We start from the raw sequence: 133,385 nt of genomic DNA, 5'->3' as shown, positions 1-133,385 counted from the left end.
AGTCACATAAAGAGGAGCCAAAATGATACAGTAGTATGAGTATTCTTAGTACTGCCCTTGGATGTGACTGTAGGTGGAAGATCAGGCCAGTTCAACATTATGAAACATCTAAAATACAACAAACGTCCTCATAAGAGGAATAAATCTTAATATATTAAAACCACTGCAACAATCTAAGGAAATGAAGACCTGTGTACAATCTCATGATTCAGTCTCAACTGAATGCACAAGTTAAATATGCATCTGCTGCTGCTGAATGCTGAATGTACAAGTACAATCAGACATGAGATATTATGCTGTTGCCTCTCATTAGAGATAAGACTGTTGCCCAGCAGAGGGCAACATTTACTTTTTTTTACTATTCCTTCCATCTCAAATTGTTGCTCATGTCCTTTGCATGATCTGTAGACACACAACGTACACATTAAATTGTTTTCATGATCTTTTTTAATGAATATTGTCACCGGCCTCTGTGTTTATAGCTCTTTCAAACCTTGCTGCCTTTGTTTACATCATTCGTCTCTTTTCAGCTGTGACAGTTCTTGTTTTGTGCCACTACTTTTGTTAATTTCCCCCGCTCGTTCCTCCTTCTCTGCTCTTTCAGGACCTTTAGCAGAACCAAAATACAGTGTTTAATTAACTCACTCTTGTGAAATAGAGGTTAAGATCACAACTTGATTCCCGTCCTCAGGGTGTTGTATTCAGAAACTGAGGTTAAAATGTTGATATGAATACCTGCATGAAACCCCCCATAAAAAACCCAGTCCCTGGGATCCAGAGAAGGATGTACTTCACGTGGGTTGTCTGCATATCTGTGTCTGTATCCAATCACATTAGATGACTATTTCTTACGGTCCAAATGAAAGAAACATACCTTTGTGAGCACAGACCCTTTTGTAGTATTCTTGCCCCACCTCTAAAACTCTGCCATGACCTTGCAAGAAGTGCAAGAGAGGGAAAAAAAGCTAAAGAATATATATATAAAAAACATACGAATATCTGAATGCAAGGAGTGATAGATCGCTTTCCCACGCTCACTCATAAAAATGCTTCATAGTCTGATTTTCAGAACCGAAATGATGCTAAACCTTTCCCAAGATGCGGCACTTGAACTTTTTATAAACTGTTTGAAATGAAAAGTTTATTCAGCTGAGTGAAAGGTCTGATATGCACTCGGCACATCACAACAAAAAAGGTTTATGCCAGCTGTGAAAAAGATACTTTAATGTCAGGAAAATTAAGATCTGATATGTTGTACAAATAGTTGTTCATGTGTCTGCTGCTGCATCTCAAGTCACATGTTTCCACCCTGAAGAAGAGACAATAAGTGTTGTTGAATTTTAATACCTCGGTCCCACTAAAAACAAAAGGCCTTGTCCAAAACTACTTTAAGTGTCTAAACCTGGATTCTTTTATGTTATTCTTTAGTCATAATTTTTTTTATTTTTCCTTTTAGCATAGGCGGTTTGAGGGAGACCAGAAACACACACCTGTTATTTTCTTTCCCCCAAAACTTCCATATTTATATTTTTATGTGTTCACACCATCAAATACGGCTACGTGAAGTGCTCTACCCAAATTATTACCTGGATGTTGTATCATTGCCCACTGCTTGCCCTTAGCAGTCGTCACCTTGGCTGCGTAGCAGAAAAGGAGGGATGACCAAACAATTTTTCTGCACCACTGAAAAATGCAAATGTCAGTGTTAGCTCACAGATGTGTTTTTTCTTAGGGACTGAAATTAAGCCTCACATTACAACTGCAACGGCTACAGCAGCAAAAGACCAAAGTGGGTGCTACTCCTGCTAAGAAGAAAAGGAAAATGAGGCTACAATTTGCATGGACTTAGCAAAATTGCACCACAGAAGATTGTGAAATGTTGCCAGGTTCAGATGAGTTTTGATTTCATTTCTTTATGACCAGCAGCATAACACGTCATGTCAAAAGCTCAAGTCATCTCTAACTGGCCACTAGAACATGACAACGTTCATGTTAGCGTTATGGATGTGCAGCAACTGTGCGATGCCACCGTGTCAATATAGCATGGCCAAAATCTCTGAGGAATGTTTCCGGCACCTTCAGTAGTTCTGAAGGCAACAAGGGGTCAAACCAGTACTACCAAGGTGTACCTAATAAAGTGGTTGGTAAGTGTAATTTCCAGTAAGAGAGCTTTTGTGTTCAGTTTGAAACAACACTACCCTGACAGATATAACACAACAAAACAGAAAGTGTTCAACATTTAAGTGTGCTGTATGTACTGATGTGCGACACAATCCCCCGTTTCACACCATCCTTCCTTTATGTTGATTTCCTGCATTGCGGTGATGATACGTGTTGCTGTAATTCTCGTTGCTTTAAAACAGACTTTGAAGTCTCGTAAAATGCTTTGAGAGCATCAGGTTAATTACGAGATGTTTGTGTGTTTGAAGTGATGCACAGGCTGGATTACAGTCTGAGGATCTGAGCCCTAACCCTGTTTAACACTTTGGAAAAACACTTTCATTGTGATGACTGGCATAATCTGCACCACATGCTAATCCAGCTTCCTCCCTCTGTTACTCTGCCAGTGTTCTGGGGTTTAGTTAAGCTTTAAAGTTCAATCCACCCTGCGTTTGCTGTTTTATTGCACTTTTCTTCTGGTTTATTGCACTTCTAATCAGCTTGAAATACGAAAGACTCCATCAAACTTTCTGTTTGCTCCCGAATGTGTGTCAACCGTTTTCACGCCAATCTGCCTTGAGTGATGATTAGATAACCTGCGTCAAATGCTAATCCAATTAACTGCTATACCTGAAGTATTGTACAGCAAAGGCAACCAGGTGAATTTCTTCCACACTTGGCAGACTACGGCAATTAAACGCACACTCGCATGCACAATCACACAAATGTATTAAATATGCAAGCAGGGCTCTTCTCCGCTGCCTCTGAGGACGTGAAGGAGAAATACAGAAGCAGCAATTTTCCTGATGAAACTGCAGGTGATCATTCATATTAATTTCAACTGTATTCTCACTGATGATCTGAATCACATTCAGCAAGTTGCCTTAATCACCAAATGAGACATCTGCACAGAAATCACACATTTGGATTTCAGTGCCTCAGATGTAAGGCGCATAGCTGAGCTGTAATCGGTGCACATATAATATTCACTGTTTTTCAGTGTGCAAACATTTCTAAAGAGTCAATAAAGCAGTTTTTCTTGTTTCTGCCTTTGTTTAGTTACTGTAAACCTATTGAAACTTATGTATAGTGCTTTTCTACTCTACTTGAGCACTCAGTGTGCTTTGTACAAACATGTCTCACTCACCCATTCACTTTTTCTATTTTCGAAGAGCTTTCTATCTAACATTAACACTCTAATGAATGCATCAGAAGCAACTCTGAAGCATCTCAGGGTTCAGTATTTTGCCCCAGGATACTTCCAATTGGTAGATGACCTGCTCTACTTCCTGAGCCGCATCCTCCCAACTGGAAGTCAGTGATTACTGGAGTCCAGTCCAGGTGCTCCAGGTTTTTCTCATATGATCTTTTTTGTTTTTTAGTGAAACGTCTTGATAAATATTGGAAGGATAAACAAAATGTGTCAAGGAGCCCACATGGGTCAGTCTAATCTCTCAGTAATTGTGGTGATGTTTCTTCTAGTGTCATCATCAGGTCACAGAATCTAAATTTGTCCTCCACTTTAGTTTATGACCTATTTCCAATTAGCCAAACGCCGCTGTAGCTGTGGAGCCTCATACAGCCGATGTAGACACTGAAAACACCTGAATTTTGTTATGCGGATAAAATGAAACAAATACAATCCCAAGCCTTCATCCATTTGGTCTTTAAACTTCTAAAAGGTTTAATTGTCATAAAAAATAAAATAAGACGAACCTCAGCTTTAGAAAGTGGTTTGGATCAAATTTATAGTTATTTATGAGTGAAATTTATAAAAGTTATTTGTAGTAAACTTTCACCTTTGGACAATCCAAAGCAAAGTCAGGACTGTCATCAACATTTCAAGGATTTCTATATAAATTCTGAAAGAAGCTGTCCTTGTTTTATATGAAGTCATACTGCAGGGCTCTTTGACTGACATTTATCTTTAGAGACTGTTTCTAATGCGTGTAAAAGCTCTCAAAAGGCACTTCAAAGATGCTGAAAATGAATCCAGCAGCGCTAAACAGATGCATGAGAGATTCTTCATGCACCCCATTGGCATCAGAAAACACAAGAGCCAAGTACGCTTGATGGAAATATCACCCATTTATAAATCATTGGATGTGACGGTAAAGATGCTGTTATTATACAAGAACCCAGCTGTTGCTGAAATTTCATGTCATGTCCTTGCTTTTCTAATTGGACTTCTATAGTACTTGAAAAAGGATGACACACACACAGTGAGATGCACAATCAAAATTGTGTAGTATATATATATATAAAAAAAGTCTATTGTTTATTTTACACCTACACAGATCGGATGAAGCCCCCCACAATGATCTATTAGCCTTATTACAGAGATGACCAAGTAGGGGTGACCGTGGCTCAGGGGGTTGGGAAGCGTATCTGTAACCGGAAGGTCGCCGGTTAGATCCCCAGGCTCTCTGTCCTGGTCGTTGTGTCCTTGGGCAAGACACTGTACCCTACCGCCTACTGGTGTTGGCCAGAGGGGCCGATGGCACGATATGGCAGCCTCGCTTCTGTCAGTCTGCCCCAGGGCAGCTGTGGCTACAACTGTAGCTTGCCTCCACCAGTGTGTGAATGTGAGAGTGAATGAATAGTGGCATTGTAAAGTGCTTTGGGTGCCTTGAAAAGCGCTATATAAATCCAATCCATTATTAAGTAAAATATCTACAAAACATGCTAAACAACCTTGAATTTTACACCTGTATAACTAGGTGAAAACAGAAATTTATACTGTATCCTTTAACAGCTCATTTCAGCTGCTTGTTTATGGTATATCTCACATAGGAAAAAAATGTGCCTTGAGTTCTGTTTGTGTGAACTGGAGAATGAGTGTAGGTGGTGATATATGAAAACTTGGAGAGAAAATTGAAGGTGAGCAACTTCAACTTCAGTTGAACTTTGCCCTGAAACCTGGATTATTGGATAACAGTCTCCCTTAGAGCACACTGCACCATTTTCCCAATCTGGTTTTTACCATCTTTGTAATAATTATCTTCAGCTACCTACTGTGAACTTGTAAAATATACCCAAAACATAACCAACCAGTCACATGTGTCCATCCCTAAAACATACACAATAACCCTCGGTGGGTTTCCTTTGGACACCCCAAGACTAACCAGTGATTCCACATTTGCCATGGATGTGAAGTCGTAGTAAACTTCATTTGTGGGGGCAGCAGTCTGCACAGAGATGCTTAGAACTCCTTACTCCAGCTACCACTTCCAGCTCATAGTACTTGGCTGGACCCCCTTTCTCTTCTGAACTGCTTTAATGCTTCTTCGCATAGACTTAACAATGTGCTAGCAACATCCCTATGCTCTCAGACATTTAAAAAATATTCACTTGGTATTTTTCACCAATTGAATATTTCTTGCTATGCTTTGGGACACCATTACAACACCATGATCATACTGTCCATAAGAACTCTAACCAGTAAAAAGCGAGACTCATCAACTTTTTCCAGTCTTCTGTTGTTCAGTTTCTCTGAGCCAGTGTGAATTGTAGCCTCAGTCTCTTGTTCTTAGCTGACAGGAGTGGCACCCAGTGTGGTCTTCTGCTGCTGTAGCCCATGAAGAAGATGCTCTTCTGCACTCTGACCATTCTCCTCTGACATTACCTAAATATTTTAACCAAAAAAATGGACACATCTTTTTGAGACCATTCTTTGTAAACCCTAGGGGTGACTATGTGGGAAAATCCCACTTCAGCAGATTGTCTCGAGTATGTCTGCATGTCTGAATGCACTGAGGTGCTTCTTTAAAGATCGTCTGATTAGATATGGACATCAAAAATCAGTTAAACAGGTACCTAATAAATTGTCAAGTGAGCACTGAAACCTACAAAAAATTGTATAGCTGAACTAATAAAAACCATTTTTTTAGAATACCTAAGGGTGGATGTACAAAGTTGCAGCATTACAAAAATAAAGTGCTGATCATTAAATTCATAGTCATGGCCTTTTGTGATTCTAAAACAATGGGCACAAAGGGAATGCAAACACAGTTTAAATATTTTCCACACTTTAACAGCAGATGAAGCACTTTTGTAAATATATTTTCAACAGCTCCAGAATTTGCCCTTTTTTGATATCACAATGGATTTTTTGTGCTGAAGTGGCTCACCTGTAGAGTCAAATATACTTTGCATTGATGCAAGTAATTGAAATCGCATCTTAATAACTGGCTCAGATCAAGCGCTTCACTTTTATTATGTCCCTGGGCACAAAATAAAGGGAAAGAAAAAAAAACACAATTTGTAACACAGCCCAAATGAAATCCTAATATTATCTATGAATCAAGTGAAAGAAGTGTAGCTGCAGGTATTCAGCCGGGTGTTCAGGAGGTTGTCCCAAGGCCTATGGAGCCTTGATGGAGGAATTTTATCATTTCTATTATTAAATAACTTCACTTTAACAATTGCAAGACCAGGGTCAGCACAGTTTCATACTGGTGCAGCATGGAATAACGAGGCTTATTTTACAGTGTCAGCAGCAACATACTCCGGTGGCAGCTTCATTAGGCAGGCCTGCTGCCTGTTCTGCTTGAAACAGTGTTAGAGGTTATATTGATTTACCTTCATGTTCAATTTGAGGGATGTTGTTGGATGTGTTGTTTCTGTTTAGTCTGCTCCCGTCAATCTAAAAGGGGTGAAATAAATCTTACAAACACATGCCTGTTAACACCAATGCACCTAATAAACTGGAAGATAATGTATTGCTGAACATTACCATAACACACCTTCTTCCACCAGCATTCACATCAAGACTGGGCTGGCCAGAAAAGCACTGTCCAAACTTCTTAGAAGGGACTTCGCCTCATGAAAATATAAAGCTAAAAAGATACAGCAGGATGCAGGTTTAATAAAACATGCCTTGAGTGTCTGACAAGACTGTGAGACTGCAGCCACTCCTGCAGCTGTGGGAGGCTGCGTCGAGGCACAGCGGTGCTTTGAGCTAAACGCTTACATCAGCACACCGGCGTTTAAAGACGATTATTATGCTGATGTTTGGCAGGCTGTATGTATTTCTCTTAGGAGAAATTAGGAGTTGCTAAGCAAAGTAAGCAGTTGGATTGTGAAGAGTAGCTGTTGAACTAGCAGGTGAAATTTAACAGATTCGTTTAATTAAGATCAAATGGCTGACCAACAATGGCCATTTAAAAATGTAAAACTAATCCAAAAATATTAAATAATCAAACTTGTTATGACCACAGTTGTACTTTTTCAGTGTGTGTTTGAATCTCTGTAACCTGTGTTTTCTCCTTGGGTGCTGTATTTCCTGGACTCTTGTGGCTTAAATCTGACATGTTTTTGTAGCAACCCCATCCTCGAGGTCATAACAGTGACAGCTTCATGAATATGACAAATATGAACTGTGACATCGAGACATGGAGAGTTTCCTTCCAACCAGAAGTCTTATGCATTATTCCATTGAGCAGTGGAACAACATCGTAAATAGGTAAATTATTCAACCTACTTACTCGCACACATTTTGGTGCTCTTATTGAATCTCAAGTGAAAAGCATGTGGCCAAAAGCGTGAGCTAATCAGCTGAAGTGTTCCTCGCTGTCATCTCCTGGCTAAAGCCCTGTCTTTGCAGAAAGATATACCGCTTCATCCACAACATAGAATACAGACACTTAGAGATAAGTGGATGAACTGCAGTTTGTGCACAGCTACGCTCTATTATCTAGCCTAACAAAATAGCATAACAAGTTACACGGCAGCAAATAAATGCTAATGTTCCAGATCAGCTAGGTCAGAGCAAAATGCTTCCACACACGGGCTTTGGAGAAAGCAGTCTTCAGCTGATTGATCATTTGTCAAACTGCTGATTGAGTTCTGATTATCACCGAATGGAAACACGCAGCATGAATATTATATGTGGTCAGAGGTAACTGCACCCCTGTGATCTCATTTGAAAAGGGAGATAATTGAATGGATCATAACCAGCACCTAATGGTGCATTCTCTCCAGGGATTGTAATGAAAATATTCTGTAATTGCTCAACAATTTTTGGTTCATAAATTCAGAAATGTAATTTACTACTGCAAGTCATGAATTATATTATACGCTGACATAAGCCTGAGAGCTGAAGAATAGAAATAGGGTTAAAAAAGACATAAGTTGCACGTTTCAAAGACGGAAACAATGCTGGAAAATTGAGTTTCTATAATGGGTGGGAATGGTTCCTGATAGTTATCTCTGGGTAAAATATAAAGTATTTATTATATAAACACACATTCAACCATTTGCACCAGATATCCACCCCTCCCTGAGCATGGTTCTGCTGGAGGTTTCTTCCTGTTAAAAGGGAGTTTTTCCCCTGTCACCAAGCAATCATGCATGGGGTGTGTGTGTGTGTATAAAACAGGTTATTGTAGGGTCTTTACCTTACAATATAAAACAGGCATTGAAGCAACTGTTCTTGTAATAGTAATAAACCTGAACTAAAACAATATCAAAGCCATTAAAGTCAGCTTTGGTATGAAATCAGAAAAAAATTCAAGACTGTCGTACATTTCTTTTTCTATCTAGCTCTTATTTCAGGGACATATCAGCAACAGGTGGTTCCTCCTCTGCCTCAGTTGTAACAGTTTAATATCTTTATATATATATAAAAAACCTGAAAACCTCCTTGTAATGACTTTGGACTGGATACTTTCTTGATAGCAGATTGCTGGAGCCACCTGCAGTTTGTATTGAAGATGCCAGCCTGTCTGCAAGCACTTTCTGGCTAGTAGTGAAATTTGAAAAACTGCAGTGCAAAAGTTGTGTCACTTGGCTTCATCCAACATGTTTTAAAAGATGTGACTTTTACTATGAAAGCAAATATTTTTAACTGAGAGCAATCGGCTCCGTATACTTCTTTATAAACAGTTTTACCTGGTGACTTCCAGCAACCTTGAGTAACTGCTCAGCAACCAGTCAGGAAATACCTGTAAATGCTATGGGTCTGTAGACTGGTCTCTAGGCATGTGAGACTGAAAGCGAAAGTATACTTCAATAAACTAAAAATTTAAATAGTTATAGAAGTACATCAAGGAACAATCTGTAATATCAAATTGCAGAATCACTGCTCTCTGGAACATTTATAAAATTCTGTAATTTTAGGTTTGTGTACAATATTTAAACTGCTGCCTTCTGTAAAGGTCAGAGTGAAACTATTTGAAATTAAAGATAAAAATGCAAATCAGAAGTATTAACCGTAAGAAACCTGTAAGCGGACAGATTGAACCCCCCCCCCCCATGAAACAGTAAAAAACTATTTCCCTCATTAAAATCACATGGATACAGGTATCTGCAATGCTGATATATTTCGGAAGCACTTCATCAGTGCATATATTTATACATTTTTTCGATTAACCATATGTTCACCTCTGTGAGATATAAAGTGGCTACTGCAGATTATTTATCATCAAAGGTGCAACTTAGCTTACCTAAAATGTTGCAGTTCTGGATCATTTTCACTGTCACTGAAATCTGTGAAGTGATTACACTGTCTTTGCAGAGTCTGTTACCATATTAATTAGAGTTAAAGCTCATGGAGAAGTGAAAGTTTCTCAGCTTTTTCCTCGTGCGTTTAGATGCATTTCCTTTCGGTTTGTCTTAGATATCCCTAATGATCCCTCTAGACAGGATCGCTGGACAGGTCGTGAAGTAGTTGTGCAGGCATTAGACCAGTGTTAGCACACATGGAGACAATTATTAGGAAGAACTTCATTATGCTAAGCCACTCATTTTTATTTGGTCTTTGGTTGCGACAATACAATGAGATGGGAGGTAATGAGCAGGTTGCATAATAAAAACCAGATAGCTAAGCAGGCAGGATTGAAACAATTCCATCAGCTGCGCACGGCCAAACATCTAATTTACTGCCCTGATATTTATTCCTGTCCACATATGTATTACTGTGCCCTTTGTTTAATGCCAAAACTGCTCGGGTAAATATGCAGGTACTGCTGATTGATACGTTGGCCCCCACTTTCAAAGCCTTGAGATTGTTGAAGGAAACACAATGAAAAGAAAAGAACATTTCCACTTCAGATGACAATGCCAATCTGTGTGATGGTACCTCTTTTCGAGTTTATTAAAGGGCTCATTTGAAAAGGTCTTTAAAATGATTATTTTTCCCATTTATTTTTTTCCTTTTGAGTAGAAAGGTAGATAAGTCAGAGTTTACTGTGGACCAAAGAACTCAATCAAGAAAAATGTGCTGTGCGGTGCTGATACAGCCTCCAATTTAATGGAGGGAAGAAGATTTTGATTGCTGTAAATCTGACAGGTTGTCCAAATCCAGCACAGCAATTTGTGGTTACTGTTTGTGCGTATTGTGTAAAAATGATTTAAAATGAAATACAACACTACTATAACCTTTATTTAATAACCATTTTGATCAAATCAGAATCAGAATCAGAATCAGAATACTTTATTGATCCCTGGGGGAAATTATTTTTTGTTAAATAAAGTGAGGATAGTTTTTATAACACTGGAGCAGAGCAAGCACCTGGGGAATGTATCGTGTGTTACACGTGTTACAGGAAGCTTTTATTTTGAGGCTTTTGTTTGGTTTCTTATTTGCTTTTAACATGGAGAATATGCATGATCACCTTCTGGCAAATACTCAAAGTATAGTAATCTTCTGTGCGTGCCTCAGGCTTATCCCTTATGACTCATCTCTACTTAATTTAATTTAGGAAAGGAATCTGATTGACATGTTTTCTCTTTAAGGCACAAAAGCTGATTAGCAGGTCACTTGTGACTGCTGTATACCGCAATCATAGCATATGTAAGTATACACTCTTAATTGAATCGCGATGCGGGGTGCATGCTTGCATACAAAATATGAACTAGAGATTTCAAGGGCGATGCTTTGTCTGAATACAAAATATTCACATTCTAACACGTGTAAATCAAACCGCTGACAAAATAAAAATCACCTGGGCATTTGGAGGCAAACAGACTTCCCGGAGATCTGCTAAATGGGTAACCTAGCAGGGTGCAGATACCCCTTCATGGAGGTGATGAAAGTAGTAATAAGAACATCAAAGCGCCTTGTTTGTAGAATAAAAGCAGCAGGGTGTAACTCATGAGGAAACGCACATATTTCAGTATACCCTGGGAAAAAGTTGTGCCAAGCTGAAAGATAAGTGTAAATAGCCTATGCAAACCAAACAGCATTGCTACTGATCAAGGTAAACAAGCACACAAAGCACTCTCCAGTCACCAGCATTATCAGAGAAAGCTGTCCTTTAAAAAAAAAAAAAAGGTAAAATGAAACCGAGTAGGGTGGATCTATACACTAAAATTAAAGCATGCTATTGCAGAGTTCATTTACATGCACATGCACAATGCCTGAAAATAATTGGATTTACTGTGCAGTGAGATTAAAGCTTTTGCATGGTTTCCAGCAAGCCAATTTCCCTTGTAAGTCAAGTTAACTTGACCTTTGTTTTTTTTTTTCAAAAAAAAAGAAAAGAAAAAAAGAAAAAGATAATGACTAGAATAATGGATACTGACCTACAGGAAATATCATTATCATAATTATTGTATAAAAACTGCTTGTTTTCCATCTTTTACATTTTAAAAGCCACTGTAGTGCTATTCGTAGAGTTAAACTTATGCGTACATCAGTACTGCAGTGTGTGCAGAGTTTGTGTTTCCTTTATTTTAGTTTGTTTCTGTCCTCCCATGCTGTCGCTCATCTCCTATCAGGAAATTACTGCATGGCGAAATGAGTACACTGAATGAGAAAGAGGCACACAAGTAAGCAGAAGTGGGACAGTTCTTTGCCTACATCTTTATAAAAGCCTTCATCCATTACTGATAAAATATTTAAATGTTTAAATATTAAAGTTTTCTTTTTTTTTAATTTGCACATTTTTTTTTTTTTGAAATAGCACCAACCTTGAGCGAGGCTACAAAAAGGACAAATTAAAATTGTATGCAAAACTGGAATTACATATTCATCTTTTTTATCATTCACTTTGTAGAGATTTTGTCAGGTAGAGCAGAGCCGGGTATTTGTTGTTAAAAAAAAATTGTGAGTTATCAGTTTTGACACAAAACACATGGGAAAATGTATGTGAAGGAAGGAATTTGTAAGCTGTCGAGCAAAATAAAAAAAAAAAAAAAAGCCAAAAAGAGAGTACACATTGTGTGACAAGCCAAATCCCAGATGGAATTGCTGTAAGGAGAAATAACACTGACTACGAGTAAAATCTGTTGTTTTTTCCTCAGTTGTGCAGAAACCTAACAGCACTGTATTAAAGGCTCAATCAGGCTATGTAAAGTCTTTCATCACTGGCGTGGATGTCGCCTTTGATTCGATTGTTATTGAAAGTGATTTCTCTGTTGCTGTGATTGCTTTACCACTGACCGATAAATCATGTCAAAGGAGAAAACCTTAGAGCCCATGAATCAAGTGTTGCTTGCATTTTATGGTATGCAGAAAGGCGACAACAGTGTCACTTGCAGACAAACTTGCAGAAATATTTTTAATTTCATTTAAAATACATTTATAAAAAGTAGCTTTTAACCCTTGCCACACTTCAAAACCATGACGTGATCATAATGACAGACAGACTTGTTTTAAATCTACTGAAATAAAAAAATCTTTATCTTACATTTTATTAACTTATATTTTAGACATTTTTCATGGTTTCACTTTTCTCCAAAGACTCAGAATAAATTATGTTTTCATAGATATCTTTTATAGTTTCCTTCACATAAGACTTATTACCTGGACTATGTAAAATAATCTTCCTTTTCTACTTTATAGTTTTTACATTAGCTGTATTCTACCACTGATTTAAAGTGCCATCAAACCAATGCCTCCACCGGTAACATCAAAAATGAATGGACTCTTCAAAGTTTGCTCAAATATGGTTTTAATGTATACTTGCATGACCCTTTTCTTTCATTGGTTGCTGTAGTTACTGGACACAAATACACCTATCTATTATGGCCTGCATTAGTCTCACCCCACAAACCGAAGAACACAATTATCGAGTACTCTCAGACAAAAAGGGAAACACGGTTGCTATGTAGGAGGGAAACTAATTACTGGAAAGGACAAGAGAGAGAATTAGAGTCACTGGTCCTCTATGTTTTGTGTGTCTGTGTGCATTTTTCAGAGTTTGTATATGTTCATGCATCTTTGAATTTCCAAGGCATGGAATCAAGGAACACATGCAATAAATACCAGAGTCATGTGTGTCGCCAAGGCTTCTGGGGATTAACACCTTAATATTAAAGGAGGTGAACTGGTGAAAGAGCAATGTCTGAAAGAGCCTTTGACAGATGAGAGGAGGTGGAAGTGCGGGGCATATCATAAATTAGGGATTCAGAGTGAAACTAATTAGCTCAAAGACAAACATTTCACAGTGAGGGACACAACTTTGTCCCGGGGACAAAGTGGATTTTTCCAATTAAAAGTTCTCTCTTGAGCACAGTCTTTCTGTGCCTTACAAAGGGATCTTAAATGAATATTAAATGTGTGAAGTGAAGTCGTTCTTAGAATGATAACCTGCTGATTTACCCGACCTTGACAGATTTCTCTGAAATCTATCTCTGAACAATCACACTGCTGCTCTAACGAACTCTTTAGCTGGTAAAGCGCTGACCCTGTAAGGACTGCCCAAATAAGGGAGAGCACAGAGTTTATGCTTGAATACTGCAATAATCTTCACCTGTTATGTAAAACATTTTCCAACTTCAAAAGGCAATTCTGTAATTTTTCACTATTTTTAGAGTCCTTTTTATTGGGTCCTATGACACCTTTTGTCATTTTGACAGATCTTGTTTTGGGGAAAATAAAAAAGATGTTGTTGTGTACTTTAATACATTTATTAAGGGATAATAAATGTATCCCATAATAAATACATTTATTTATTATGGGAAGTACTGTATGTTGTATTAGGCACTATATGACGTTCTAGGGTTCAGCAATGAGCATTTTACAGGAACGAAGAAATAATTACGTTGACCCATCTGATTTTTTGTGTCTATTTTCCCAGCTTCCTGAGTTTTGGGAATTTTAAATTTAGTTATTGAAACTTTTTTCCTCCCTGCTCATTTCCCTTCCTGTTTCCTTCATCTCTTCCCTTTCTTCCTTTTGTAAAGTCAGTCTCATCTCCTTGTTGTTTACCCGTCTTTCCTTTAGTTGTGTCCACATGTCTGGGTAGCGTCTGTGTCCTGTCTCTGTGGTTTTCTGGGTTGTCTGTTAATTATGTTAATTAAATTAAATTAATTATGTCAAGTTTGCAAGTCTAACTTCTGGCCGATGTATTAGTTGCTCCCTATTTTACTGTGTTAGGTCCTTGTCCCAAATATGTCATGTCTGGCATGTTCCCCAGGTGTTGCCTGTTTCCTTGTCATCTTTTGTGTACAAACTGTCTGTCTCCTGTTGTCCTTTGGTGTGATTTCCCTCATTATTTCCATACTCTTGTGCTGTGTGTCTTCCATTTTCCCCTTTGTGTAGTAAATTCCAAGTTCCTAGCATTCCTAGAGTATTTGTATTCCTAGTTACCTTATGACTTTTGCATCAAGCATCTCCCTGAGTTTGGAGTCCTGCATTTGGGTCCTAACCTAACAATTGTGCACCATTAATTTTATATTAGATTTTATGATCAAGGTTATTGAAACTTTAGTTTTTCTTTAAGAAACACTGTTCAACCAGGACTTTCAAAAAGGCTGTAAAAAAGTACAATATATTGATAGAGGAAATAGAGAAATACTCCAGTAGAGAGAAAGAATCCAGTAGAATATTCTTTCTGTCCATCCATCCAATTCAGGCTTGCAGGGGTCATATGACGAAAGACTGCATACACCTTGGTCTATCACAGACACCTATGGCCAATTTAGAATTTGCAGTTAACCTCGTGCTTGTCTTTGGACATTGGGAGGAATAATCAGTGAATAATAATAATTTTGAATATCTTACCCTGGTGTGTAGTTATTTGTTAGCATCTAAATGAGGACAGCAGACATATAAAGAAAAGAAAATAATCACAGACTCTGTTGTTCTTAACTTAGGCAGCAAAAGTAATAGAAAATGGTGCACAATAACATTAGCCTTACATTCACATCGGCTCTCTAGGGACCCTGACAAACCTTATTTAAACTTCTTCTTTGAGCTTTATTCAATGAGAAGTGGCATTTGAAACAGGTGCGGAGATACACTGAGGGGATGACCGCTCAGCGCTAATGGACCAGGATCAACCAGGGATGGAGGAAAGTGCAGGGAGACAGACAGTTTTAAATATGAGAGTGACATACAATTGATGTCCGGGGCACAGAGAAGAATTTCATGGATGTCAGAATCAAGTTGAGGTGTTGCAAAGAGTGTCAGGAAACACTGAGTGCACCCTCATTTCAACCCTGGCCAGGAGCAGCATGGCATCTAATACTTTCAGAGTGGCGGAGGTAAAAAACAAAATAAAAAATATGGATTGTAGCATGTGGGAGTTTAAGGTGAAGAACTGTGAGTGTGAATGAAGTGCTGTCTGTTTTTGGTGTAAATGAGATAATTAAATACAGTTTGTAAAGGGTGAAATAATGTTTCAGTGTTATCTGTTTACTTTATTCATTTATGCAGTATCTGCATGCCTGAGCTTTTTAGTATGCTGTTGGTTTACTGAGGCACAATCATGATTGTATTTTTTTTCTGTGCTATTTTAATAGCTCATCGAGCTTCTCTATTTTGCATGATTTTCCACCCTACTAAGACTGGGATTTGTGGAGAAAAAGAAAAAAAAAAAACCTTGCAATGTCTTGATATGATGTGATATCCTGCATTTGTAGCATTTAAAATCACAAATATCATTAAGCTGTTATGGTTTCCGTGTCAAGACTCACTTTCCTATTTACACAGGAATCATTTTCAGTCATTCCTTTCCAGTAATTACTCCCTGTTAAGTTTTATTCCTCATCAATTACTAGAAAAAAATATATCGGGCTCTTTAGCTGCTAAAATTCTCAATATGTACTCCAGCTGGTTCTGTACTATGTCTGCCGTTTGGAGTGGGCAGAATCAAATGGGTTCATCAAGGCTTTTTGTTGTTATGAACAGCTGCCAGATGTGGAAGCTATTTAGCAGAATATATCCACTTTGAGAACTTAAAAGGATTCAGGTAGGGGATTCAGTGATCTTAAGGGGATTTATTTGCAAAGGTTTCATCACAGACACATCTGGAAGTTGGGTTAGAATTAACAAGTAAACTTTTAAGTTTAGAAATGAAAAGGAAGATGTGAATTTTGAGGTACTGATAAAGAAGGAGATAGCAAAAAGTTAACTCTGAGAGCACAAACCTCCCAAGGCAGCTCACTCTCTGGGCAGCACTTACTTTTAGGGGAATTTTATTGCATTCTGTCTATATTCAATTTGGTTTCTTTCTTCTTTTTAAATGTACTTTAAGAAGTTTGTATAGCAGTAAAAACAAGTGCACAATGATATGAAAAGAATGATATGATATGACATAATATTGAGTAAGTTTAAAAAAATATTCTTCCATATACATCTCTCCCTCTATCATTCCCTATATGCCCATATATTGTCAATACATTATTGACAATACATTATTGGCATTATTATCACTTTGAACTTCAGATCAATCTATGAACCTTGAAGCAGAGGTCAGAGGTCAAATGGGACATATTTTCAATCATTATATGTTATTTTCTATATGTTAACACTGCACACCAAACTTGTAAGAATCATATTTCCTAAGTTATAAGGCATTTTCTCAATTCTCAACCACACCGTAAAAAAAAAACCTAAATAAACAGTAATATTACAGCAGCTGCACTGAAAAAAGTGATATTGTCTCCTTTTAAATATAGCATATTATATTTTGGTATATCTTTTCAATTCAAATGAGTAATTCCTGTCTACATATATAATTCGAGTAACTCCAGAATACATTCCCTGCGTTTTAATCCAATTAATTTTAGTTAATTAAATGTAGCTCAAAATGCTTAAGTATGTTTTTCATAGCCTCCTGCTGGGCCATTTTACGCATGCGTTAGGACAGGCCACCATTTTGCACGCGGACTGAAGAAGCGGACTCTTTGTGTGCTGCAAGCGGGCTCAAGTTAATCGCACAACTTCATATAAAGGTGGTCTAGCTTCGGTAAGTAAACCTTTTACGGTCGTTTTTGTTTTATTTTTTTTACCTCAGTCAAAGCATGTTGACTCTTTAAGACGTGTGCACATGGAGAAAGAAGTCTAAGTAGTTGTACAGCTCTGAACTTTGTCATGAATTTGACTTAAGCTAGCTATGTGCTCTATTAGCTACTGCTCTATTAAAAGAGTAATTGTATTGATGCGTTAAAATGTCATATGTTTTTAGCTTAGTTCTGGTGGCACACTTTGTACTAACAAATTATGGAACGAGGCAATTTCTCTGTAGTTAGCTGTAAAGTTCACTGTACAGTCGCCTGCAGTTTTAAGTGGAGAAATCGTCCCTCCCGCCACAACATTGGCATTAAGGAATAGTCGGGCGGGGGAGGGGGCTTCTGAACGCACCTGCACAGTCAGGGGTGCAGTAGGAAATAAGTAGGATTGGCGTTGCACAACGTCTTTTGTGCAGAAAAAAATAATGGTTGTAAACTGTGGAGGAGAATAACTCAGTGGTTGCCAAAAATGTGAGATCAAAAGGCACTGAGAGTGATGTTTGTCAGAACTGAAATTAACTCAGAAAAGAAGTTGCTTCACTTGATAGAGCTGTTGAGTGCAAGACCTGTCAGCGGTCTGGTTTAGCATTTAAAGCCTCGCTACGTGCTTCCAAACCGCTGCATTTAATCTCAGAGAAAACTAACACAGAGAAGTAAAGCAAGTGTGTAAGTTCATCTCTTTATGTTTGCATAGTATTTCCATGTTGAGCTTAACAACCGATGTATGGAGCCACAGCTGGACTGGCTGTCGGAGTTTTGTATTGAGGGGGAAAGGAAGCGATTTGTTTTATACTTCAGCTAGAATGAAAAAAGACACAAAGCTGGAGTTATTCGGTGTCTTCATGCTGAACAGCTAAAACTTCTTCCCTCATTCTCCCCCCTCCCTCTCCTGTTGCTACTTCAATCATGAAACTGATCGATTATCAGGTGATCGGCTTTTCTGTCGCTAGTCTCTCTCATTTGTTAGTCACCCAGTTTGCGCTAGAAAGAGGAAAACGGCAGATAAACAACAGCAGCACGTTTAAGCTTGATAAGCTGTTGCTAGAATTTTTTTAATATTACTTCTAGTATCCGCTTATGTTTTCTGGAGCCACAGCCGTAATAGCTGCTGGTCATGATAGTTTGGATATGTGGTGAGAAGGAAACATGAAGGTGAAACCAGGAGAAGTTTTTACTGAATCATTAGAGCTGAACAGGTAATGAAGAAACAGGTTTACATTTTAGGTCACATGAATGAGTTGAAGGGAAGTTATGAACTGTTTATGAGAGACAAATAACACCAGGATCCTTTTCTATGTAGCTGACATCTGGTAACTGTGCAGGGGCGGATCTAGCAAAGTTTTGCCAGGGGGCCAGGTAGGGCATTAACAGGGAAAGGGAGACACAAAGACATAATTTTCTTTCTTATTCTCATTTAAAATGTCTAGCTTTTAATAAATAATTATTCTAAATCTTACTACCAAAGTGGTGATCTGGTTAAATGTATAGAGATCCATTATTGTATGTAGTAAATATTAAGTCTAATATATGCCCTAGTAATAGTAGTACATATAGCACTTTTTCCTTTGGGAAGGTACGCTGTCTGCGCTGTCTGCAACTGTATTGAAGAAAAATGTTGAATCAAATTATTATAGAAAAATAATTGATTTCTGTGCATTAAAGTAGATTACGTCAATTAAGCATTATCAGGCGAAGGGTGCGGGGTGGTTTCCTAATATTTTTGCTGGGAGTTGGCAGTCCTATTAGTTAGTTTAATATTTCTATGTACTGTTTAGAATACCTGAATAAGGAGGATGGTGTAAGTTTTTTAGGTTGATCAGTATTGCTGAAGTATAAAATATTTTGGGTGCAGTGTATTTTTTGCATACAGGTATAACAGAATAGCTTTAATGTTTTGTTTTTAAAACTGAGTATGAACTTATACAAAATGCAGCAAAATATTTATAAAAACAGTTTTATTTATTATAAAATACACTATATCGGATTCATATCGGCATCGGCAGATAATCAAATTTATGATATCGGTATCGGACATAAAAAAGTGGTATCGTGCCATCTGTAGTTTGCACAGAGGCACAAGTAAGATTTGTTTTGTTACAAGGGAGTATCATGAAGTAATGCACTAATGGCTTGGAAACGGTAATTGTTTGTCTTTCTAAAGTTTATTTTTTTTTATTTGTCTTCCTTTTCTGGCAGATTTTCTTCCCCTTATGTGTTACTGTTTATTCAAGAAGATGGTGTTATTTTGGTAAGTACATGTAAATTCCTTACATATTTATCACAACAGTATTTGTCACAGTATTGCAGGGACAAGTTTATCTATCTCATCTTAAGGGTTCTTGTGATTATTAATATTGATATTAATTAATATCAATTAATATATATGATTAAATTTCTTTTATCCAGGACAAAAGAAAAAAAAAACTTGCGAAAGTGAAATGAAAAACAGGAATTTAGTTCTTGTGAGTTAAGAGGATGCAGAGCATAGGGTTAGATGGAGGTGGATCATTCACTGTGGTGATCCCTGAAGGAAACAGCCAAGAGAAAAAGGATCAGATTGCAAAAAAAACACTTTTTGAGACCCTCAAAGCACTTTACAATTCCACTTTATAATTCCCCTCTGGCCATCACCAGTAGGTGGTAGTTGAAGTGTCTTGCCCAAGGACACAACGACCGAGAGTGTCCGAGCCGGGGCTCGAACCGGCAACCTTCTGATTACAACGCGAACTGCCAACTCTTGAGCCACGATCGCCCTAAATAACAATAATAATAATAATTATTTAATGTAAAAAAGTTTATAAGAATCATTTTATATATTTTTCCATAGCATTACATTTGAATTTAACAGTTCAATCTTTCAAATAACGGACAAATATTTGTGAAATTATGATACATTTGTGAATGTTTTTTAACAATCTAAATATGCATATGTACAGACAAATACATTTAAAAAACAAGAAAATTATGTTTTAATACATTTACAGTGATTTTACATTAATTTACATTTGAAATGTAAAATCACAGTCTATTTATGTGAATTTAATGATATTCTAGAAGAACAGTACAAAACTGTAAAATACTTTTATATTACAATCTTTTTTTTTTTTTTTTTTTTTTTTTACAGTGCAGCATATCATTAAGTTGACCTTGAAGGTCAGATTTTAATGGGCCCCTCTACACCCCTACAAAATTTTATGAGAATTCATTAAAAACTTTTCAAACTATCATGTTTACAGACAGAATTATGACACACACACACACACACACACACACACACACACACACACACACACACACACACACACACACACACACACACACACACGTGAAGGCAGCTTTGTTAACAGGAGGGTTGTGACAGCTTCTTTGAAACCAGCAATTTAAAAATGATGTTTGAGCGATGTGTCAAACAAACAAGCGCGGACACACACACACACACACACACACACACACACACACACACACACACACACACACACACACACACACCAAAAACCAAAAAAATTACCTCCTTGGTGGAGGTAATTAAACTTCCTTGAGATAATAAGACCACCACCAACAAGAACTGTGATCACAATGTTGCTGAATTTTCCTGTTTGCTTACTGGTTTTAACTACAGGCTGGCTTCTTCTTCTTCTTCTCCCACAGTGGATGGAGCAGGTTGAGATGGGGCACACCCCCGTGATGGTGGCAAACAGAGGTTGACAGGTTGGTTCTTGGTTGTAACTGACGGCAAATACTCTCTGAATCATTTTTTTTTAATTACTCTGAAATTAAATTATTTTGATGAAATTATTTGTTCATTCAGTGATACACCGGTGGCCTGTCCGCAGTGTACACCACCTCTAGGCCAATGACAGCCTCCACCCTCAGCTGCAGTCAAGAAAACTTAGATATGTTCTAATATATTAGTAATTTCAAGCAACTTTGTAAATAAAATTGTGTTTAATATCTGTTTAGAGAATTAAAATTTGCTGATTTTTGGATGAATGGATGGACAGCTGGATGATTCATTTATGCTTCTTGCATACCAAAACATTATTGTGATTATACTAAATGTTCTAGAACAAGCAAAGGCACATAGCTAAAGCAGCCCTCACCTTTATAAATGGTAAGGCTGTGGAGATTGCTCAGGATATTAAGAACGTGGGTACAGTCTTGGATTACTTGTTAAAACCTTGCAGAGAAAACACAGTTGAGACAGGCAGGAAATACCAGCAGTGGTTGCGTTTCCTAAGGAAGCTCAGCTCCTTTGGGTCACTTAGGACACCCTTAGAATGTTTTATTACTAATTCTTTAGGGGTTTATTTCCAGTGTTGGGGAGTAACGGAGTACATGTACCGACGTTACGTATTTAAAATACAAAATATGAGTAACTGTATTCCGTTACAGTTACCGTTTAAAAAGGTGTTCAGAATACAGTTACTTTGTTGAAATAAATGGATTACACGGCGGCCTCTTCCTGTTTCAAATGTTAGGCTATGCCCTCTCTATTTCTGGTAATTCCACACCGGTGGAAACCCAAACAAAACATGCATTAAGAGGTTCAAATGCCTGTGTCTCAATCTAGCGTTTCATAATGACGTGAAGAAATATTTTTATTTATTTAATATGAAGGCAATAGGCAGTGTTACAGGCATCGCTCTAAAGAATGTAGCCTCATGGGCAGTGTAGTCCGTGCTGCAGGGAGAATGGACTGTCATACCCGTTATGTGTATGTGAGCGCGAGGAGGGAGAAAAAGGAGAGTGGAAAAGTACGAGCTTTCAACGAGCAGAAACAGGAGATGGAAGCATGTAAATATAATAATAACCACTGCAGCCAAGAAAAGTGCCTGACGAGCCCAGTTGTAAGTAAGCTATTAAGGCTCGACTGTACACTGTGTTTGTGTTTTCCTCCCAAGCAATAAGTTCCATTGGAGCAGCCTTTCAACGCCTCTCTCTGTGTCTCGCTAGCAAAGTTGACCCATGCAACAAAGTAAAGCTAGTTTTCAGCTATGAGCCCGACACGGAACCCGACGTATTAACCAGAGGTCCCTTTACTACGATTCAGAGCTGTGGACCTGTTTTATATATGCGCGGAATAGTTTTCTATACGAGATTGCTGCAAAAAGTGCAGCCTCACCTAATGTCCACCTGCTGTTACTCATTTTATATTAAGATTAAAAAATCTAGTTGGTATTATGGCGAGTTGGTATTATAGCGGTATTATGGCGAGCCTTCAGTAATAGTAATAAATCACACAGCAATAGTACATTCATGTAGTTGTAAAAAAAGCATGATAATATATTAAGTAATCCAAAGTATTCAGAATCCGTTACTCTCATTGAGTACTGTAATGGAATACGTTACAAAATACATTTTGGGGCATGTATTCTGTAATCTGTAGTGGAATACATTTTAAAAGTAACCTTCCCAACACTGTTTATTTCATTCCCTTTTACTTGCTGGTTTGGCCTCATCAGTCTCCAAAAAAGAAACCACATGCAGTTCACAGTAAGGCAGCTCCAAAATAAGAGAGGTTCCTGTCAAAACCCTCTCCACCCTATGTAGCGAAAGTTAGCTGGCAAAATCTTACTGGTGTTGTGTTCCCTGCTTTTGAGTTAGCTCCCCTGAGGATGTCAACTTTGCTGCCCAGGATGCAGTCCACAGAAAAGAGCAATTTTCAGCCTTCCCTGACCCTCTGCCTACCAAGCTCACTATTCACTCCTCAGCCACTCACACTTGGTTCATACACTGAACTACTCTCCTCTTCTGTTACACTGTTTGCACAGGGATTGGCACGTAGTTTTGGGCCTAGGCTTTCATCCTCCAGCTTGAGCTGACAGCTACTGTGTCTTAATTATATTCACCAAATTACCATGCTTTAGTATATCACCGACTACCAATCAAAATACAGTATTTATGTACCATCTGTGGGCTTTTATGCTTTGTTACATTATCACTCCAAACCTTTTAGGAAGGTTTACTACAAGGTTGCTGTGAGCGATTATCTTTATCCTTTGACTGGACATCATAATGGATGTGGCATCACCCAGGATGATAATACACACATCCATAGGACATGGTTGTTCCATAGTTAAGGAACAACCATATGATGTGCAGATTTTCCAATCTTTAATCTTAACTTAAACTGGATGAAGAGTAGGTAAGATTTCAGATGAAAGGAACATTTTTCTTCTGGTTCTGGCCATGTGTGTCAGTCCTTTTCTCTACAGTGAACAAAAACATGACATAACAATGCTGTATTTTCATTTTAGAGAAAAGAGAAAAATGAAAATGATTAGAAACTGGCACAGATTCAGTCATGATGTTGGTTCATATTTAAAAAATGAGATATATTAATTATAATCACATATGGAAGGCATGATCTCTGTTTTATTACTAAATGGTGCAATTAACAGAGTTGCAAAAAAAACAACAAAAAAAAAAACAATCAACAATCTTGGCTGAATCGTGATTGAAAATCTCACTTGGAAAGTGGGTCAGTGCAAAATGTAAAATTCTAATTACTGGTTGGCAGCAGTGGCTACTCACAGGCACAAACATAAAATGCTAAATTGTTCAATTATGAATCAGAACAAGGGGTCAAAGGTCACTCTTGTGTCTGAGATGAATCAATGGCTACATTGCAGGGAGAGGTAGAGGGGGAGGATGAATAAAAGGTAGACAAAGAGCATCCTTAGTTGTATAAGTCATTCCAGGCGATATTTCCCCTGCTGTTAAGCCAAACTGAATTGTGACAGAGAACAAGATCCTGGAATTAGCATCAGCTTATGTCAAATTTAAATGGTAGAAGCTCCAAAAAATGCAGCACATTTTCACTCATAAATGCTTATTACAATATGTTGTTTATCCTCATCAAAATGCAAAATTTTCAAGATACTGGTGGATTTGTGCATTTTTTTTCTTTTTTTCTGCGGCAACAAGTTTGTATTAATAAGCAGAGGAGCTTAGAAATCCTGCAGATTCAGCTACCCCTTCATTTACATTTAAATGATGTTGTGTGATAGCCGTTTCTTTGTACATCCTACAATGTGCATCCATCTGTTTGACACATTTGATTATTTCAGGGATTTACTGTCCAGGGATTGTTTCAGTTTTTAATTGATATGCAGAGACTAAATAGACTATTATTTGCCGATGCAGATAACCAAATCAACAATATATCTCATACATTGTATTATTGACAGCATAAATGATCAGAGGCAGCAATTAGAAACGTTTTCTACTTTCAGGCATTTAAAATCTGGGTAATGATAAGTAAGCACCTTGATAAGGATACAACGTGAAAGCAGACACAGTACTGATAATCAAACAACTGTTAAAGTTAGGATCAGAAATATAACTCAGTTCATAGTGATGTTATAGCTATAATAGTTTAACAGCCATAAGAAAATACACTTTGTCAGGTCTCTGGTTTCGTGTATCATGCCACAATAAAAAATAACCTTGTCCTTAACAGGTCTTGAAATGAGGTAAATACAACCTTAGATGAATGACAAAAAATGACAACACCATTACATTATTCATCAAAAAATTAACCAAAAATGCAGAAGCGTTGTGTGAAAAATTGTGTCATGCAGCATTATATTCTGGTTTCATAGGGGAAAGTGTCTTGTCTCTATTCTAGAGTCAAGTGTGAGGATGTTTGTCTGACAGCTAAAGCTCGTCTTAAACTGGATCATACAACAGGAAAATGATCCCACAGAGAAAAGAATCAAGGTACTTCAATGGCCCAATCACACTTCACACCTCAACATAATGAACATGTGGTGGGAGCTGAGAGCTGTGCATAAACAAATCCCCGCAAACTTCAATGAGCTGCGGCAACAATGTAGAGAGAAGAGCCAAAATTCCTCCAACAACAAAGTGAGAGACTAAAACTGTAACACACTCTGCTTGTGTATATTGGCTTCAGATGTTCAGTTAATAATAACAGTCTAAGATGTCATGTGTTGTTGTTCATCTCAGGTTGGATTTACTTATTTTGAAACCTGTTGAATACTACAGTTTACTGTATTTTTTTTAAATCACATCTTATTCTGATATACAGTATAAAACCTGACAGTGGGTGTACTTTTTTACCATGTCACTTCCTGAGCAGACTTCATCTTCAAGAATCGAATCGTCCTCTCCTGTCTTCTCTTTCTTACATTTTTCTCCATTTCTAAAAGTAAAATGATCTCACATCCACATTTTTTTCTTCCATGGAAGATACAGAGTTGTTACCCTTAGCTAGCAGAAACACTGTGTGCCATACGCCATTCAGTGTTGTTCCCGCCCACTTTAGCCCCTGAGAACACTCTCTGGTCCAAGGTGACAGTATTGGTAGTCCCCGTCAAATACAGCTTTTTTAATATGCTGCACATGTCATTTAAAAGCAAGAAAATGATGCATTTTGCACTCTCTGTAAATGTAATCAGTCCTTTACTGGTGCTGAAATGTGAACAAAAGCCTAATGTTTACTTCTGTGTGGACAGGCATCCTATATACTTCACCGTCCTTCACTGATGACCTCTAAACGAAACAGCAAGAACAAGAAGAAGAAGAAGCTTTATACATCTGTAGGCTGCTACAAAGTCAAAGAACACACAGCCACAGGTGTACTGTCAAAAAAAAAGTGTGTTTTAACAACGCAAAACATAAAGTGCAGTAAAAATAAACTATTTTAAGAAATAAGCAGAATCCTACTCATAAACACTCCTTAAATGGTAAACGGCCTGTATTTGTATAGCGCTTTTACTAGTCCCCCTAGGGACCCCAAAGCACTTTACAGTCCAGTCATCCACACACACATCCACACACTGGTACAAATGCACACAAGCTACAGTTGTAGCCACAGCCACCCTGGGGCAGACTGACAGAAGTGAGGCTGCCATATCGCACCATCGGCCCTTCTGGCCAACACCAGTAGGCGGTAGGTGAAGTGCCTTGCCCAAGGACACAACGACCGAGACTGTCCGAGCCGGGGCTCGAACCAGCAACCTTCCGACTACAAGGCGAACTCCCAACTCGCCCCTTAACTCAACACAGCTCTAATAAAATGAGAGCTAAGTCAACCAGTATCAAGCAGAGAAAATGTACAAATGTACAAATGCAAAGGGGAAAAAACACCAGCACAATAATGAAATGACTCATTACAAGCATGCCATGCCATCGCAGCAGATGGTTCACTTGTTTGGCCTCTGTATTTCAGCCATCTCCACCCTCATTCTCCTCATTTATCAAACCAACAGTGGCTGCAGCAGACAGGTCAGAGTGTGTTCAAACAAATGAACCAAGTTAACTGAACTCAACAAACTCCAGTGATTGCACGTTCACGTATACACAGTGATGGTGTTAGAAGGCGTGAAACCTTAAATCTGTATGTGTCATTTGAATGACAACAAATTGTTATTTCAATTGTGTGGTTGTGAATATGACAGTCACAGCATGTCTTATGTCTTTGTTCCCCATCCCTGAAGGAGCTGAAGAGAGAAGAGAAACCTATTTAGATCAAACTTAGATCTAAACGTCATTTTTCTATCAGAAACCTGTAGGATGAAGCAGGATTTTTGTCGTATCCAGGTAAGTGTTAACGCTGGGTTTTCCACGGTATATTGCCATGGTAACTTATGCTGCGGAGGGTCCACATTAGAGATCAGCAGGTACGAAATCACCACCTACTCACCAATCAGTTCTGTAGAAATCAGTGTCACTGGCCCTAGAAGATCCCTTAGACCTCTGGGAGCAGATAGTGAGATGTGTCACAACTGGCTCAAAAACAGTGACAAATAACCAAAGATGACACAATTGATCAAGTGAAAAACAGAAAACAAAAACTAAACAAACCTTTTCTTTGAAATGAACAAAAACATGCGGAATTACCAGAGTAAGTAAAAGTTGTGAGTTATATCATAACAGATCATGTTGGTATGGTTGCATGTGGCACATGAAATGCAGAGTAATCTTCTCTCATTATACTGGGGAACGCTGAGCTCGGGTGTTCCCAATCTCTGATGACTGGGCCACACCCACTGGGCATGTGCAACATGAAACACAAAGTCAAAGACAACCTGTTAGCCCAGCAGCCCAGAGGTTGTTACAGAAGCTCTATAGTGATTGATAACATATAATGTCTTTAATTTCATTGTTTTATATGCATTTATATATAACTGGAAGACAGGATGCCTGCAGGTCTTATGTCAAATTTGCATGCACACTAAGCCTGGGATTATTGTATGTTTTTAAAAGATCTCAAAGATCCATTAAAGATCACACAGGCTGCAGCTGAAAGAACAAAAACTAAAACAGTTTTTAAACATAAATTAACTTAACTCTGAAGGTGTGACCCAGGTCGGGGCCTTTCTGTGTGGAGCATGATGACACGGGTCAGCATGTCTCCCCACACAGTTCAAAGACATGCAGTTAGTGGGGTTAGGTTAAATGGTGATTTTAAATTGTCCATAGATGTGATTGTGAGTGTCAATGGTTGTCTGTCTTTCCAAGTTTACCCTTTAACAGACTGGTGACCTGTTCAGGGTCTTGCTCAATGTCATCTGGGATAGACTCCATGAAAACGGATTTGGATTAGTGGAAGAAAATGGTTGGATCCTGGTTTAGTGTTAGAACTGTGATATTATTTGCAATAAGCCTGTTAACTGAGCCAGTTTGCATTTTGCTGCCTTTCTTTCCTGGCTTCAAATAGGATAAACTTTCTTAATATAGTAGCATTTGTTACTGTGTGAAGTACCAATACTTCAAACAGTTATTAGATTGTACTATTTCATTACTTTGGTGTTTTAAGAGGTTAGTAATCAAAGCTACACCAGTAACTGCTGTGCTCTGCTTGACAAAATTGCTGTTTTTGTTTCTTTTTGGTCTTAGCAAAAGCACTGGAGTTGCTGGATAGGGCTATTTGATGTTAAGGTGAAGCAGTTGAACACACCACACACCACACACCTACAGTGATATTGATTTTTTTTTAGACAGGCCTTTTCTATGTCTTCACTTTCATTGTGGTTGTCCCATCTGCTAATCGATACTGGGGGCGTTCTGACCACCATTTACTGTGGGTAATACACCGATGAGGCAAACCAAACTGCTCTAGTTAGACGGGTAGGTGCCTGTCAGCAAAACTCAAAACACGCTACAGCTTTCTCTTTTTTCGAGCAGAGCCCACACAATACTGCACCCGCAGTTTATTTACTAATACTTTAATAACTGAAAGCCCCAGCTCATGTTTGGCTTTCCCAAGGTAAATTCAAATTTTTGAGCTGGAGTTCACATATTAAAGGGCATTGTGTGTCATTCCCATTTAAACGTGATATTGAATGCATGCTAATGAAGAATTCCAGTCATTTACAGGAGGTGTCTGTGTGAGCCACAGTCGTCTTAATAATGTGCTCATCAGCAGCAGACCATGAACCAAGAAATTGTGTTGTGTATGCAGAAGACCCCCACGAGCCAGGAGTCAAAGAAAGTCTTAGAAGAAATGATTAATATCTTTCTATTTGAATTAAAGATTAAAATTGAAAATACCAGTAAAGTAGGCAGTCCACACTATCTCCCCACTAAACCCCATCATACTCTGGCCTGAAGAGTGAATCTTAAGTTCTTTAGCATGAATATTCCAAAATATATGCATGACTGTTTTCTCAGGTGTCAGCTTATTGTCATGGTCCCCTTACCTCCTTACCTCCTCACAGCAGCCTCATCTCTTTCCTGTGCGTCTGTGTGGACTGCGGCCACCACCTGGAACTGTGACCTCATCACACACCTGCCTCTCATCTCTCCATCCCTCCTGCAGCATTGAAAGACCCGCTCTTCCTCTTCATATAAATACAGGCCATTTACCATTTACCATTTCACCCTCGCCAGATTGTTGAAGCGGTAACGCCACGCTGTTAGGAAATGTTCCCTGTCCTTTGTACTAGAGTACTTAACATTGGTCTCGTCTCCCCTTCTAGGAAAATCTCCCAGTGTGTGCGAGTGTCACTGCCAAAAGCTTGGATCATTCCTCTGTCTGCTCCTATGAAAGTTTAACTCACTATTGGACCCCGGTCTGTTTGAGTTTCCCCTCACGTGACCTTTGTAAGAAGAAGGAGACTCAGTTTTGCAAAATAAATCCACTCACCTGCCTGCCCACTCTTCAGGAAATCAGTCGACTCAAGGACAGAACTCTTGCTAATTTATCTGCTAGTTTCAAAGTTATTCTGGCAGCAACTAACAGCAAGACTTTGTTTGCAGGATTTCTTCTTATTCTGTCATCAGTCCTTTTGTAAATAGAATATGTTAAACTGCTGTGGTTGGCTCTGTGTGGGTCTATATGTGTTAACATATAATAGGTCAGTTAATGTTTTATGTGATAAATTCCATAAATATACAAGAGCAGAAACAAAATAGTAAGAATAGGAAATTGCTTTAAAATTCAGAGTTTCTCATATTCCCAAAATTAAGCGATGTTCATATTAGTTTACTTTATATCTTTAGTATGAATATTTTTACTGTATTAATGCCGTGATTTGATCAAATTTATGCAAAATGTCTTTTAAAAAAGACAAAACAAAAAACCAAGAGAAGCAAAGTGATGTGAAAAAGTGGAGTGTTCCACTTGAGGTTTCAGAGAGCTACAGCTCAGTTACACAGCTCTGAAATATGGATGTGAATATGGACATGGAACTGAATATAAATGTGCGCAGCATACAGTATGCAGTATGTGCCTTTGTGGAGAGCTCTGGCTTGTGTCATTGACAAACTAATGATCCATTCCCAGTAAAACTCAGCTTCTTGTCAGCGGGAGGTACTGACTTGATCTGACTTTATAGTTGAGAGAACACAACAATGAGAATCACGATGTATTGATGCATTCTATAGTCCGGTTGGAGGAAAGTGTTTCAAAAAAGTAAGCGAAATATGTGTGAAAATAGCGCTTAGTTATATGTGTGAAAACTAAAAAATAAAGTTGCAGCTTCAGATTAATCTGGAAAATAACAATTAGGTGTTGATTTGCTGATATAGCGTTGAGGAGTCTGTTATGGCTACTTATCACACTTATTTGTAATTTGGTCTTTTCTAAATTCCAAAGTGGCTTCATAAAAAAGTGATTGGGTTGTGGAAAGGGACTGTTTTTATGATTGCAAAAAGCAAAACACCCCCTCAGCAAATCTTTTTAATACTTCAAACTGAATAGATTAAAAATTATTTTTATTTAGCTCAGTCTAAAATACAGGGCATTCCACAATTTAAAAAGAAAAAAAAATTCAAAATGAGATAATGATCAATATCTCTGAACAAATGAAAAGCAGAACAAATGAGAAATCTTCTCCTGCTTTCCCAAAGGTAACTGTTTAATACAGATACTATCTAATAATCATAGTAAAAACCCTTGGCAGCTCTGTTATTCACCTCTGATTCATTCCTTGTAAACTCGTGTTTACATAAAGGGTGATCCATCCCCGTCCAACCCCAAGCAGCACGTCACACAATTAATGCTTTGTGACAGTGATTTATTTACAATGAGTGAATTTAAACAAAGGAAGGGAGCGAATTATAACTTCGGGGTGAACCCAAGGCCAAAACAACAAACAACAAGTAGCCTATCTCAGGAGTAAATACAACTTACCTAGTCAAAAGAACTAAACCAAACGACAATTACTTTCCTCCCTACCTAACAAAAACAGGAGAAAACTAATCAAACAAAAAGACGGTCCACCCCTATATGCTCCTACATTAAACCGACATAGTGAAACAGTGAACACACGGTCTGCCGGTTGGGTTGGGCCGAGGATGAATGACCTGGCAGTCCCTGGCGGTGTCTTCTTATGCACTGCCTCCCGGTCGTTAGCCAATCGGTACGATCCATCCACCCTGGATGCACCAATCATGGAGGAGCACCACTCAAATTTACCTATTATAATTACGACAACAGTCAAATCAAATCAAATCAAATCAAATCACTTTTATTGTCACATCACATGTGCAGGCACACTGGCACAGCACATGCGAGTGAAATTCTTGTGTGCGAGCCCCACAAGCAACAGAGATGTACAAACACAACAACACAAACGAGCAAAATACAAGAATGGCCAACCTGAAACTAATAAATATATGTACAATATATAATAGTGTATGCATTTCTGGATGTGTATACTAAATATTTTCCTACGTGTGTGTGTGTGTGTGTGTGTGTATATACACATTTTTACAAATTAAATAGTAAAAAAAAATATATATATATATATAAAAAAAAAAAAATAATAATAATAATAAAATATATAAAATATACAGAGTTTAATATGTGCAAAACAAGTGGCATTTATATACAGTGTGGAGTGCATAATGTTGAAGTTCCAGTAGTGAAGCTGAGGTGTCTATGACGTGTTCAGCAGTCTGATGGCCTGGTGGAAGAAGCTGTCTCTCAGTCTGCTGGTACGGGACCGGATGCTGCAGAACCTCCTTCCTGATGGAAGCAGTCTGAACAGTTTATGGCTGGGGTGACTGGAGTCCTTGATGATCCTCCCCGCTTTCCTCAGGCAGCGCTTCCTGTAGATGTCTTGGAGGGAGGGAAGCTCACCTCCAATTCCAATTCTCAGTCGTAACACTTGACACGTTTTTTTTACCTTTTGGTGTAATGGTGTTTTAGGTGGGTCTTTGAGGCTTCAGCCTATCACTTCTCCGTCGCTAATGGAAACGGAAATGCATTTATAGATTACTAAAGTGTCCTGTAATGTGATTTAAAGTTAACTGCACTTTTCGTTTTAGTGGCCAACTTTATCCTTGTGCTTGCTCAAAAGTACAACTTTGCAGTTATTTTTTTGGGGGGAACTTTTCGCCTTTATGTGACAGGACAGTGCAGGAAGTAGACAGGACAGTGTACAGAGAGAGTGAGGTGGAATGATGTGCAGGGAATTGCCTGGGGTGGTGTTGAATCCAGAGCAAGGATTCTAGCCTTTGATATACAGTATTGGTGAGCCGCTGCTGATCCAAGCATAGCAGTTATTAATAATAATTATTTCTTTCAGTCATTATTAAGGTTTTTTTTTTCAAAAGATCAATCTCAAAGTTATTATCTCTATTATTTACATACAAAATCTAACAATCAAATAATATTTAACCACTTTCCTCTTGAGTGACTTCAGCAGCAGTCAGTAATATTAACCCAGTGATAAAGTATAAGACTTACAGGAGCAATTTTCTGAATCAAGAGAGAGTTTTGCTGATAATTCTCTGCACAACATCACTTGTAGTGAGGCGCTTTTGAGAAGCTGTGACGCTTCTTACTGATTCTGTACACGTCCAGAATATTGATTGATTGGTAATTTATTTCAACATGTGAACAATATACAAGTACATTTAGAAAAGAAATAAGAGAGAAAAAAAATACTATACAAATTACATACAAAAAAAACATTCTGATTAATTTACATGTTGAAAGGGAGTGGGAAGAAGTATACACTTATTTAATCCCACCCCTTTGCCATAAATTATCAGTGGATATTTAGTCAGCTTCCTTACTGATATAATTTGTAATAAAAATAGTGAACAGATTTCTGATATACTATATACTATAATATCACATCATGAATTTTTTGTTTGTTTGTTTGTTTTTAAATAGAGACATTCACTTAATTTAAATATTTTCCTTTTCTTTATAGATCGAGAAGATCATATTTTTATAACTCTTTTTGAACAGTTTTATGTTTGGACATTGCTTTAATTCCATATTCAGTTTGTTCCATAGTTTCACTCCATGGACAGAAACACAAAAGCCTTTTCTTGTAGTACGTACCTTCATTGTTTTGAAGTTACAAAAACCCCTTAAATTATAACTTCCTTCTTTCAAAAAAAACATACTCTGAATATTACCTGGCAGTTCTTTATTTTTTGCTTTGAATAGAATTTGTGCTGTTTGGAATTTCACTATATCGTCAATTTTCAATATTTCAGACTGCAAAGATAGTGAGTTTGTATGTTCCCCATAACCTGCATTGTGGATGATTCGAATTGCTTTTTTTTGAAGAGTAAAAAGTGAATGTAATGTGGTTTTATAGTTATTGCCCCAGACCTCTGCACAATAGCTTAAGTATGGTGAAACCAGTGAACAGTAGAGAATATGAAGTGATGTTCTGTCGAATACCTGTTTTGCCTTGTTTAGTACTGCAATGCTTCGTGATACTTTGGAATGAATATATCTTACGTGAGCTCTCCAGTTAAGTTTTTCATCTATTATTACCCCCAGAAATTTATTTTCACTGACTCTTTCAATATCAACACCATTTATTTGAATCTTTGCATTTGTATTTAAACTACTATTTCCAAATAACATCAGTTTAGATTTATTCAAATTTAATGATAATTTGTTTTTATCAAGCCAGAACTTCACTTTACTTATTTCATTAGTCATATCCTCCAATAAATTCTGCAGATCATCACCAGAGCAAAAAATGTTTGTATCGTCAGCAAAGAGAACCATTTTTAATACTTTGGACACTTTACAGATGTCGTTAATGTACAAGTTGAAGAATTTTGGACCCAAAACTGACCCTTGGGGTACACCACAAGCAATGTCCATACATAAGGAGCAACCACCATTTATTTTCACAAACTGCTTTCTGTCACTTAAATAACTCCGGACCCAATCTAAAACTACCCCTCTGACACCATAACGTTCCAGTTTTCTTATTAATATATCATGATCTATAGTGTCAAATGCCTTTGTTATGTCTATGAATAACCCAGCCACATATTGCTTTTTGTCTATGGAATTTGTGATGTATTCTATTGAATCTAATAGTGCCGATGATGTTGATCTGCTTGATCTGAATCCGTACTGACTCTCAGTGAGTAGTTTATGTTTATCTATAAATTTTTCCAGTCTGTTTTTAAACAGTTTTTCAAGAACTTTTGAGAATTGAGGTAGTAAAGAGACAGGCCTGTAGTTTGTGAAATGGTGTTTGTTTCCAGATTTGTATAGAGGTATAACTTTTGCTATTTTCATTCTGTCTGGAAATCGACCAGTTTGAAATGATAAATTACAGATGTATGTAAATGGTTTTATAATAGCCTCAATGACTCTTTTAACCACTATCATATCAATATCATTACAATCCAAAGATTTGTGATTTTTACATTTTTTGACAATTTCAAGAACTTCATTTTCATCAACGGCTGTGAGAAACATAGAATATGGATTTCTGTCAATCAGTGTATCGGGTTTTTCCTGTGCTTTCCCAGGATCAGTGATTGTTCTTGCTAAATTTGGTCCAGCAGTTACAAAGAATTCATTGAGACTATTTGCCACAACATCCATATTGTATTCTTCATGGTCATTACAAATGAAATACTTGGGATAGTTCTTTTGTCCAGTCCCACATTTTATAACACTGTTCAGGATTTCCCATAATCTTTTATTATTATTTCTATTTATATCTAATTGCTTCTTATAGTATTCCTTTTTACTAAATCTAAGTATATTAGTTAACCTATTTTTATATCTTTTGTATCTGATTTCAGCATCTTTAGTTCTCGTTCTTAAGAACTCTCTGTATAGAGCATTTTTCTTTGTACATGCATTTTGCAGACCTTTTGTTATCCATGGACAGTCCATATATTTCTGTTTCCTACTATATTGCTTTATTGGACAGTTGGTATTGTACAGTAATGTAAATATTCTAAGGAATTTATTATAAGCACTATTAACGTCCTGTAACGTATAATGCAGCTTTTATGTGTTTGCTTTATGTTTGTGAAAAGGGACCTCGTTGCAAGAGTTTTCCATAAGACAGCGCTTGTCCCCAGACTTCTGTGAGGAATTTATGCTGTAAGAGCTAAAGGCAAATAAGAATATTCGATGCACATAGTCTGTTTAATTAGAATATGTTTGTGTGGCTTTTTTAAAGGTAAACATCGACTCAATGCCTTGAGGCGTGTGCTGGGATATATTCTGTGTACCGGGATATATTCAACACCTTATTATAAAAATGCTGCCTTTATGTAGCTTTATTTGCTTTTGTCCGAATGCCAATAATAAAACATTTTTATTGTAAAATATCACAATGTGATAACTGCAGCAATAAATAATAAAGACTGATGATTAAAAAAATGTCTGTTCTAAGTCTGTCACACACCTTTAGGGATTAACAAATTCAGTACTATATGTCCTGTTTGCATTCTGTTCACAGAGCTGCCCTTTCTGACAGGACTCTGACATCTCCAGGGAAAGTAAAGCCTGAAGGCAGGGCATTTTTGTTGCTGGGGTAGCTACAGCACATTCAGAAACCACACAGAGCAGATGGCAATGGATCACAATCCAATATACTGCATATGAAGGTCTCTGTGAGTTTAATTCCACAGGCTTCCATGCATGATGTTTTTATTATTATTTTTAAAACCTCGACGGATATGTCAGAAACACTTTTTCATCCGAAGACGGAGCAGGGCGTGATTTCTTCTCTGTGACATTAGTGTTTTCCTGTATGAAATATGCACTCAAAAACCTTTGCATCTTTGGATATAAGATGGAAATAAATAATAATATTAAAAAAACCAAAAAGCTGCTGAGATCACAAGTCTTAAACGACTGAGGAGCTTCAGTGAGGAGCGATCCCACACTGAACCGCACCGCAGATTAAATCTCAGCTGAGACGTGAAGGCAGCTTTGTTAACAGGAGGGTTGTGACAGCTTCTTTGAAACCAGCAATTTAAAAATGATGTTTGAGTGATGTGTCAGATAAACAAGCACGGACACACACACACACACACACACACACACACACACACACACACACACACACACACACACACACACACACACACACACACGGCAGTAAAACAGAGAGTAGCGAATGGCACAAGTACAGATTCACACCTGAGCCTAAATAAAAAGCATGCAAACAAAATGAGGTAAGCGACATAAAAAAGGTATTTATAGGGCTCAGACTTACAACGCTGGTCCGCACTCTTTATGAATGCAGAAGACGCTGACTGTCTCAAAGGAAGAGATTTGCATGAAATATGATTTGGCAAGGGGACTGGCTACAAAAAAAAAATGAAGACAGAAACTCACAAGAGGAAGGGTTATTTACGTCACTCATCTGTGTCTTTCCATAGCAAGGACTGCTTTGCTGCAATAGTAATGTTTAAAATCTCATTTATACAACCTTTAATGTCATCCATCTGCCGGTCGATGAGGGAATGGAGCCTAACCTTTAATATAATATTATATAACAAAGATGATACATTTGGGATATTGGGTTTATGAGTTTTAAGATTAAACAGAATAAAAGGACGATGAAATCACCATGATTTGTAAATAAAGTAGCGCAGCCGCTGTTGGCAAAGGAAAAAAGGTATATGTCACAGTCAGTTGGAGGTTTATTTGTTACTATTTTACTTAAAGGAGTATGACAGCTGTCATGTCACAATTCAAGAATAAGAGGTGTTAATCACAGATAGAATGAGGAATCCCTACTGAATATTGAATCCCTAAAGTTCAGGGTTTTCGCTATTGTCATTGCTTTTACATACCCTGGATAATCCTCATTTCTGAGTCTTAATAAGGCTTATAATTTACAAAACTTGATATCTTAGTCAGTCTGACCTGAATCTAGATCCTGAGCCCACAAAGTCATTTGTAAATTAATTGTAAAGTATTGAGTCCACAAAGAAAGGCTGTTTTCCTAAAGCCTTTACTGTTAGTGTTAAGTGTTGTTGCAACTAGAGGAGTCATCATCTGATGGACATGAAAAATACAACAGGTGTAAATCACCTCTGTGTTGACTTGTCACTAAGTACGTGTTTGCATGCTATGTTGATCTTTTAGTCTCCGTCATGCACGCAGAGGGACTGATCGTCAACCTCCTGGCAATCACAGGTTGCCGGGGAAAACTGGCTGTTCCCCAACAGGTTGGTGAGTGGATCCTGGAAGTTGCTGGCTCTCCCTATGTGAAATCAAAAGTCCTGCACCTAAAATGTCCTTGTGATTGATTTGATTGCTAACAGATTGCATCTTTGATAGTTTGGGATATTCCATATGCAAACTGAGGGAGGCTGTGGGAATATGCCAAAGCATTTGCTAGAAGGCTTCAGGTCCAGCTCCCAATAGCTTCCATTAATGTCAGTAACATTCTCCAAAAATTGCCAACTGTTTGGCCAATATACATTTTTCCCTTGCAAACAATGGTTGTTATGGGGTTTTTAAGCAGTTGCTAAACAGTCTTTAAGCCCGTGTGACTCATACAGTCTATAGCAACATAACCACGTGATCACTTTTTGATGAAGGTGCCCAGCAAAAGAGATGACACTGCACTTACTTGGCTCATCACCAAGTTTGAAGTGAAGTGAGAAAAGCAAAGAGCGCGCACGCACGCACGCACGCATGCACACACGCACACACACACACAGAGAGACTTATTGATATATTACAGAGATTAAACATCACTACAGAGGATCTGGAATAAAGGAGACAGGATATTGGATTGAAACATATAGTCTGATTCCCCCTGAGGGTGCTAGGGGTAACTTGATTGAAGGCTCTGTCTGCATGCTTAGTGTACTGCCTGGTAATACCACTTCGTACTCTGAACACTGATTAATCAAAGGTCCAAAAAAGAAAGGAATTAAGAACAACAAAATCAGGAGGGAAAGGATTTTACTGCATTGCACACAAACAGGCATATACACATCAGTTTGGGTTTCACAGTCCCAGTAATGAAAGAAACTGAGAAGATGTGGACTCTTAAACTCTGATCTAAAGGCTTTTCTGTATTTTCTTCCACTTATTCAGCCTCTCAAATAGCCAGGATGGCTTCTATTAGAAATCCTCTTTAGACTGTCTCAGAATCCTTGCCCTGGTGCTTTCAATTTTGAGAGAGGTGCAAAGAGAAACCTCCCGAATAATGACATCTGGTCAAAGGTTTAGGGATTGCAGAATTGCTTTGCCTGTCATATGACAGTTGTGCCAAAAGTACCACCTCTATTATCCAGAATGCAGATGGCGACGACCTCAGCTTGAGTCAATCAGTTCTTAATTAAAGTGCTGCAGTAAATCCAGTTTATGTTGCAGAGTCTGGGTGCTGGTGCTGGCAGGCACTTGGACTGCATATGATTAGTTAAATAATTTGATATATATCAATTTCTGGGCTAAACATCTTGGAGTCTATATTCTAGTGATTACTATCATAATTACTAGAATTCATATTCCAGATTGGCTGCACCAAATTGCTCCTCCAATTAGTCAGAAAGGAACATCTGTGTACTTAACATAGATTTAAAAAATCTAATTTGATTATTATAAACAGCCAGAATGACGCTTAAATATTTTTTCATTAAGTATTGTTAGGGTCCCTGGGTCGTTGACCCAGTGTTTTGTGTTTTTGGTTCTTTGATTTTGTTATTTCATTATATTCTAGCTTTGCTGTATGGGTTTTAGGATTATTCTTAGTTTAGGTTCTCTGGGTGGGGTTTGGTTAGAGTTTTTGTGTTCTGGTTTTCTGTCTGTGTTCCATGTTGCTGTCTCCCCTTTCTGCTGTATCCCCACATCCAGTCAGTGTCTGTGTCTGCCCTGGTCCCACGTCTCTGTTCCCTTTGTTATAGTGCGTGAGTCTGTGTTATGTTTCCTGTTTTACTTTGAAAGTCCATGTCTGATGTTAATGTGTCTGGTTTTGCTTCCCCTTGTCTCGTTAGGCCTGATTTGCCCCAGCTGTGTTTCCCTCCTGTTACCCATTCCCTGATTGCTCCCTCTGTGTATTTAAGCCCTGTGTTTCTCTGTGTCCATGTCGCGATCTACCGTTTATTTTGCTGTGTGTTTTGCCTGTCCACCGGTGTAAGTTTATTTTGAGTTTTTCTAGTTATGTCATGTTGCGTTCAGCATTAAAGCCTTTTTGAGTTCACGTCTGTCTCCGGAGTCTGCACCTTGGGTCCTATTCCTGACTGCACACAGCCTCACCTAACAGAAGATCGCGACCAGAACATGGACCCTGCAGACTCTTCAGCTTTTGGATTCGATGCTGAGATGGAGCGGATGATTAGGCTCCTTGACCGCATTGCTCAGGCCAATGATTTGAGGACCATGGCAGTTGGGCTAAGTGCTGTGGATGCCATCATTCGGAGCAACCCTCGGCTTACTCAGTTTTCTATGGACACTGTGCTGGGCAGCTCCATAGCTGCCTGGAGGGAGCAAGTCAGGGCTGGCGAGCTTGCTCTCTCTACCTTCACTTCCACTTCTTCACCGCCGCCCCAGGACAACACACACTCACCACCTGCCTCGTCGCTACCTCAGACTGCCTCTCCTTCCTCACACCAGCCAGGACCTTGTTCGCCTGCCCATTCGCCTGCCTTTTTTCTGGCGGCCATGTGGTCGGATGAGGAGGAGGTCTCCGTATCTCCACCAGTTTCACTTCCCTCATCTAGAAGGAAGCGACGCCATCGTCACTCCTCTCCTCTGTCATCCGTCCAGCAATCTGCCTCCGCTGGAGGGTCCGAGGGACTGCTTCAGCCGTCTGTTCCCGCTGGAGGGTCCGAGGGACTGCTTCAGCCGTCTGTTCCCGCTGGAGGGTCCGAGGGGCCCGTTCAGCCTCCTGTCTCCGCTGGAGGGTCCGAGGGGGGGCCCGTTCAGCCTCCTGTCTCCGCTGGAGGGTCCGAGGGGGGGCCCGTTCAGCCTCCTGTCTCCGCTGGAGGGTCCGAGGGGGGGCCCGTTCAGCCTCCTGTCTCCGCTGGAGGGTCCGAGGGGGGGCCCGTTCAGCCTCCTGTCTCCGCTGGAGGGTCCGAGGGGGGGCCCGTTCAGCCTTCTGCCATGTCAGCTGGAGGGCCCGAGGAGCCCGTTCAGCCACCTGTCTCCGCTGGAGGGCCCGAGGAGCCCGTTCAGCCACCTGTCTCCGCTGGAGGGCCCGAGGAGCCCGTTCAGCCACCTGTCTCCGCTGGAGGGCCCGAGGAGCCCGTTCAGCCACCTGCCACGTCAGCTGGAGGGCCCGAGGAGCCCGTTCAGCCTCCTGCCACGTCAGCTGGAGGGCCCGAGGAGCCCGTTCAGCCTCCTGCCACGTCAGCTGGAGGGCCCGAGGAGCCCGTTCAGCCTCCTGCCACGTCAGCTGGAGGGCCCGAGGAGCCCGTTCAGCCTCCTGCCACGTCAGCTGGAGGGCCCGAGGAGCCCGTTCAGCCTCCTGCCACGTCAGCTGGAGGGCCCGAGGAGCCCGTTCAGCCTCCTGCCACGTCAGCTGGAGGGCCCGAGGAGCCCGTTCAGCCTCCTGCCACGTCAGCTGGAGGGCCCGAGGAGCCCGTTCAGCCTCCTGCCACGTCAGCTGGAGGGCCCGAGGAGCCCGTTCAGCCTCCTGCCACGTCAGCTGGAGGGCCCGAGGAGCCCGTTCAGCCTCCTGCCACGTCAGCTGGAGGGCCCGAGGAGCCCGTTCAGCCTCCTGCCACGTCAGCTGGAGGGCCCGAGGAGCCCGTTCAGCCTCCTGCCACGTCAGCTGGAGGGCCCGAGGAGCCCGTTCGGCCTCTGCCTCTGCAGCTCCGCCTGGTCCGGCCTCTGCCTCTGCAGCTCCGCCTGGTCCGGCCTCTGCCTCTGCAGCTCCGCCTGGTCCGGCCTCTGCCTCTGCAGCTCCGCCTGGTCCGGCCTCCGCCTCTGCAGCTCCGCCTGGTCCGGCCTCCGCCTCTGCAGCTCCGCCTGGTCCGGCCTCCGAGGGTTCAGTTTTGTCTGCCCCTGAGGTCTCCAATCTGTCTGTTCCTGTCCGGCCTGCACGTCCTGTACGTCCTGTCCGGCCTGCTCGTCCTGCACGTTCTGTCCGGCCGATGACTGGACGTCGTTGCCGTCATGGACAGCCCACTGGACTACGCCGCCGTCGGTGCTTCCCGCCCGGCCGGCCTCCTGATCTGCTCCGCCGCCGTCGGTGCCTCCCGCCCGGCCGGCCTCCTGATCTGCTCTGTCGCCACCGGTGCCTTCTGCCCGGCCGGCCTCCTGAACTGTTTTCTGGGCTCTTGGACCATCAGCCTCCGGGCCGCCCCCCTGACCTACCCGGGTTTGGACTGTTGTGCCGTCAGCCTCCGGGCCGGCCCCCTGAACTTTTTTTTTTTTGAGACTATTGCCTGGGCCTCTGCGCCTTTCGTGAGCTCTTTTGTTTGTTTGCTTTTGGACTTTGCCTGGGCCTTGGTGCTGTTGTTTTGGACTTTGTTTCTGTGTTTTGTTCTGTTGCTTTCCGGGCTCCAGTGTTTGCACTTTTTTTTTGTTTTGTTGTTTCTGGCTCCTTGTTTGGTTTTGTTCTCCGGAGTCTGCACCTTGGGTCCTATTCCTGACTGCACACAGCCTCACCTAACAAGTATGTCAAATGAAATATAAAAACCAAGCAGGCAAAGTCAGTGCCCAGCTCGTGTCCATATTATAAACCAAGCAGGAACTCCAGGTCTAATGACCACCTGAGGTTGGCCTCAAGTGGTCATTGTGCCGAATCTCCAAAATTCACCACATGAAAATACTCAGTTTTACAGCAGAACTAAACATTATTTCCTTATTCATGACAAGCATAAGGGTAATACATACACCCATTTATAACCCACCAGTTTAAATATTATGAGGGCTTAAATTTATGACCTTAATAATACTGTTTGGCCTTATTCTGAGTTTCAACTGATTAGTTTCTTCAGTAAGTACGTGCAATATTGATTTAACAATGTTTTTTTTCCCCAGTGTGTGAATGAGCTGAAACATGAAGCCAATGCAGACATGCCAAAAACTGCAGTTGCTCTAGTGTTTGTTTTATTTAGTAAGTGACAGTTTTTGTGTTGAAGCAGTGGTGGAATAATGAAAAGTTGAACTGAAAAATGTTCTGTATCATTCCTTATTTACATAGTGTTGTCTTTACTTTCACAGCATCACGAGCACTGAGTGACAGTTTTTGATTTGTTATTTGCATTGTAGACTGTTTCAAAATGCAGTGCTTTAAATCATATCACACACACACCTTTCCAAGTAATCTAGCTTAGAACTTTACCCTCTCCTCCAAACATGGCAACTTAATGCTAAATTTGAAGCATTACAACTCAGATTTTAAAACAACTTGGGTAGCGTGATGGTGTTGTTAGCACTGTAGCAACACAGCAAGAAAATCTTGAGTTTGAATCCATCATCTGCCCCGGGCATTTGTGTGGGTAGACTGCATATTCTTTGTGGGTTCTCTCTGGGTTACTCTGGCTTCCTCCCACAATCCAAACACATGTAGTTAATTAGGTTAGGTTAACTGGTGATAATGAGTCCCACACTCTAAGAATTGTATCCTAAAAGAAATACAGAAACTAATTTAAGCCAATGGTGGGGGCGTGCTTAGCTTTAACTACTGACATCCAGATCCTGACCCTGTATACCTCTGATGATGCAACTTAACTGAGGAGCTCTGTTAGTCAATTGCACTCAACAGCTACAGTTGTTAATGGCAGCTCTCCCCTTATGGAACCTTGGGCTTGGTTACATGGTTACATTATTACTTTAGAGGCAAGAAAAACAGGCCAATTTAGCAGGGGAATAGCAAACAGCAAAATCAAATAATATGAATTTTATATACAAATTACAAGAAATAATATCAAAACCCGATACCCTGATGCTAATGTCCACTACCAGTCTTGAGAGCTGGATGTGGAAGCAATAAAATTCAATTCCATTTAATTCAGTTCAGTTTATAAAGCACTAAATCACAACAACTGTTGTCTGAAGATACAAGTAAAGACCTTACAAAGGTAAAGACCCCACAAAAACAGCAGAGACAGACAGAGAAAACCCTAACCATCAGAGGACCCTCTATGAGCAAGCAGTTAGCGACAGTGGGAAGGAAAAACTTCCTTTTAATAGGAAGAAACTGCTGGCAAAACCAGGGGAGCGGAGGGACAGCCATGACCAGTGTTGGGGAGTAACGGAATACATGTACCGCCGTTACGTATTTAAAATACAAAATATGAGTAACTGTATTCCGTTACAGTTACCGTTTAAAAAGGTGGTATTTAGAATACAGTTACTTTGTTGAAATAAATGGATTACACTGCGGTACTTTCCTGTTTCATATTGTCGCGGGTCAGGACTGTTTGGGTTTTGTTTGACAGCTACGTGCTGTTGTTCCAGGCGGCAGCGTTACGGTTGCCATGGTTACAGGGCGACGCTCTATCTCTCGCGCGGCTGTGTGTTTCCTGGGTGAGAGAGCACCTTTTTGTTGTTGTTGTTGTTGTTGTGCTAAGCTAACAGGCAGAATGCTACAAGAATAGCTCGAAAGAATGTAGCCTCATGGGCAGTATAGTCCGTGTTGCAGGGAGAATGGACTGCCATACCCGTTATGTGTCTGTGAGCAAGAGGAGGGAGAAAAAAGGATAATGGAAAGGTACGAGCAGTCATCGAGAAAAAACGGGAGCTGGAAGCATGTAAATATAATAATAACCACTTCAGCCAAGAAGAGTGCCTGACGAGCCCAGTTGTAAGTAAGCTATTAAGACTCGACTGTACACCGTGTTCTCCTCCGAAAACAATAAGTTCCGTTGGAGCAGTCTTTCAACGCCTTTCTCTGTCTCTCGCAAGAAAAGTTGACCCACACAACAAAGTAAAGCTATTTTTCGGCTAAAAGCCCAACACGGACCCCGCCGTATTAGTCAGAGGTCCCTTTACTAAGGTTCGGAGCCGCGGACCTTCAGTAATGGTAATAAATCACACAGCAATAGTACATTCACGTTGTTGTAAAAAGCATGATAATATATTAAGTAATCCAAAGTATTCAGAATAGGTTACTGTCATTGAGTAACGTAACGGAATACGTTACAGAATACATTTTGGGGCATGTATTCTGTATTCTGTAATGGAATACATTTTAAAAGTAACCTTCCCAACACTGGCCATGACACTGACCATGAACACCACAGCTGCTCTGTCCCAGTCCAACATAGTGTATTAATGTAAACTTCACCACTGGGGTCCGTTCTTCGTACCTCGCTAAGTAAGTTAGCTGGATTTGATTGTTGACGATTTCGCGTGATCTTGGATCGTTCGGTTTGTGGAGCAGGGAAATTATTTTACTGCTATTGCTAAATAATTGTCATCATTACCATTGCATTAATAATATAATCTGGAGTTTATATTGCATTCAGGGGTTAAACAGTGTGTCTTTCAGAAAGGCTAAAAGTAACAGGACAGGAAATAGGCTTGGAGAGTTTTGCAGAAGTGGAAGTTATTTTGAGCCGCAGGCTAAGACGAGGCTTTAACAATGTAACAGATAGCTTTAAGAAGGCCTTAAGCAGTTATGACTATTTTATACACAATGCATATCTGTGCTTATTAAAGAGTTGGAGCTCGGTCAATTAATTGGGGGTCGGAAGCTTTGTTCGGCGCGATGTTCGGACAATCTATTGTGCAAGTGACTTGGAGCCATAGAAGGAATTGCAATACATGCTTACAAAACACTTATATATCAGATCATTTTATATTAAGGTTTTAGTAGAGGTTCTTGGTTAAAACATTTATTTAGTAGAAGACATACACATAGTCTCAGTGAGCCTCTGTCCTGGTGAAAGGTCAGAAGTGCAACAGGTGAATTGAGAAAGAGCATTTGAGGACGAGACACAGACAGTAGGTGAAGAGGTGACACAAAGAGCATGTGAGGTCAACACATACACACACATTAGTTAGATTTATTTAGAGGAGAGATTAGTCATGTCTCGGCAAGAAAGAGGAACAATTCACTTTAAGACAAGAACGGAAAGTACCAGCCAGGAAAATAGAAGATGATCTTCTGGGGTAAAAGTCAGAAGATCATCTTGTATAAATCTATGTATAAAATGTATCTGTGACGCATGAAGGGGCGTCAGTAAATCAAACCCTGATGCTATAAAATATCTGTTCATGCTTTGATTAAGTCGAGGACTACTGGCTGTCTGCGTACAGAGTGTCTTCCCACACGTGTGTTCATTAAAAATCACTGTTTGACCAAGACCTTCTGGACCAAGAGTGGTTTGTACTCTCCCTCCTCAATTGTGAACCTTAACATTTGGGGGCTTCGTCCGGTGGTTGAGGAGGGAGGATTGGAGGTGTAGACGGTGATGTATGGTCCGTTGTGGTCAGACAGGCAGGCGTGACCTGGCAACCAAACTGAGGGGACAGGCGCCTTTAAAAAGAGGTAGGCACAGGCCTGTTGATTTTATCCGAAGTGTGCTGAATTGGATGATAAAATTAAATGTCTATTCAGTAAAAGTTGCCGGTAAATGTCTGCTTTGATTTTGATGAGAATCTCATGACAGTACTGAGGATTTAAAAGCAGTTGGACTGCTGGTAATGATTGAATGCGGTTGGACCGCTAAAAGGATTTAATACGGTTGGACCGTGGTGGTAAGCAGTTGGACTGCTCAATGATTTTAGTATCTTAGGGAATTTGGTTATTTTTTGGTTATAAGGTTGGACCTGCTTCAGTCTTACACTTTGTTGGGTGTTTTACTGTTGTTCCAAAGTATTATAAATTATCTTAGAACGGAACCGAGGGGGTTCTAGGAAGCGCAGTGCTCAGAGGTAACGCTTGCCAATGCCAAGGACGCTTAGGCATTGTCCTCGAAGAGGGATAGTCAGTTGGTCACTGTGGAGCTTGGGGCACTCCAGAATAACTAGGAGTTAGAGTCTCCTTACCGTTTGGAACGGTACCTGCGCTTTTTTGGTCAGAAGAAGTTGGACTTCGGGCGTGTAACTTTAACTTAAAACTTCAGGGTAAGCCTTGGCTGTGAAATGCCAAAAATAGAGCTTCAGGCAAAGTTTGGGTTGGTTGACGCTTTTAAATTGTGTTAGGGACTTTAGAGATGAGGCCAGAAACTGTTGGACAGATACTGGTTAATTGGTCGCAAAAAACTCAGGGAGTTCATCCGCTGGGCGGTTATTTTAAATTTGTCGAAATTGTGTAGGCGCTAAAGCTGACAGATCTGACAGTGGTTGTAAATATAAGACGTCGTTGTAATATAGAATAAGAAAATTTGGTGTGAGAGATCTCTGTGTGTCGAGTCAGTAATGCACTGACTGCCTGCTGCTATTTTTAGACGGTGTGTGTGAGTGTGAAAATGCAAATGAGTAAGCAGTGAACTGTTTAAGCCACAGTTGGTTTTACAAATACTGCTGCAAACATTGTTGAGTGTGTGTTTAAAATGCCATTTATGTTTATTAGAGGACTATAAATAAAGTTTTGAGTTGCCGTAGGGGAGGTATAGTAATTGACTGAAGTTGGATGTAGATATATAAATATATTGAGTGCACTGTGTATACTTAAGATTAACATATTACTTTCAGTAGTAACTTCTCTCCAGCAATAGTTGCTGGTGTGTTTTATTTTTTCAATTTCTTGTGTGTGCGGTGAGAATTAATGGAGGTTTCAATTTTTTGTTTGTTTGTTTTTGACTTGCTCTTTTTGATTATGACAAGCATGTCTAAAATACTCTTAGGAAAGTGTGTTTTGAGTTATATTCCTCAACTCTGGTCACACTTTAAGTGTGTGAATGCGGTGACTAGAAGGTTTTGAATGATGAATAAAGGTGTGAGAGGTATTTCTTTGGTGATGTAAAGTAGGATGTTTTAAAGTTTGAAAGTGTTTTTAATTTAAGAGATGCATGAGTGATGTTATAAGAGTTTAGTTTATTTAAAAGGTGTGTGTGAGAGGATTATGAAATCATTGTGTGAATGATGCTACATTTTAGATCAAAAGTTAGTAGAATTACAGAGGGTTTGTAGATTGTAAATATAAAATAAGTTTGATTAGCCTGGAGAAACAGCAAAGCAGCTTGAGCTGCTCTGAGCAGCTGCGTGCTGTGTGTGTGTAACAGGAAATGGTGTGGGTGACAGGAAGTTTGCATGCCCATATAAGGTGACGAGTGAGCACCCAGAGAGAGAAACAGATGAGTTAAACTCTAGGCAGATAAAGCGAATGGAGGTTTTGAGAAAAGAAATGAAAAGGATATTAATTGTATGTTTTAGTGTGTCAACACAGATTACAGATAAATAAAGGTGGACTTCTCTCAACCTGGAATTTTGAGTACGGCGCCAAAACCACTAGAGTAGCATAATTGGGAGAAAACAGGCCAGATTTTGGCTTAAAATTTTACAGCTTGACCTCGCACTTGTCCCCATCCTGAGAAGAAGCTCAAAGGACAGTTAATCTCTTGATGAAGACCGACAGAACATCGTGGACTTGAGAAGAATTAATAGCAGGCAAAAGACAGTGCAACTGAAACCACACTGACGACACCAGCAGCAGCATGTAAGGAACCACGAGGTGGAAACATGTACTGTAAATTACAGGCTGGGCAGTTGAACAGTGGGATAATGAACGGTGGTAAAGCACTGGACACTGATTGTCAGATTTGCCATGCTTGGAGTAATCTTGAAAGAGACGAGTGAAAGGATCAACAGAAAAGAAGAAACTACGTGATGGAACATGCACGGTGGACTGAAGGCTGGTAAGAACAGTGCCACACGGCTGTGTAAAGGCACTGAATGTGATATTTTGCCAGGCTGGGACTTAATCAAAAAGGACACTGAGAGAAGAGGTCAGGGACCAGTGAAAGGTGAAGCCGGACGAGTTCGACTGTGAGAATACAGGGTGTAATTGGACTGAAAGTGAAGCTTGAACTCATGATGGTTTAGAGATGTCCACCGTCACAAACAAAGAGGTAAACAAGAATAGAAAACATACATAGACAAAGTGTTACATGTGAAATTATTTCTGGAAAGAATCAGAAGTGAGATAGTTTTGAATTAAGAAATCAGGGAAAAGATGCATGAATTAAACCTGACTATAACATATAGAGGCAATGAAGAAAGCAGCTTACACTCACTGAACATTAACAAAATACATAGGAAAAGCAATGAAGACCTGCTTACACGTATATACATGACATAAGTTGGGATTTCTGACCAGAGAGAGGGAAACGGGTAGTTTAAGTACTTATGATAATAATGAAAATGTCTCAGTTGTGTTTCTTTAGGGGCTAAACAGACCTGGATCAATTCTCCCCATGCAGCGGTCGGAAGAAACCTGTAGGTTAACTTGACTGGACATGCCAAGGCAAGTTTCTGGTTGAATTGTTTACAGCGCCATGTCTCCATAAACATGACAAGTGGGCCCTAACTTCTGGCTAAGGAGCAGGAATGGTGTTAATAAGGTGGGAACTTAGAATTTGGGTTAGCAGATTTGGGAAAGAAACTGACGGCTTAAGTGGAGAATTGTGCAGGAGTCTGACACACTGCAAAAGCAACATATGCAAGTTCACATACACAAACAGAAAATGCATTAACCTTATAAAGACAAGACAAGCTCATGGAGTTTAATGCATAGACACTGATTAAACCTGGCTAAGAACACAAACATATGCAATGAAGAACAGCTTGCTATTTTGTATGAATGATACAATGGTGTGAATGTTTAATAAAATGCATTTGAGTTTGTAATTGAGGAATAGAAGAAGCCATATGACAAAGGGAGTGAGTTATGTAAACAAAAAGTGATTAAAGTAGTTTTAAAAAGAATGACTTAGGAGTGCTCTCTCGTACTGAGTGATCAAAACCAGTGATCACTGTAGAAAGAAATAAAATGATTTAATGAGTTGGGAATGTTTAAACATATGTTTCTGTTGTTACAGCTTTTTGAGAGATGACTCAGTATGCACATTAGCTGGAGTGAGTGGTGACGTAGGAGCTTCCTGTATGTGTGTGACTGAGGAAGTGACTTTCAGAAGAGGAAGCATGGCAGACGAGAAGTGCAGATTGGGGTAGGGAATTTATAGTTTAGTGATTATATGATGTCGTAAGGGGTCTTATGCTGAATTTAAGAGCATAAGGGGGTGATTTTTGTGTGCAAATTGTGTGGTTTTAATGAGACTTTCGGTGTATTGAGGAGGTGAAATTATGTGGTGGCAAGACTTGTGTGTTTAAGGTTGTTGAGGTTGTTGTGGTGATGGGTTGATTCTGTCAGTTAGGTTTGGGTTGTTGTTTTTGTTTTTAATAGAGGGAGTTTTAGGAAACATGGACATGTCTAAAATTGGGCCCATTATTTTGTAACAGTGCACTTAAAGAAAACCTGTCAGGTGATTTTGTTTTGTTTTTATGAGCTAACAATCAGCTCTATTTTTCCATTTCTGTTTTAAGCAGGCCTGCAACAGTGAATAACGGCGCTGAAAATTATCGGGAAGAGCAAATATAAGGTGGGCTTTCCAGATTACAATTGGCTGAGGAAAAAGCTACCTGGGGACAATTCAGGTCGTAAGTCCCTGTAAAAAGGATTTTATGCGAGTCAATCCAGTCCAAAAGCATAAAGAAATATTTTCCTATGGAAAATAAAAAATGACTGAGCTCATTTTGCTGAGGGTGGAAAATCTGACGCGGGAAGCTCCACTATTAGCAAACATATGGTGTGAATGCATGTGAGTGAATGTGTGACTGGATGAAGGAGGGGGATGAATAAATGTGGACGAACAATTTGCTTTTACCAGAGAAAATTTCTGTTTTGTTTTGTTGACTGGGGTTAGATTATGGGATTATAGTACATTGTTGGGAGAATGCCAAATGCTAAAGGGGAAATATTTTTTGATGTAACTCAGTTACCATTAATTGAAGAAACACATGACTGATAACTGTTCTGTTTTAAGTTTATTTTTATGACATAGATTGGATCATGAGTGGGGAAAACTGAGCATTTTTAAGTTTTGTATAGTATCTTGACACATGAAATGTATCAAGATAAAGGGGGGTTTAGGGTTTATTAATTTGATTGTTTAATAATTTAGGATCATTTTAGGACTTTTGGGGTTTTTGATCATTTGGATATGGTAAAACTGAAACTGTTATTTTTAAGTTAAGGTTAAAGGATTAAAAGTGAACTTGTCACAGTTTGCGAGGCAAGCCGTGTGGAGTTGTAGAAAAGGACCCAAAAGGCGGCAGCTCTGGTGCAGGTGAATATTTATTTACAACGGTGGGCACAAAACTGTACTGGTGGAAAAACAAGAAACCGGAAACCTAAACTGGGTAAGCTAATAACACAAACCAGAAACGAGGATGCAGGGAGGTCCGGGGAAATACACAAGAGACGCAGGGAGACCGAGGGGAAACAATACAGACGAACCAGGAACTACAATAACAGAAGACACAACTTAAATACACCCAGAGAACACAGGGAGATTACACACAGGTGGGGAACACAGGTGACACTGATAAACATAACGAGACAGGGCAGGAGTGAACACAAAATTACGCATACTGATGAGAGACTGTCAAAGTAAAACAGGAAGTACACAGAGGTTCAGACAGGAGGAGAGAAAGCACGGGGAGAACACAGACATAACAGGCTGGGGGAAACATGGAATAAACACAAAGAGAGACGAGAGCTCATAAATACACAGAGGGGCACAAGGGGGTAAGAGTCACAAAGGGAAAAAACACTTAGGGAACACCACAACAGGACACCTCAGAAAACATGGCCTAAATAAGGAGTGGAAATACAAGGAACCAAGAATACTGGGCCAACATGGCCCAGGACCATGACAGAACTGAATCCTGTTTAGAAGATACAATGCCGGTTTTTCAAAGCTGTGAATAATTCTTAGAGGGAAAATTAGTGAGGGTTGAAGGAGTAGAACAGCTTTGATTTCTTTTTGATTTCTAGAAGTAGTGGTTATAATGTAGGCTTACACATACAGATATTACATAGGAGGTATTTTTAGGATAAAGGGGAGAGCTTATAAATAGAAATGATTTTTATATATTGCATTTTTTGATATGAGTTATTGAAGTCATTGAAGGATTGCACACGCTTACAGACACAGAGTTAAGAAACACACATGACAGTATTGATTCCAGGCAAAAGGCCTCAAATTCATTTAGCTTTTTGACTGAACTTAAAGAAGGACCAAAGAGGAAGGAAAGCATATATTTTGGTTAAGTCTGATAAATTAGAATTAGAAGGTATTGTTACATTAAAGGGAGCAAATGAAATAAAAAGGCTATACCAAAAACGGGTTATAACATAGGAAATGTGAGGTTTTAAAATGAAGTTAGTGTTAACACACAGGAGTTGTTTCAAGGCAGCATTTAGCTATGATGAAATGTATACAGGAGTAATTGCTTATATGCTTAAACTTAATTGATTAAAGTGGTTGTTTTCTTTTGGATCTTTTAGAGTAGAGGAACTTGCAGCAGCGACAATTTGTGCACAGGATGTTGACGATCAGATAAGGGAAAAATAGAGCGAGCAACCGGACGTGAAAGCAGGGCTTAAAGAGTTTTAAAGTGATGAGTAACGTTGAAGAATATACATAAATACAAGTCAATAAGTTAAGAACATAATTAGGATCAGGCTTTTGATTAAAGAGTCCCAGATAGGATAAGTTAGGGAGATGCAGGAAAAGGTGTTTTGTTTCCTTTGCAGAAGATCTCAGCGACCACAGGAGGGGCGAGGATCCTGGAGATCTCGAGGCCTGCTGAACCACCAGAGAGGGTCTGAGCGAGGACACAATGTATTGCGACCTCTGGTGTTCCAGAGGTCGAGAGAGGGAGTGTGGAGCAGGGAAATTATTTTACTGCTATTGCTAAATAATTGTCATCATTACCATTGCATTAATAATATAATCTGGAGTTTATATTGCATTCAGGGGTTAAACAGTGTGTCTTTCAGAAAGGCTAAAAGTAACAGGACAGGAAATAGGCTTGGAGAGTTTTGCAGAAGTGGAAGTTATTTTGAGCCGCAGGCTAAGACGAGGCTTTAACAATGTAACAGATAGCTTTAAGAAGGTCTTAAGCAGTTATGACTATTTTATACACAATGCATATCTGTGCTTATTAAAGAGTTGGAGCTCGGTCAATTAATTGGGGGTCGGAAGCTTTGTTCGGCGCGATGTTCGGACAATCTATTGTGCAAGTGACTTGGAGCCATAGAAGGAATTGCAATACATGCTTACAAAACACTTATATATCAGATCATTTTATATTAAGGTTTTAGTAGAGGTTCTTGGTTAAAACATTTATTTAGTAGAAGACATACACATAGTCTCAGTGAGCCTCTGTCCTGGTGAAAGGTCAGAAGTGCAACAGGTGAATTGAGAAAGAGCATTTGAGGACGAGACACAGACAGTAGGTGAAGAGGTGACACAAAGAGCATGTGAGGTCAACACATACACACACATTAGTTAGATTTATTTAGAGGAGAGATTAGTCATGTCTCGGCAAGAAAGAGGAACAATTCACTTTAAGACAAGAACGGAAAGTACCAGCCATGAAAATAGAAGATGATCTTCTGGGGTAAAAGTCAGAAGATCATCTTGTATAAATCTATGTATAAAATGTATCTGTGACGCATGAAGGGGCGTCAGTAAATCAAACCCTGATGCTATAAAATATCTGTTCATGCTTTGATTAAGTCGAGGACTACTGGCTGTCTGCGTACAGAGTGTCTTCCCACACGTGTGTTCATTAAAAATCATTGTTTGACCAAGACCTTCTGGACCAAGAGTGGTTTGTACTCTCCCTCCTCAATTGTGAACCTTAACAGGTTCTCCGAAGCTCATCCGGGACTTGCTGTCATAGCAACAGATCCGTAAGTGTAAACCTGCTTGGGAGCAGGTTCACTTTATGTAAACAGGATTAGATCGCGGCTTCATTTACACGAAAGCAACAGCGATATTTTTCCACTGTTTTTCCATAAATAAATATTATCAATGTAACTAAAGATAATGCAGTATTTGATTCTTTTATTGATTTCATACAGATACATACAGGTCATTTCCTAAAAAAAGGGAAATGTACCATTAATCATTCTATTTCATGTATTTGATTATTTCAGATGTAATTCACAGTTCAGAGTAGTAATAGTAAATTACTTCATGTAATCAAGATGAGAGACCACGGCTATAAAAGTGAAGGTGGATTTGGGAAGTCTGTCGCAGCCATGTCCTGTCCGTATACGCGAGCCACCCATTGTGGAAGGTGCAAGATTGATAAGGAGAGTTTTCAGAATTCAGCGTATATTGCGGGATAGACAGGATCCTTTAGCTCAGCGCGACAGTGTGCTCATAGAGAGATATCGATTTTCCCGTGAGGGTATTATTTACTTAACCAACTTGTTGACGAGGGGGTGCAGGACCACCACCTGTCTTCTTTTGCTCTGCCCTTTTCTTGGTTGCTGTTATGAACAAACAAACAGATTATTTCAGGGTCTCTTTTCAAGAGACTAAAGGCAATATAAGTGATAAATATTACCATTCTGTAGAATATTCTTATATTCCACTTTTACTTGTTCCCATGTTCTAGTGGGTCCTGTTGTGGCTCTAATGTGAAAGAGGATATAATGTAATATAATAAATTTACCCTACTGCCTACTGGTGTTGGCCAGAGGGGCCGATGGCGCGATATGGCAGCCTGGCTTCTGTCAGTCTGCCCCAGGGCAGCTGTGGCTACAACCGTAGCTGCCTCCACCAGTGTGTGAATGTGAGAGTGAATGAATAATGGCATTGTAAAGCGCTTTGGGTGTCTTGAAAAGCGCAATATAAATTCAATCCATTATTATTATTATTATTATTATTAAATTACTTACGAGCTTAATTTGTCAGCAACTTTGTGCCAGCCCTCTCTCCTTGCTTTTGCAGCCTTTGCAGTGTTCCCTTGCGTTTTAATTAAACTCTGAAACTCCTGAAATCCCTCACTCAAGAGTTCTTGCTCTGCTGCCGAAAAATACCGAGCGCTCTCCTTTGACATTTTCGCCGACCAATCAGAGGGTTGCCGATCAATGTTTCTACTATCGATGCGTAGCCCCTGTTAAGCCACCCAGTGATCTCACATTACTTCATCCAGCTATACTAATCGTCAACGACAGGTGTGTTCGGAGAACTGGAATAGTGAGCTCAAAGTTGGCGCGATGATTTGATCTTGGATGTAGTAAGCGAGGTACGAAGAAAGGACCCCTGTACTGCAAACTAAACACCTTAGCACCAAACTCTCTCACACAGTATTTTCATGAATACTGCATAATGGAGACAAATTTAGTATATTTCAATTAGTTTTGCTCAGCATTTCATAATATGAAAAATTTAACTTAAGCCACACATCATGTGTAGATCCAATATCTGCAAAAAAATTCTAAAATGTATGAGGACATTACATATGAACTTTAGATTTTCACCTTATCAAATGTCACTTAGCTGCTCTTACCTTTAAGTATAACCTCTTTTTATCCTCTCCTGCCCTGCCTCTCTTACATCTTTCTCCATTTCGCAGTGATGTTATCTCACATTATTTTCTTTCTATGGGAAATACAACAGCTGGACATTTGGCTCACAGACATGCCGCGCAATAAACTGCATAGAAACAGTTTGTATGTTTACTGATATTTGTTGAACTGTTGAAAATACCTGCCACTTAAAAATGTTACTTCCTTTTTTATTGCTACATTAGTGAAGTGTTAGCTAGATGCTAAAGTACTGCAATGTCATCTTCACTTACACCTGCAAAAACACTGTTCTGGATCATTCTGGTCAACTTGAACCCATGAGTGTAATTCTATAAATGATATAACATTATATTTGGAAATTTAGAGAGTGAAAGTAAAAGTTGGCTGAAAAGTAAATTCTCAGTGAAAGATACTAAAAATTCGACTTAAGTGCGGCAACAAAGTATTTGTACTTCTACTACTGAACCTCCCACCTCTGCAAGAAGGACACACAAAATCCAAATGACGTTGCTGGGCCTCAACACACGGACACACACTGTGGGTATGGTGACACACACTTATTTTATTATTGCTGTGGTTTCAGCTTAAACACAAGGGACACAGACACTCCCGCTCAATGGTCACTCCACTCTCCTTCCTCGACTGTCACTGAAAACACAAGAAGAGTCACAATCAGTCACTCGTCCCAAACACCTGTTCAGCCCCGCCTCCGTGCCACCCCTCCTCTGCAGCGGGCCAGAGACCGCACCCGTGCTGCAGTGACCAAAAAGCTAAACAATTGAGCTTAATTGATCAGAAAAGGCTCTGACAATAGTGAGGATGCACTGAGTCTGTCAACTTTATACATTAAAAAAATAATAAAATTTGATACACTTTTTACATGTATGAACACAATATGTGCACATTTGATTTATATCGATCGTTTAATGCAATGAACTGAAGTTTCATTCTTTAGTTACAAATGCACAGAGGTTATCTAAAGAAGGACTGCAAAGAGATCATCTTAGTGGCTAATATTTATTATTCACTCTTCACTGGTGATGCACGTATTGTCCCTTGTGCAAATATTCATTCAGATTAAATTAGTATAAAATCAAGAAAACTTTCCAAAGACCTTTGACAAGGACACAACATAATGTTAGAAGTTCCAAGCCATTAAGTCTTTAAATAAAATGATACGTCTATCAAACAACCTCGGCTTATGGCTTTTAGATCTGCTTGAGACTTTAGAAACTGCTTGAGACTTTTGAGGCTTCAAAAGATCTGTCCCCAGGGTATAGTTTGTGGAGAAACCCAGCTTTTCATACTGCATACTACTGCTTTGCCATAATTGTGTTTGAAGTGCTTTCACTCACATTGGGGGCACTATTATAGACAAGCTCTCCTGTCTGGCAGAACTTCTTTTAAATGAAAATGTTTACATTTTGAATGATTACACAATTTCACCTCAAACTGTGCAGCAAGATGAGGGGGGACATTTCAAATCTTCAAAAGTTGGACCGAGAATGCTCTTGTGGCATAGGTTAATCGTTTAGGTTTATGGACCAAAAAGAACGCTGTGCGGCATCATTAGCTGAAGCGAATCTCAAACTGTGGTAATGTTTGTGTGTTTTTCCTATTACACTGTGTTCTTCCTGAGAGCTTCCTAAAAAGTCTCTAAAACAGATGTCTCATGTAACATTTAAAACTAGTAGAACTTGTAGAAAACTATAAAAGGCACTAATACGTATGGTCTAAAAGAGCCTCGGAAGCATATGCATTTCACACAAGGTTAAACCGAAGCATTCAGTGGGAATAAGATCCCATAAGGCAGTCCTTTTTGTCAAGCAATTTCACAAAGGCACTCAGGGCGTGCCAGTCTAGCATCAATAATATGATGAGGATCATGGATGGAATCAGCCTCTGGATAATAAGTGGTTGAGATCAACATTTTTTCTTTATCCTCTGTGAGTAGATCCAGCATCTCACACATGCAGCCTCCCATTGTGACACTTTTCTTATTAAACTGGACAAGCATTTCTCCACAAACTGCATTTTATCGTCTGTTCATTGTCATGCATATCTTTTTATAGGTGAAGAAAAGTATTTTCACGCTTACCCCGGCATTGCCTTGTACTCCGTCCAACTAGACAACTAGAAATGTGTGTGAAAAGAACGCCCAAAAATAATGCAAAGTTACAAAGAATTAAGTTGTAGTCTGTAAACTAAACAAAGCTTCATTTGTTCTACCAGCTTTTCTTTTAGACTGTGTTTGAATAATTATTTCATGCACAGAATTACTTTGTTTTTCCTTCAGGGGAGAACCATATCTGAGGCGGTACGGTGTTCTGTTGGTGTTGCTTTGAGTTTTCAGAAAGCACAAACAGAGCAGCGGTGAGTTGGGCTCATTTAAACCACAATTTAAATTAACCTTGAAAGTAAGTGGACCACTCGAGCAACGTACAATATAGTGTGTCTGGAAAAATGTGAGAAAGTGAAGTCAGAGAAGAACATGTGGCCTCAAGGCATCCTTTCACAAGCGAATGTATTTCTGTTTGAAGAGCCTTTGCAACGGTGAGGGGACTACAAGGGAAAAAAAGAGCATACAATTAATAAGTAAACTTTATGTGGAGTCTTTTGGAGATATCATTACAGACACATGTAGTATGTCTATGTAGGTTGTCAGTCTTCCAGGTCATGGCAGTATTAAGAGCTTGAAAGAAGACGCTTTATGTTGTATGTCAAAACTGGTTGCCAGGTTGGAGGTAGTCTGAAGTACAGTCAAATAATGTATCATATAGTGACTCACACAGAAACAACATCTCAACAATTCCAGGAAACTTAAAAGGACAAACCTTTATATGAAAAAGAGAAACAATGAGCCGAATCCTTCCCTCAGGCTTCATTTGCGTCAGTGTTCAGTGATGAAGAATTCAGCAAGATCATAGAAGCATCTCTGTCGTGTTTCAAAGAGCATAATTTACTGTGTAAATTGTCCATAAAATATTATAAGTGAATTTGATATTTTTGGGAGACCTAAGTATGCGCAGCATGCAGCTGCCACCGCTGCTGTCTGAGAACGGGCCTTAATTGTATATCTGTGTTCTCTGATAGTGGTGATTTGGGAAAATTTATTTGACAAAGAATTTAAGCTGTGACAGCCAAAATAGATATATTCAGGTAGCACCACTCTTTATAAAGCTCAGGGAGGAAATTACATGCTTTGAGACTAAAGATTTAAAAACAAAGAAAAACAAAGGCTGCAGCTGAAAAGTCTTCTCTCATCTATGCCTCAATAACTCACACTTTAGAGTCCAAACTACTAGGAGTCATTTCAGATCCTTAGCTTTAGCTCAGTGTTGGGGGGTACACACACTCTGAATTGGATTCTCTTCACAGTAGATAAGAGGGAAACTACATGCAAACGCACACACATCGACAAATAAGCAAACAAGACAAACACATCTATCAGGATAAAAAGTCCAGGCTTCGGTTGAACTTTAGTGCGAGTGTTTGTTCGAAAGCTGGAGGGGTATTCACTAACCACCCACATCTCATGGTCTCATTATAGAGCCTCTTATAGCAAAGTAACGCACCTCTGCCTTTCTTTCCTCTCTCTCTCTCTCTCTCTCTCTTTTTTTTACCTGTTTTGTTCTATACAGAGAACAGCCTCAAGCTAATTTTCTTCACTAGATTTTTTTTCTTTTGGGTTTGTTTTTAGTGACTGTGAAACTCCTTCAGTGTGCTGTTTTTAGCATCCCCCTCCCCGAACCCTAAGAATTCATTCCCAAAAGCAGACATAAAAACACCCACACTGACATTTATACCATCGCAATTCATGCAACACGCCAGTTTCGCTTGAATCTTCTATTCCCTTAATTATATTCAAATTGTCTTAATGTCACAAAATTGTCCTTGATGCCTTTATAAGTGCACCAATAAAAATGAATGGCACAAAACTACTAGCTACTCTCTGTGATCATCTCACTAATTATATTACGCATCAACTATCATTATGCAGGTGCTCAGTGGAATCGGATCATCTAATCCCTTCTTAAAGTTAATATAGGCAACATGTTGTTTTTCGGCTTCTGTTCCAAACATTAAAACCTGTGTTCCTACTCACAGGGTGGTGGGTGAACGATTTGCAGTACAACAAAGTGACATGACACACAAAGCCAGCGTCAGTAATACAAAGCTGCGTGTTTATCTACAGTGCGACAGCAGCATCACGGTTTGAACTCAGCCCACTGTAATGATCTGTTTTTGCAAGCCACGTTGAAAAGATGTGGGATTTCCATGCAGCCTTCATAATGCATAGGAAGTTCTCTGCCTGTGATAAGGCACTGCATTCATCGTGACTCGCTCTTGGAAGCCGAGCTCGCAGAGAAATGTAGGCAGTTATTTACAAAGACGCCGCTGACAACAGCTCATTTCGTTTGGAATATTAATTGCAGTGCGGTTGCCTCCCTCTGCCCCCGAAGAGGTCACTTATGGTATTTAAACATGAAAGTGTGTTTAAACAGAAATGAAATGGAGTGTTTAACCGCTGCTTCATGTCGGCGCGGTCACTCACTTCAGACGGAGCATCAATCAGCCTGCCGTTCTAGTGGGGTTTTTTGTGTGTGATACTTAGAGGAGTGTGTCATAGCTGGCGGCAGCAGGGAATCAACAAAGTGGACTCGACCGCTCACATCCACAGCCAAATGGTCTGGGAGTTAAATGGCTACAATGAGCAGGGCTTATCAATTATGCCACCTTAGCAGGAATCAGGATGTGACTGCTTAGCTGAGCTGTCAGATGGTTTCATGCTGTGAGGCCTAAAACACCGCTCACAAGGGTATTTCTTTGGCAGCTGTCATTTCATAGAGTGCAGTAAGTAGCTCATACTCCACCCTGCAGCCATGCAAAGTTTCTCAGCCTTGCTCATTATCATTAAGCCCTTCGATAATGTACGGTGTCACGTTAAAATCAGTCAAAACGTGTCACTGCCCTCTATAGTATCCATTGGCTTTCTGTATTTTTCACCAAAAAGTTATTGCTTTGACCTTTTTTGTTGCTTTTATCCGGTATAATTTTTTGTTGTGTGCAGTTGTTTTTAACCTGGAAGATCATCGAGGTGCTCTGAAGTGCACTTTGTGTCCTCCCCCCTACAGTTTTCTCTCTGCGGTTGGTTGCTCTCTTGTTTGTCCTTGCTCCGAGCTACTCTTGTGCATATTTAGCCAACATATCATAGCTTTCTTAGGAGTTTGGTTCTGTCTTTGCAAAGCGAAGGAGACCATTTTTGTGCAGAATAGCTCAGCTGTATAGGCTGCAGTCTTTAGAAACAGGTCAATTAGACTCAGAGTAACTGACAAAGAGAATTTCAAGTAATATAGGGAACTCTGATACGGCATATCTGATTAGTCATCCTGAGGCAGATGAAACTTGCATCTTATCTACTTATATTACCAAATGAAACCCTGAGTCATCAAGTACCCTTAGGCTAAGGATAGCAAAGAGAAGTCCCACATAAGAGTCAACAAGCTTTTAGAAATCAGAATGTGTGCTTGAGTTATGTGGGGTTAGGTTTAAATGCCTTTGGGTCCTGAGGTACTCGGGCTCCCAGATCTGAGGCTCAGAGATGCAAGCATGGGGCCGCGCAACCGTGATGAAATGTCCCTCATCTGAGCTCAAAGTGAACACACTGTTGTTCAAACAAAAAAGTGCTGAAATCATGAGGATGATTATATATAATGAAATGGCATGCAAGCAGAAAAAAGTTTTTCATTCCATCACAAATCTGCTGTGGTGAAATATATGCATCACATTTATATATGTTCTTAAAGCAGATTCATTTTCTTCTGATTTTCCACTGAAAAATTGTGAGCATTAAGTTTTAAGACCAAAACAAATTTACTTGATGCTTTTTGTAAAATATCGGCATTAATCAGGTCAAAACATTTAAATAACTGAAGTCAAAAGGCAGCTGAAAAATTATGTTAAAAAAAAAAAAATCAGATCTTTTGGCCAAGAGTGAAGGGCTCTGGTTATGCTGTGCAGGGTATTTTGCTGGCATTGTTTGGGCTCATGTCCCCTTTGCAGGGAGGTCAGTCAAAATCAATACAAAGGAACTCTAATTGGTCACCTCTAACCTATTATGAAAGGTTTTATCCTGAGGGGAGTGTTTTCTTCCAAAGTGACAATACCCCAATCCACAGGGCATGGAAGGTCACCAGATGACTTGATGAATATGTCAGTGTTGTAAATCATATGATTTGGCCTTCGCGGTCACGGCCGGCTCTTATCCTCGTTGAACCCCTCTGAACAAAATGCTTTCCAGCATCATTAAAACACAAATGAGGAAATATCTTTTTGTTTCACCGCTAAAACAGAGATTCAGAGACTTCTAGAAATCACACTGGAGCTGTTCTGCCAGCCCAGCAACTTAATAAGACACAGTCCACTGCTGTGAAAAAGTATTTTTTGCTTAGACTTTACAATTCACAGAATACTTTCTAAAAAAATCTCAAGGATCATCAAATGCGAGACAAGATTGCTCCTTTTTGGTCAGCTGTGGTTTTCTCGGAATTCTCCCATGGATGCCATTTTTGCTCAGTTTCTATCTTATTGCTGAATTACAAACTTTGACCTTAACTGACCTAAAGTGAGGCCTGCAGTTCTTTAGATCTTATTCTGGGGTTTTTTTGTGACCGCCTTTGTTGATGTCCCCTCGAAGTAATTTTGACAGGCTGGCCTTTCTAGTTCTTTCTCTATTCCTGGATAATTTTCACACAGTGCCAGGTAGGTTTGAATGTTATTTTTTTCCCTTAATAAATGAAAAAATAAATGGAATCATAGTTTAAAAAACTGCCTTCTGCATTCATACTCAGAGGAGCTTTTCTTAAAATCAAGGTTTGTTTAAAGAAACATTAAAGTGTTACAAATATACAAAAACGAAGAAATCAGGAAGTGAAAAATGTCTTATGAGCATATGGGCGCATATTTCGACCAATCTGAGAACTAAACATTAGGTTGTGTGTTGCTGCAAAACTTTTAGGTCATTTCAGTGGTCAAATCAATCTGTGGGCTGCATCTGACAATCATTGTTAAATTTCATTTGCTACGATTTCATTGTACCTGAAGGAAAATTCACTGATTAAAGTTTAAACTGTGGCTTCAGCAGTTTTGTGGTGCAGTTTGCTTTTTGTTTTTTTTGTTTTTTTTTACCCTAGATTGGCTGGAAAATTCAGTGGGAAAAAAAAGGGAACTTGCATTGGGTTTTTTTAGGATCCAGTAATGAAATTTTCACTTTGAGCCAGGTTTGATGTCTTCTAAGCTTGGTTTCTTTTTGTTGAAGGAAAGTGTTTTCTGTGTGAGCAGCAGAGAGGCTTTCATCTGTTTTTCACTTACGACCAGGAAAAAATAGATTAGGTAAGTTACAAAGAGACAGCGACTTCTTTATTGACATTATGTTAATGATTGGAAGCATTTTGTTCTCCAGGTGACAAATGGAAGAAATTTGTTCTAAAGCTATTCACAAAGCTAATAATCTCAGATATCCCGAGAATCAAACAATGAAAGATGTTTTCTTTTCTTCAACCTAAAGTGCTTTTTTGCCTTCCCATACCTGGAAGCAGTATAACACAGAGTGGATGCTGTGGGAGAATTAATTAACTTTTTGGTGCACTATTTATAGCTGGGTAATTACAACAGTGTTCATCACATGGCCAGGTCAACCCAACAATCCGATCTATGACTGCATGACTGGAGCGTAAAGTGACATGGAGTTCTGCATGTGGAAGCTAAGAGGGAGCTTAGACAGAAAGCCTCTCGCTGGTGAAAAGGTCACGTCTCACATTTAACAGTAAACAGCCAAGATATTAAACTCTGTTATGAGTCACATTTGCAGTCTAGACACTTTTCATTAATTTGAATCGAAGTTTGAGACAAAACATTTGAATTTTTCGTCGTGCTATATTTGCAGCTCCAGAATTTATGAGAAACTGGAAGATTTAATCAAATAATGTAAGCCTTGAGATTTTATTATTGATACAGTTTATTTTGTTTTGTTTTGCCCCATAGTTAGCAGAAATTATTGGGAATAGAGCTGCGTGAATCTCACTTTTACGTTGCAGTAATTAAAACATCAAAATTGTCGAAAAAAATAACAATAAATAAAAAATGACTGTTTAAAGCAAAACAGACCACATCTTTAATAAGAAGCATTCAGTATTTTGAGTCACTCATTTGTGGAATGAACTGTACTTTCACTCAAAGGGTACTCAAAACTGTAAACCTGGCAGGGAGTGTTGGTCTGCATGATCAGTGCCATTGTGGTCATAATTATTTTCACCTTTTTACAGAAAAACTACTCAATGTACAAAAGTGCAAAATCGGGCTCTGTTTCATGAAAAATAAACAGTTGTGAGTGTACACACTCTGAAGGTACACAGTAGTATTTTTTATTTAGTTTGTACTTTCCTCAGTCTTCAAAGAGACTACCCTCTACTGCACCATGGCATTTGTTTAAATGCTTCCGGTTTTTGTGAATGGGAAAAATGTATCAGGTGCACATTTGGAGCTGACAAGATACGTTCACAAAAACCCTCTGCTGAGGTGGGTGGTTGGCTTCCAAGTGTCAGACTTTAATGCCAGAGATACAGCTTTTCTGCTACTAGAAGCACATTTGGTTCTTTCACAGTCCTCGGGTAACCTCGTAACAATTTACAGGAGGAGACAACCCAAATCCAGGACACCAGGGGCAAGAAAAAGTCCAAAAATCCAAAGATTAATGATCACAGCAAGGGTCAAACACAAGATAACCAGAAGAGACAAGGGGAAAGCAGAAAGGGCACGTATTCTGAAAATCTGTGGACACAACAATGAAAACAAACTTGAAGGGGTTCTGGCTGAAGCATATAGGTCAGGGAGCTTGTATGTCCTTTTGCATGCAGATAAAGCCAAAAAAAAAAAAAAACAAAACCCCAGAGAGAACCAAGAAATTACTAGAAGGCTTGAGTATAAGGAGTACAAGCATCTAGTTGGAGAGTCAGGTTTAAGTATACTGCCTTATAGTGACTCCATTACATAATAGGTTAAGGATGGTGTGCAAAAGTGACAGAAAACAAATCAGTTCAACTTAATTCAGTTGAATTCAATCTTCAGTTAGTTGTATTTATATAGTGCCAAATCACAGCTTCTCCTCAAGGTGCTTTATATTACAAGGTGAAGACAATAATGGAAAAAGTAAAGCAAAAACACATAAGAATTACAGATTTCAAAGTAAAACAGGAAATGATAACAGCAATCCAAAGCAAAAGTTAAACTTGGTTATGTCCAAACATTCCAGATTAAGCTCTGCATCATCTTAAAGAGTACCGACAGAGTTGTGTCCTTAGTGCTATTTAGAAACAAAAGCCAAAGGAGCCGACGTCATCACCGAGTCTAATTATTGTACGACATACAATCAGCTTTTCAGCTTCCTGCCCTGAAAACGTCCGTTTACTATTTGCATACAGAAAAAAGGGCTCTATGATACAAATATAAAACCAATAACTGAACCCAGTATTCTTCTTGCTGCTTTCTGTTCTGTTCTGTTTATTTCCCTTCCATTCAAGTTTCACTCGCAACAACAGGTAACCTGGCTGTACATTTCATTCTAAATCTCTCCCACACACGCTACTTTGCATTTCAAACGCAGCGACTTTTTCCTCATAAATAAACATGACAGGTGGGTAGCAGGTGTGAAATGTCAGAGTAACAAGGCTCATGATCCGGTCAGTGCGGTGTGACGGCTGTCTTTCACGTGGAGGGATGAGCGGATCCGCGGCTCTGATTGGCCAGGCGCGCGCTCTCCAGAAGGCGCGCCGGGCTCTCTACTTGTCATTACGGTTGCACCGATTCACATGCCCACGAACACGGCTGGGCACGGCAGTGTGCCTATCTCCTCTCGGACTTGCACATTATTCAGACCAAAAGTGGCGGCTCGCACTATGGATGCTACTGTTTATGAGATCATATTTGGAGAGCTCGGGGACCTAAATTGTAGTTTAATAGAGGCTTTCCAGGACACTTTTTGGGCAAATGCTTCATTGTCATTGCTGAGCACTGATGGTAAGGCGGAATTGCTTCATTCTCCTTCCTCAGTATTGAGATGTTTTGCTGTTACATCTTAAAGATAGAAAGCTAAGCGTCGACCTTTATCTTTTATTTTATTTTCATTTATTATGTTTCCCCCCTAAAAGGTTTATATTGCAATGCCACAACCGATGAGATTGGAACCTGCTGGCCACGGAGCAGCACTGGCAGGATTGTAGAAAGACCTTGCCCTGAGTACATTAATGGGGTGAAGTACAACACAACGAGTAAGTCTTTCCATCGTGGAAAAAAGTTCCTTAACGTGTGGGAAACTGTGGAGCATTTTGTGGAAAATTATTTAGACAGTTGTGGAAAAAGAAATAGCGCAAAGCAAAAGAGCGCAACATTAGCAAGTGCGTTAATTACAGCAAGACTTCATGAAAAAAATGATTTGTGCTGCAAACAACCGCCCGTTAATATAAGCAATAACAAACAAATCCAGCAGCTTAATGATCTCTCATTTAGCCCACCGTCTTATGAATTTTCATTTCTACCCTAATTAGATAATTTTTCCACAGGCTTATTATTAGTACCCCCCCTGTGTTCACAAGTAAAGCGGCATAGACAGCGAATCAGTGATCATTATTAAACCTCCTGTTACAGGAACAGCTTCTTAAGAATGTGCGTGTGTGCTTTTCACTTAAAGGGCAAATACACCTAAGATCGCTCAAATCTCTGCTTCTGTAAGCTACTTACATGTATGTGAGGGCATCTCTTGGTTTGATTTTACTGGAGGGGGAATTTTGTTTGTTCCAATAGACAGCTGGACAATTTGGCATTGCACTGGTGTTCCAGTATCAGCAGAGAGAGTGTGTGTGCGAGAGAGCAAGCAAGGTGATCTGCTGTAAAATTGAGACTGACTGCCCATTAGAACTATTGTATAACTGTTATCATAGCAGCACCGTCTAGTGTCCAAAATAAGAGAGGATATGAAACAATGAAAGCCTCCATTGGGAGGAGGTTGCGGTGGATGGATGGGTCTACTAAACATTGGACCTTAATACTAGCCTGCTTTCTTTAAAAATCTCCTTATCTTAAACAGGTGTTCAGTATTCACATGCTCGACTTCTAACAGTTAGACTGGGGTTTGAGATTTGTCTGGTGTGACCAAACAATGGACTCTATGGACGCCTTCCACTTGGGCTGCATCATACAATATAAAACAGCATAATATACAAAACTTTTATGTGTAAAAAGTGTCATATTGTGATATCACTGCTATAGCAATGGTTATTGTGCAAATTCCTTATTGCACAAAACAACAAGACACACCCAGACATTTAGTAAAAAGGGAGATATTTGAACATCTTCCAACAAAGCACAATACTTAGCAAAGTATTTTTCATCACTTGATGTGAAAACACACCATGAAATGCAAGGAGGCCCAAAAATGGTATAACTGAGCATCATTGTAGCACTCGCGGGCCTCACTCCCTATGACAGGAAGCACAAATGGTAGAAATTACCAGTGCTGCTTCATATTTTTTGGGCAAGTATATGTAATAATATGATGTCAATTGAAATGGTGGAAAAACAGGACATTAAGCAAATTGTTTGACCTAAGTAACAACATCCCAGGTAGAAAATGTTTTCAGCTTCAGTTTTATTGTGCTGGTTGCTGATTAGATACAAGTTACTTTAATAATTGCTTAAAAGTATCAAATAACTGTGTGTCCCCACAATCCAAATGCAAACCACCAAAATTTCCACTGAAACCACTAACCAGGCTCCTTTTACACTTACATTTGTCTTATGCTGCATCACTGAATATAATACTGTGCCACTACTATTGCACTGTGATATTTCTGCTGCTGGGGGCACCTTGTTTCAGTAGAAGCACACTTTGAATGAGATCGTCTGTCATCGATGACAGCAGCTCATTGGAAATGAAGGACAGAAAATGTCCATTATTTTGTTTGCACAAATAAACAGTGCTGCAGGCAAGCTGCAATCTCAGATAAAACATTGTTGAGGATTATTTCTCTACATCATCAGAAATATAATTCTTGCAGATGTCTTTGAAATATCATGATACAATTTTTAGGCGCCCACCCCCGTCCCTACCTGCGTGTCACCCTGGATCACTCAGCTCCTGTAGGCTACTTATCTCCAAAATGCAACTCTAGTTCATAAGAGCTTGCGGAAATGACTTATCTGGTCAATTTCTTTGGGGGGAGGGTGGGTGTGGGATTTCAGAATAATACTTTTCATTTTGCTTCTGATTTCAACAATACGCTAAGAGGATGGTTTTAATCTGCTGGCTTGACAGGCTGAGCAGTTTCCAAACTAATCTGTGTCAGCCAACAGTTTAGCTAAGAGCTGAGAACAGCATATCACAACTCCGCCACCCAGCACTGTCACCTTATGTAACTCCTGTGTTAGTCATAAGGCTGATGAACTTGTTGCCGAGAAAACAGCACCATTCATTTCACAAAATAACCGACCTGCACCAAGTGTGAGTGTCCAGAGTGTCCATATCTGGACTTTTCATTTAACACTACTGTTATCTCTGTAATAGACTCAGGTGTAGTGTCATTACCCACCAAACCTCTGATACACACCCACAATCAACTGCTGTCTGATCACCTTTGATTCAACTTTGCTCTGCTGCTGCTTAGTATTAGCTGAACACGCCTGTTGGTTTGATCCACCAGTGTGAAAAGCATACCGAAAAGCATTGAGACACCTTGTCCAGTGAAGGTTTAGATAGCACCCTGGTGAGTCAATATTACATTTTTATCAGGCTCAGGTTTAGATATTGAGGCTGTAATATACTGACTGAACTGTGTGAAGAGTTTCCCGTTAGATAATAGGAGAAGTACAAAGAACTGTACAGCTGCAGTTTCCTGCATCACCCAGGAGTGAATGAATACAGCAATCAAACAGTAAATAAAATATTGTTTGAATGTTTGTCTCAAACATATGTGCAGTTCAGAAATTAGATAGAGGAGGTGACAGATTTTTCGCCCTTGCGCGAAAAAGTTGATGAGTAAGTTAATTACAGGGATTGGTTCTTGTGACAGCAGAGATTACAGGTTTTATTCTTTCACTGTCACCAACATTTGTAATTACATGGATTGTTATATTTTTAACACAGATCTGACATGTGACATGTGCAGCTAATACGCTTTGAAATGCTTGGATTATCTTAGCTATGTAAACAAATCTTTTTTTCTTCTTCCTGTCAAATCAGGAAATAGACTTTCAGTTTTTTAGGATGTCAAACATAAAACAATGCATTTATTGTTGCAAGTCAGACTATTAAAGAAGCCAAAGCAGAATATTTAATAGATTGCGGTTCGACACAGCAGGGAGGCCATTACAAAACTCTTCACAACTGATAGCTTAACTGCAGGATTCTGCGTGTTTTCACAGCAAAGTGATGTGACACCAGAGACAATGTAGGTGATTATTCTCATCCTCCTAGGTCACATTAGCAGCCCTCATTTGCATTCAGGAAAAAAAATACAAATTTTAAACCACAAAATAGGTCAGACTAAGAATAGAAGTAGGCCCTAACATCCCATGAGCAGGTGTTAATTAAAACAATGCAAAAAAAAAAAAAAGAACTGTGAAAATGCAGCGCAGCAATTTGCAAACTGAAGCCAAACAAGATGTGTTTTAAGCCAATCACTTTGACCACATGCCTAGCAGCAGCCATTTGCCCAGCATATATCCAAGAGCCAGGTATTTCATGCTTCTATACAAGCCTGCATATTAGAAATGAATGACCCAGGATATTTTAAGGAGAATCCCTTGCGGTTTGTACTCCCAGTTGTTGAACAGTACAAGATATAAATGCCACATCTTGCTTGAAACCGTGTAGGTTTTCTGTGGTGCTTTCAAATGAGAAGCTGAGCAAGTGTAAAGTAAAAATGTTGCGATTCTTTTGCAAAAATTAGAAGTTTAAGAGGCTTAGCGGGGCAGTTCAGGTAAGTAGCTATAAATTCTTTTCCATTTCATCTGGCTTGTATAAATATTAATGTCTGCGCAGAGTGACTTAAGAGCATTTATGCATTTTTAAACTTTCCTCTGTTCATGTTTTTTTTCTTGCAGCGCATTTATTCGTTCCTCTGGTTTACATGAAATGAAAATCGCCACCGTTGGGCCACAGTTGTTAGATACGGTGTGCTTTCTAACGACTATATGATGTGCTCTCTATCAAGCCTCAGGCAAAACAAGCAGTCCAAAGCAGTACTGAAGAGTGGCACTAGTGCTGAAGTATTAGTTTTGGAAGATAAATAAAAAAATGTGTGACCTGTATGCTTTCTCTGTTCACCCAGAGCACAACTTTAATTATTCAGTGAATCGCTCATATTGTTCTTGTAAATTCACCTCCTCCCAGTGAGTGTGTGTTCATTCTCACATAGGCGACATCCTGTTAGCACATAATGTACCATCCTAGTCAACACAAATCAAAATCAGGGCAGCTGTTTCTACAATAGAGCTCTATTGATTCTCTTATCAGGATTAATAAAGTCTGAGACATATCAGTGCTGCTCTGTGTATCTGGTTCAGACTGACAGTGGAGAGAGTGAAGCTGATGTAGTGTTGCATGTTGGGGGATACAGCTTGTCTCTTTATTTTAAATCACAGCTAATTCTGTACCTCGCCTTCTGGAGGCAAACATGACACTAATATAAGGTGGTGGATAAATATAGACAGGCATTGTTAGTAATTGTGAAACTGGTATTAGCACAGTTTTTTTTGTAGATGTTCCCTATTAAAAATTGTTTAAGAGCCTATGGTGGCAGACGGACCCATGAGCACAAGTCTTAAAATGTAGAGCAGATTCTCAGGAGGACTGGTTGTGTGACGAGGAATGTGTAAAAGAAATCCTGCCTTATTTGTCAAAAGCTTACTCACTGCACAGCATGACCAAATGACTCGCTGAAGTTTAATGACAGTTCAAATGGCTATAATGGCTGTTTTGCATCTTCTTGTCTGTGAGCTGTCATGTCCCCACTCAGAGGAGAATTAATATGAAACTCATTTTCCTTCCTCCTAAAGCTCTGAGAAGAAATTGGAGAAAATTACATGTAGACAGTCAACGCTCATTGTTGCATTCACTTGTTTAGGTGTTCCCAAATCACAAAATGTCTTATTGTGACACTTATCTTACTGATGCAATCTACCTCATGTGCATTTTCTAATGCCGAGAAACATGCACATGCGTCTGCCACAACTTGTGCTATTTTTTCTTTGCTCAATCTGATGACGGCACCACAGGTCTCTGCAAAATACCTCTCCTACTGCGAATTCTAGCCCTTTGAAACCTTTGATCCCCTTCTCCACGGTGAGACTGAGTAAGAGGTTCAATCAGCAAATTCAGGACAGTATGTGTTGCAAACATTTCACTAGCCATTGCACACCAAGACCCAGAGGGGGTCCAATCAGCACCAGCCTTCGCTGGCTGCACTCACCACAGATGACACACTAAAGTACCGGAGACATTTTGAAGCTACCAAATAACACAAATATCTGCAAAGCATGTCATGATTATTTATTATGGTTTATTTTCTTTTCATTCCTACTTCTGTGTTCACTCGTAAATCCAAGTCCTCCTTCCAAACATTTTCATTTTATCATTTCAGACCAAATGACACATTTACATCCATATGGCCTGAAAACTGCATTCGTTTTAGTGTTGCACTTGTGTCTCGATAGATGCCTCAAATTAATTTTCCACCCTCATCCTCCCCACTCTATCTCAAAGTGGCGTTTTCACACATCCAAACTCAGACCATGGACCGCCTTTCTTGTTAAAAAAGTCTTAAAATCTCAGTACCTGTTAACAGAGGTAACAGTTTTCTCAGTTGTATACCACTGAGACTCCTGCAGTGCAGCTGCCACCCATGAAGAATTGTCAGTTAACCTTGCATCCTTCTTACTGTCTCCTCCTGGAGATGCATCTCCCTGTTGTTCATAACTGTCATCACACTCTGAATTGCGAGCCAGCTTTTGTTCGTTACTTACTATTTTGAGCCGTGCATGCGTACGTGCAAGAATAACTAGCTACTGGGGTATCAGGGATGTTCATTTTTGGATTCTTATTTTACCGTTGCTGTCCAAAGTGAGAAAATGACCATATGTCTGAAATCAAAGAGAAGAGTGCAGCACTGCTGAATACATCAAAGGAAAATCGGTCACATATCTCATATCTGGGGCTGCATTTTACAAATTTCCTCGATGTTAAATCCCCCAGGACTGAGGCGGGGATAACACATATGTGCTTAATACCATATGTTTACACCTTTGATTCATATAGGACTAAGGTTCATAAATACCTTTATCTTTTTTTTTAAAAATTTAGCTAAAGCTTCATATTGAAGTGTGAAAATCTTTTGGCTTGACAGAATATTTTTTTCTCCCCACAAATCAAAACATGTGGTTAATTTTTTTTTTTTTTTACAAGAAAACAAAAAACATAATAAAAATATTGAAACAGTAAAAAAGACATTATTCATGTGACATCATAGCTTTTTTCTATATTGACACCAATATATATAATCTTAATCTAAGCTTAATATTTCAAAATTGTAAACACTGTATTGTGGGACCAAGAGCAATAGTGTTTCCTCCAAAACATATTGGATTTTATACTAAATCAGCCTCAACATTAAAGCAAATACACCCACACGTGGTTGAAACAGCTGTTACCTGTCAGCGCTGCATGCTGGCAGCAGATCCTTCTGGTCCTATTTATGGCTGTGCAATTAATCAAATTTTTATTTGAATTACAATTTTACCTTCCGCTGATTATTAATGTGAGGTAGCCTGTGTGTAATGATGTTGAATACCTCTGATTTCAGTATTGAACAAAGCAACTGTCGTGGTTTTTGCCATAACAGTCATATAGTTTGCAGGCTTCATCATAACGGAAATTTCTGAGTAAATGCCTTGAGCTCTTTTGTTTTGTTTCTTGAGGCAGTCCTAATTAGTTTTTGCAAATTGTGGTGTGCAGTGGGAAAGCACCTTCTGTCACGGAGCGGTGTTGCAGCGTTTGGTGCGGGTGCTTGGTCCGCATCAGTGTTTCGCTTGCTGATGAATGTCAACAACCAGAACATTGCACTGTTACAAGATTATAAATGGGATTTAATTCAACTGTCAGTGATTTTACTGTTGTGACTGTTCTGTGCACAGTTTTGCGTGTGGAAAACAGAGACCGAAGAGTTAAAACTCAAAGACTACAGGACCAAGACTCGATTGTGGCAACGGTCAGACTGAAAAGCCATTTTGTTATTTCACTGAGCAGCTATAAACAAGTCTTTGGTAAGGTTGTGGCCATCCTTGCATACTTTTCATTTTTGTACTGTGGGGTAATGTTCTCACTATCCTCCTCATGCCGTCTCTGTTTCCCGGAGGGACATAGTCTTAGTACGTGGGTTTTTGCTAATTTTCTCTCACCAGCTGGCTTCAGTGCAGCTGCTGAGGGTTGAAAGCTTGACAGCAAACAGGCACAAAAATTTTGCATTTGCAGTTACAGCTAATATGTCAAGAGGGCATGGAGAGAAGAAGGAAAGCTTAAGAGCCACAGCTGTAAGTAAAAGATTACCCGGTATCTCTTCCTCGGGCTCTGCTGACTTGTCTGCTTCAGTGGTCATTACTCAAGGCTTTTTAAGCTATTCAGTCGTCCTTGCTAAACAAGAGGAGACACCCTGACAACCCTACCCAATCTCTCTTTCATAGCAAATGTTCATTGTGTGGTACTTATAAGGCATGCCCAGTGAAGCTACTACTCGTGATTTTATGAAAGCTGAAAGTTGATTGTGTTTACTTACTTACTTATCGTCAAATTCTAGCACTCTAGCAAAACCTCTCTGGTCTCCACTTCTCAGATGTGAGTATTTGCTGGTTTCCTCAGTCTTCTGATGTTGAACTGATTAGTTCTGCCCTTTTCCCAGCAATAAACAGCCACAAATAATAATGCTCACCAGCCTTTGACATGTTCTCAAACAGAAGTGGTCAGATGCTTCCTTTATTTTTCTCTTCCCATAACCTTCCAAATCTGTATATTCAGTTATGAAGCTAAAAAAACAAACAAATGGAAATCTTCACTTGAAGGAATGGTAATGGTTGTAGGCGCTCTGTCTCCCTCCTGGTGCGTGTGTGAAAATTAAACAAAATCTGTCCTCTTCTCTCATGTTGAACTGAGAAAAGTCGGTTCTTTAAACTTTAAAGTCGGACTGAAAAAATGATCCCAAGCACTGAGCACATTTGAAAAGAACATATGGTACGGGGAATAAACAAGTTAGACTTAATACTCACCACATTCAGTATGCACCGATGTGATCATTCTCATTAGCTCGTTTCTGAAATTCATTGAAGCGTCTAAAGTGAAGTAGAGTGGCAGTCATAGATTCTCTCTTCCTCCCTTCATAAGGGATTCATTCTTCAGCTTGTCAGTACTGTGTACAATCTACTTGTTCGACATGATGAACCTTACAGAAGTGCTCAGTAACCTTCAGCTGCCTGCTATTACCTACTCCGAGGTCTTTGTTTTGCTTCGCCTTAAAACTAAATGAGCTGTCGCCAAGCCAGTGAAGCAGCTGATTTGTTACAGACAGCTAATAAATAGAAAGTATTAACCTCTGATGATGATGGGCGACACTGCAATAAAACAAGCACCAAAATAAGCACTACTTTTTCTCTCATTTGTCATACATGTCAGCGGCTCCAAGCAATCTGAACTCGGGGACAATTGAAATTATTGACAAGAACTAAAGATGCCAATAATGCCTTGACAGAACAATGCAGATTTTGATTAATAAAAGAAAACAGACCATTTCTTTCACTAGCAGGACTGAGCGTTCATAGGCTGCGTACGCCTGTTATTAGGCACAATAGGGCTTAATGGTAAAAGCTAATATTAACCTGCAAATGTTCATAAATGTAAACTCAGATAACTGTATCACCAGCATCATTATTCATTGGATCTGGGTGGGGCTGAAAAAACAGAGCAAATACATGAAATATATTTTAAAGTTCTGTCTGGACTAAAGTAGGAGACTGAGCAACCTTTCCATACAAAACTTAACAAATGTTAGTTTTCTGTTTGCATATTTCTGTTTCTTCACGATGAAATATACAGTAAAGTGCAAAAGTCTTGAGCCCGCAGTACAGAAATGATGGCAAACACACTGCCAGTGCAGTAAAAGTATACCTGGATACAAAAACACAGACACACACAATGGAAATACTGTTACTCGTGGATTAGCCTACCGAGAGCCCAGATCTTAACATTGCTGAAACAGTGTGGGATCATCGTGACAGAGAACAGAACAAAAGGCAGCCAAGATCCAAAGAAGAGCTTTGAAGGAATAGTTTCTAAAGGACATTCAGACTACTTAAAGAAATTACAAGAAATCTGCCTAAGAGAGTTCAGGCTGTGCTGAAGAATACTTGAAAGTAATATTTTTTGGTATGTCCACCTGTTCATACCAAAATATTCCCTTTTGAGCCTTATACACTGTATTTCCATGACCACACACACGTTTCAATAAATCATTTCACCTCAATTCCTGCTTTTTCTGACAGAATATGAAGACATGAGTACTGTACATGCATATAGTTTTTGATTCTATTATAGGTAATGTACTAATGGAGTGAGTAATTATATATTAAAGTAATTATATACTTATTAGAACATTGCAAAAGTCATGATATACTGGAATGAGCATGTTTGAGACCAAGAGTTTCCTTTAAATTCCTTTAAATATCCTTTGAATTCATATAATTTCTGGATTGAAATGAGGCCATTTGTTATAAACATGTTCTGTACAGATTGTTAGCATTTAGTGATTATTTCGTGATGTATCCAACCCACATCTATCTAAGACGCAAAGCAAATCTGCCTTTTTTGTTTTAATACAATGAGCAGTGAAGGGTTTTATAGACTGATTTCAGTGTTCCCCCCCCCCAAATAATTCTATAAACTGTATAAATTGTAAATGAGACTTTATGGCCTATATAGAATAATCAGATAACGTTGTTAGATTTTTATGACAAATCATTGCCCAAACGTTGGCTTTTTACTAAATGAAGTCGAACTTTAAGAAACTCAAATTTGATTTTTGCAAGTGAACTTTTAAAGAAAGACGTTCCTGCTCTGTGTATTCATCATGGATGTAGAGTAAAGACATCAAAGCCAAAGCTTTTAGAGTAGCCCCATATGTCTTTTGTTGATTAGCTCAGTGGGGCTTGTGTGGTTAGGTGGCCCATGAGGCTGAGAGTTTTCTCTCTGTAAACCTAGTGAAGCGTTTCTGCAGCCACATCTCCAGCTGTTGTCAGCTGTAGGAGGAAGAGCATGACACTAAGGCTTAAAGTCACTCTGAGAAAACACCAAGGCTACAGTGGGATTTTCGACTCAGACAGATTCCCTGCGCTAAATTTAAACATCCATGTGTTAATGGCTTTAGTACATATTTACACAAGTTGTTTTTCTTATCCATGGTGGCTGTGTTCTCAAGATCTATGTTGCATTTAAGCTATAAGATCTGTTGTACAGTAGAAATGGATGACTAATTTTGTCAGCAGAAATATGTCAGGAACACTTCTGCACAAGCCTGTGTGCAGCACAACTGTGCATGAGCTACTGCTTCCCTTCGGCTGTTCCCTTTATAGAAGTCATGAGTGTGCGTAGATTTCACACGAGTCTGATTATAAAACAGAGATATTCACCGCAGTCTGCTAAATGGGTGTTTGATTTATAAACTTTAAAAGTTTGCATTTATTTTTCATTTTAACAGTGGCAACATCTAATTTTTTTGTTCGGTAAAAGATATGATATAATACTTGAACGCAAACACTGTTTTTTTATCAAGCTGGTGACAGGCCTTGCACTAAGGTGTTGATTACTGGTAGACATAAATGCATGTGAAAACAACAAAAAAGCTCAGTGCTTAATGGCACCAAAAGGGCCTTGTCTGCGAAGTGAGTTTAAATACTTTGTGATGTATCCTTGACTTTGATCTAACAAAGTCTGGGCTTTTAGTAATGTCGTAGAATGAATCACCCAGAGATTTATTTCAGGTAATCCAGCCTCAGAGTGTGCTGATAATGCCAGAGAGCCAGAGACTGTTTTGATTTGAAAAGGATCAGCACCTCTGACAAAATGTATAACAGAGTTAATGTGACAAGGACGAGACAGTAGATTTTTGGAAAGTTGTTTAGCTGCCATGTTGTCTTTGATCAAACTGAGGTCAACGAAGGGCTTCGGAACAGCTGCATTTTAATGCTGACATGTCAGTGTTGACGGGTTGGGCTCACTGGAGACATTTTATGATCTGAACCACCGGTGATCTGGGTCAAATATAATATTTTGGAAGCTGGAGGCAGTAAAATATTTTTTAAAATAAAAATAATTACTTTTTTTTAAGGCAGAGAATGCTTGCTTCCTGCTTTCATCAGCACAAGTCAATCACAAGTGTATTCTCTGTGTGTTTTGGGCTGACATACCATTTAGGCCAACTCCTTGTGGCAGACATGTGATCAAAAGGAAAAAAAATGCCCTTTGAAAAGGACTCATTTGCAAGAGAAAAAGGGCTAGGTCAGTCGCTGACACATAAAAAAAGCACATGTGATGCTATCCCAAAAAAGGAAACCGTCCTGACAATGTTAAACAAGCAACCTAAAAACTCATATTATAAAACAGCTGCAGACAAATAGTGTAAATACATATGAAAATAATACTATGAAGCCATTTTCGCAGTTATATAGCATCTGTTTAAAACCATGTCCTTGTAAAAGCTTACAATATTAGAGAAAGAACCCCACAGATCCAGAGATAACCTGTGTCCAAGCATTAAGATGATAAGAATTTCTGGAACCAAAAGGCAGGACAAACATACTCAGGTTGGCAGTGACTCAAAACAAGCTTTTAGTGCGAATGCTCAAGTAGCTGTATGTGGATGCGATGGCTCTTTGGAGAAAGAGCGTGCAGGCTCAGAGAGCAGAGAGGCAGACAGAGGATTGATGGCAGCGGCAGATAGTGTGTGGTGTGGCAGCCTGAGTGAGAGTGGGCAGGTGACTCTCCCGTCACTCCTCCGTTGCTGTAGATAAACTGACGAGCGGAAGCTTGGGTGGGCAGGCAGGGAATGCGTTTGTAAGTCTAACCATCGCAGAGTTCAATTGGTTCCAACCAAAAGACATACTCAGAGTACAAGGCCTTAGCATAACTACCACAGCAGCAGTCAGAAAGCTGAAACGAGCAATGACTGCAGACAAGGGCATACTGCACAAAATTGAGCGCTTGAACCACATGTGTGCACACTGATTGGAGTGGATCCAGGAGAGTGGGAGATGGAGGGCGCCGCATAAACCCTTACAAACACAGATGCAACACAGCAGAGATGGAAAATAAAACACGAGTCAAAAAGAAGAGGGGAGAAAAAAAAGGACACATGGGGGGGAAAGCAATGGCTACAAAGACAGCATGACAAATTAAGATACTGCAATATATGACTTTCAGTGAGCAAGAGCAGTAGTTGTGTTAGATAGTAGGAGCTCACACATGCTGGAGGATTAACTTTTACAGAGACATAAAATAATGATTTTTGTAATTATCAGTGCTGTTAATTGAGGTCAGCTGCGGCATAAACCGAACAAGGGTGGTGGTCTAATAAAATTGTTAAGCTCTGCGGGAATTTAACAAAAACCTCAACTAACTGAATGAAATCAGTCATGTGGTTCAGAAAGTAAGTTTCCCAATGCAACTCTAGTAAGAGTGAGTGAGTGAAACATAACTTTAACTAAGAGAAAAACACATTTTAGAGTAAAATGTGTTTATTTTACTGTAGTTTTACTGTGGCATCGTATCACTGCTGAACCACAAAGCGTAGATGCAAAGAAGCCGTTTATTCAGCAGGATTTTGAAAATCCAAAGCAACAGAATGAGTGATGTCACCCTTTTGTTCCAGTCAGAGTTTCTTTTTCAAAACGACGAGACTTACAGTACTTAATGAATTTATTAGGCCACCTGTCATAAAAATAAGGAAGCACAAATATTTTAGAAATCTCTCAAATTATTTATCAGGCAATTAACAAACTGAATTAATGTCTTTCTACCCAAACTTGAGCCGGCACACTGAATTCATCCGAGAAGTCAGAAATTAATTAATGATAATAGTGGAACACTAAGACCGTTTTTTCTGTTTAGAAATCCAAGCAAATGACTGTAATTTGTCATCTTAATCAAAGAATAATAATAGGTTTTACTATTTTTCCCCGCTTTTAAAAAAATAGGGAATTTGAAAAATCATTGATAATAGCAATGATAATAATTTAGCACTAAAAACATAATTTTGATTAAAGAGCTTGCACATACTGCTGGATTAACTGTTACATTGATAAATACCAATACAGTTCATGTAGGAATTAATTTATGGAATTTTCCCACCTAGTAATTCTAGTAAGAGTGAGTCACCACCAAGACCAGCCCGATTTTAAAAGATAAATGCAACAGAATGAGCCTTTTTTATCTCACCCGAGTTCTTCTTTTTCAAAACTAAGTAAGACGTATATACACATATATGTCTTGCAGAGGCCCATAGTGGCCACAGTTTAGTATAAACATTAAACTGGGACCACCGTTTACTTAGAATCATTTATTGGACTAACTGGCTGGTAAATAATTCATTCATTTTCTTTAATTCTCTTGAGTTTATGTCCTTGCCTGTTCTCGGACGTAGATGTCTGTAATATGGCAGCTTTGCTCTAGTTCCTGCTGCTTGAATAAAATATCAAAGTGCAATGAGCTATGATATTCCCATGTTATTGTATGGCCTAGTTTATTCCATCTACCCAGCTCATGAAATCAAATTTCATATGGCTCGAAGTAAAAGCTGCTGTAACTGGCTCAGGTGCATGGCTTTAATGTGATGCGTTCACTCAGTTTTTAGATATCGTAGCCTTTCAATTTCACTATATTTTGAAACCTATCCACATAAAAAACCTCAGATTTAGTGACTATTTCTCAAAACGGCAGAAAAAAGTGGGTAATTTTTGATAACCTATAAAGAGCGGCTTGGTCTTTTGAGGAGGCGTAAAAGTCGTATCAAGTTTTTCTTTTCTTTTTTAACCCAACCACCTGGGATAAGTGGAAGTCAGAGCAATCAAACACCACAAAAAGAAAGACAGCCTTGTGCAAACACTAAGTGAAATATTCCTGTTTATTATCGCTTCACAGTTGGTATAGCACAGCTGACAGCACAACCCACAGATAAAAGAAACAGGTCAAGTTTAGCTGAAGTGAAAAGGCACTGATTTGTTCTTTGGATTAGGTGTTTTTTTTTGCCAGATTTATCTTACAATTTCAATCAAGATCAAGCAATATTTAGTCTTTTTAATCATCTATCTGAACATTTATGCAGGAATGACCAATCCAGACTAAATTTAAGCGCTCTTTTCCTCATTTAGAGCTTCCAATTTTTCTAATCTTTGAACAGCCGTACAGTGTTTGTTTGCATGCCTCCAAGAAAGAGGACTGGCAGAGTGGCTAGCTGAAGAGGTGGGCATTGTTGGCAAAGACTATATCAGTTGGAAGTTGCACGTTTCTTCCATGTTCTTGTGCGTCTTTACCCCCAGTGGAGCGTGGTCAGTGTTAAGTCGCTTACAGCATTGTTAGCACCTCACATGGAAGCTTTTAATCCTCCTCCCAAACTCACAGAATGAGTCATTTAGAGATTTTTTTTAACTGCGTGAATGTAATACCCTGTAAGGATAATGCGAAGAAAAAAGCCTCATCATGCCCACTGCACAGATGGTTTGTCAGAAATGTGCTCTCCCTGCACCAGTGCTTTGAATTAGTCCTGCCTCAGTGGTGTAGCTCACAGGGAGAAATCCACAACCTGCTCCCCTTCCTCTGTTTCTTCACCTTCGCTGATTGATTCGCAAACACAGTAGGATACTTGGAAAGTAACTGGAAAGTACTTTGTGCTGCAGTTATAATAATAGCTTAGCTTACTTGAAGGCGTCACGTCCTATTAAAATGGATATTAAGTTAATGAGATTTTAAAATATGTGTTTTTTTTTTACACAGATTAAAAATAATGAATCAAAAGTGCCTTGAGGAATTTTGTCTGTTAATACCTTTAAGTAATACAGTCATCCTGTTAATGTCATCATACTGACTTTTAGCTTTATTCGCCTAAACTGAGACACCTGTGATTACTCTTCTTTTGTAATAAATGTGAAAAAATGTTTTTAATACCTTATTTATTTGCTGCTCAGTAGCAGCCACAGATTGAAATAAAAATAATTTGCTGTTCTATTTTTGTTAATTCAACAAGCTTAAATTTACTTCCCTGAGAACCATTGCAGTAGCTCAGTAAGACAATTTGCAAACTGCAAGTAATGAGTGAAGTGGTTATGGTGACACTACACTACACATCAAAGTCTCGGCATGTTTTTAAAATATCTTGGCGTTGTGCTTCACAGACATGTGGTGATGCAGTATTTAATTCAAAAGAGTGTCTTTTCTACTCTGAGCACTACAAGCCACATTCACGTTGCACTCTTTTCTATGCCTTTAAAGTGGCTTTCACACCCACAGCTGGATGCCTAGGCGGAAAACTGAACCACTGACCTTATGATTGCTAGATGGACCCGAGTGCAAGACGAGCACGACCACACCTGACATTTCTAATTCTGCAGTTCAGTTTAAACTGCTATAATCTTCCTTTTCTCTCTACTATTATAAAAAATACAATTCACTTGTATTTTTATTTTTATTCCTATTTATTCTATTTATCCCCTTCGTATATTTTATTTTATTTATATATGTCTCTGTATTTATATATATGTGTGCGTGTGTATATAATATTCTGTAACTCTGTAACTTCTGTCGGTGCTGTGCTTTTGGAAACTGAATTTCCCACAGGAACCCACCCGAGGGATTAATAAAGTTTTATCTTATCTTATCTTATCTTATCTTATCTTACTAAAATGATCCTTTTCAGCTATTTTATGCATGTTGCCTCCAAATGAATGCAATGTGTTGAAGTAATGCTCCTGTTAGAGATCCTTGCCGTCTTCACTGCTTGTAAAAACAACAAATTTAAAAAAAAATGCAGGTTCTCTCATTTGTTTGAATCAAACTTTAAACCCTGCAGACATGGAACCTTAAATGCACCGGGACTTTGCTGAATGCCACATGGCACTTGATCAATAAACACACTGAGGCAGTTTCACACGATGAATATGGTTTTAGAATACATAAAAAAAACAAACTAATTCACGGTGTCGTATACCACAGAGTCACTGAATTGCCACTATGCCTGCACAAGTCGATCCCTCTCACATGGCTGAGAACTAGGATTTTCCCTCATGAAGAGCACAAAACATTCTGCAGTCACGACGTGTCGCCATCAGTCAAGTGAAGAGCTTAAACCAAGCTCATTTTAAATCTTATTTCTCCTTGTCTTGTGTAGCTGCCACAAGCAGTTTTGTGGTCTCTGCTGTCAAAACTGTCACATTATATAACATTAAATTGAATGCAAAGGATATTACTCTGTTCCTGCCACTGCTTCAAAAATTGAGGTGGACGTTGTCCTCGCTTTTTATTTTGTTGTTGACAAGAATGTTTGAATTAAGATGGGTTAATGTGAATGTTGCAGTTTACAGTTGGGTATGATATCAGTTTTCTAAACGTTCAGAGGAATGCATTTATTCATTCAACAATGCTTATTTTCAGGACAATATCAAAACCTTGCAGGATAATAAGTTACATTAATGATTGCATGGATTTGGAAAACTGCACAAATTAGTTAAATAAAGGAATAAAATTGATTAAATGAATACTTTAATTGGCCATCATAATAATACAAAGGCAGAAACATGCTGCTGTGTTCCCCCCTGCCCTCTATACATTTCCTAGTGTTAAAGAGATAACAAGAACCCACTGAATGCACAAGGAAGAACTTCAAAATGGAAAATGCAGTTCAAAGTTGATTATGGGGAGCGGGTTTTAAGAGATATGCAAATAAACTGACAGAGTAAGAGGCTTTGCATTTCCCCCTATGAATAAAAATTTGTATTGCTAAATTGGTATTCTGGGTGAGAGTCAGACGGATAGTAGTGCTCAACTTTCAACTGAGCTCTGAAGAAATTACAAGGATGGTTTAGCTTACCTACTTGGAAAACACTTTACTGTAACAGCAAATCACTGGTTTATGCCTGCTCTTGACTTAGCTGATTGCAGTGCTTTGGAATAATGAATATGCAAGATCTGTATTTATCTTTATAGCTCAACGTGCATTTTAAAACAATATGTTTGCGAGAATGCCAAAGCTTTACCGTTTTCTCTTTTCTTGCAGGGAGCGCTTACAGGGAATGTATGGATAACGGAACATGGGCGCTGAAGAGTAATTACTCCAACTGTGAACCCATTTTGGAGGAGAAGGTAGGTGACTGTAGGCGGGAGTAAATCCTGCAGTTCTTCAGAAAAACACTCATCATCGTCAGAAAAATTGCAATCGGATGCAACAATGAAAAAGAACCAAACAGAACCGTATGTCCCTTTATGATGCGGTGCGGTTAAACCCCCCCCCCCCCCCCCCCCACTTTAAAACATGTTCTTTTTGAGCAGTATTGTCTGTGTCTTTGTAAACAAAGCCGGAGGACAAACTGCAGGAGCGATGCACTGTATGTAGCAAGTTTTGGCCTGATTACCTCGTACTGTGGCTCCGATTCTGTGTCTTGCTCTATATTCTTAGATAATTTTAAGCCAAGACTGAAGTATGTCAATGACATTTGCTTTTTATAATCATAGTTAAATCTCAGTACAATGAAGCCTGGATTGAGTAGCAGCTGAAATGATGTAGAGACAGCCCTCTCATACAAATTATGTTCTTGTTATCATTCAAATTCAAAAATCTCGGACTAAAATTATTTAACTGCAGCCTAAGGGAAACGTATTTGCTCCACCAATGTTGGGATCATTAGGTCTCTCAATAATGTTTGCAAATGGAACAGTTTAAAAGACAAAAAACCTACTTTCATTCAAGCATAGAATACTTTGCTAACTGCTTCATTAAAGATGAATGCACTCTGCATGCCACTGCCTCTTGGTTCCTCTACTATTGTCACGACCTAAGCATGTAATTACTTGTGACGACCTATTAGTGCACTGAACATGTATTAACATCTAAAATTTGCAGGGAAAAGGCACTCTTGTTGTTAAACTGCATGCACTAGATAGGTTCTTCCACTGTGTTTATACATTGCTTTGTCTTTGTTTCTATTATGCAGCTGTAACAATAAAGAAGTAATTCATGGGCTGTCTTTTCAGAGAAAATATCCGATGCATTATAAAATAGCGCTGATCATCAACTACTTAGGCCATTGCATCTCTGTGGGAGCTCTTGTCGTGGCCTTCATTCTCTTCTTGTGCTTAAGGCAAGTACAAAAATAGTGCATATTTGAAACGTGTCCTGTATGCACCTCATGGAAGACAATCAGTGAAATCCACATCATACTCACACTGCTTATCATTAACTTGCTTATGTCAGATGAATAGAACTCTGCAGCTCAGCCGCGATGGAGCACTCAGGCACGGAAGGGCCTAATGTGCGTTTCCCAACACTTGTGTTTGAAGTTGTATCTCTTTTCATATCCTGGCTTCAAAACACACACACACACACACACACACACACACACACACACACACACACACACACACACACACACACACACACACACACGATATATCAGTTATGACAAAAGAGGGCAAACACCAGCATCCTGAGATACTTTGTGTACTGAGGTTAGATCAATATGGGCTTCTGAAAGCAAATACCGATTATTTCATGGAGACTAAAATAGTTATTGTCTTCTGAGGTTAAATCTCCCTAGACTTCACAGAGAAATCAGCAACTATTTCTCCACATATATATTTATTCTTGGCCATTTCGGGAAATGCATTTGAAGAATCACCTGCAACTATAAGTCAGTGCTAAATCTTGTACAAAGATTAACTTTCAGCAGTGTTTTAAAGCTGAAGATGTCTACATTTTTAAAAAAAGTAAAACCCTAATTTGCATGAAAGTGCCTGTTCCCTGAGTCATAACTGTGTCAAATCTGAGCACACAAACATTATACATGCATTTTTAGAGTTAGCACACTTTTAGTTTATCATGAAGTTTTATGTAGTTCGAAACTAATCTCGTAATAATTGCCTGCAAACAGGAACTGGCAACTGGAAAAAATTGATTGGCCTAAAAAAGGCTCAGTTTTCACACACTGACTGCAATTACAGAACTGCCAGAAAATTGATCAAAGGTGTAAAAGCCAATAACCGGGCAAACCATTGCAGCGGCTTCATCCCAAGTATAAACTTATTCTGTCAATATTCCAGCCTATAATGTCATCTCACTGTGAATAAACTGTCCTTTACTTTTAAACTTTTGACACTTAGACAATGATGCAGGAGAGCACAAAAGAAGCAGAAAAAAAGTGCCTTGTGAAATTTTAAGACATTCTCTAAACACATATCAGGAGGCTGTCAAGGCCTTGAGAAACAAATGCTTTATTTATTTCTCCTTACTCCAGCAGATGAAGGATCCTGTTCAGCACTATCAGTTTTGTCCTTAACCACACTGCCTCTATCTTTCCAAGTCGTTCTCCTGCATTGTGCGACAGCTTTCTAAATTTTTTCTTCATACGATCTCACTTCTTAGAATTAATGCTGCATTGTACAACTGGTTCAAAATGCTGACTTCTGACAGGTACACAGAAGCACAGTCAGAAGCACAGTCGTATTTAGCCCTGTCTTAAAACGCAACACTGGCTTCCTGAGACATACAGGTTGAATTTCAAAATATTGTGGCTCACATATAAGAGGTTGAATGGGCTCGCTCCAGGTTATCTATCAGACATTTTACAGTCCTACATCCCATGCCACTCACTAATAGGGCATATGATGTAACGATATATATCGGATGATGATATAAAAACGTCTATCGTTTCATTTGACGCTATCGTTTGTTTCGTGGTGTCGCAAAATAAACTGTTTACGGCAATATTTTTTTATGGTTTTGATGGTCACTGTAGTGGCTATGTTAATTTCTTAAAGTTCTCTCTTTCTCTTATATTTAATATAACCACACTGTGGACGGACAAGCGCCTGTTTTTATGCGTTGTCATTAGCAACAATGACGGTAACACCATCGCGTGTCCGCTTGTTTATGTTCCACATAAACCTTTCACAATAAAGCTCAAGATCCTGTTGAGACTTTTCAAAATAAGCTGAATCACGTGAAAGAGCAGATTATTTACTGATGAGAAGTAAAAAAGATCCACCAGGTGCTAAAAAATAAACCTTAGACTCAAACGTTAGAGCAGGCGTTTCCCCGCAGCACGCCGTGTAATAAATACTCACAAAGAAAACAGCGGCTGTTACAACTTATGCCTAAAAATGTATAGTTTCATGCATCGGTTAAAACACTCGACTCCAGGTACGCAACGCGCAGCTGGAAACACTTAAGGCAAGATGAGCTGCCCGAGATTCACAGAATTTACAGAAAATGTTACATTTGTGTGATTTATATCGTTATCGGACGATAGAATTCTTATATTGGGATATGAGATTTTGGTCATATCGCACAGCCCTACTCACTTATGTCCGCTGATTAACGTCTTACAGTAATTGGCTTGTGCAGATCACCCTGCAGTCTTAGTCGCAGCCTTGGAATTGTCTCTGTTTCTGGATTAGATCATTTTCCTCAGTAACCCAATCCAACTGAAAACCTACATCTTCTTATTAGCTTTTCTTTTCAGCTCAAATTACTGTAGTTTTAATTTATTGTGCCATTTTCATTCATTAATTTCATTAATTTAGTAGCTTAAATAATTATATTTTATTTCTTGTTCTTAAATCATTTTGTATTGTTTCTGTGATAGCACGTTGGTTCATGTGTCGTGTGCTTAAACGGTCTAGATGCAGTAATTAAACTGACCTGACTTGAGTTTGTTTTTCAAAACATCTTAATCAGCCGTCTGCGTTTGGCTTATTGTTTTAGGAGCATACGATGTCTTCGAAACATCATCCACTGGAACTTAATCACCACCTTTATACTGAGGAATGTTATGTGGTTTTTGCTTCAGCTGATTGACCACAATATCCATGAGAGCAATGAGGTAACAGTAGTGATGTGTTATGGGGTTTGAAAGTATCACTGAGGTGTTAATTTACCAATACAAAGTCTTTAAAATCTTTTCTGAATTCTTTTTTTTCAGCCTTGGTGTCGCTTAATAACGACTATATACAACTACTTTGTGGTGACAAACTTTTTCTGGATGTTTGTTGAAGGATGCTACCTTCACACAGCCATTGTAATGACATATTCAACTGATAAGCTGAGAAAGTGGGTCTTCCTGTTTATCGGCTGGTGTAAGTATGATTGTTATCAATGCATTTGTCATGCTATATTCAGCTCAAGGCATTTTTTTATGAAACACATTTCATACTCTATGGAAAAACCATAGTGCTTTATAAACTCTATTCAAAGCATAAACAGGCTGAATATACAGACTTTAGTTTAATAAAATGGTAAAATGAAACAAAATAAGACAAAGTATTATTAGGTGACATTACCTTTACCTTAAGCCAAGCTATCATCTGTTTGGACACAATGAACATAAGCTTTCCTTTGATGAACCAATACTTTTAAATGAGTGGATTGTGTAAAATGCACCATTTCAAAGGCCTTGAATAAATCTAAAAACAGGGCACAGCAATGATATTTTTATCCACTGTGTTATTAAAATCTGTCACTGTATTTATAGAAGTTTTTTTTTTCCATTTTACTATACTCTGATCTCTCTAAAAACTAGCTGATAAGGTTATAAGACATTTCTTTAGAAGATTAAAGTACAGCAGAAAAAAAATTGGAAAGCGGCTCGTACGAATGTCAAATATTTATTTATTTGTGTTATTGATTCTTGAAGGACATACATAATCAGGTAATCATTAAATCAGCAACCAGGGCACACATGCATTTAAACATGTAGACATGATCAAGACGGCCTGCTGAAGTTCAAACCAAGCATCAGAATGGGGAAGAAAGGTGATTTAAGCGACTTTGAACATAGCTGGGATTTTTTAATAAATCCTCTTGAGAATTTACAGAGAACGATTAAAAAAACAAAAAAACAAAACAAAACAAAAAACAGTTCCCTGGGTGAAAATACCTCTTTGATATCAGAGGTCAGAGGAGAATGGAAAGACTGCTGCAAGCTAGTGGAAAGGCAGCAGTAACCACTCATTACAACCAAGAAGAGCATCTCTGAATGCACAGCTCTTCAGACCTTGCAGCCACGTCAGAAGATCAGACTTGGCGCCACTCCTGCCAGCTAAGAACAGGAAAGTGAGGCTCCAATTCACACAGGCTCACCGAAATTGTACAACAGAAGATTGGAAAAATGTTGTCTGGCCTAATGACTCTCAATATTTTCTGCAGCACTGTCAGAATGGTGGAAACAGCATGAACAGAGGTGGCAATGTGATGATAAAATACTAGTATATAAGTATACAATTTTTATGTAAATTGAAATAATCCTTAAATGTACTCAGCTTGAATCAGTTAAAGAGAACATGAGCAGAAAAAAAGAAGGAAAATGAAAAATAGCTCTGTTTTTTGTTGCCTACATTGTAGAGGGTAACTTTGCCTCTAACGAGGAACATGAGTAGCGAAGAGGTTAAAGTGGGATTCAGCAGGTGAGGGAACCCTAATATTAGTTGTGGTTCAGCGTGGGGAAAAAGAATCGCAGCTCACAATAATTTCTATTGAGAGCTCCAGTAGGTTTTCTTAATGTAGCGGCTGTGATCAGCTGATCTAAATCCACCACAGTGCAGCAAGTTAACCAGTTTATCCTGCACTAACCTGCAGAGTATTTTCATGCAACCTTTAACCTCCTAAGACCTAAACTCTTCCACGGCATGCATTTTTTTTACCTTGTTTTTCTTTTTATGAAAAATGAGAGCCGCATATGAGGATATTCATTTAAAATTTTGATAGAACAGTAGCAGTATAATGTCCTCATAAGTGGATATCAGGCCCTTGTAGAGCAAAACTGTATTTTGGTCTAAATAACCCAAAATGTGATGTCCACATATGTGGATGCCAGGTCCTAGGAGGTTAAATAGCACAGTTAGTCTTGCTCAGTTTGTTTTGCAGCATGTTTCACAATATGAAAAAAAAAAAAAAAAAACATGTCGCATTTACAGACCTGTACATACCTGATTAAAAAATTTGAAAACTTGCATATCCAATTTATCAAACACTACTGAGCAGTCCTTACCTTTAAATCTAACCTCTGTTCTTCATCTCCTGTCCCGCCTTTCTTATCTTTCTCTGAGTGACGTTAGCGCTCTTTCTTTTCTCTCCCTGTGATCAAAACGTCACTCCTTTAATACTCGCTTGTCTTCTGTAGAGCTGACTATGGCACACGTTTGGTTTTGTTGTGTGTTTGATGCTGTTATGTCAGTATGAACCAAAGGCTTTGAGGAATTCAACCTTGTTCGATCTATGCCATGAAATATTAAGGCAGTTTTAAAGGCAAAATTGGATCCAACATGGCGCTAGCAAGCTGTAACTAACAGAGTGACTGGTGAATGTGCTCAAAATTAGAAAAAGAACAGTTTGTCAAACAATACATATACTCAAAAGGAGAATTTCACTTTTCTTGCATTAATTGAAAACCAGGTTGTGACAAAACACTGTTATCAGGCGTTATTGTTTGAACTGAACATGTGCCCGAGAGTACAATCACTTCTCCAGTGAAGAGGAGGGAAACTCTTTAGTGGTTCATATCCGAGATAAGACTTTAATTTAATGAAAGAACCGGCATGCAGCGTGCTTGACTTTGAGTCCTGAATATACAGCAGATATCCCATCATGACCCTATAAATGATCTCACCTTGACTGACAAATCAAGCATATTATATGCTGTACAGAGCCAACATCATCAGGGACAGAAATACACAAAGTATTCTGCTCGCATGCTTCCCGGAAACACTGAGATTTTCTCCTTCTGTTTATGTAATGGACATAGTGTGCTCAGCAGAAAGAAAAAACCCCTCATACTTTACTTCAAACTAGGTCATGAGAAAATGAGTTAATGGAGCTTTGTGAGCACAAGATTAAAATATGAAGTCTTATCAGCAGATGTAGAGAGTAGATGACGGTGAATGACAGATGGATGATATTATTGGGAAGCTAATGTTAGCTTTGAAGATAAGATAAGATAAGATAAGATAGAACTTTATTAATCCCTCGGGTGGGTTCCTCTGGGAAATTCGACTTCCAAAAAGCACAGCAACGACCGAAGTTACAGTTACAGAATTGTTATATATATATATATATATATATATATATATATATATATATATATATATATATACATACATACACACACACACACACACACACACACACACACACACACACACACACACACACACACATATATAAATACAGAGACAAATATAAATAAAATATACAAAGGGGATAAATAGAATAAATAGGAATAAAAAATAAAAATACAAGTGAATTGCACATTTCAAGTATTGAGTCTATTGCACTGTTGACTATTTACAAAAAGTATTGCACAAGGTATTGTACAGTGAGGTGAAGAGGCACTACAGCTTAGTTGTTCCCCCCTCCTTTGTCCTCCTGTTTCCCCTCCCTCTCCCCTCCAGAGAGGAGTTAAACAGTTTGATGGCGTGTGGGACAAAGGAGTTTTAAGTCTGTTAGTTCTTGTCTTGGGGAGAAGCAACCTGTCACTGAACAGACTCTTCTGATTGTTTATGGCCGTGTGCAGAGGATGCCCAGCATTGTTCATAATGTCCAGCAGTTTCTTTAGTGTCCTTTTCTCTGCCACTGTCACCAGAGTGTCCAGCTTCATGCCGACCACAGAGCTAGCCCTCCTGATCAGTTTCTCCAGCCTGGATGAGTCCCTCTTTGCTGTGCTGCTCCCCCAGCACACCACAGCATAGAAAAGTACTCCAGCAACCACCGACTGGTAAAACATCCTCAGGAGCTTCCTGCAGATGTTAAAAGACCTCAGCCTCCTGAGGAAGTACAGTCGGCTTTGGGCTTTTTTTATACAGGTGCTCTGTGTTGCATGACCAGTCCAGTTTATTGTCCACCCACAGCCCGAGGTACTTGTACTTGTTGACCACCTCCACCTCCTCCCCCTCTATCTGAACCGGCAGTGGACCTTCTCTGGACCTCCCGAAGTCCACAACCAGTTCCTTAGTCTTTGAGGTGTTGAGTTGCAGGTGGTTTGTGTGACTCCATGCGACAAAGTTCCTCACCAGACTTCTGTACTCCTCTTCCTGATCATCCCAGATACACCCCATGATGGCCGTGTCATCTGCAAACTTCTGAATATGGCATAATTCAGAGTTGTAGCAGAAGTCAGAGGTGTACAGGGTGAAGAGAAGAGGGGACAGCACAGTTCCCTGTGGTGCTCCTGTGCTGCTGACCACAGTGTCAGACGTGATGTCCTTCAGCCTGACGTACTGTGGTCTGTCGGTGAGGTAGTAGTGAAATAGAAATAAAAAAAAGATCTCACACATATTCATCAGATTTTTAATTCTCTAATATGATTTTAATAAGAATATAATAGTAAGTACTGGCAGCTTGTCTCAAAAAGATTCGATTAGCAGAGTAGTTCCTATTTGCAGGTCCACTCATCCACTCCACCTCTATATATAAAGTATTATCCATTTAAGTCGTTAATTTCATATTAACAATCATAGAGTATGTACAATATAATATATGCTTTATTTTAAATGGGGTTGTTGCAGGTGCTTTCTCATTGGGTTTCATTTGGAGAGGCTTCTAATTAATTTCATTAGGAGGTGATAGAAGTGGGGCGCATGAAATCTGTCCGCTACCACAGGTCTGATGAGCTGGGATCAAAACTGCTTTTGATGTGTGTTTTATTTAAAGTGATTTTACTGATACTTTTCAGATTTACGAACATTTCGTCCGATTTGTGGACATTTTCCTCCTGCAAAGCTGTTATATGTTACATGTAACGAAAAATTTGATGAAAAACAGTCTGAAGACAGCTAATAAAATTAGTATGCTCTGAACGGTGATTGCATTCGCGTTTGATTGATACGGTCAGTGCAGTTGCTCTTTTCTGGAGAGGTCAATGCTTTTTATAAGAAATCTCAGCCTATTCAAGCACACTTGGTCTTACTTTGTCAGGCCTGGCACCTAACACGCTGATTTGACACGTTAACGCATGGCCTTTATTCAGCAGTGACTGATTTTAGAGGTATGGTGAACTGGTCCTTTTTTGTTTTATTAAAGCAGTTAAAAAAGATTGTTTTGATTTGAACGTGCATGTTGTTTGTTTTATATGTGAAAAACCTATTTACTTTGTCAAAGCATCAACATCAAAACTTTTTCCAGATATACATTACATGCTGGACTAGGGGAAGCAGTTGTGATTCATGAGTTATATGGTATGACTCTGAAGCCCCTTTTGGCAGAGATTATGCTACTGTTGCCGTTACTCTATAACCCTTGAGGGCAGTAAAAATTGGAGCATGTTCTGTTTTAACTTGATTCTTTGTAGTTGAAGCGTGTTAGTTTGTTATCCCCTCCCCCTCCCCATGGCTGTGCATGTAACAAAACAAAAACCGAAAAGCAAAGAAAAAAAAAAACAATCTTTGATTTTTGTCTTTATTATTCTGACCTTCTTTCTTCAATTCCATGGAAAAAAAAATCTGTTTACCAAATACGTTTTATTTTATTTCCACTTACACGACTCTTCCTTGTTACTCCAGGTATTCCGTGTCCTATAATTGTGGCTTGGGCCATAGGAAAGCTGTATTATGAAAATGAACAGTAAGAAATCCCCTAATAATTTGTGGCCACATAATTAGAATGTTTTCTGGATAATTTCTTTAATTAACGGTACGTTTCTTCTTCTTTTCCTGTCAACAGATGCTGGTTTGGTAAAGAACCTGGAAAATACATGGACTACATTTACCAGGGACCTGTTATTCTTGTGCTTTTGGTGAGCTACAACAAAGAAAACGGACTGTAAATTTATTGCCATTAATTTGACATTATTTGCTAATTAACATAGAAAATCTGCCCTATACTGATTTTTTTTTTTTGCATTTCTATGCAGTGACTAGATTAGAAAGTCACAAAAGCAGTACAGTGCAAAAGTACTGAGCCCCTCACTTTTGAATATTTTGTGCAGCCATTTATTGAAATGTGCAAACATGGAACATTTTTGGTGTGACCACCTTTATTCTTCAACACAGCCTGAGCTCTCTTCGGCAAGCTTTCCAGCAATTCCTTTAAGCAGCCTTCAGGCTCGAAAAAGAACTTTTACAATACCAGCAAGCTTCAAAGGCAGCACGACCAGCTGGTCATACCAACATATTGACTTTCAAGTATTCTTCAGGACAGTCTGGACTCTCTTAGACAAGCTTTTTTTGTAATTTCTTTAAGTAGTCTTCAGAATTAGGCTTCTTTGAAGGACATCAAAAGCTTTTCTTTGGATGTTGTGTTTTGTTCTGTTCTCCATGAAGATGATCCTACACTTTTTCAACAATGTTGTGGTCTCAGCTCTGTGGAGGCCAATCCATGACTAATAGTATTCCACTGTGTTTTTCTATCCAGGTAAGACTTTAGTATATAGATTGTTTGAAATACAAAAAAACCCCAAGCTGTTACCAATCAGATGCTTTAGATATGATATTACATAGTTAATCAATATCAATTAATTTCACTTTTCTGCATTTTTGATTCCATATGAAAAATACAGCCCCAAAGCAGGACACAGCTTCATGTTTTTACATATGGCCAGTGGTCAGCATTAAGTGAACTGACAAACAAAAAGCATCCCACTGAAAATGGTCAGGTGCAAGGACTGGACTGAAAATGAATTAAAAAGGACTCAATGTCCAAAGAAAAACTTCTGTCTGACTCCTTTGAAGCTAAATATAAAGAAATGAGGGATGACTCATGACTTTTGCACAGAACTGTAGTCTTAAGGGTTTCCAAACAAAAGACTTCTGAAAATAAGAAATTGATTTCACATAAATGTTTGTGCTTATGTAAGTCCTTAGCAACATGTAATATGATTAATCACTGTCTTGTTAAGGAAGATTATATGCTGTGACGAGTGTTACTTCTTCTCTCCCAGCTCAACACTGACTGAGCTGTCTGATATTTTCCCCTCTGTATAATATAAGTCATTAGCACAGCATTTTAAAGTAATAATTTCCTTATGTCTTCTTCTTCTAGATAAACTTTGTTTTCCTCTTCAATATAGTTCGAATTCTTATGACCAAACTAAGAGCTTCAACCACATCAGAAACAATACAGTACAGGTGAGTTGATTCTGTTGGTAACTGCATATAAATTTAGGAGCAGTACACTTTGTCTTCCTTCTTTCAAGGACATTAAGGAGTGTTTCAGAAGAAGCACATTTTTAGAGTGATTAGACTCATTTAAACCTTTATCATCAGCATCAGACCTCATTTCATACAAATCTAAGAGCGTTAATATCCTATCAGTGAACAGATGTTTGGTGATCAAAGGGTCCGGTGTTAATGATAATTAAATCAAACTGCTATTAAGGAAGAAATCTGTTATTGTGGTTGTGACTTTTGCCTTATGACTTTAAGGCTAAGTATTGGAAATTTTGTGGGAAAAGAAACTAACTTCACTAAAAAACTGTGCTGTGATTTGGTGTCTTGTGAAATTTGGATGGTAGAGTCATAGACCACATGAAAGCATCCATCCAACCTTGTATGAATGGTTCAGGCTTTTGGTGGTGCTGTGATGGTGTATGGGGGATATTTTCTTGACATACACTGGGCCCTGTTGTACTACATGATCGTCATTTAAACACTGACCACCTCCATCCCTTCATGACTACAGTGTACCCATCATCTGACGGCACAAAGCTCAAATCATCTCCAAGTGGTTTCTTCGACATGACAATAAATTCACTTCGCAAATGCCAAATGTCGCCACATGTCAATTCAACAGTGCACCTTTCGGATCTGGTGAATGGGAGGTTCACATCATGAATGTGCAGCTGACAAATCTACAGCAACTGCGAGATGCCGTCATGTTAAAACGGATCAAAGTCTCTGAGGAATGTTTGAGGAACCTTATTCAAACTATGCCACAAAGGATTAATGCAGTTCTAAAGGCAAACAGGGGTCCAACACAGGTCTAACCTGGTAACCAGTGTGCTTAATAAAGTATATAATAATAATAATATAAGCCTGAAACAAAATAAGTATATTGTCTTGTCTTGTAACTTATTACAGGACACTGCAAAAGTACTACAAATGTGCTTCTTACCCATAAAATAAAGATTCAAGACAAACGCCTCAACCTTAGTGAACTCAGTTGCAATACTTCATGCAAGAAGTTCTTTCATTTACACGCACTAGTAACAGTTAAAGGGGAAAAACCTTGGGTTTGTCTGATTCTGTGTGCCTGAGAAGAGAGCAGAGATTTAGCGTGCGCTTGAGAGGCACGAGCTGAGTGCATACCTGAATTATGCTGTTAGGTTGTAGATCTGGAATGGCTGAAATTGCTAAAAGAGTGAGCTTGTTTACCTACCTGCTGTTACTGTGTCAAGTGTGTTTTTCTCCAGTGGGGATTATTTCAAGCGCACAGAGTGTTTTCAGTGTCACGGCTCAGACAATCTGAGTGTAGTCTTTTCAGGCTGGGGCTGGATTGCTGGTGGTTGTTGTGAGCCATACAAATTTAAGCAAATGAAGCACAGGGGTTTCAAGCTGAACTTCTTGACCTTAAAAAAACCGATTGTTTTAAAATGAAAATTATAATCAGTAAGGGCAAAGAAAGGTTTGTGGTCATCCCTAAATTATGGGACTGTCATAGCTCATATTAAAAGTCCCCACCATGGTCTTTTCTGTTATTCCTTGAATTAGGTTTGGCTGTTGCCCTTATGATCTTGAATCTTTTTCTCACGTGAGTGCTTTCAGAGTTTTCCCTGTCTGAGCCTGTGTGTATTTTGTTCTGCAAGTATTGGTTTTTTTTGTCCTTCTTTCTTTTACTTGCCCTTTTGTTTTCCTCATGTGGCTTTATGTGTTTTCACTTTCTTTTTCCACCCTGATTTGATTGATTTCTCCTGTGTCTTATTATCCCTCTCCCTAGTCCGTACACAGCAAAATCTCCAGTGTTAAATTAACACTAGAGAGTGTCTATATGGGTCCACACCTCTGAGTGTTAAATACAACACTGAGTGTTAAATTAACACTTTTGACAGTGTTATATGTTTAAAAGTAACCTAGTCAGTTTTGAAGATTAACAATGGCTAACACTGAGCAGTGCTGATTTTCTAACACTGGAAAATAACTCAAAGTGTTAGAAATATTCCAGTGTTAGAAAATCAGCACTGCTCAGTGTTAGCCATTGTTAATCTTCAAAACTGACTAGGTTACTTTTAAACATATAACACTGTCAAAAGTGTTAATTTAACACTCAACAGTGTTGTATTTAACACTCAGAGGTGTGGACCCATATAGACACTCTCTAGTGTTAATTTAACACTGGAGATTTTGCTGTGTATAGGCGTTGTTACATCTCTCGCCTGTTCTCGAGACTCCCTTGTTTTCTGCTGCCTCCCTGTGTTTTGGATTGCTCCTGTTGGGTTTTAGATTCCATGGATTTGGATTCATTTGAGTTTTTCCATCACACTTCACACTGCTTTTGGTTGTCTATGAGTTCTAGATTAAGGTTTCTAGTTTATCCATCCACTTGCCAGTGCCTGCTGTGTCTGCTTATTGGATCCTCTTGTGAACATTTCAAAGTATGGGACAGTTTGAGCTTTATTTTGAAAAACAAATTCAGAGAGCCGAAGCAAAATTGGCTTGGACGTGCTCAGAGGAGGCGTAGTGGACATGTTGGACATGTGACAGGACCACAGAGGAGGTTTATGGATGCAGTGGAGGAGGACATAAATCATCCACATTTTCATCTATAGATGTGATGGCTTATTGTTGCATTGCAAAACCAAGAAAGCTAAACTTTGCTCTTATTCACACTGTCAAAATTATTACAGAAGAGCTAGAATTATATGTGACATACATATTTTTGCTACCCCTGAAAAGGGGCCCATCTTCCAATCTGAAACATCCATGTGGTGGAGGGTGACATTTTTATTTTTATCCCTGTCTGCCGCTGACACAGAGTCATGCATTTTCCAGAATCCACTGGGCTGACATTCAAGGCTCAATTTTTGCAATTCTATAAATGAGACTCCAACTCTGTCTTCACAGAAAAGCCGTGAAAGCAACACTAGTCTTGCTACCTCTGCTCGGCATCACCTACATGCTCTTCTTTGTGAATCCGGGGGAGGATGACATCTCGCAAATTGTGTTCATCTATTTCAACTCCTTTCTACAGTCTTTTCAGGTGAGATTATGATTAATAATACAGTGTGACAGTGGCCAGAGTTTGAAAGCTCACACTCACTGCCCACAAAGCTAAAAATATGAATCATTCTGATTTCTTAATGTGTTTTTATCTCAGAGTTGTATCGCTACTTTAAAGAGCGACTTTTCAGGTTCTAAGGCTTCTTGTGGGAAGATGATTTGAAGTAGCATCCTGGCTGCACTTACACACAACATGGCCCTCCTACCTCATGTTCAGTGCTCTCAGCTGTCAGGAATAACAGAGCCATGTGGGCATGATTTCTGCTCTGTGGCTATTATTTATTTATTTATTTATTTATCTCCTGTGCTTAAATGTAGGGCTGAGTAGGGGGAGGGGGGGTTCGAGTAGAGCTTTAAAAATTCTATATTTTGCTTTGGAAATTTGTTTTGCCTTTTCTTTATAATGATTGCGTCTAATTACAGTGCCATTACATAATACAGGCACATTTTCTGCTTCTAATTCTAATGTGTCTTATTTTGCAGGGGTTCTTTGTGTCAGTGTTTTACTGCTTTCTAAACGGAGAGGTGAGTCACTGGAGTTTAGCAAAATGCCCGTTATTTATGATGTTAATTTTACTGTCAATGTCTTTGGGTTTTTTTCTTTGATACACAAGCTTAATAAAACCATAAATTGATAGCCTTAATTCGTTTTAATATTGTTTTTCTAACTTGCCTCCAAGTTAACATTTTTATGTTCAACCAGGGGGAGGATCAAGTAGCTGTAATAGAAAAGAAAATGCCAAAGAGTTTCCGTGCAGTCAGTGAAATAACAGCATAGAAAACTTTTATGAGGCCGTCTCATTTTTGCCTGATTGAAATAAAAGCAAATTACCAAAACTCCAGCTGGTTGAAAGTCATTAACGCCATTATGATTACACATAAATTGTGATAAATTGTGATAGAAAAAAAATGAAGGACTCTCTTGCTGCGCGCTCTCATCCCTAAAATTATTGAAACTCGGGGGTAAAGAGTTTGTTAACTTAATGACGTGATGTGAAGAAATTGAGTCATCCTATTTGAACAGATATTAATTGCAATTTAAGACTCTGAGTGGCAAACAACAAAACGAAAAAAGCAATTGTGTGACTTTAGGCCACATTACAAACGACTGCTGTAAAGCGGTCCTTATTTAAAAAATGAAAAATTAGGAGGCTTGACTTAACTATTGCTATTTATTATATGATTTTGCTAGTATAGTGCATAAAAACCACCCAGCTCTGTCACAGCTTGTTGTTTTCCGATTTTGGTTTTTGTCCATATGGACATTCTGGCTTCCTGTCTTTGTCTGGCTTTAGTATCATTTTTAGAAAAAGAAATAGTGCATAAATATGTAGAACACTTTTCAAACCACAGCTACAAAATGCTCCACTAATATAAAACAAAATACAAAATGACAAATACCACAAATATAGAAATGTCATCAAAACTTACGCTCCCTTTTTATGTGAGCTGTCAGGGTGGGTGTGACACTTTAATATAACCCCTGATTTGGCTTCATTAGTTGGAAGGAAATTTGGAGCTATCCAGCTTTTTATTGCCGAAAGACGGACAGGGATCTGAGAATGGTCAGTATAGTTTATATATCATCTGACATAAATAGAGCTTAACACAAGTAGAATCAAGACTAATGAGAGACTAATAGATCTATTTGCAGGACTCAAACTGAAATTGATTCAATTGGCTACTGACGTGGTTCATAAGACAAAAATATCCAGTACCAGGGGATCCAATTATTAATTTCTTCTGCAGTGGTCAAAGTCAAACCGTGTTATGTTTACTACTGTCAGTTATCTAGACACAGAACAAGTGTTAATTGAAAGAATTTGTGTCAAAACATCCTTTTTCTGTCATAACGCTGTGTGAGGCAGGCAGGAATAGGACCCAAAAACGCAGAACACACATGCAGGGCTGAACTCACTTTACTGCTGGATTCAGAAACTAAGCTAACTGAAAAACTAAACAAAACAAAACTGGAATGACACTAAGAAACTAAACAGCCAGAATACACAGCCAGAGGAATGAGGGAGATCAAGAAGAGGCTGGAGGAGACACAGGCATATACACACCAGGATTAAGGGCAGAGAGGAAACACCTGGGAAACACGGCTGGACATAATCTAACTGACGAGACAACAGTGGCGTGTCTAGAAAATTTTTGTTGGGGGGGCCAGGTAGGGGCACAGATTTGGAGAAGGGTGGCAGATTTAATTGGCAGATAATGTTTAAAAAAAAAAATTCTACCAACCATTAACCATAATTCAATAATCCTATAAACCTAATAACCAAATGCACTTTTAACTCTTATTAGAATGAGATTTTAACCACTACAGTGCAAAGTTTTTAGATACTGCGTTGATAAAGTACAAGAGATACAATCAGTGCTTTGTCAGTGTTTACTCAGCATTCAAGGACAGCAATATTTGCATAGTATTTTTACTGACATATACTGCACATATGTTTTGGGCAAAAACATTTTTGAATATTAAAATACGAACATTTGTAGCAAACAATTGACAAATTAGCCAGTTCCAATGTAAAACTTTCTCTGCCTGTTAAAAAAAGAAGATAATCTTCTCACAAACTGGTGTTTGATTTTGAAACAGGAAAAAAGTGGAGAAACAACTGAAAAGACTAACATTTGAATAAAACTTTCTATGCTGCCTTATGGTAAACTTTGGTAATATTGATAAAGAACAACACTGGCTGATGATGAAATACATTCAGCTGGCATGGTGACACTGCCAGTATAACCTGCAGGGCTGGACTGGGACAGAAAATCGGGCATTTTGACTACAGACCGACCCACCAGGTATTAAAGCCATAAAGCCTTTGAATGAAAACAAACCCTGTTGTGACAGTGATGTACAGTCTTTTTGGTATATGTATGATTTCTATACATTTTACGTCAGATAAAAACTTTGGTTGTAAGATTTAGATAATTATTTAATAAAAGCTAGATATTTTAAATGAGAATAAGAAAGAAAAGTATTTCTTTGTGCCCCCTTTCCCTGTTAATGCCCTACCTGGCCCCCTGGCAAAACTTTGCTAGACCCGCCCCTGCACAGTTACCAGCTGTCAGCTACATAAAAAAGGATCCTGGTGGGTGGTCTTCACGTTTCCCTCTCACCAGATATCCAAACCGACATCATGACCAGCAGCTTTACAGCTGTGGCTCCAGCAAACATCAGCTGATACTAGAAATTAATATTAAATAAATTCTAACAACAGCCGATCAAGCTTAAACGTGCTGCTGTTGTTTAGCACAACATCTGCTGGTTTCGTCTTTCTGGCGCAAAGTGGGCGATAAACAAACAAGAGAGAAAAGCCGATCAGCTGATCATCGATCAGTTTCATGATTGAAGTAGCAACAGGAGAGGCAGGATGAGAGAAGAGGCAGCTGTGCAGCGTAAAGACAGAATAAATCCAGCTTTGTGTCTTTTTCCATTCTAGCTGAAGTTCGGGACAAACTGCGTCTCTTCTCAGCTCAATACGAAACGTGTAATATTTTCTCTGATTGAGGGACCATTCCATTTTTTTAAGGAGCCGTTGGCAACTCTACTAACTAACCTTATGAATAAAATAAAGTTCACTATCAGTAACATCATAGCAACCGAACAGCTGTATAAAAACTCCAAGCTGGCTAGAACGCAGTATGAGTTATTGCAACTGACAGTAAAAAGTCAGCACAACGAAAATAAACTCCACCTAAACTTAGTTCATATCTGACCCAGATAGACTGCAGGTCATAACTTCTTACCTGAAGTTCAGTTCACCTGACACTCGGACTGGCGGCTGCCTCGGGGCTCTCCTCCTGCCTCCCCTTCCCTCATCCACCTGTTGCCTCTGTGGAAGCCCCGCCATAGCCACCACCAAACAACGGAGTTATTTCTACACATCGACCTGCATCTGGCCAATCCACCACCTCTCATTGTTCATGCCGTTACAAAAAAAAAATAAAAAATAAGTCAAATAAGCCCGATGGCCAGTCCAGCTATGTTAACCTGCAACCAAATCTGCAGCTCCATACAGCAATGTTACGACTTAGATTACATCTTATAACTCATAACTCTTATGTTAGCTCCCCTCTGTAGCATACTGTCTGAAATATTCCAGGGCTGCAATAATTCTTTAAGTGTTATTTTTTCCTTGGTATTCTAATTTCACCGAAGTTTACTAAACTCAACAAACTTAATATTACTTACCGGGACATTTATTCTGTCCTCATTTTCTTTCACCGAAAAATTGTTTCCTGCAGTGCTGTCTTTCGTGCTTGGCTCTCCTACCTTTGCTAACGTGATGCACATAGCGCAGAAGCCGATGCTGCATTCACTTACACTCGGATATCTGAGCTTCACCGTGAAAACATAATCGGACATTTGATATTTGATTGAATTTTATTGTTTTGCCTTTGGGGTGGCACCTGGGGTGGTCAGTCTGGTTGGGGGGGTGGCCTGTGCCCCCCCAGGCCACCCCGCTGGACACGCCATTGCGAGACAAGGGAACCAAAACTGAACAAGATGCATACAGGACAAGAGACTGTCAGAATAAAACAAGAAACATGCACTGAGCCGCAGACTGACTGAATACAGGGAACAGAGGGAGGAGAAAGAGACGAGTAGGTAGACACAGACAGGGGGCAAGAGAGTGAGAGCAACCAGTCAGACACACAGAGACATGACTGGGAAACAGGCGAATAAACAGGGAGACAAGAGAGACTTCACAGGGAGGCACAAATAACTAACACAGGAGATTCTGGGGAGGATGCACACAGACCGAGACAAACGGGACACGAAAGGGAACAAAACTTGATGTACGAAGAAATAACCCCAGGGCTCTCAAACTGAACATAATAATCACAAATACTCCATGAAGAAAGAACAAGAGCAAACAATGCAAAACAAAATGCCTCATGAAGCCAAACAAACTCAAAACACTAGGTCAACGACCCAGGTCCATGACAGTTTCAGATACTGGGTCAATTATAGACCGGTAAGCCATTGAAATCAAATGAAACATTACGTCCTTCAAGTCTAAAGGATGCATTTATTTATATAGTGAGGCATAGTGTTAGCATGTTTAGTAGGAAATTTGAAGCGTTGACTTAAGTCAGTGGTGTCCAACTCCAGGCCTGAAGGGACGATGTCCTGCAGGTTTTAGATGTGTCCTTGATCCAACACAGCAGATTTAAATGGCTAAATGACCTCCTCAACATGTCTTGAAGTTCTCCAGAGGCCTGGGAATGAACTAATCATTTGATTCAGGTGTTTTGACCCAGGGTGAGATCTAAAACCTGCAGGACACCGGCCCTTCAGGCCTGGAGTTGGACACCCCTGACTTAAAGGTATACTGATTGAGTTGATTATCTTGAGTTGAGGTAACGTGGTTGTAATTTTGTAGCAAGGATTTTGCTTTTTGAGACTTTTGGATTAATATTGATGTTATCTGGAATTGTTGAGGCTCTTTAGTCAAAGATCTTGAATTGATCAAAGCAAACAGAAACACTGAGGCATATGCATCATTGTGATGGAAAGAAAGATTCCTGAATAAAACTCTGTTGGAGGATTTCATAATGAGAGGGACCGCATTTTCCGCTCTTAACCCAAATGAATCAATCAGATGCTTTCTGGCAGCCAAACCATGAAACACTTGAGGGAAGATGAACAACTTTAATAATTGACTGACACTTTTCGGCTTGTGGCCTTCATCAGGGCCTTCATCAGGCCACATCTTCCCTCAAGTGTTGCTGGAGTTCCTGCATTGTGAATTCTTTCATCCTCTCCATGCACCTTGGAAGTAGGTGAAGTTGTGCCAGAAATTTTTGCAGCCAAACCATGAAACAAATTAGTAAGTCATGTTGTTACAAGTGCACAGTCAAGTTTCAACATTTTGGGGATAGACATAAATATGCGTAGTGTTGTTTTTCTTAGTTTACTGTACCCATATTAATTAAACTGGCTTTTCTTCAGTGGTCTGGTGGAATGAGTCAGGAGGATTGTGTTGGGACTCTTGATTGAGCCGATAGTGAAGCCAAAATGCTGTGTAACTCTTCACAAGTGAAGTAGACGTATAACTTCTGAGAAAGAAACCTTTTTTTTCCAGGGCAAAGTTGCCAGGCCTTTTAAGCAGTTTCACTCAATGATTTGATGCATGCAATTTTTATGTTCTGGGGGACCATTGAAATTCCCATTCTTTTAAATGGGGTCTTTAAAATAAGTGCCCAAATAACTGCCTAAAAGTGTTAAGAAGATGTCAAGTCCTAGCAAGTGGCAGGACCTGCATCAAAAAACATTGACTGCAGTCATTAAAATTAATGTGAGTGTGGAAAACTTTGTACCTGACTTGGATTCAAAGGACTGAATACGGACACGGGGAGGTGGATGAGCAGCAGAGACAGAAATTAGGTTTTGTGGCCAAATATGCTGAAATCACCATTTATTTGATTTTAAAATATAACGCCAGATCATGGTGGAAGGTTGTGAAGGTGACTTTTATTAAGAATCACATTCAGAAATTTTTAATAAAAGAAAAACCTATAAATCGAGACAAAAGGACAACAGACGGGGAGTATAACGATTATGTCACGTTTGATCGTAATCGAGAGGAAACAGAAATTAAATCAGTATAATAATGGGGTTTAATTTATACATAAAGACACACATTGTGGGAACAGAGCCCTTTAAATTATTGGCAAAAAAGTTATATTTTTTTAATATAACATTTTTACCTGAATATTATTTTTCATTAGTTAGTTAATTAGTTAATGTGTTTACGGTCTCATAGTCTACCGTTAAAGTCATACATTTACAGTCATGAGAAAATCAGAGTTTTAACAGGACTCATTATAATCTTGTTAAAAACTTAGCACACCCTTACTGCTTCCACAGGAATGCAGTGGGTATTGTAAGTAGCAGCCAGGTGCTGCTAATCAAATGCACTCGATCAGCTGCTCATCAACAAGTGTGACAACCTCTTTGGTGACAGAAACAGCAAAAAATCCAAGAACCACATCGCAGACTCTACAGGATTTAGTTAGCATGTTAAGTGTTAAAGTTCATGAAAGTATAATTAGAAGAAAAACAAGCAAGCACGGTTTGTTTAAAAGGGTTGTCAGGAGAAAGCATCTCCAAAATCACATGGCAGGAACGCTTAGGTTTGCAAAGTTGCAACTGAACAAACCACAAAACGTCTGGAACAATGTCCTTTGGACATGTGAGGCCAAAGTAGGGATGTTTCGCCATAAAGCACAGTACCATGTGTGGAGGAACCCAAACACAGCAAATCAGCACAAACACCTGAGACCAACTGTCAGCACCGTGTTGGAGGGCTGATGATTTCGGCTGTTTTTTGCTGTTACAGGACCTGGGTACCTTGCGGTCACTGAGTCGACCACAAACTCCTCTGTATACCAAAGTACTCTTTCAAATGTGAAGCCATTTGTCCAATAGCTAAATCAGCAGCAAATCTATAACAGAATCTGAAAAAGAAAAGAGTCAAAGTGTTATAATGCCAAAGTCAAGACCTAAACGTGACTGAAATGATGGAGCAGGACCTTAAGAGAGCTGTGCATAAACAAATGCCTACAAACCTCAATGAACTGAAGTGTTGTAAAGAAGTGTGGGTTCTTCCAGAGACTGGAAGTCATACAGAAAACAATACTTCAAGTTAAGGAGCGCTAAAGGTGCTTTCTACAAGCTGAACTGAATAATGGAGTTTCACAGGACTGCACAGAATCTTCTAAAACAATTATTTATTCACATGGCTCTATCTTTACATTAAACAATTAAAATGACTTCCCAAAATGTTGTATAATATCTTAAAAAATAATTTGAAGTTTATTGTAATATTCTTTTATTCTCTATATATCTTGTTATCGTTGTAGGTTCGCTCAGCAGTAAGAAAACGGTGGCACCGCTGGCAGGACAACCACGCTCTTCGAGTTCGAGTGGCACGAGCCATGTCTATCCCGACCTCTCCGACCAGGATCAGCTTCCACAGCATCAAACAGACCACAGCCGTGTGACCACAGAAACACGCAATCTCCATACTGATTCCTCCAGCAAGGTCGCTGTTTGTCCGGTATGACTAAGGAGTCATGCGATTTATTTTGCCTGGTGACAAAAGTTCATTTTAACTGCACAAAAATGACATGAAGTTCTCGTTATAAGGTACCGTTCGGGACGTAGACGGGCTGGGTTTTTTCGAAACAACGAAATGGTTCAATGGTCACATTACATCAGGTTTGACCCTATAATTTTAGTGTTGTTACTGGTTATGAGTACTTGAAATTTGACTGACCATGACGCATTCATATGTTGCCAAAACTGCCATTTGTAACTATTATGATAAAAATGCTAAACTGCTCTTTGAATTACCTGCTCTTTATCAGCAGCTTAATTTGACAGAAAGAAGCTTTTTGGTAAGGAAGAAAACAGAAAACAGCACAGAGTAAAAACAAAATAATAAAAAATGAGTCATAACACTCTGAAGTGAAAACAATTTAACGTACAGTCATCAACTGCTTTTTTTAAACTAAAACACAATCTCAACACATGATGTTTTGGTTAATGTGAGATGTGGCTATTTTATACAAACAAGCCATTGTTAAGAAGCTTTTATAATGTGTCTTTTTTTTAAATCATTTTTCTTCTTTCTTTTTTACATCTTTCTTACTGTTGTAAACATTGGTAAATACTTTTTTCCCCTCTTTGTTCTGAGGATTTGATTTTACAACTATTTTTATTTCCTTTTGTTAGACTTGGTCTTATTTTTTTGTTGCTTTTTTTTTTTTACTGTGCAAGGAAGGTGTTGACATAAAGAGCAATTTAACGTATTATGTGTTTGAACTCCCCGAGAGCGATAAATGAGCGTTCCCAACTTAGAGTTCTCTTGCAGACGAGGAAAGGTATGATTATATATACATTATTTTATGGAGCCAAGTGATTCTCATTTATGTAATCTGTTAAGTGCTGCGCATGGATTTGTCATGCAGGCACAGTGGAAGCAGATTAAATTCTTTTGGCTTTACGAAATCCTTGTGGCTTCCTTATAATCAGTGTCACATACTAAGCTTCTGGGTCAAAGGAAGAGGAGCTTGACAATATGAGGACCGATCCTTTTCCTAAACCCTTGCTCTGGTGAGATCAACCTTCTGCTTGCCTGTAACCCCGGCTCTTACACCTCCTAAGGCTGCTCACCCAATAGTAATTTAAACAGCCATGTATGGACAGATAATAATAAGGGAGGAAACGTTTGTTATGAAAAGGTTTATCGATCAATTACAGCAAGCTTACATTTTGATGCACATATTCCCTTCTGTGTTGATAGATTAGCTACACATCTGTTAAATAAAAACTGTCTGACATTTGATGGGTGGCAAAATCAGCACCCCTCATTTCTGTTTGATGTGTGTTTTGTGTGGATTTAACAATAACGCTTAATACTGTGATACTCCAGAGGGGTCATTAAGAAGATTTTGCAAGCTTCGGACAGAAAGTGAATGACCTTCCCATGTTTTATTTATTTATTACGTTTATGTATTTATTTCAGATTATATTTGCATTGATATCGGGGTTTGTATTTAAAAGTGTCACATAAAACATCCAGAATTTATTTCAAAAACTGAACCCATGTGAAGATGGTGTACATAACACAAAATATTTAATCACATCTTGATGTAAAAAAAGTATTTTGTAAACTTTTGCTACATTACAACATCTGTTTCTGTTGATCTTAGTTCATTTTTGCTGTTGCTGCTTGATGACGCTTGATGTTAGCTGGTAAATACTGATCACCTCTCATTATTTACCCATTAATATATAACTCTGATCAAGGGCGTCATAAGTTAGCCATGACATTGCGCATCCTCCCAAGACTTCAATATGTTACATACATACAAAGTGTACCACATTACATTACAACTGTGACGTATTTTCATAAAGAAACTTTTTTTAAACAAATGTGAATAAAATATAAATAAAACTATATTTTATTTGAACTCACCAAAGAGAGAAACCATGTTTACTGACATACTGACTTTTTAACTGCCTATGTATTTCTATTATTTCCACTGGACTTTGTCGACCAAATCTTGTTTATTTTGTACATCGTTTGTTGTACATGATGTGTATTCAGTGCTGTTTGATGTCAGACATAATTTTTATAAAAACTCTTTGTTGAACAACCCAGATTTTGATTAAAATTTTACTTTAAATTATATAACACACTATATATTTTGGAGGGGGGCATTTCAGTGCATTGGGTCCATACAGTTTGAAAATCTTACAAAAGTCACAGATTGCACTAATAGAATCTGTTCAGCTGATTCATTTGCTGTGTATCTCCCTCACCTCCAGGCACTTTATAAAATAAATACAGCAGTTTTATAATGATCCAATCTCATACTTATTTTTCTGATAGACTGAACGACTGCTGCTTCACTGGCATTTCCTGATCTGAAATTGTAGTTTTTACTCACAGAATGGAAGACACACTCAGAGAGCACTTGCTAGACACTGTTTCATACACTTCAGGCTTGACTGGAGTGAAATGGAGCAGAAACTACAGCCTATCCCCAGAACCCTCAGGATTTGAGTTATACATCCCCAAACAATCGGCCGGGACTCTGATGTAGCCCAATCAAGCATTCCACATTGCATCAACTAAAAATAAATAACCAGCATGACAACAAAAGGCTGCCACTAAGCCTCGAATTTCAAAATAAACCCATCTGTAATATAATATTTATATCTTAAGCTCAGATAAACTAATAAATGACCTCGCTTAATGAAGTATCTCCCATCACTTAATTATTGCTGCTTTAAGCCAAAACTCCTGCAAAGGTCACCCTGCTGATTTTATACATAAAGGTAAGTTAATAGCAATTCCCACAGGCAGCATCCTTCAGCCTGGCTGTAAAGGAACTTTATTAAGTTTGCGTTTTCAACTTCAGACTTCAAGACTACAAATTTCTAAAAGATGGTGTGCATCACATGTGCACATAGAGGGTGGAGTAAACCTTAAAAACACATTTACCAGCCTGGTGGGGCTAAGAAAACAATGTTTTTGGTGGTATTTGCCTTCAAGGTTTTCTGGCAGAGAAATTCTCGACATTGTAGCGAGAGGATATATTTTAATCCAATCCCTAATATTATTCTAAGCCTTACCAAGTAGTTTTGTTGCTTAAAAATAACCAACAGCACCTGGAAACTGAAAACATTACAAAAGAAATTAAAGCTCTCTGTCAATAAGCCGTAAAGGGAAGCTACTCCCACTGGCAGTTGCTCACATCTTCACCACTGGCAAAACAGTTCTTACTGGTTGACTTGAAATGAGTCAGAACCACTGTGCCAGCACATTAATGTCTTCAGTCACACCGGATTTATAGCTCTGCTTTAATGTTACTTTGTGATGATGGGCCTAATCAGCATTGAGTCAACTCAGTTAGCAAGGGGTTTAATGTAAATTATGCTCTCTGGCTTTAAAACTCTTGATCTTAAAAACGAATTTGACACAACAGAATAAGCATCTCTTTCTTTTTTTCTTCTCTGGAGAAGCACCATGCTTACAATTACACAGGTAACAGGCAATTCAAAGTAAACCAGGACTTTTTAAACATGAATACTTGATTTTTCCTTAAGGGTAAACCTTAAGGGTGAATGGCATTAAAATATATAAACTGTTTTCTCCCAGGAGTTTTGTTATTAAACGGAATTAATGTGGAAATTATCCCAATATGATGCTGCCAGTTTACTGCATTACTTAAACCATACAGTCAATATGTCCCAGCAACTATAAACTGGTGCCAGTCTAGCCGTCTGGTGGAAAATTGGCTGTGAACACATAATAGGTAAATATACTATATAGCCTGAAGCGGCTGGATGAGGAAAGCAGACTGAAAAAGATTATGATGAAGGTCAGCAGAGCAGTGAAAAAGAAGTGCTTGAAAAGCTATTTAAGGTGAAGGATAATGCCACGGTGAACTTGTTTCGAAATGAGTTAATCCCAAAATGGGATAGTCTTTACTGTAATGTCAAGATACAAGCGAAAAATCAAAGAAATTTCTATTTTATATTCAGATTTCAGACTTATGTTGAAATATGTTGTTTGTTTTTCAGCAATATCAGGAAAATAATGTAGGCGTAGCATGTTTGTATTTGTAGCCTCAGGCCTCAGGTAACAAACGAATGTAGTAAGTGGGTCCTTTTCAACTCATTCACAACTAGCGAAACCCCACAAGTATAAATAATGTCTAAGATTGTGATTCATTTAATTGAATGGTGCAGGCATAAAGCAACGGCGCTGAATATTTTACTTATTATTGCGTAGGTCCATAGAGCACCTGTTCAACCTAATCTACAACATGACAATGACGATATTGTTCAGAAATCTGAGCGCTTTTGTTCCTCTTGGGGAAATAAAAGGAAGATCCTTGTACAGGGTTGATGTCGTTAAGCTTGTATGAACTTTACCACCAAAATAGTATTTAAGCAGTACTACATAACAATGCTCACAAACAGCGAACATTTTATCAGTTATGGTAAATTGGCTCATTATGGGTCTTACTAGAGGCGTGGGTTTACACGCTGATTAACGAGCATTATGAAACTAACCCTGCCATTGGATAAAATGCCAACCAGAATTTAAATGACTTTCCGTAATGTGGGACTAGCAGGATGGATAGGCTGTGGCACCTTAATGTTCCTCATTTGTATATTTGTAGCAGGGCTGGAGGTGAAGAATGGCATGTTGTTTTTCATTCGTCAGTGTTTACAGAATCCCCACATTTACCGCAAGTGAGAAATTTTTTGAGCAACAGCTCCCTCTGTTGGCTGATTAGGGAAAGTACTATTTTTTCAAAATTTCCTGTGATTGACACTGTAGTAAGTGCTGCTGCCCTATATTAGGTTTAATACAGACTTTAAATGTCAGTATTTATTTTTTTACTCTAAAGATGCTTTTCTCTTGGGGACTTTGACAAAATAAAATACATTTTGAGAAACGAAATTTAGGTATAACATTTTTAGAAGAAGTAATTGAATCAAATATATGCTCATTTACAGCAAACTACAGAGATTTTATATAGTTTCCTATTTTAATTGTTGTCCTGTTGCTATCTTAAGAATAACAAACAGGACACTCTATTGATTTGTCTGTTAGTATAGCTTCTTTTATTCATGAGGGGTCACCACAGTGGATGGTTCCACATTTTTTAATCAGCATTTTTTTTTCCTGAAACCAGTGAGCTTTTAGATTTGGCTAATGTGCTAACTACTAAACCATGGAGTCTCTGATTTGCTTCTTAATGCACTATATTATATATTATGACTCAATCTGAAGCAAAATGAACTGCCTTATGTGAAAGGCGCAGACAATAACACACATTTCTGCGTTCGTTTTTGAAAAATCGAGTACAGCCACAATGAGTGTTTTTATTTACCATGCTCTACAAAATAAACAGGGGCAATGTGCAGTGTGCGCACAGCATTAACATCAGGGACCTTAGAAAAAAAAATAAAACATTGAAATATTGATGAATTATGCTGTAGATCAATCCAAGATGCATGGAAATGAAAAATATACAAGATGAGATGTACAGAAATCTTTTGCGGTCAAGAATTCACAATGAAGGAGAGACAAACTCATTACTCACTCATATTGATTTCATTATGTACTGCGATGTAGCACCAGAATGACAATGAGGCTGAAAGAAACATCGGCCCCTCTTAAGATGCCATAATGTACTTAACAAAAGCTTCATAATTTATGCACCCATTAGCATCCTCTTGGTTTTGCATTAGCTGCTCCACCTCGTCCTCCCTCATCTTCTCACCTATGATCCCCAAGGAAGAACACAGGAAAGCAGTCAGTTCAGTACATTTCCTTATGATGACAGATTCATGAATTAAAGTTGTTAATTAACTCACCCAGTGTTGCCAAAACGTGTCTGAGTTCTGCACCCATGACCGTGCCGTTCCCCTCCTTGTCAAACACCCGGAGGCCCTCTACAAAGTCCTCAAATGTTCCACGGTCCTTGGCTTTGCAGATGTGTTGGTGGATGGGTAGAAACTGGTCAAAGTCCAGCATCTTGGTATTCATATCTGCAGAAAATAATGAAAGTGTAACAAATAAAGCACAAAAAAAAAAAGAAAGAAAGACGGAATTCCTTTGTAGTGGTGAACTTTATTTAGTCCGATATTGTACAGATTCTTGAACTACATCCAGCTCCAACGCTTAACAACAGCAATGACTCAGTTTGCACACTTGTCTCATTACTAACCTTCAGCTTTGGGCTTTCCAAGCACGTACATTATCTCTGTATTTGTGGGATTCTGGCCCAAAGCTCTTATTAGGTCACCACACTGGGCATAAGTGATTTTCATCTCACTGGTTGGGGTCCTGTCAAACAGCTGGAAAGCATCTTTGAAGTCTGTGAATGAAAAGAAAGTGCATTATTCCTTTTGATTTCTCATCTTGTTATTGTAATCTAAGAGAACATGCAAAGTCTTTGAGAAAAGGCATCACATGCTCTCTGTTTGTGTAACGATCAACAGCATAATTGCACGCCTCACATAAAAGAGCCCACCGCTAATGAAGGAGTCAAACCCTCAGATGTTCCTCTCTACCTAGACTGACATGCATCTTAAAGCCTTTTCAAAGCGACTGACACAGATGGATGTTTATTTTAATATAATAGCATATGCTGGCTCTAGTGTATCACCAGCTGCTGCTGAACATTTCTCACACACTTATGGGTGGCATGATCACACAAACAATTTATTCACTCTATAAATAACTCACAAACCATGCAGCCCAGAAGACAACTGTAACAGCCGCCTGAGCCTTACCCTCAAGTTGTTCAGGAGTAAATTCCAGCTGCAAAAAGACATAGAAAACAAAGCGACTGAGGGATGCTGATCATTTGGGACATAGTACCGCAAACACAGTGAATTCATTTAAGACGGTGAACTTGATGACCCTCCTACAGCAAGCCATTTTAGCAGGTCGAGTTACAGCCATCATCTGTTCTGATCAAAGTGCATTGTTTACTTGTGACCTTGAGGCTAAAACCCCCTTCTTACTAGATGTATACTGTCTACCAGTGTCGGCGTCATTTGAGTTTATTTTTAGATGTAACGTGGAATCTTTGGTGCTGTCAGCTCCACGGGGAAGTAACAAGGCCATAATGTCATGTGCATATGCACACGAGCAGCATTATTAGATATAAAGAGTGTAAAGTACATAAAATCTGTTAAACACCATTTAGAGTTAGAAAACCTGAGATCCAGCGATTTATATATGCTTCTAATTATTCTTCTATTTGTTCAGCAGAACAAGCAGAACAAAACCTTGAAGGGGAACCCATCTGTTTCATCTCATTTTTAAATTTTTTAATTTTTGTGTTTGTGTGAGAGAGAGAGGGCAGGGCGGTCTTTATCCTTCAAGCTCGGGTCCTCTACCAGAGACCTGGGTGCTTGAGGGTCCTGCACAGTATCTTTGCTTTTCCTGGGAAACTGCACATGTTTGACACTCAGGTGGTAGAATATATAGTAGAAAGAGAACTGAATGTTAAACCAGCTGTACAGCTCGTTTCTACAATCAGCTTTGTGCTCCATTAAAATCTGTTATTTTAAATCTAAAAATAGCTTTGGCCTCAGTAACCACAACAACTTTTGAAGTTTTGCACTTCAAGCATATTTTGAACTGTCAGGGCACGCCCCTGTTTCTGTCTCATGTCAGGCTACATCTACAGACCCCTAGACCCTTTGTGAGGTTTTGTAAAAATATTATCCAAAAACGTATCTAAGCATGTTTAAAGATGGATGAAGATGGCTATAATTATCTGTATTTTTCTTCCTCCCAGTTTTTCCACCCCTTTTTCCCCACAGAGGAATGGTGAGGGTGGTCTGCTATTTGCAGACATAATGAAGATCATATTTTGTGGATTTAACCACGGTCCATTGTAACATGGCAGCTCGCTCAACCAAGAAAACATTTATCCATTGAGAAAGGGCCAAGTCAGCAGAAGACAATGTTTCCATGATGTCTGACGTATCAAGTAGTTTGCTTCTGAACCTCGCCCTGACAGTGAGTTACGTGCTTTTTCCCCCATAACTGTCAAAGATGCGCGCAGTTTATGAAAAATTCTGTAAAGCTATGAAGGTTAGAAAAAATATTACAAGAATCACCATAATGCCTTGAAAAATCTTTACCCTCCTGTTTGTCTTGCACTGCCAAGTAAATGTCACATGGGGTCTCTGATGCACTTTAAACACAGGCATAGGTAACAGCATTGGACTCTTGAAATGAAGTCTCCTTATCTGTCTAATATGATTGAATAAAAAAAGGGGTTAAATTCACCAACAACCTCTATCTGAAGCCGATCCACAATCTGTGCGTACAATAATAATATCTGTTGATGTTTTACCGTCACTGATGTTGGGTCAAACTCCGGGGTCTTGGGGCGCTCAGGCTCTGGGGGTTTGGGGGCAGCTGGTGCGGCAGGTTTTGGCTCTTCTTTCTTCTTAGGGGCCATTGGAAGAGACAAAGGGGAGGACTGACACACAGCAGAGTGATCCTGGACACTGCGGTCAGAGATGGGTGATTAGAGGCCCTTTATCCACTGTTCACAGGTGTCACCTCCACCCCCACAGTGCCAACAATAGGGGAGGACTATAAAAGGATATGCCTTTGTGCTTCTATTTAAGACAAAGGTTGTTGTGTGTATAACATCATCAAGACAGGAGTGATGGAAAACTACATTAGCTGAGATCCCCGGGCCTGGTTCCTTCTGTTAATGAAATATGAGCGTAGATCAGACTTATTTGCACAATCTTCTATAGATGCAGAGAAAAATGCTTTAGTGACAGAATGATGTCGTACAAAAATACTCAAAAAGAAGAAAGTGTTAACAAAGATCTACAAACTTTTAAAATGTCAAATCCACAATGCATCCATGAACATGCTCTTTATGAGCATGAATAATTAAGTCTCCGCTGGATCTGTGAATGGACGGCTTGCTTTTTACAATATTTTTATACGCTCACTGGTCTCTTTGTTAGCTACATCAGTTCAATTAATCAGTCAGTCATATTGCTGGGACTCAGTACTTTTAAGCATACAGACATAATCAGGATGACCTGCTGAGCAGAATGAGGAAGGTCGTTGACTTCAGTAATTTTGAATATAACATGACTTCTGTTGCCTGACGAAGTGGTCTCAGTATTTCAGAAACTGTTGATCTACCATCTCTGGAGTTTACAGAGAGTGGTTTAAAAAAGAGAAAATAAGCAGTAACTCAAATAAGTACTCATTGCAACCAACCCTTCTGCTACAGAAGCAGAAGACCACACTGAGTGCCACTCCTGTCAGCTAAGAACAGGAATTTTAGCCTAAAGTTACACAAGTTTTAGTAAAAAAATAAATAAATTGAACAATAGAAGATTGTTGCCTGGTCTGATGAGTTTACTTTCTGCTTTAACATTCACACGGCAGGGTCAGAATTTGGCACAAACAACATGAACACATGGATCCATCCTGTCTTGTATTAACAGTTCAGGCTGTTGGTGCTGGTGTAATGGCCCACTTTGGACCTCTTAGTTCCAGCTGAACATTGTGTAATATTATGATGGAACAATTCAATTCAGTTTTATTTATACAGCTCCAAATCACAAGAGTCACCTGAATGCGCTTTATATTATAAGGCAGACCCTACAATAATACACAGAGAAAAAGTAAACAACCCTATGAGCAAGCACTTTGGCAACATTGGTAAGGAAAAACTTCCTTTTAACAGGAAGAAATTTCCAGAACAACCAAGCTCAGCGAGGGGCGGCCATCTGCCGTGACCAGCTGGGGTGAGAGAAGGAAGACAGGAAAAAAGACTTTTAGGATCAGGAAATTTTCATCATGAATGTGCAGCTGAGTAATGCTACAATATCTCAAATCCCTGAGAAATGTTTCCAGACCCTTTATGAATCTATCCCATGAAGAAAAGGGGAAAAGGTAGTCCAACCTGATCATGAACCAAAGTGCGTTACAGTGGGTTTATTTCTGTAGCTGGATAAACAAGTCACGTGTGGATACATCCACACATCTTAATCAAGATTTGTAAAGTCAGAAAATCACAGGAACTGTGATGCTAATATGAATGTCAAGCATGACCTTTCATTTCCAAGAAATTTCACTCTGCGTTAATTAGCAAATTAATTGCATGTTTGTGTGAGTTATTCTTGCACACATGATTCTGAGTTCATAACTATGTGAATAAAACCGAAAACATCAGACAGCTACCACCCTGTGTCTGCATTCAAGTGTGAATGGCAGCTACACAAAGCAGCACCCAGTGTTATCACAGATTACTTTATTCACTTCTCTGTTTGTTGTATTCAACTTTGCGAGTGGTTTGTACACATATAATCACCCTCGCAAGACTAAGATCACACAGACACAACACTTGGTGAATCCTATTTTAATGGCCTGAAAATCCCTCTGATCGCACTAGATAAACGGTCATCATAAAGGCTTGTCCTGGCACACAGTGTGCACAGCGGATGATGCCGTCTCATTGGTTGTAATTTTGAATAATAATCAAGGATAATTGCTGTTCATCACAGAGCATTGTGGCACTGGAATTTAAGCAACTTCCCCTCTTGTTCAGATATCATCATTTTCGTCTTCCTCTCCTCACTAATAAATGCTACACTTCACCGAACAAGGTCAATAGTCAAAGATTGGTTAGGTAACATGAGGTCTCGCGTAGCTTGATTAAGGACATTTGTCCATATAAAAACTTTAACAGTGCGTAAAAACCACAAAATCCAAATGCTGATATGCTATGAACATCTCATTTCTTTGGTTCACATGACAGCAGGTAAAAATGAAGTCAAAAATAATTTTTATTATCGTAATTATAAAGACAGCAATCTTCAATTGATTGTCTACACTCCTCCAAGACTAAAAAGGGCTTCTCTCTCTCTCTCTCTCTTTTAACGCTGTGATTAAACAGTCGCAGTTTTCTGAATTTTCAGAACTCATTTTTCTTTCGAGGGGCTAAAGGTAAGTGGTGAGCAAGGCAGTGGAGTATTTTGATTTTTTGTTCTGGTGCTGCGATCTGTGGAGGATGAAATTTGAACTGTGCCTAAATACACAAGAATGAAAGCAGTGTGAAAAATAGCAGCTACAGATTCTACAGCAGGGAAAATGTATAAATTTGGCCTGTTTTTAGAAATATATGCTCGATGTGCTCCATGTCTTCACTCTACAGACTGATCATGATTACATCTCCATGTCTTTTCAAGGAAAGATGCTTGTCAGCAGCTGCTCTTGGCTTGCCTTTAAAGCCTTTAAAGAGCTCCCATCAAGCTCATGTGATAAAAATGTCAACTAATGAAGTCAACATTGCCTGATGGTAAGTTTGGTAAATCCTCTGTTAGGAAGTGCAAATACTGAATAATGTGAAACAAATCCTTTAATCATCAGTTTTGTAGGAGCCTGAATCATGTAATTTCATGACAGTGACATATTCAAGCGCTTGATTTAAATCTTGAGCTAACTATAATTTCCTTTATTAGGAATGATGTCATAAAAAATATGACTGGCCTGTCAGCACCAGCTTGTAGAAATGCTAGAAAAGGAGAGAAGGAACTAAATCATAATGATCAAGGGGATATTGTCTTTAAAATGCAATGAAACACAAGAGAAACACACAGGAAAATAATTTGGCACGCTCTTCTTCTGTTGCTCTGTTTGACTGTGGCTTCATGGGGGAGATGGTGCATAAAATTGTAAAAAGAACAAAAAAAAAATCTGATGAGTGAATGCTTGAGAAATGATTAGTCATGGCTGCAGTTTGTTCCTCAATATCTTCAAATGGGAGATGACTTAAATTGTCAGTGTCTGGTTTGAGCGAACCTACACAGAGACAGATGGAAACAGTGTATGTTAGCCCAAGTATAAATGGATCCAGCCATACATAGCTCACTGCCACCTCCCCCCTCAGATACTGTCAGGTGATCCCATCAACAGGCCGCAGCAACAACTCCTGACATGACCAACCACAAACACTCAAGCTCTCAAACCATCTAAGACCTGTGCAGTTTGCTATTTTGGAGTTAGTCTGTTGTCTGGCTGGCATGCACCTTGGAAAAACTCCAGTAAGCGCACAATGCCAATTGTTACTCTGACCTATCACACGACCTTCAGTGCAGCTGTGGCTTTTAGTGTATGATGTTTTAGCAGCCAGGATAAAGCAATGCTATTACACTGCCATTCCAAAAAGTGGCAGTCCAGTTCTGATGACTCACTGAAAAAGTACACAGCAAATTCAAAAGTGTTAAATGTTTTGGTGTTAATAGTCTTCTTGCAAAAGTAGAGTTAATTTTACTCTAAGCAGAGTCACATTCTTTTAATGTAACTCTGAGGTGTAAAATGATAGTAGTTAAAATCGAGTGTTAAAAATGAGTGTTTCTCTGTCAAATCTGGAGGTGTTACAATGGAAACATTAACTCTTGACCTCTTAACTCTGAACTCCTAGAGGGGCTATGACACCAATAGAGTAAATTCACAGACTCCGCCCCCAGCACGGCTCCAATCGAAGCTGAAGTGAAGCCGTTTCAGAACATTTTGCTCTACATATTTGAGTTGTTTGCCATGCTTGGTAAGTCATTTTTTCAAAGATTGTTTCAATTATTATTATGAGCTTTTACTTCTGTGGCTCTTTGGAGTTGAGACAAAGCTGTGTGAAAGGCATTAGCCATGTTGCTCGGTGATAGCATAATATTCTGTTTTAGCTAGCTGAAAGGTATTGTTTGCGGGCAAATACCACAGCCTTGAAAAAAAGCTTGCATGTGAATTTTCAGTCAAACTTTTGGTCAAATACACCTAAAACAATGTCTAGAATGTGAAATGTTGGTATAATGGTGCTACTTGAAGCCTGAAAACGATCGCCCATAAAAAATAAATAAATAAATAAAATTTAAAAAAAAAAACACGAGCAAACAGCAGTAGCTGACGTCCTGACTGGATTCTACATTAGCATAGATCCCTCCAGAGTTTTGTGCACACGGTTTAGGTAAAAATGAAAAAGGTTGAGGTTTTACATTTAGTTCAGTATTACCTGTTGCCTGTGTCCTTGTCTTTTGTGAAAATACTTTACACAAGTAATGGCTCAAAGAGGATTCCTTTTTCTTTTTTTTTTTACTGTGCTGCAATTGTTTACTGGATTATTTGTGCCAATAATTAGTGTCAACTAATTTTTATTCAATCTCCGCACAGGATATGCTTGTGAAGATGGAATATGGGGAGAGCAGAAGTGCATTGAAGTTCCACAAAGGGATGAATGAAGGACATGCATATTGTATTGAAGAAATAAGTGATGAGAATGCTGTTATTTGCATTTACCATGTCAGACCTTTTGATAAACAAAATTCTAATGAAGTGAGAACATGTACACTGTTACATCTTTCAGAAAATGCTTTGAAATTGTGGTGCACAGTTCAGAATAAATGTTTTTCAAAAACCATTGCATCTTTTTAGTAAATGTTTATTTCCAAAAGAAATTTCTAGAAGTTCAGAACAGTAAAATTCCCGCTTTTTAGAATGAATTAGAAGATAACTCTTACGTAGTTAAACTAAAATACTCTTTGAGAGTTAATATATAAACTCTTAACACCAAGTGTTAAATTATCAACTCCAGACAGATTTGGTGTTTAACACTAAATCAGAGTTAACGTACAGACTCTCCAAAAAGAGTTAAATTAACACTCTCTGGTGTGGACCCATATAGACACTTTAATAGTGTTGAAATCAAATCCGACAGTGTTAATTTGGACATGCTGGATTTGCTGTGTACAGTTTTTATCAGTCAGACATCAGAAAGACACAAAAGCCGCAACAGAAAAATCACGATGTGTCAGTGACATGTGTTTTTTTTCTGAGGCAATTAATAGTATATGATTCTGCTATACTGTAGATGTGACTCTAGTCTTCTGAGGATGTACTTAGCAATCTATGGGACTGTTATTTGTTACCACTGAAGGCAAAGTCCTGAAAAGGCTGCAAAATGACCCCCCAAAAAAACCTTCAACAGGAGTCGTCATAAGCTCCCAGAAGCCCTGGGCCCATTCAGCACTGTCAAACAATCAGAACATGTTAGCGACAGGCTGGGCGAAGACCTGCCAGATCTGTTCTGCAAACTATGGATATCGATGCGTGGATAACATAACATGTATCACATCCGGGTTAAGATTTTGTTTTTCTCCAGCGGGCATCCATTATTGAAGATTTTCTCATGTGCAGTAATGAACAAACAAAACATTCAGTTTGTCACCTCTGTAGTCCAGAACATTTCACACTGAGCACTATATTTGGATGCAGGTTAAGACCCACTCTCGGGATGTGTAGCCCCCTCCGAAAACATATATTTTTTTGTAATTTGTTTTCCCCTGTAGGTGCAGGGTAGCACAGCTGCACATGCCAAAGCATTGTGTTGCTTTCAGAATTTGTTGTGCATTGTGTTGACGTCACTGATGTGGAAGCAGCCTGAGCTACGGCCGATCTTCAGTGGGGAAAAGAAATAGCTAACCCTCTTAACCAAACATGTAAAAGAGGCTGAAAGCAAAACTGCAACCTGAGCACTATGTAGATGAAGGCTTGAAACCTCTGTCATGTTTCATGGCTGACAAAAGCAGCCTATTCCCCATGAGCGCATCTGCTCATGTTGAGGTGCTACATTATCACTGATAATCAAAGAAATAATCAAAAAAATGCCTGACTTTAATGCAGAAAATATCTTTGGTCATTTCACGTTCTATGCTGTACAGGCTGTGGATTCACTTCTGATCCGCAGCAGAGAACCTGCAACCTTCCTCAGAGGAATGACTCACTGCTGCACTGAGCAGTAAGATCAGGAGCACACAGCGCTTGACCACACAATCTGCTCTGCTAACATGATCACAGTGATGGCATAGAGATGTAAAGCTCCTAATGCACCCGAAAGCCTCTGTTATGGCCTGCGCTAACATAATCGCTGTGTGAAGTAGCTGAAGAGAAATGGGCTCAGGGCAACGCTCCTTTACAAGCTGCCTCACTTATGTCAGCATAGGTGCCACATGGTGCAGGTCAAGAGGTAAAGAGGTAAACACCACCATCAGGCTGTTCCTTATTTAACTATCAGCTTTCATCTGAACCTATTGGTGTGATTGTGCAAGCAGTGTCAATAAAACACACTGACAGCCTGCATATTAATGCTTCTGTCAAACCTGGTGTTCCCTTATTCTGAGTTAGCTGGGGGCTTTCACTTGCCAAGCTAACGACTGAGCTCACCTGTAATTGTGAAAGTAGGAATAAAGCCCATAGCTACCATCCCCCTTTATTTATGCCACCTATAAGCTAAAAAACCAACGTATTTTTGTGCAAGACAGAAGCTTGGAAGCTTGGAAAGCCCCCACCTCAAGTAGGAGGTGGGGGCATTAGCAGGTCATATCTCCGCTGTGGTCAAATCTGTGATCTGGCAGTTTTTATTGTGGGAAGTCTGCCATGCAGGAATGCTAAACTGCTTGCCAGGGCTATTGCATACGCATACGAAGCAAGAATACAATAGAAAGATAGCTTATGAGCAAGGAAGACTGAAAGTGTGCAGGCTGGGACTGTAGAACAAAAGACAGAAAGCTTCTCTGTGTCAGAGCTCGGTGCAAGCCTTTCCATTGCTGGCATGGAGGGTTCAGACAGATTCCACGAGCTGCTGTGGGCTCGGGGTTAGCCTTGGCCTGGTGAGTTTGACTGAGGGAAAAACAGGCCTCGGGGTGAGTGTGAAGTCTAAAGCCGAAGAGACATAGAAGCTACTTAATTTTCTTTTTTCTTAAATTGCTTGTAGACCTATTTAGGTCCTGCATCAGTGTAGCAGAAAGATAAAGGAAAATAAGCAGCTTAGGTGGGCAACAGAGCTTTTGTGAAAAGAAAGAAACATTCTCGGGATTCGTTTCTGTCATTGAAATTGAACATAAATCATCAGAGATGAATCATTATGAGGTTGATACATAATTTTACAAAGCAGGTGATCTGCAGTAGATGAGCAATATTTTATAAATTGAATTAATTATTTGTAGCCCATATAGAATACTGCACATTCACTCAGAGATTTAAACACAGCATTAATGTGATTATCAGTTTTAACACTAAACAGATCTGTTCTATACAATTGAAAAAATTAAATCTGAAGCTGGGGAGATTTAGTCTTTTCCCTGTTGTAGCAGGTGCGGTGTTGGGGAAACCTTTTTTATTTGCTTTCATAATTCTTTACAGGGCAACATTAAGTCCAGTGCTCTGTAACTGCATTAACAGACAAACTACCCTTTGGCTCTGTGACAGGGCTCTGTGGAGCGGGGGCGACACTACTCCACTGTGATCATTTACGAGCACTCAGGATACAGCGTGTCCTCGCCAACGTTAATACTAATAAGGTGGTTAATATACCAGCTCAATTCCTGGTAGGTTTTGACGTGTTCATTATCAGGTCCACAAGGCAGTCAGTGAAGTGAAGGAGCGTGTAATTAAACTGTCCCCTGTCCAACTAGGATCCGATGTGGTATCCAGTTTAGTGTGCTGAAGTGGTAATGGTGCCAGTCTGCACAGGCATCACTCCAACATAGACTCCATAGCTGCCATGTTGTTTGGCAGAAATTCTTATTTAGTAAAGAAAATATAAACACAGGTTTTTTTGGGGGCTCTCAGTAGGATTTCCGCTAAAATATATTTTATGCGAAACATTTAATCTACGTGTGTTTATGAAAGTGTGCGTCGCCAGACAGCAACATTCGTCTTACAAACTCCTAGTCTTACCTATTCTGTCACAAACATTTACACGTGTAATACATATATAAAAAAGCACCCTTAATGTTCACAAGCTAAAACTTCATGCATCAGAGGCTTCACGTTAAAATGTAATGAGAGAGAGGTATTATTATTCAGGCGCAAGATGTCAGTCCCTAATTATAACTTGTCAACATCTGTGCTGTCAAACATGGAGAGCCCAGCCAGCATCTGAACTACACTGCCCTCCTGTGGTCACAGGGTAATTAGCTGGGTGTCGATATTGCCACTTAATTTAGTCTTCTCAGTTGCACAATACTCAAAAAATACAGAGAGGGATGACATCTAACAATCCAGTAACATCTTATTACTGGTGGACATTTGAAAGAACATTTCTCGTTATTTGACCACAATTTATTGATCAGTTAGTCTTAAGAATATGCTAGCGTCATTTAATTGAATATGTCATCATCTTCAGAAAATGGGGTGGTTAACTGTCACAATCTGCCAAACTCACAGGTGTAAATTATGAATAGAAATAATTTTTTTGTGCATATATATGTATAGAATATGAAAGAGTCTGCTCAGACAAACATTTATTAGCTGGTGAAAAAGAAAGAGGAGCAAAGATATGGCAGTGTACCAACGGGAAGTCAGCAGAATACAGAGGGATGCAGAAGAAGTGCAGAGGTTGGATGCAACAAATCCCCTGTTACCTTGTAAGGGAGAGCATTAGGTGTGAGGTTTAATAGAGCCTGCGGGCAAAAGGATCCAGTGATTTCACAGCACAGCTTTGTTATTGTAGCATTCTATTGCACGTAGCAGACTCGTGTTTTGTTTCCACAGTATGTGTTTTTTGGCACTGATAGCTGATGTGTTTTGTCTCTGTTTTTTCAGTTTTTCTGTAACTATAACTGTAATGTGCAGCCATTTAGAGGAAAAATGACTCATAAAACATGCAAATCACAGAAAACATTTTGTTTGCATGTCGAATGTAAAACCATAAACGTGCACACTCTCATATACAGTTGTGGAGTCAGAGGTTTACATACACTAATCATGGTCATGAATGTCATGGTAGCTTTGTACTTTTAATGGTTTTGTTGAGCTTTTTGTTTTACAGGGTGGAACAATTATACAGCATGCATCTTTAATCACTTAAAAAAAAGAAAAAAGAATTGGATCCACAGGTTTGAATTTATTTTGGATTTTCTGTCAAGACAATAATCCCAAACACACATCAAAACTGATTTTGAAATGGATAAAGCAGGCTAATATTAAGCTTCTGAAAGGCCCTGACCTCAACCTTATTAAAAATTCTTTAAAAGCTGGATCTGCACTAGGAAAACAACCAATTTAAATGACCTATGTCAATTCTGCCAAGAACAGTGGTCAAATATCCAGCCAGAATTATGCCAGAAGCTTGTTGATGTCTACCAAAAGCATCTGATTGGGGTGCAACTTTCTAAGGCACATTTAACCAAATTTTAGTTGGGCTCTTTGGGTATATTTGAGCACAAAGAACAGCTCAAAGAAATCATCAAAACCCCCAAATTACTGTGACATTTATGTCCATGATGAGTCTACATTTAAACTTCAGACCACAAATGTAGCAGGTATTCTCAGGAAGGAATAACAGTTTTATTCAAAATGCATTTGTTGTTACTGAAAACACGAAGGACAAGACTGTAAGGAAACATGAAGAGAACAAACAAACTAAATGTCTATGCATTTTTCTGCCTGGCTTTAAACACTTATTCATTTGCACAGAAAAACTTGAATTTGCCTGCATGTATGAGCAGTTTTGGGAAATGCAGAGAAGAGAACTGAGAAAATAAACTTCAAAAATCTTTTGAAAAATGTGCCAAAGCAATTGAATAAAAAACAAACAAACTGTAAAAGCAAATCTTTGAATCCGCAAATGATTCATCATCATGTGTTTCCCTCATATCACCTTTTTCCCCATTAGAATACAAAATGTTTTACCTCAGTTAATATGAACTAACATAGAGAAAATAATGGGTCAATCTGGAAGTTTGGACACTTAATCGTGCAGAGCAGCACTGCTGAATTATTCCGACTTTTCGAAGACAGCCTTGTTTAAAATTATCCTCACATTAGTTTGATGTCACATCTAATTTATTTGATTAAGGCCCCATTCTTTCTGCTCTCTGTGTAATTATCTGCTTGTACCTTGTCCCCACTATAGACCTCTTATATTTCTGTGAGTCGGTGGGAATGAAGAAAGATTTATCGAGGTACTTCACATGTATTGATCCTCCCGAGGACATTCATTCTCTGAGTTTGACCGAGCTCAGCAGCCAAGTGGTCACAGTGACCACTAGAGTGCCCTTGCTGAGAGGCAAAAGTGTCACACCAAGTAACTCTGACAAGCGTTGTTTATTTAAAATTGCATTTTCAGCTCTGCAACGTGCAAACAGTTCTCTTATTAAAGACAGTTTTCGCTTAACTTTAAACCCCATGTTGCTCTTGACCAGTTAAGTGTTTACTCTGCTCTGCTCATATGATTCCTGTTTACCACAACCATATCTACTCACAGCAGTGGAGGCCATAGTTTCCACTGTAAATATGTTTTCCCTTTTCCCCTCATGTTATTATTTATGGCACCGAGCTGTAAAAATTTAAAGTTTTCCCGTTCCTTAAAGTTTGAGGCCAAGCGTGATCATGTTAGGACTCTGCAGGTGTGGCCTGGTATAACAAAAAATCATATATGATTTACTTTTGAACTTTTTTAACCTATTTTTTAAAGAAGTTGTTTAAACGATAATGATGGAAATGATGACCAAGTAGCATGCCACAACAGGACCAAGTCTAAGAGTATTATCATCACTTTGTTGTTTAGAGCGACCCACTTTAGCAGAAGCAACAGTGTCTATACAGAAATATAGAAGATGGGTGACATGTGTGTGTGTGTGTAAACCAAAAATAAAAGAAAAAATGAGGAAATACACAATTATTCCTTCACTTTAACAAGGGGAAAGTTACATACTTGATGGCGCTCACCCTCCTGTGTCTCTGATTCACTTCTCATGCCTAAAACAACCAATTATCATTCCTCATGACTCATGCTTTAACCTAACCCTGTAAACCCAACCCAATCAGAGGGACAAAGCTTCGTAGAACTCTCTCACAAAGTTTTCAAAGTAAACGCCATCTAAAGCATCGCACGCTGGTTCGAGCCAGTTTCTGCTGTTCTGTTTTGGGAAAGAAATGGTGACCTCATTGCTGATTACATTCAGTTTATCCAGATAGTATGTCTGTAACAACAGATTAATTTGCTGAGAAAAATACATCGAGCTATCAGATATCCTAAGCAGCTACTGCGCTGGCCCCTCTGACATTAACTGTTAGATTTATGTGCCAACTGTTTTTCTTTTCTCGTACTTTAACAATTACACAACCCTACTTTTGTTTTTGAGTCCCTTTTTGGTTTTGTCTTATTGCTCAATACTTTGGTTATCTTGGAATTTGTTGACAGTGGTGGACAATCTCAACTCTGAAATTATAGCGCATTTTGTACTGAATTGCTTGTTGTGTTTGAAATGTTATTATATAAAAACACCCAGCACGCCCCTGCGGGCGGTTTATCCTTCAAGCTCGGGTCCTCTACCAGAGGCCTGGGAGCTTGAGGGTCCTGCGCAGTATCTTAGCTGTTCCCAGGACTGCGCTCTTCTGGACAGAGATCTCCGATGTTGTTCCTGGGATCTGCTGGAGCCACTCGCCTAGCTTGGGAGTCACCGCACCTAGTGCTCCGATTACCACGGGGACCACCGTTACCTTCACCCTCCACATCCTCTCGAGCTCTTCTCTGAGCCCTTGGTATTTCTCCAGCTTCTCGTGTTCCTTCTTCCTGATATTGCTGTCATTCGGAACCGCTACATCGATCACTACGGCCATCTTCTTCTGTTTGTCTACCACCACTATGTCCGGTTGGTTAGCCACCACCATTTTGTCCGTCTGTATCTGGAAGTCCCACAGGATCTTAGCTCGGTCATTCTCCACCACCCTTGGGGGCATCTCCCATTTTGACCTCGGGACTTCCAGGTTATACTCGGCACAGATGTTCCTGTACACTATGCCGGCCACTTGGTTATGGCGTTCCATGTATGCCTTGCCTGCTAGCATCTTGCACCCTGCTGTTATGTGCTGGATTGTCTCTGGGGCATCTTTACACAGCCTGCACCTGGGGTCTTGCCTGGTGTGATAGACCCCAGCCTCTATGGATCTTGTGCTCAGAGCTTGTTCTTGTGCTGCCATGATTAGTGCCTCTGTGCTGTCTTTCAGTCCAGCTTTGTCCAGCCACTGGTAGGATTTCTGGATATCAGCCACCTCCTCTATCTGCCGGTGGTACATACCGTGCAGGGGCCTGTCCTTCCATGATGGTTCCTCGTCTCCCTCCTCTTTCTTGGGTTTCTGCTGCCTGAGGTATTCACTGAGCACTCGGTCAGTTGGGGCCATCTTCCTAATGTATTCTTGGATGTTCGTTGTCTCATCCTGGACTGTGGTGCTGACACTCACCAGTCCCCGGCCCCCTTCCTTCCGCTTAGCGTACAGCCTCAGGGTGCTGGATTTGGGGTGAAACCCTCCATGCATGGTAAGGAGCTTTCTTGTCTTTATGTCAGTGGCTTCTATCTCCTCCTTTGGCCAGCCTATTACCCCAGCAGGGTACCTGATCACGGGCAGGGCGTACGTGTTGATGGCCCGGATCTTGTTCTTACCATTCAGCTGACTCCTCAGGACTTGCCTGACCCTCTGCAGGTACTTGGTGGTTGCAGCTTTTCTAGCGGCCTCTTCATGGTTCCCATTCGCCTGTGGGATCCCCAAGTACTTGTAACTGTCCTCTATGTCTGCAATGTTGCCTTCTGGTAGTTCAATCCCCTCAGTTCTGACTACCTTCCCTCTCTTTGTTACCATCCGACTACACTTCTCCAGTCCGAACGACATTCCAATGTCATTGCTGTATAGCCTGGTAGTGTGGATCAGTGAATCGATGTCTCGTTCACTCTTGGCATACAGCTTGATGTCATCCATGTACAGGAGGTGGCTGACAACTGCTCCGTTCTGTAGTCGGTATCCGTAGCCAGTCTTGTTAATGATCTCACTGAGGGGGTTCAGGCCTATGCAGAACAGCAGTGGGGACAGAGCATCTCCTTGGTAGATCCCGCACTTGATGGTGACTTGTGCTATGGGCTTGGAGTTGGCCTCTAGTGTTGTACGCCACATCCCCATTGAGTTCCTGATGAAGGCTCTTAGGGTCCCATTGATCTTGTACAATTCTAGGCATTCCAGTATCCAGCTGTGGGGCATTGAGTCATAGGCCTTCTTGTAATCAATCCAGGCAGTGCACAGGTTGGTCAGTCTGGTCTTGCAGTCTCGGCTGATTGTTCTGTCTACCAGTAGCTGGTGTTTTGCGCCTCTGGTATTCTTGCCAATTCCTTTCTGTGTCCCGCTCATGTATTGACCCATGTGCCTGTTCATCTTAGCCGATATGATGCCTGACAGGAGCTTCCATGTAGTACTGAGGCAGGTTATTGGTCGGTAGTTGGAGGGGACCGGTCCCTTCTTGGGGTCCTTGGGGATCAGGACCGTCCGGCCTTCAGTTAGCCATTCCGGGTGTCTCTCGTTAACTAGCAGCTGGTTCATTTGTGCTGCCAGACGCTCGTGGAGTGCAGTCAGCTTCTTCAGCCAGTAGGCGTGAACCATGTCGGGCCCTGGTGCTGTCCAACTCTTCATACTGGAGACCCTTTCTTGGATATCTGCCACTGTGATGGTTACTGGACCCTGTTCAGGGAGGTCGCTGTGGTCAGCCCTCAGATCCTCTAGCCACTGAGCATTGCCGTTATGGGTTGCATCCTTCTCCCATATGCTCTTCCAGTATTGCTCCGTCTCCAGCCTTGGTGGTGCTGTTCTCTTATTGTTCCCTTGCCACTGAGAGTACACCTTTGCTGGTTCTGTGGAGAACAGCTGGTTTATTCTCCTGCCTTCTATCTCTCTGGTGTACCTCCTCAAGCGGCTGGCCAAGGCTGTGAGTCTTTGCTTGGCAGTTTCCAAGGCCTCAGGTATGGACAGCTTGCTGTATTTCTTAGGCACCTTATTTGTCGCACCTTTCTGCAACTCCGTTAGTTGGCTAACCTCCCTCCGTGCTACTTTGATCTTGCCCTCTAGCCTCCTTCTCCATGGAGGGTACTGCCCCTTGTGGCTGTTCAACTTGTAGCCAAGCATCTCACTGATCACTGTTGCCGTATTGTAGATCAGCTTGTTAGTGTCGGTAATCGTGGTTGTAGGTATTGCCCGTAGTGCTGCATTAACATCATCTAGCAGACCTTCTGAGGGAACTTCACGTAATCTTGGTAACCGGCTACGTGGGATCCAGGTTTCAAGCTTGGCCATTATCCTATTTTTCAGGTCAGTTCCTCTCGCACTCAACGATCCTTCTCCTATCGCACTTGGGGCTATGTACCCAATCTCGGGTGGGGGTGATGATATCTCCCCCCTGACCTGGCGTCCTGACTCCTCCTTGCCGTAGCATTTGTGTTGTACCTCGTCAATCTCTAGCTGTGAGAGCAGTCCCTTCTTTCGAATGTTGGAACACTGAGCTACTAGTTGTTTCGCCGTCATTGTGGATGTTGGGTATCGAAGAATCCATAGGTCCCTCATCCTATTCATGTAGCCCCTTCCGCCGGGGTTACTTGCATAGTAGCATTCCAACAACGCCCTGTTTTCGTCTCTTGCCCACCGATGCCTTCTTGTTCCAGTAGCCCACTTTTCGTCAGGGTGCCCTGGTTCCTCAACACCTGACGCGGACCTTGTTGATCCGGGCGACGTCCGAGCCGGCATGCCTTCATATTTATCTGTCTCGCTCATGTCTGCGGTAGGCTTGCTTAGCATAGGGGGTCTAGCCTTAGGACCCTTACTGGATACAGACGCCCCAGGCAGGAATCGAACTTGCGATCCTCTGTTCCAAAGGCGTGTAGTCTAACCACTACGCTATCCAGCTGCATATATATATATATATATATATATATATATATATCCATCCATCCATCCATCCATCCATTCATTCATTCATTCATTCATTCATTCATTCATTCATTCATTCATTCATTCATTCATTCATTCATTCATTCATTCATTCATTCATTCATTCATTCATTTGTCCTTTTCAGGGTCGCGGGGGGCGCTGGAGCCTATCCCAGCTGTCATAGGGCGAGAGGCGGGGTACACCCTGGACAGGTCGCCAGTCTGTCGCAGGGCCAACACACAGGGACAGACAACCATTCGCACTCACTTTCATTCACACATTCACACCTAGTGACAATTTGGATTATTCAATTAACCTATCCCCACAAGCTGCATGTCTTTGGACGGTGGGAGGAAGCCGGAGTACCCGGAGAGAACCCACGTGGGTGGGTATATATATATATATATATATATATATATATATATATATATATATATATATATGTGGGTCAGTAAAGGTCATTGGTTAGCTCATGCCGCCTTATCTTCACGGGCCATGTTTTTCATCAAAGTAGTTTCAATATGATAGACATGAAAGTGGAAGATTGATGTTCGTAATCATCAACTCCTCCACTTCCACAGTGTGTACGTGTGTCCTATGTTCACAGTGTCAGGTATGAAGTTTCTTTGACCAGATTTGTTCCTTTATTCTATTTCTGGATTATACCTCTGGGAGACCTGAGTGTGTGAGCTGTCAAGACAGCAGGAGGAAAGATGAGCTGACCCTAATCCAACTTGAAAAAACTTTGTCTGGCCCTGGGGGGCTTCACCAATTGTTTTGTGACAAAAACTGGGTATTGACTATATTGTATATGACATTTGCTGCCTTGGAATCATGATTAAAGTAAATAGAAATGATTAAAAAGGAAGCCAAGATTTTATTCCAATTACAATCCCTGGTGATTTCTGAGGAGCACTTGGTAATTGTGTCAGAATTTTCCAAAATGTTTCTAAACATGGGGAATAAATTATATGTGTACATTTAAAGCTTTCTTTTGCAATTTCCTTTGTTAGGGTCACGCGTGTACGTGAAAGTCAGGGCAAAGCAAACCAAAACAAAATGATGTTTATATGGAAAAGATATAACTGGATGTATAAAAAGAAGTCCAGCACACTATATGAAACCATACAAGAATGAGGAGTATCGTGTGTCCAGACATACATGTGCTTTGAATTTTTGGCTTTTTTCATGGCTTTTGACATGCGTCACACAGATATACAATTTCAGTGTCCCCATTCCTGGATTGTTGCATAGGGTGCAGCATATAGCTTATAGTATCATTTCAGTGGTGAATACGTAATACAAAATACATGCCATATGTTACACTGGCGTGTTTTTTTTAACGTATTATTTTTTTGTAAGTAGAGTCCCCTTTGAGATTGTGTCAGGAAGGGCATCTCGGGTAAATCTGTGCCAAATCAAACATGCAGTGGTACCTGCTGTGGCGACCCCTTGTGACAAGTGGAGAAGCCAAAACTATCTTTATTTTTTTTTCTAAGTAGAGAAAGTTAACATGAGTGGATGATAATGAGAGCTGATAAGGGGAACAGCTAATTTCCTCCAAGTGTAACAGATCGTGGGCGATCGTGGCTCAAGAGTTGGGAGTTCGCCTTGTAATCGGAAGGTTGCCAGTTCGAGCCCCGGCTTGGACAGTCTTGGTCGTTGTGTCCTTGGGCAAGACACTTCACCCGTTGCCTACTGGTGGTGGTCAGAGGGCCCGGTGGCGCCAGTGTCCGGCAGCCTCGCCTCTGTCAGTGCGCCCCAGGGTGGCTGTGGCTACACACCAGTGTGTGAATGTGTGTGTGAATGGGTGGATGACAGCGCTTTGGGGTCCTTAGGGACTAGAAAAGCGCTATACAAATACAGGCCATTACCATTTACCATAATAGATTTCTTAATAGCTTTTTCACTTTCATCTACTTTGATATCTGATTCCTTTTGTAAATGTGAGAGAACAAGAATATACAAGTTGGTCTCCTACAGAGTTGGGCTCCAACCATGATGGAAGCTTGCTGCGCTCATAGATAGATAGATAGATAGATCGATAGATAGAGATGTGCTGTCACAGCAGAGCGCTGAACCTAACAGACAATTACTGGACATGGATATTAATCATTCCAGATGGACAGAATGTTTCTGTGATAAATTTGATGGCAAAAGATGCAGGACAGGGTGAAAAATTAAGAATAAGTACCATGGATAAGACCATAACCAGCAGAACTGGCACAGAGATACAGTAATTGGCTTGAAGGCAAGGTTAACCTTTCCCAGAGACTGTTTCAAAAGAAAAGCTCTGTTTTAGAAAGACAAACCCTGACAGATGAATTGAAAACTGAGTGGAGATTATGCATATGTCTTAAACACAGTCTCGTCTGTTAATCTTCTGCAGCCTACTGTATCTTGAGTTTTCCATAGAGGCACAGTGGGGTGCAATCTTCTGCAAGGCAGATGAGCAAATATATTGATACATCTTATTGCTTGTTTATGACCGCTTTTATATTGTGTATTATCTTGCACCGCAGGAATTAACCTATATTTATGATGGAAAAGAAGGCTCTGCTGGTTAATACTGAGGACATTGTTATAGTAAGTACCATGACCTCTAAGAAATAAATACACAGAGCAAAAAGAAAATAAGGAAGTTAAAAAAAGGAAGTGGAAAATGGGAAAGATATTTATATATCTTTATTTTTCAATGCTGTGCAAAGACACACAGTTTCATAACCTATAGTGCATTGCTGCTTAGTTAAGGGGTTATAAAAATGGTACTGGATCTTTTTTGATTTTTTCATGCAAAAACAACTTCTCGTTATGTTGCGGCTTTTTTCTTTTATCTTTGACTGACTGAGCAAAGTGACACAGCAACAACCTGACATCAAGCCCTTATAAAAAATAAGAGACTAAATCGCTATATGTTGTTGCTTTTTTCGTGAAGAGGCAGAAAGAATATAGCAAAGCTTGGTCTTCTTATCAGCTTTAAACAAAGACATCAACTGCACCTCACTGAATCTGTCGGCAAATAAAGAGCTTGAATTATAGGTCCTATCATATCCTATATTTTAATTGCAAGTGAACAATATATAAATACCATCTTTGACTGACTTTTTCAAAAACGTATCACTGAGCAGCAACAACAACACTTTCTTAGCAGGTATGATACACATGAAAATCGAATGTAAGAACCGTATTGTGTGTATCCTCTAGGGACAACTGTAAAAGGCTTGAGAGCTCCACAAATGTAGTGAACCTTGAGTTAAGGCGAGCTTTTATGCTCAAATTACTAAATACCCATTATCCATCCTAGTACACAGAGAACTGGGGCTATGAATTTGTCCACTGAGTCATTATTCTATCTTAGTTTCACACTGTTAACAAAACGTACAGTTAATCAGCTGGTTAAAAGACATGAGCAAAAACGCCAAACTACAAAGATTTGGAGCATTTTAAACCCCACAATAAACACGTACATTCAAGTATAACTGCACACGTGATGAGTGCTGCTGCGACTTAAACTTTGATTTGATGCATGAAAACAATGTCAGCATGAGATGCCAGCCTGTGCCCTGTGTGGCGGAAGCATATGGCAGTTAATGACTTTAAAGCTGATTGCTGAAACATTATTCTCTCTGATGGATAATACACACGATGTTCATCCACAACAGCAGCCAATCACGGTTGTCTATCAGCATTGATGGCTTTTATAGTGAGTCACTGCTTGATGCTTGATATATTGTATCAATACAAAAGAATTTTATTTATATATATCAGAATAACAGTTGTATCAAAGTGCTTACTATATTCTCAGAAAAGAAATTGCCTTAATGGGCGCAGTAGCATGTAGCTGGGGCAGTACCATCTAAAGTGCTGTTGTTGTACCCTTGATACCCTTGATATTTGTACTTGCTAGCATACTTGTGGTTTGTACCATGTGGAAACCAGTCTTGAACCTCTGGTGTCTATATCTTAATGCCCTGTCAGAGCACAAAACAAATTGGAGAACAAATGCCTCAGAAAAGTTTAAAGCTAGAACCTTCGACAGAGCTAGCCTCAGCATCTCACCTCCTCTGTTTTACTTGGATCTGACTTCTTCTCTTTGACTGTACCTAAGAACCTCCAAGCTTGTAGCTTAATGCCTTTAAATGTTGCATTAAAAGCTCTTTTTCTTAATTGGAAAAAAAAACCAAAATGATCAATAACTCACTGGCTCAACTTGCTAACAGATCATGAAAATTTAGATAAATTGACTTCAACTTTATAGAAAAACTTGACCCAGTTAAAACAAAAACACTGCCTCCATGCTTATGTTGCGCCTAGAGCTCATTCCCTTTATAATACTCGGCATGTACTTCAAACACAAACAAGATAATATAAATCACATGCTAAGGCTGGCCACCATGATCGGTACATACAACCTTATCCCCATCACCCCAACCTCCATGTACTGTTTCTGTGTGCTCCTGTGTTTAATGCGAAATTATCTTGAAATTTTATATTTCACCTAAGACCTTGCATATCCCTGAACACACACACACACACACACACACACACACACACACACACACACACACACACACACACACACACACACACACACACACACACACAATCTTTTTAAAAGTAATCCTGTTTTAAAATCTAGATGAAATGGTGCCAGCGTGTACCTTTTTACTCCCTGGGCCCAAATATGTACCCTTTTGTAGCTGGGTATTTCTAGGTGGTGCACTGTAGGTTACACCCAGCAGGACTGAAATTGCCTTTTACTATATCTCTGCTTGTGGGAGCCTGTGAGGTGGTTTTATAATCCTACAACTATTCTATGATAGCTGGGACTCTGCATGGTTTAACAGCTGGGGCATTTCAGTCATTGTGCCATTTGATCACAACTGTGACCACACTGTAAAAAACAGCACTGTACATTCTGCTGTCAGAGTACCATAGCAACTGGAATAAGCAGCTCCAATGGTGTTTGCCAGCATTTTCCCCGAAAACCATCATCATAACCTGCTGAACTGGTGGTTCTAGAATCACTTTTGAGAAAAGACACTTAAAAAAATTAAACAGCTGGAGATCTTCCCACTTGCCTTGGTCAAATGAGGACATTACAGCGGGATTGAAAGACTTCAAAATCAGAAAGTGGAAATTTTCAGTGGGATGGGGACACTTACATAATTTCATTACAGAATGAAATGTGAAGGAAGGAAGGAACAAGGAAGATAGTCAAAACATATATGTGATGTTTGCATGCATTCATGCCTGGTTTGGCATGGCAGTGTCATCATGTGTCATCAGTGTCAATGTGGGTCTCTGTCTCCAGGTGGACAGGAACTACTTTAGTATCTATCACAGAGTCCATAAAGCGCTTGGACATTTGGGATATAAAAGTGACATTATGAAAAACAGAGAGACCAAGGCTCAAAAAACGTACAAAAAACATTTATAGTTCATATTTCAAGTTGTCTAACATTTTGTTCATG

At 39.4% G+C, this 133,385-nt stretch overlaps 2 protein-coding genes and 1 long non-coding RNA gene across 4 annotated transcripts; 2 read left to right on the top strand and 1 right to left on the bottom strand.

The window, feature by feature from the left end:
- The first annotated feature begins 17,181 nt into the window (after positions 1-17,181).
- LOC308383635 lies at positions 17,182-27,035 on the top strand. 2 transcript variants are annotated; one of them, XR_013969183.1, is made up of 4 exons: positions 17,182-17,297; positions 19,537-19,588; positions 20,989-21,048; positions 26,805-27,035. It is a non-coding gene; the product is annotated as an uncharacterized lncRNA (long non-coding RNA). The 2 variants fall into 2 exon arrangements; XR_013969184.1 differs by lacking the exon at positions 26,805-27,035 and having other exon boundaries at positions 20,989-21,167.
- A 37,349-nt stretch (positions 27,036-64,384) lies between these two features.
- On the top strand, positions 64,385-106,107 carry LOC308383289 (corticotropin-releasing factor receptor 2; the record flags this gene model as incomplete). Its single annotated transcript, XM_080861157.1, has 12 exons — positions 64,385-64,592; positions 64,724-64,843; positions 81,929-82,014; positions 82,903-83,009; positions 85,631-85,748; positions 85,848-86,001; positions 91,417-91,477; positions 91,577-91,649; positions 92,894-92,979; positions 95,911-96,046; positions 96,550-96,591; positions 103,945-106,107. The coding sequence occupies 12 exons, from the start codon at positions 64,385-64,387 to the stop codon at positions 104,083-104,085; spliced, it is 1,332 nt and encodes a 443-aa protein (XP_080717283.1). The 3' UTR covers positions 104,086-106,107.
- A 3,342-nt stretch (positions 106,108-109,449) lies between these two features.
- On the bottom strand, positions 109,450-112,641 carry myl13 (myosin, light chain 13). The gene is made up of 5 exons (XM_080861940.1): positions 112,489-112,641; positions 110,909-110,936; positions 110,341-110,490; positions 109,988-110,161; positions 109,450-109,893 (listed from the first exon to the last, which is right to left on the bottom strand). Exons 1-5 carry the CDS (start codon positions 112,594-112,596, stop codon positions 109,787-109,789), a joined length of 567 nt encoding a protein of 188 aa, XP_080718066.1. The 5' UTR covers positions 112,597-112,641; the 3' UTR covers positions 109,450-109,786.
- Between the last annotated feature and the right edge of the window lie 20,744 nt (positions 112,642-133,385).

Source organism: Rhamphochromis sp. 'chilingali' (genome assembly GCF_963969265.1).
Source record: "Rhamphochromis sp. 'chilingali' genome assembly, chromosome: 16".
Classification (NCBI taxonomy): Eukaryota; Metazoa; Chordata; class Actinopteri; order Cichliformes; family Cichlidae; genus Rhamphochromis; species Rhamphochromis sp. 'chilingali'.
Note: the sequence above shows the minus strand (reverse complement) of the source record. Positions and strands in the feature narration are given on the sequence as shown.

Coding starts and splice junctions, on each gene's coding strand:
- myl13 (XM_080861940.1), bottom strand. CDS start 112,596: ATGGCCCCTAAGAAGAAAGAAGAGCCAAAACCTGCCGCACCAGCTGCC. Junction 110,937..112,488: donor TTGACCCAACATCAGTGACG/GTAAAACATCAA, acceptor GTCTTTTTGCAG/CTGGAATTTACTCCTGAACA. Junction 110,491..110,908: donor TACTCCTGAACAACTTGAGG/GTAAGGCTCAGG, acceptor TTTCATTCACAG/ACTTCAAAGATGCTTTCCAG.